This window comes from Bubalus kerabau, chromosome 20 (assembly GCF_029407905.1).
Source record: "Bubalus kerabau isolate K-KA32 ecotype Philippines breed swamp buffalo chromosome 20, PCC_UOA_SB_1v2, whole genome shotgun sequence".
Classification (NCBI taxonomy): domain Eukaryota; kingdom Metazoa; phylum Chordata; class Mammalia; order Artiodactyla; family Bovidae; genus Bubalus; species Bubalus kerabau.
Window position 1 is genome coordinate 21,887,212 of NC_073643.1, and position 144,179 is coordinate 22,031,390.

Sequence of the window (144,179 nt, forward strand, 5' to 3'; positions counted from 1 at the left end):
CAGGAAGAGAACAGTGGAAACAAGGCTGAAAAGGGGATTTGGGGTAATATTATGCAGGCCTTCAAACACCAGGTTATAGTTTGCATTCTTGATGTCTGTCACTATACATCAAACCAACTTAGGGGAACCCTTTTATAGCATGCAGAATATCTATTTCTAGAAACCATAGGTAAGCCCAAAGACATCCAGCATTACAAGAAAGTAGAGAAAAAGGCAGGTGTTTTCCACCTATTCAAAAACTTTGAATGTTTTCCTTAGAGTCAAATATGTGCACTTTGCAATATAAGTTCTTTTCTGGCCAGATTCTGACTGTATACCAACTAATTTTTAGAAAGTTCATCTCCCTCCTCCACAAACATGCTGGGCTGAATTTCATGCCCTGTGTATGCCCAGTAGATGGGTTAAAAAGACAATAATACTTAATGCAGAGGCTATTGCTGATACTTGTTCTTCTCTATGTGATCATGCATAACTCTCTGAATAAAGTAGAGCAGTATTGTTCCAGGGCTCATTCAAGCACATAATAGACTTCCAGTGAATTACAGCAGGCTCCTGCTTAAAGAACTATTTGGATAGATGTTTCTTGAAAGAGTTGAACCAGCGTTTTGCACACTTTAGTAGACCAGTTTATGCAGCCTGGGATTTATGGAGTTGGATTAAAGCTTATCTTGAGGCATTAGTGGGGCAGTTACTATGCCCCACAGCAGGGTCTAAAGAGTGATTCAAGGGGAAGTTGAAGAACTACCCCCATTTGTTGACTGAAAAGAAAGACATCTCCTCTAGAGAATCAATGGAACCATGACCTAGTAAGAAAGAAATGTCCATCTGTTTTATCTGCATTTTCATTAAGGCTTTACCACCTTCAAACTCCTCTGTTAAATAGAAATCCCTGGAGTAGTATCATTTAATCAACCAAATCCCTTCTTTATGGGGCTTAGTTTATGTAATGGCTTACAACTTTTTTTCTTCCTCAACTCATTTGAGGGATGATATATCTAATTAATACCAGTAGTTCAAAAACTACATTGTGGTGAAAATGAAATAGGTGGGGGGAAGGGGGGGAAAGAAAGAGGGAGAAGATTTCAAGTAATTATATCTAACATACTGATTGCTTATCATATGTTAGATCTTGTTCCTGATTAATTTCAAATATTGTCATTGAGCCTCTCAACTTTATATGTTAAGAAATATTACTGTTACCTTTATAAGAAGCATTGAGGATTAAAGACTTAAGGTATTTTCTTAAAATACTCATCAGGAAGTGACAAAATCTGTATATACACTTCTATCTGTCTGATTCCACGGTCCTCATTTTCATCCACTGTATTATTCTGCCTCCTACTGGAAAAAGAAGCATGCCATGATAAAGCTTCTGAGGTGCTTGATACATCAAAATGAGATTACTGAGACTTATTAGCAGCCATTTTTTCCTTATGTGTATTAGGCACACATCTTTTATTTTAGCTTAAAAAACAATGAAGTATTAAAGAATGATTCTATAGACAAAAAAGAGTGAAGAGTAAACAATGATACACCAAACAGACTATTTCATCCTACCTTATTTAACCAGGTTTCCTCCCTGTGATGTAATTTTTACTAAGATATAATACATGATTTCTGAGAAATGAAGCTTTTTGTGGATCAAGTAGTTTGGAGAAGACAGTAAAATTAAGGGAACACTTCAAATATATTACATTTAAAACATGTAGTCAGCAAGACTATAAATTCTGCAAATCCAGGGTGATTCAGTTCAGTTCAGTCACTCAGGCATGTCCGACTCTTTGTGACCCCATGAACAGCAGCACACCAGGCCTCCCTGTCCATCACCAATTCCCAGAGTTTACCCAAACTCATGTCCATTGAGTCGGAAATGTCATCCACTCTCATCCCCTTCTCCTCCTGCCCCCAATCTTTCCCAGCATCAGGGTATTTTCTAATGAGTCAGTTCTTCACATCAGGTGGCCAAAGTATTGGAGTTTCAGCTTCAACATCAGTCCTTCCAGTGAATATTAAGGACTGATCTCCTTTAGGATAGATTGGTTGGATCTCCTTGCTGGCCAGATCAGATCAGATCAGTCACTCAGTCGTGTCCGACTCTTTGTGACCCCATGAATCGCAGCACGCCAGGCCTCCCTGTCCATCACCAACTCCCGGAGTTCACTGAGACTCACGTCCATCGAGTCAGTGATGCCATCCAGTCATCTCATCCTCTGTTGTCCCCTTCTCCTCCTGCCCCCAATCCCTCCCACCATCAGAGTCTTTTCCAATGAGTCAACTCTTTGCATGAGGTGGCCAAAGTACTGGAGTTTCAGCTTTAGCATCATTCCTTCCAAAGAAATCCCAGGGCTGATCTCCATCAGAATGGACTGGTTGGATCTCCTTGCAGTCCAAGGGACTCTCTAGAGTCTTCTCCAACACCACACTTCAAAAGCATCAATTCTTCAGTGCTCAGCCTTCTTCACAGTCCAACTCTCACATCCATACATGATCACAGGAAAAACCATAGCCTTGACTAGACGAACCTTTGTTGGCAAAGTAATGTCTCTGCTTTTGAATATGCTATCTAGGTTGGTCATAACTTTCCTTCCAAGGAGTAAGCGTCTTTTAATTTCATGGGTGCAGTCACCATCTGTAGTGATTTTGGAACCCAGAAAAATAAAGTCTGACACTGTTTCCACTGTTTCCCCATCTATTTCCCATGAAGTGGTGGGACCGGATGCCATGATCTTTGTTTTCTGAATGTTGAGCTTTAAGCCAACTTTTTCACTCTCCACTTTCACTTTCATCAAGAGGCTTTTGAGTTCCTCTCGCGAAGGGACTCTCAAAAGTCTTCTCCAACACCACAGTTCAAAAGCATCAATTCTTCGGGGCTCAGCTGTCTTTATAGTCCAATTCTCACATCCATACATGACTACTGGAAAAACCATAGCCTTGACTGGACAGACCTTTGTTGTAAAAGTAATGTCTCTGCTTTTTAATATGCTGTCTAGGTTGGTCATAACTTTCCTTTCAAGGAGTAAGTGTCTTTTAATTTCATGGCTGCAGTCACCATTTGCAGTGATTTTGGCACAATAAAATAGTCAGCCACTGTTTCTACTGTTTCCCCATCTATTTGCCATGAAGTGATGGGACTGGATGCCATGATCTTAGTTTTATGAATATTGAGTTTTAAGCCAACTTTTTCACTCTCCTCTTTCACCTTCATCAAGAGGCTCTTTAGTTCTTCTTCACTTTCTGCCCTAAGGGTGGTGTCATCTGCATATCTGAGGTTATTGATATTTCTCCCAGCAATCTTGATTCCAGCTTGTGCTTCCTCCAGCCCAGTGTTTCTCATGATGTACTCTGCATATAAGTTAAATAAGCAGGGTGACAATATACAGCCTGGGCATACTCCTTTTCCTATTTGGAACTAGTCTGTTGTTCCATGCCCAGTTCTAACTGTTGCTTCCAGACCTGCATAAAGATTTCTCAAGAGGCAGGTCAGGTGATCCGGTATTCCCATCTCTTTCAGAATTTTCCACAGTTTATTGTGATACACACAGTCAAAGGGTTTGGCATAGTTAATAAAGCCGAAATAGATGTTTTTCTGGAACTCTCTCACTTTTTTGATGATCCAGCAGATAGTGAAGTGAAAATCCCTTAGTCATGTCCAACTCTTTGCAACTCCATGGACTGTAGCCTGCCAGACTCCTCTGTCCATGGAATTCTCCAGGCAAGAATACTGGAGTGGGCAGCCGTTCCCTTCTACAGAATTTCTGAATAACCAGGTATTATAATAGATGTTAAGAATATACACATTTGGAATAATAGCCCTTGCCCTCAAGGGGCTCACACTCTCTATACATACATGAAATAATTATGTTCTACACCCTGGACTAATACAATACTAGATATCAATTATATTCCAATAAGACTGGAAAAAAATTAAAGAATAGATTCATATTCTCTAAGTGAAAATAGATACATGAAACTGCAAAAAGAAATTCCATAACAATTTGGAAATATAAAAAACACCACCATGTTAAATGAACAAAGCAATTATAAAACACTTATAATAATAATAAATAATAAACTTATAATAATAAGTTTAAACTTAATAATAAAACATTTATAAAACCAATACACTGAAATACTTTCAGTGTAAAAATTTTTCCCATATTTTAATACAGCAAATTGAATATTATATAATGCTGTAAGCAATGTGAAATAAATTTGTAAAAATAAAATACTATGAGAGTATATCTTAGCTAGAGATTATTCTTCAGTTTAATCCAGAAAACCTGCACATTGCAGAGATATTAGACTTCCAAGGGCAATTCTAGGAAACAAGTGGAAGCATATTATAGATTCCCAGAAACCTTTCTACAGATACACTTTGTGTAAATAATGCCAGTATCTATATACAGAAATTACGGACAAATAATAAAAGTTATGCATGTGATTCAGCCTTGATGTCTTTTAAAAACAATGACAATATTATCAGAAAGGTCTAATCATGAAGAATTAAAAGCAAAGCAAGAGTGAGTCTTCAATTACGGAAATGAACAGCCCAGGAAGCTAGATCCCACATTTCTAAATTTGCCTCAATACCCTCATTCATGGAGACAATTCCTTTTCAATTAAAAGGCTCTCCCTTCCCAAGTTAAATTTAGCAATGAGAAAGATTTATATTGGATTTTGTGAGGCAGGCATGGTTACCTTCTGCCTGAAAAGACAAATAGCTCTACTGATATAGATTCTATATTTTATTAATAACTGATAGGGACTTTGTGAGGGAAAAAAAACCCAACCTGCTTCTATGCATACACAATATTCGGGAACTCATTTCAAATAAGAGCCAGTGGAGAGGTGGAGTGAAGGGCATCTGACATCTTCTGCAAAGAGGTAGCAAAGTGAATCTTTAAGATAGCTGGATTTCAGAAGAAGTGAGGAGGAAAAATGATCCCTGATGAAAAACTTTTCACTTTTTTGCTAATATCAAGGATAAGTTCAACAATAAATAAATGAAGGAAGAAAGAAAATAAATATTAAATAAACAACTTGCTGAAAACAGACCAAGACATTTGGCAAGACTCTGAAAGCCACTGGATATCTGAAAAAGAAACAGAACTGACAACCCTTTACTCACCATAATGGAAATATGTTTACTAAACACATTGACAAAGTAACGACGCCATCCGCAAAATAAATGCAGTGCATTATGTTATCTGACAGCATTCTCTGTGTACATGATATTTTATGTATGAAAATTATACAGGGAACAATTGCACATCTGCTTCTGTGTTCTTATAAATAATGAAGGGGTGCTATTTCTTGATGATGCAGCCTCTCATGAATTTGCTCAGGTCAAACCAATTGTGACCCAATTTCTCAAAGTTTCAAAGGCCACCCTTCAGCTCAAGTTGTGATGTAAAATATTTATGGGATTGGCCAAGGGAAAGGGACTAAAAATCCTTCAATTAGAAATATTGTGTCCTACTAATATGAGCACTGGAGCAAATTCTATCATAGCATTACAGCTGCCTAGTAAGAAAAAAATGACTTTATTCATCAGAAAAACTAATCAAAGGTCAATACTCCCCTTTTATCAGACAACCAAAATAGACCTTGCTTGCGGATCAGGTCATGTGGAATCAAGTGCAAGGAGACCTCCTAACAAGTATTCAGTTTTATCCAATCAAGTCATAATTTAGAAATAAAGTAGAGCTCTACAGATCAATAGTGCCCTGTGGATTTCTTAAAGCATGAAAGTTCTGTAAACATGCTTCAGTAGTCTTTGGTAGCACCTAAAAAGGGTGTTGAGACTCCAGGCCATCCTCTCCTTTTTAACCAAAGCAACTCTGTCCTTATGTATATGATGTATCACAATTTTTCACTTGAAGAAGGATTCCAGGGATGTAAAAATTTTGAAAACAACTGGACAATATCTCATGAAGCATAAAGTATAGCACTTATTAAAAGTCACAAACCAATCACTGAGAGAGAGGAAATCAAATCCACATCTCTTGACTGTAATGCCAGTATGTGTGTGCATGTGTGTGAATGAGAGTTGGGGCGATGATTTGTTTGTTTGGTATTATTATTTATTGTAGGTCAATGGTGTTTAACTTTGCCTTGAGTTAGATTCACTTGGGGAGCCTATGCCCAGGACACAACTGAGTGTTATCATTCAAAACTTCTAAAGATAGGACCCAGGTGTCTGTGTTGTTGTTGTTGTTTTTTTAAAGCATCCCAAGTGTTCCAAACAGGTAACCAAGGTGGAGAATCAGGGGCTTTGGCAGAAAATTTGAAATTATCAATACATTTTTAAGCTCATTTTATCAATAAATGTGCTTGGAGTTTAATTTCCTGCTCTGACATGCATCAGCTGTCAAAACTCAGGAATGAAGTGATGTCTTGTGGTCTGTTTTTTCATGTGTAACAGGATGGGTACGGAGAAGGTTAATTGTTTTCCAATTGTGTTCTTGAGAAGCATATGATTTCTGAAAGGTACAAAAGGGTTGAGATGCAATAATAGATAAGATTCAGGGACTCTTCACCCATTTTTATATTTCTCCAGAAAATATTCTCAATCGAGCTTTTGTTTGAAGAAAAAAATGCTACACTACAGCTTTTCAAGGTTTTAAGATTGCAGAGCTAGAAAACTTCTAAGATGCTTTTAAAATTTAGCTTCCAGGTATTACAGAATTTTACAAAGAACTAATCAATTTAGTCATTCTAAGGTCAGAATTCTATAACTGGTGTCTTCAGCTCCCTAATTTTCACCAATGTTTTCATCATACGCTGGGAGCAAGGGCGGTAGACTTGGAAGGAACATTAGTGCTAATCACCCTGGTTTATCCAGTGCCTACATTAAGCATTCTTCCTTCTAGATCTATAATAACTAATAGGGAATAATCATCTCGGTTTTCTCCAAGAACTGTTCCAGTTTTGGTAATGAAAATCTGGTGTCCCAGCAAACCCCTCAGTCATGGGCAAACTGGGACAGTTGGTCATCTATGACTAGTAGACAGATTGGGGTGGCTTCATTCCATTTTTAACTTCATCCTACAGTCTCTAGGTATATTTGTTGGAACAGATGAACCCTGGGTAGATGAGTCAATATAACCCAGAAAGGATCTACATCATTTCATCTGAAGGTGTCTAAGAGGGTCTGCAAGTGTCAATAGTAGCCTATGTCTAGAGAAGAATGCTGTAATAATCCATTACATTTGGATAGCATTTAATATGTGAGAGCATTTCTAGAAGCTCTGTCCTACTTAAGTGCTCTTTGCATATTTTGCAAAACAAAAGATTTAAATTTTATCCATCCTCATAAAGTCAGCACATTTTCCATTAGTCTGTAAATGATATATCCATTTCCTCCAGTCAGTATACACTTAAAATGCTATTTTCTTCCCTTCTTGCTTTTTCTCTCATGTTTCTAGCCTACCTTTCTTACTTTCATTTCTTGTAATATGACTCAACCCTTGGATATTTCTGCTGTGGCAGGAAGTCTTTATGCCTCATGTGATGTTTTCTCCTTCCTTGGTCAGGGTAGCAATAGTAATAGCTGTCATTTACTAAGGACTCACTCTGAACCAGGCACTGTGTTAAGCAGCCTTAAGTACATCACCTCATTTGATCTTCACAATTCTAGGGGACTAATACTTTTATCCTTCTTTTGCTGGTGACCAAAAAGTGGCTTTGAGACATCAAGGATCTGGCAGAAATTCCCATGGAAAATGGCAAAATTAGGATTTCAGTTCCTAACTCTCTCTTTCCACAATATCAGTTATCACACTAATTTGTCTTCCCCAAAATATTTTTGCTGCTATATGCTATTCAGTTCAGTCGCTCAGTCGTGTTCTACTCTTTGTGACCCCATGAATTGCAGCACGCCAGGCCTCCCTGTCCATCACCAACTCCCGGATTTCACTCAAACTCACCCGGATTTCACTCAAACTCATGTCCATCGAGTCGGTGATGCCATCCAGCCATCTCATCCTCTGTCGTCCCCTTCTCCTCCTGCCCCCAATCCCTCCCAGCATCAGAGTCTCTTCCAATGAGTCAACTCTTCGCATGAGGTGGCCAAAGTACTGGAGTTTCAGCTTTAGCATCATTCCTTCCAAAGAACAACCAGGGCTGATCTCCTTTAGAATGGACTGGTTGGATCTCCTTGCAGTCCTATATGCTATTACTTGGTCCTAAAACATTTGCCAGTTGCTTCCAAAAATCCCTGCTCAAAACCACATTATGGTAAACTCAGCAGGCATTGCATTTCCCATAGAACAGGTAAGATAACAGAGACATAGACTTTCCTAAGAATCAAAAGTATATTACTAAGAACCAAGACTTAACTCATTTCACTCTTGAAGATATTTCTAAAATCAGAGTTAGTTTACCCCTGGGAGGTCTGGGAATCTATATTAGGAGCTTATGAGTTTTCCTAGACATATGTACTTATATTTTGTGTCATAAGTATAATAATCACTAGAGTTACTCATATAAGCATGTTTGAAATCCTGTATCAGTGTGATTAATAGAATGTTTTGTAAAGATAAAAATATTCTATATGCAATGGTCTAATATGGAAGCTGTGAGCCATATGTGGTTCTTAAGAGTTTAAAATGTAGTTAGTATATGGGGGAACAAAAAAATGATGCTTGCTGCTGCTGCTAAGTCGCTTCAGTCGTGTCCGACTCTGTGCGACCCCAGAGACGGCAGCCCACCAGGCTCCCCTGTCCCTGGGATTCTTCAGGCAAGAACACTGGAGTGGGTTGCCATTTCCTTCTCCAATGCATGAAAGTGAAAAGTGAAAGTGAAGTCGCTCAGTCGTGTCCGACTCTTAGCGACCCCATGGACTGCAGCCTACCAGGCTCCTCCGTCCATGGGAGCTTCCAGGCAAGAGTACTGGAGTGGGGTGCCATTGCCTTCTCCGAATAATGATGTTTAATGTTAATTAATTTAAAGTCAATGTCAATAGACCCATATGTCTAACTGGTATCATACTGGAGAAACCAACATCTAGATCAGAGGTCTGCCAACTTACAGCCACAGAAAAGCAAATTTAGGTAGAACATAGCTACTCTCATTTATTACAGATTGTCCTAGTAACTCAAAAGTAGCCACAGACAAAGTCAAGTAGTTGCAATGGAGCTGTGTGATCCTCAAAGCCTAAAATATTTATTACTTGGCTTTTAACAGGGAAAAAAAAGCTGCTGATCTGTGGTCTAGTTGGCTACCTGAGGCCTATCTTTGCATTTGTGTCCATAGTGGCCTTTATGCCACTTTCCTTATGCATCTTAATGTGAAAAAGGAAAGAAGATGGGGCAGTTTATTCGAAGCACTGTAGTATATAGACATGTCAAATGCCTACTAATCTGCATTGTAGCAGTTAGTACGATATTCACATAACAATGGAAATGCTGAGTCACTCTCATTTTTGTGCCAGTTTACCACAGATTCTTAATAGAAAATGTGGTAGTAAATACACCAAAAAGAATTTTTCTGTCCCTAATTCACTTGTTAATTATACTGGATATTAATTGAATTGAGCTTCTCTAGTGACTCAAACAGTAAAGAATCTGCCTGCAATGCGGGAGACCCAGGTTCAATTCCTGGGTTGGGAAGATACTCTGCAGAAGGAAATGGCCACCCACTCCAGTATTCCTGCCTGGAGAATTCCATGGACAAAGGAGCCTGGTGGGCTACAGTCTATGGGATTGCAAAGAGTCAGACACTACTGACCTGAGTGACTAACACTTTAACTTCTTTCTTTAATTTAATTTGAATTTTAATAGCACTGTTACATTAACTATATCTTGAATTGAACCTGACCATTGTATGGAATTATCATCTTAAAATCGGCACTTTTAATGACTGGTCAGTGATGAATCTGAATACCCTGAACACAGCTAAAAAAAATCTGAAAGTTAGAAATGTTTTATATCAGCAGCCCCCAACATTTTTGGCACCAGGGACAAGTTTCAGGGAAAACAATTTTTTCAAGGCCAGGTGAGGGAAAGGTATGGTTTTGGGACGAATCAAGCACATCACATATATTGTGCACTTTTTTTTCTATTATTATTACATCATCTCCACCTCAGATCATCAGGCATTAGATCTTGGAGCTTGGGGACCCTTGTTTGATACCAGACACTAGGCAGACAGACATTAGTAATATTCAAGAAAAAAAAAAGTACCAAAATAGACTTGAGTTTCTATATTTCCATTATTAACTTCAACATGAGCATTCTGTTTTAACCAAACATGATCATTTATCTCATTTAATTAGTGATGGTAATTTGAATTTCATAAAACTTGTACCTTTGTTTGCAATTACCATATATATATTCAAATTTGTAGGTAAAGAAAAAAATAAAGGCAGACAATAGAAAACAGGTAAAAGAATAGAAAACAGCACAACACTGACAAGGATTTCAAGAAGCCCTCAGAGCTTAAGAATTTTCTGATGAGGATGCCTCACAGAGATCCCTCCCCTGAGCTCTCTTCTCATTCTCTCTGGAAGTAGGCTGAATGGAGAATAAATATGAAATTGTTAGTGGTAAAGAATCCCCCTGCCAATGCAGGAGATGCAAGAGATGTGGGTTCTATCCCTGGGTTGGGAAGACCCTCTAGAGAAGGAAATGGCAACCCACTCTAGTATTCTTGCCTGAAAAATTCCATGGACAGAGAAGCCTGGTGGGCTCCGGTCCACAAAGAGGCAGACATGACTGAGCGCACGTGCACACATGCAAACACACATTTTATAATTAACTATTTTGTATAAAATATCAGAATTTTATGTTTGTAAAATCTTTTGAGATGTTTAGATGAAAGAAACAGTATCAAAACAAAGGTGTCATTATGGTTAATAAAATTGCATGAATGCAAAACTGACCAGGGGTGGGGAGAAAAAAAAGACAGCTTTAGTTTTCAGACTAAAGCAAACAGTGCTAGCCATTGAGCCTTTTTTACAACCTCCACTTTGCTGAATAGATTAAAAATATATTCAGACCTTTGTCATAGCCATAATCAGCCCATATGCTTACAAGCAAAGGTAGGAAAGAACCCCACCCTGTTGCCACTATCCTTTCACAGGCCCTCCAAGGGGCAATGCATTTTCAACAATCCCTACTTTGTTTCATTGGTATAAATAAGAAATCAGAAACATTGTTAATAGATATTCAGCTCCTAAAGTTATAAAATTGTTATATGAAAAAATTATCTAAATTTTTTTCTGCCTCCTTCTTTTGCCACTATAATTCAGGACCACACTTGATTGGCAGACATTAGAACATTAGTCTACATTTCCAATTATAACATTTGATAATAAGTGTGATCACTTAGTTATATATTAATAATTAGAGTTGAGTGCTGAAGAATTGATGCTTTTGAACTGTGGTGTTGGAAAGACTCTTGAGTCCCTTGGACTATAGGGAGATCCATCCAGTCAATCCTAAAGGAAATCAGTCCTGAATATTCATTGGAAGGACTGATGCTGAAGCTGAAACTCCAATACTTTGGCCACCTGATGAGAAGAAATGACTAATTGGAAAAGATCCTGATGCTGGGAAAGATTGAAGGCGGGAGTAGAAGGGGATGGCACAGGATGAGATGGTTGGATGACATCACCAACACGATGGACACAAATTTGAGCTCCAGGAGTTGGTGATGGTCAAGGAAGCCTGGTGTGCTGCAGTCCATGGGGTCACAAATCATCAGACACGACTGAGCTACTGAACTGAGCTGAATAATAAAGTAAGTTAAGAAATAAGATCTAAAAAGATGTTAGCTACAACTTCATATTAGTGAATTTCTAATGTGTTAGAAGCTAAGAGAAAGAGAACACAGAGAAAGGGAAATATAAACCTATTTCTTGAGTTCACAGTTGATACTCATCTTCTACTGCAGTCTCATCAAATGAATGTCTGCACCCTCCCACAGACAGTAAGAACCATGTCACAAGTTAGTTGACTCATTTGTGATATCAGACATCATTTAATCCTGCAGTCCTAACCTTTTAAGAGCCAAAGATAAAGCTGGCGTCTTGGAAGCAAATCCATGACTAACTTCTGCTGAAAAATCTCTCTCTCATAGTAAGGAGGAAGAACATCTCCTAAAGATTCTTACATACTAATCACTCCACTTTGGAGATGTTTCCTTTATGCATTTCTAATTAAAGGAAAAAGTCTGGGTTATTCAACTGCATATATTAAGCCTGATTGATGTTAATCCTTTTTATATTTAATAAATCTCCAAATCATTTCTATTTAAGACTTCATCATGTCAGGAGTAGGAAATGTTTATAGCTCTCAAAAAATGCCCAAGGGAAAAACAAATCCACACACATGTAGAAAAACACACACACTCATATTGAAATAGGAAGAGACTTCTAATGCACTAAATCTACAAATAAAATATACCCCGAATTATTGATGGTACAATAAGAAAGCAAAGCTTCATTAACCTTTATATGTATATGCAGAGGTCACACTGCATATATATTCAACTTAGAAAAAAATATTCCCGTTATTAACCACCCCAAAATACAGTGATAGATTTTTTTGTGAGCTCTGTGATTTCAAGGCTCTTAGGTTGAATTGGCATGGCAGTGTGGGTTAGCTATAAATATTAAGCTCTCGTCCACTGAAATAGAGAAACTATTAATAAGGATGCAGTTAGAACCAAACATGGAACAGACTGGTTCCAAATTGGGAAAGGAGTATGTCAAGGATGTATATTTTCACCCTGATTATTTAACTTATATGCATGCTAAATGCCGGACTCGATGAAACACAACCTGGGACCAAGATTGGAGGAAGAAATATCAATATATTGCAGATATATATATATATCTCAGATATGCAGATGATACCAGACAGAAAGCAAAGAGGAACTAAAGAGCCTCTTGATGAAGGTGAAAGAGGAGAGTGAAAAAGCTGGCTTAAAACTCAACATTAAAAAAATGAAGATCATGGCATCCAGTTCTACCATTTCATGGCAAATAGATGGGGAAACAATGGAAATAGTGATAGACTATATTTTCTTGGGATCCAAAATCATTGCAGATGGGAACTGCAGCCATGAAATTAAAAGACACCCGCTCCTTGGAAGAAAAACTATGACAAACCTAGACAGCACATTAAAAAGCAGACATTATTTTGCCAATAAAGATCTGTATAGTCAAAGCTATGGTTTTTCCAGTAGTCATGTATGGATGTGGGAGTTGGACTATTAAGAAGGCTGAGCACCAAAGAATTAATGCTTTTGAACTGTGGTGGTGGAAAAGACTTGAATGTCCCTTGGACTGTAAGGAGATCAAACCAGTCAACCCTAAAAGAAATCAGTCCTGAATATTCATTGGAAGGACTGATGTTGAAGCTGAAGCACAAATACTTTGGCCACCTGATGTGAAGAACCGACTTACTGGAAAAGACCCTGATCCTGGGAAAGGCTGAAGGCAGGAGGAGAAGGGGATGACAGAGGATGAGATGGTTGGATGGCATCACCGACTCAGTGGACATGAATTTGAGCAAGCTCCAGGAAATGGTGAAAGACAGGGAAGCCTGGTGTGCTGCAGACCATGGGGTTGCAAAGATTCGGACATGACTGAGCAACTGAAAAACAACAATTTTGTCACTCTTTTCCTCAAGAAGCATGTCTATATCCTCTTTATTTGGATCTGGGTGGTATGGGACTGCTTTGGCTAATAAAATACAGTGAAAATGATGCATGACAGCTTCTAGACCCAGGTCTTGAGCCAATGGCAACATTCATTTTCTGTCTTCTGGAATATTTACTCTTGGAACCCTCTTGCCATGCAGTGAGGAAGTCCATATGCAGTCACCAGCCTTGAACCCTCATAAAATTGCAAACCATGTAAGTAACCTATGCTGGAGGTGGATTCTCCAGCTTGGGCTGACACTGCATGGAGAAGAGAGGAGTCATGCCCTTCTGGTCCTGTTCAAATTGAAGACTGTGAACAAAATAAATGGCTGCTGTTGTTCAAATCACTAAGATTTGAGTGGACAATGGGTTATAAGCAGAAGAGACACTTGTCACTTTCAGGCCACAAAAAGTAACAGCTGCTGTAATAGACCCTTTCAATCTATCTACTCTCCTGTCAAGAGGGTTTGTAGGAGACGAATGTGGAGATGGAGGAAAAAAAGCATGGGAAACTCTAGATTCCCAGGTAACTACACAAAAGGAAACTGTCCTGGAAGAGTAGCCAGGGCTGCAACAGACTTTTTGCTGGAAAGTGTTAATGCTATTTTGTGATGAAATATAATTTAGGGTCATGTGTTACCATAGTAAAGTCATGCCCCACTCCTGATTGTTACAATATCAATTTCATTCTTCATAGAGAATCTTGAGAGAATTGCAACATACAAAAATAGGCTTTCAAAACAAGTTATAAAGGAACAATATTATTTTGGTGACAGTGAGGATTTTACAGTCAATATACAAGCTAGGAGGGACGAAGGAGCTGACTTTGTGTCTCCATGAATATCCATAATTGTTTCTGGACTATCAAATTCAACTCAGAACTAACTTTCATGAGGAAGCAGATGCAATATTTCTGGTAAGTCATCCAAAACCAACTGAAACAACTGAAAAATCCTTAACCAGTACTTAGATTCTATCATTTTAATGACAGGAATTTTCTAAAAATAAATCCTTCCCTGAATGTTTTATTGAAACTTTTAAACGACGTTTCAGGATGGGGAACACGTGTACACCCATGGCAGATTAATGTCAATGTATGGTAAAACCAATACAATATTGTAAAGTAAATAAATAAAGATGTTTTGCTGTTATTAAAAAAAAAAACTACAATCGTGAGACATTGCAAAGGGTGTCAGGCAGTGGTAAGAATGAGCCACTTGACAATTTTTTAAAATGTGCAGAATTAAGAAAGCCCTGTATTTTTCAAAATGTCCCATGATTATAATAAAAATTATACTGTTGATATAGTTTTAGACCAAAAAAGGAAGTAAAAATCTCACTGGAGAATTTTTTTTCCTGGAGAATAAGATTCGTGGTACTAATAAGCAACGTGGATACTGGTATTCCTGATTCCTGAATTTTTGCTTCTCCTGCTCCTGTCTCCTTCTCAATAAGAGGAATCTGCATTTACCCAGATATCTGACTTCTGCTTTGGTGGGGCTTAAATTCCAACTCTTTTCCCTAGCTCTGTGCACCTGCTGCACTCTCAGCTCTGCTCTTTAATTTGCCGAGCTGTTGAGTTTTAACTGATGCTGTTGTTGGATTTCCCAGAGCTTTGCTCTGGGACATAAATAATCTACAATTAAGTATGGCCTAATGGTAATCTGTATGCAGGTTTGGGATATATTTTTCTCTTTTACCCTCTGCCAAGACTTCCCTTGTTCCCAGCCACTCAGTGACAGCTCCTGCTTAGGTTCTACTCTACTATGCTATGATGTGCAAAACAGTCACAGAAAAATATGTGGGCTCAATGTGCTTTCCTTCTGTGCTGGTTATTCTTCAATGTTTTTATATAGTTCTATCATGTATCTTGTCCAGATTTTATGGTTGTTGTTTATGAAACACTTTTCCATAGCTTGAACTGGAAATATCCAAACTAACTTTAAAATGTAGTCCTTATCTTTAGAGATACAAGTGAAACATTAATAGCTGATACGAGCTGTTATTTTGGATTTGCATCAAAATAATTTGGACGGAAAGTGTTTAGGGAAGACTGATCATGAGAAAGGGTGTTTCCTTCCTTCTGTGAAAAAGTTTGACCCACGTAAGATAAAAAAAGATGCAAGGAAAGGGCAGATAACTTTTTATCTCCACACCTCCTCCAATGGACTGCTCCTAGGCACAGTCTCTTTCCTAATTGCTTCTTTCAAGGCGTATCATGAGGCTGCGACTTTGTGATTAACAGTGACCTCCATTATTATTTGTTTATGGTCTGTTACAATGCAGTGGTCAGCAGATAGCATATCCCCCGGTATTGTTCCCATTCTCTGTTTCCTTTCTCTTTTATCTTACTCACACTGCCCTGGGTTAGGACCTTCCCAATAAAGCATGAGCAGTAGAAAACCTCTTCTACTTTTGATTCTATTTGACTGAATAGAGATACCACAAACACATTTGTTCTCTTTGTAATTCTTAAAGACAATAATATATGGAAATAGATCTATTTGAATTTGTGATAATACTGTCAGATGGGGGTCAAGTAAAGCTGAAATGATATCAGATATGTTGCAAGAAATTCCCATATACCATCAAATTTCTGTTTTATATTATTCATGAAGAGAAGAAGCTGAGTCCTAAGAATGTTCAAAATCTTTTCAGGATCACAATGCTACTTAACTAAGGTTAAGTTTGAGACTCAAACATCCAATTCTGAGCTCTTAATCACTATGCTGTTACTTAGTATGTATTCAGTTCAGTTCAGTCGCTCAGTCGTGTCCAACTCCCTGCGACCCCATGAATCATAGCACGCCAGGCCTCCCTGTCCATCACCAACTCCCGGAGTTCACTCAAACTCATGTGGATCGAGTCAGTGATGCCATCCAGCCATCTCATCCTCTGTCGTCCCCTTCTCCTCCTGCCCCCAATCCCTCCCAGCATCAGAGTCTTTTCCAATGAGTAACTCTTCACATGAAGTGGCCAAAGTACTGGAGTTTCAGCTTTAGCATCAGTCCTTACAAAGAACACCCAGGACTGATCTCCTTCAGAAAGGACTGGTTGGCTCTCCTTACAGTCCAAGGGACTCTCAAGAGTCTTCTCCAACACCACAGCTCAAAAGCATCAATTCTTCAGTGCTCAGCCTTCTTCACAGTCCAACTCTCACATCCATACATGAGCACTGGAAAAACCATAGCCTTGACTAGACAGACCTTGGTTGGCAAAGTAATGTCTCTGCTTTTGAATATGCTATCTAGGTTATCTAGGTTGTTATTATATTTCAATACTTTATTATTATAACTAAAGTTTTATTTCTCTCTCATTTTGTTGATAAAAATGAATACTTGGATACAATGGCCTAAAAATAAACTTCAGTTGATTGACATTTAAAAGAAAAATCCGTTACTAAATTTTGTGCCATTTTTAAGAATTAGGTGTTCAGAGCTAAATTAGATTTGACTAAAAACAGCAAATAATTGGAGTGTTTTGCTCCTCAAGTGTTCCATAGTGAAATTATCTGTTATATTTGAACACACAGGGCCTATTCTGTTGACTAGCTTCTTTTTCTTTTCTAAGACTTGAATTTCAAGATCTGTGTCTAGATTGTCCCCATAATTCATACATTTGGCTCTTCTCCTCTTCAGCCAAACAGCAAACGTCGCACCACATGAAAGCAGTCAGATGCATATCCTCAGAGAGAACTAACCAAATTGGCTTCAGCAACAGAAAAAAGTTAAGTTGTTTATTCAGTGAGATTTAATTTAAAGCTCATGGGCTCATTCACCAGACCCTGGGTCACTAGAAAATTGCTTTGGATTTTTCAAAGGTTCTTTCGTGAGAGAAAATAAAAAGTAAGGATAGAGATATAAATCTATACCTATCGGTATATCTTATTATAATGCATATGTGCGTGTGTGTGTGTGTGATATTTTAAGAAATATGCAACAGCTGAACTAATAAATAAAAGGAGGATTGATCATAGACACATAAACTAGACAGTCCTCCTTAAATTGAAACAACTATTCTGCTTGCTGGATGTAAGCTTGAATGAAACTGAGTGTTTATTAATGACTGATTGCTTTCATTAAAAATAACATCTACAATAGTTTTACAATTTTAGTCCTCATTGATTTTTCTAATTTTTAAATTCCCTTTCCCTTTTTTTTTTTTTTTTTTGTAATTCCAGTTCTCATATGGGTTGACCTTTGGAGTAAATAGGACCAAAATGAAGTTCTTGCCTTCTGTCTTCTCCATCACAAAAAGAAATATTAGGGGATTTAATGTCATGTTTTCATACTATCTAAAGCCACCACCGTAGTCGCTTCAGCTGCCAAAGAAATCTAGATATATGTAACATCTCATCAATGCAATTTTTCTCTATTATTTGCACTGTCCACTCGATGTTTGTAACAACTTTGAAGCAGAAAAGAATATTTCACACACATTTTAGATTTCTTTTTCTATGCCATTTTCCAAATCTATCTTTTATCCCCATTGGTGAGTCAAAAACTCTGTTTTCCTTTTTCTTTAAATAGATCAAATAAGTTCCTTGTTCTTGTTTAGCAGGCTTTTGACTACCTGACTGGTTTGCTTTACCAAAATTATGAACTCATAGAGCATGCAAGATTCAAGTTCTTAAAATCCTTTCAGGCAGTGTAGGCATTTCTACATTTCCTATATGTTTCATTTCTCAAATTTTTTAAGTAAAATATTTACTGATCACTTTTTAAATTTTGCTTTAATTCCAAAGTAGACCATCCTTTTGTTCTGAGTTTATTTATTCTAACAAATACTTGTACTACCATCTTTTCTACTACGGCAACACATATTTCTTTCCACACTCATGAAATGCAAAACAGCTCTGATCTTTGAACAAAGTCTCCAGGAAGGTGCTAGAATGCAGCTTTAACTGTGTATTTCAACTGTACATGGTTTCAGTTCTCCCTATTAAATTCATTTCTTTCTATCCCAGATTATATGGTTCTATACTGGTATTATTTTAAACAACTGTTCAGTGATGTCAGATATGCCTCATTTTGTTGGCTCATTTGTCTGCCTGGTGTATATTTACTGAGAATCCCCAGTGTCTGCAATGCCCTGGAAATACAGTGGTGAATAAACCAAGGTCTCTGCTCTAAAAAAACTTTAATGTTCATTCTGATTTATGAACTAAATCCAAACTGAAGCATGTACTGAACCTAAAATACTTAACCCCTCCCTAAAGGATTATTTCAACAAATGGAAGATTGGAAAATATATATTAACAATTGTGTGGGGACCTAATTAAAATTAAAAGCTTCTGCACAACAAAAGAAACTATAAACAAGGTGAAAAGACAGCCTTCAGAATGGGAGAAAATAATAGCAAATGAAGCAACTGACAAATGACTAATCTCAAAAATATACAAGCAAGTCCTGCAGCTCAACTCCAGAAAAATAAATGACCCAATCAAAAAATGGGCCAAAGAACTAGACAGACATTTCTTCAAAGAAGACATACAGATGGCTAACAAACACATGAAAAGATGCTCAACCTCACTCATTATCAGAGAAATGCAAATCAAAACCACAATGAGGTACCTTTTCACACCAGTCAGAATGGCTGCGATCCAAAAATCTACAAGCAATAAATGCTGGAGAGGGTGTGGAGAAAAGGGAACCCTCTTACACTGTTGGTGGGAATGCAAAGTAGTACAGCCACTATGGAGAACAGTGTGGCTGCTGCTGCTGCTAAGTCACTTCAGTCGTGTCTGACTCTGTGCAGCCCCATAGACGGCAGCCCACCAGGCTCCCCTGTCCCTGGGACTCTCCAGGCAAGAACACTGGAGAGGGTTGCCATTTCCTTCTCCAATGCATGAAAGTGAAAAGTGAAAGTGAAGTTGCTCAGTCATGTCCGACTCTTTGCGACCCCATGGACTGCAGCCCACCAGGCTCCTCTGTCCATGGGATTTTCCAGGCAAGAGTACTGGAGTGGGGTGCCATCGCCTTCTCCAAACAGTGTGGAGAGTCTTTAAAAAACTGGAAATAGAACTGCCATATGACCCAGCAATCCCACTGCTGGGAATATACACTGAGGAAACCAGAATTGAAAGAGACACGTGTACTCCAATGTTCATTGCAGCACTGTTTATAATAGCCAGGACATGGAAGCAACCTAGATGTCCATCTGCAGATGAATGGATAATAAAGCTGTGGTACATATACACAATGGAGTATTACTCAGACATAAAAAAGAAAACATTTGAATCAGTTCTAATGAGGTGGATCAAACTAGAGCTTATTATACAGAGTGAAGTAAGCCAGAAAGAAAAACACCAATATAGTATACTAACGCATATATATGGAATTTAGAAAGATGGTAATGATAACCCTGTATGCGAGACAGCAAAAGAGACACAGATATATAGAACAGTCTTTTGGACTCTGGGAGAAGGCAAGGGTGGGATGATTTGGGAGAATGGCATTGAAACATGTATATTACCATATGTGAAACGAATCGCCAGTTCAGGTTCATGCATGACACAGGATGCTCGGGCCTGGAGCACTGGGATGACCCAGAGGGAAGGGATAGGGAGGGAGGTGGGAGGGGGGTTCAGGATGGGGAACACATGTACACCCATGGCAGATTCATGTCAATGTATGGCAAATCCAATACTATATTGTAAAGTAATTAGCCTCCAATTAAAATAAATAAATTTATATTAAAAAAATTGTGTCAATAACAGTATATAATATTCATTGGATACTTTTTTGGCTTTAAGCACTCCTCTATAACTTTATTTGGAATATTTCATTCATTTCTCACCATGGCCCAATAAGATACATTGTTATAATCACTATTTTACAAATAAAACCAGGGCACAGGGAAGTTAAATAATCTACTATATGATCCATGGAGGGCTCATAGTATTTGTGAAACATGCCACACTCTTGACCAAATAAGTTGATCCTTGGTAAGTAGGCCAGGGGTATGGTATTTTATTTTAACCTTCAAAATGATTTTAATATGTGACCCAAATTAAGATCTGCTGCTGTTTCCAAATCCTTTCCCACCTATCTTAAAAAGTTAAGTTTGTGTCCTTTAAACATCACCTTGTCAGTCTCTCTGATGGGAAGAACAGCTGCTCTGTTCATTAAGACTTCTGTGTTTCACTGTCAAATATGGGTGTGGACGATGAGTTTCAAATTAGGAAAATAAAATTTTCCTTCACTCTCTGCCACAACAGGGTAGAAATTTGTACGTAAGCTGTTTCTGCTTCTGAGGAACTCAACTGTCTGCTCTGTAAACTGGCTGTGAGTTTTTAAAAGTACAAATATAAGAATCTCAGCCCTTAGTATTACTAGCTCAGTTCTGTCTGACTCTTTGAGACCCCATGGACTGTAGTCTGCCAGGATCTTCTGTCCATGGGATTCTCTGGGCAAGAATACTGGAGTGGGTAACCATTCCCTTCTCCAGGGGAATCTATCTGACCCAGGGATCTGATCCAGGTCTCTAGTATTGCAGGCAGATTCTTTACCATCTGAGCCACCAGAGAAGCCCCATCTCACCCCTTGGGCTTCTGCCTTAAATTAGTCCATGCTAGATTACCTAGATTACATTGTAATGATACCAAATCTCAATGGCTTAAGACAAAGATAATAATAAAACCTCCCTTAGCTGTAAAAACTTCATAGGATTTTTGGTGCAACTGACGGTGGCAGAGAGTTAAAATAATACTGAGACTGCAGGGTCTGACTTCATGAGCAGTCAAAAATAACAGGAAAAGGCAATTACTCTAGTCTACCCCTTCTGTCTCTTTTGTTAAAGATCAGCTAGCTACCTCTCCTGCGAGGCAGGTTGTCATGGTAATGAAAGGATAAAGGGCATGACATAAGAATAATGGGCAAGAGGTTATTTATAGCCACTTTATTAATGTCTTCTTTGGACCAGGCATGGGGTATTGTATTACCTATCCTCTCATGCTTTGTAACATCAATACAGTCTCCCAAGAGACCAGCCTCTATGTTTTCTAATTTAATCCAGAATGCTGATAGTCTACAACCACAAGTTGAGGATCATAGCACCAAAAGAACTGGTGATATTCAAGTTCCCTATAAATGCAAAGAGGAGCTAATGAGGCAGATGGGCAAAAGTGTTTCAGGTTAAAACAACAACAAAGCAGCAACTAGGCCCCACATCCCACATGTCATGTTCAAAACCCATGGCAGCACATGAGAGAACGTCGCACCATGTGTGATTCTGTATGGCTGGATGGGCCAGACTATACAGACTTAATGCACCACGTTAAAGAATTTGGACTTTATCAAGAAAAGCCAATACTGAATTGATTTGCTCAAGATCATTTATTAACTTGAGAGTAGAATATTGACAGGATTATTTGGTACATCTTATTCTCAGGTTGCTGCTAAGTCGCTTCAGTCGTGTCCGACTCTGAGCGACCCCAGAGATGGCAGCCCACCACACTCCCCCGTCCCTGGGATTCTCCAGGCAAGAACACTGGAGTGAGCCGCCATTTCCTTCTCCAATGCATGAAAGTGAAAAGTGAAAGTGAAGTCGCTCAGTCGTGTCTGACTCTAGCGACCCCGTGGACTGACTGCATGCAGCCTACCAGGCTCCTCCGTCCATGGGATTTTCTAGGCAAAAGTACTGGAGTGGGGTGCCATTGCCTTCTCCGATTAGAGGACACATGTTTCTCTCTTTGTGTATGTGTGTGTGTGTGTTTATATACCCTGAATATTCACTGGGAGGACTGTTTCTAAAAAGCTGAAGCTACAGTCTTTTGGCCACCTCGTGTGAAGAGCTGACTGACTGGAAAAAACCCTGATTCTGGGAAAGACTAAAGGCAAAAGGAGAAAGGGGAGGCAGAGAATGAGATGGTTAGACAGTATCACTGACTCAACGGACATGAATTTGAACAAACTGCAGGAGATAGTGGAGGACAGAGAAGCCTGGCATGCTACAGCCCATGGAATAACAAACAGTCATATACAACTTAGCAACTGAAAAACAACAAGTGTGTGTGTGTGTGTGTGTGTGAGATAAGAGAATAGGCAATGGGAAAAGTAGTGACTTATGACTCCAGCTACATGAATCAGTTATCATTTGAGCTGTTCTTTAGAATAGTAATGAATTTATAAGAGCCTAGACAAAAGAGCTTTGTAAAATTCTAGAGAATATCAGGGGTCAGGGACAAAATAATGAAAAAGACATAATGACTGGTATGCTCCCTTGCCATCTTCATCATATCCAAAGGCCCTTCACCAAGGCAAGAAACCAGAAAAGAAGCAAGTGGCCAGCAGCAAATAGCATCACTTGACATACAGGTCATGGTTCCTCTCAACTAATGCACTTTCCTCCCTGACTCTGACATTCAAATACCCTGTGCTCACCTTGAGTTTTTTTCAGCCTATACTTTTTGTGATCTAAGGAATGAATACTTAAATCTACTCTTCTAGATCAAAAGCAATAGCAGCAACAACAAACACATTTACATTCAGTCATGGAAAGAACACGATAAATGAATTCCCACCCAATATTTTCTCGCTATTACATGCATACACCTTTATTTTTAGTATATTTTGTCTGCCACAAGGTGGGAACTAAATTTCACACAACAAAAGCTTTCAAGAATGGGCTATTAATAGACACCCCAAACTCCTAACCTTAATTTTACCTTTGTCTCTAGTCTGGTTTAAGGACACCAAAAATGAAAAAAGGAGATAATAATCTATTGTCTATGTCTCCTGCTTTATCTTTCTGAGACTATCCTCATTTTCTCTGATAAGAGGTGAAGCCTGTGGTTACCTTTCAATCAACTCCTGATAATGTTATTAAGAAATGAAATATTTCCTGCAATATCAGTAAATAAGGATGTCGCAGTCATCAGTGATTGCAGCCCTCCACCGTTAGTTCCTGAGCCCTAAGGGCACCCAGGAAGGAAAATATCTGCAATCCAGCAGCCATCAGATCACAGCAGCTCACCAATGGTAAGCCCCAAGGGAGCTCTAAATGTGAAAAACACAGGATACTAACCCCAGTTAACTGAGGCACATATGAAAGGAATCATTTCTGTAAACTCTGACTTTTGCATCTTCCCATACATAGAAAAGCACTAAATTCTTTAATTTGAGATATCTGGTTTTAAATCACAAAGATACTTTTGATGTTCATACTACCTGCCCTTTGCTGCAAACTTCTATATAAACTGACTCCTCCCCCTGCCTCCTCAGAGCAGTTCTCTCATGGTTACTTGAAACGCTGTCTCTTGGACTTGAAGCCCTAAAACTTCCCACCGAATAAAACATAACTCTCAACTTTCAGATTGTGAATATTTTGTAGGTCGACACATCTTACAGAAAAAAAAAAAAAGGCAAAAGAACTGACGCCTTCCCGCTTCTGTATTAACTTCTCCCTCATTCAATAATGTGTTTTTCTATTCAGATTTAAAGGAATGGCAAATATGACTCTTCTGATCTTCCCAGGGAGGTTATACACCTAGTCCCCTGTGTATTTGTGTGTATTTTTAAGAGGTACAGACACAGCCCTCATCACTCTCTCATTGACTTTGGGTTCTTAAGAGTAGCTGTTGAACTTATGAATCATTATACTCCATCACAATTGTGATTTACAGATTATATAGAAGATGCCCTTCAAATAGTTGCTGAATAAATAAGATGTTTGAGTAGCTTTGTGAAATTACACAGCTTCTTCTTAAATTAAACCTAGACCAAAGTTTCTCAGAGTCTCTACAACAGCCCAGAAAACACAGACTATTTAAGATATCATCACCATGGCCATGTATGTTTCTTCTCAATTCTGACTCTTTAAAGGATTTAACACTCCACCTTTTACCTCCTTTGTTAATGTGAGACATTTTAACACATTAGAAGAACACTTAAAATACTGAATGTGACTGTGGAGAAGGAAAAATAATTCTCTCTCTACCTTTCTAGATTCTTGATTGAGATGCCTCTGTAATAAAGAAACAAATTAACCAGAGAAAAACAAGAAGAAGTTTAATATATGCATCCTGTAGACACGGAGATACCCAAAAAACCTGAGTAGTTCCCCTCAAACACCCAAGTCATCACCTTAAATTGCACCTCTAGCTAAAGACAAAAGAAGCTGTAGGGCTGATGGTGACATCAGCTATAAAAGGTTGACAGGATAAACAAAATAAACAAAGTTTAGGTTATTACACAGATTTAAATCTTCATATTCTCCATTGACAAGAGTTTTTAGAAATTTAGTCATCCTTCTCTTCCTGGTACAGAGGGAGACACCCTTACAAATGGAGATTTCTCTCATAAATTTAAATGTCTCTTACGAAAGGGTAACTTTCACTCAAGTGTTTAGAGCTTTGCCTATGTCAGCCATTTCTTAAAAATAATCAGCCTAAAATAATTCTTATGTCAAAGAGGCTTATTTGGGGGTGACAAATTCTGCCCCTCTGTTCACATTCAAATCTGCAGAAAATGACATGATAGCAGAAACATCTCATTTCTTCTTCAGGTAGGAGGGCAGGCTGCTGGATGGTTCATGAGCTCAGGGTTTAGATATAAACTGCCTTGATTTGCTCCCCAGCTCTACCACATACTTAACAAATGAGCCCCTGGGTGAACTAATCACTTTCTCTGTGCATTAACTTCCTCATCTGCAAATTGGCACTCAGCTCATAAGATGAACATAACATCTAGTACATAGGATTACCATGGGGATAAATAAACTAAGCCATGGAAAATACTTATCACAGAGACAAGTACATATCTTTAGATATTAATATTCCAAGTATAAGAGAACATGAGAGCAACATTTACATTTTATAAATCATTTCCCACATTAGGGATATGAGACAATCCCAACCCTCCTTTTATAGTATGTGCTTATTTTGTAGATACATTTTCAACAACCAATGATGGTCGCTAGAACAGCTACTGTCAGTAACAAGAGCTTGTAGCTCCTCTGCTTCCTACCCAGCTCCTGCTGGACACACTACCTGATAGGTTCTCCACGTCACTGTCAGATGATACATATCTCAACAAAAATTTCTTTATTGTCTAATATCTTGCATTCGTTCTCTGATAAAAGAAACAAACAGAAATTATCTGAAACTAATTTCTTAAGGAGATTATGATAGGAACTGTACCTGTGAGAGAATTTCAGAGTGCTATAAACAGAGCTAAATTTCCTAGGGAGGAAGGCAGTGATTTTTGTTAACATGTAATAGTCTCCATTTTTCTTCTTTATGGTATTGTGACTGGGAACAGGAACAGAGGTCTGAGTATTAGGATACACACACTTTAACCTTAGGTTTTCCATGGTTTTGACTTAGTAGTAAAGAAACCACCTGTCAGTGCAGGAATGGGGGTTCAATCCCTTGATTGGAGAGACCCCTTGGAGAAGGAAATGGCCACCCCTCCAGTATTCTTGCCTGGATAAGCCCATGGACAGAGGAGTCTGGTGGTCTACAGTCCATGGGGTCCCAAAGAGCTGGATATGACTGAACACACAGCACTCACTCACTTTCCATGGTTTAGCAAGGATGAATGTATGGAGCAAGTCCCAGTAGCAGCCCTAGTTTATTGCCTGCCACTCAGGATAAGCTCAATCTTGGTGGTTGAATGAATAAACCAAGGTAAGTCATTTAATACTGAGATTGCCTCATCTGAAAAGAGGAGAAATAATACCACATTGGTGTTGCATTGGCGGTGACATAAGAACATTTCAGAAACACAGGTGCTACTTAAGCATTTAAATTTTCTCTTCTTTCTCTACTGCCCTGGCATACATAATACACTTTTCATGAAAATTGCAGAGGAAGGTAAACTTCCAGACTCATTCTATGAGGCCACCATCACCCTAATACCAAAACCTGACAAAGATGCCACAAAAAAAGAAAACTACAGGCCAATATCACTGATGAACATAGATGCAAAAATCCTTAACAAAATTCTAGCAATCAGAATCCAACAATATATTAAAAAGATCATACACCATGACCAAGCGGGCTTTATCCCAGGGATGCAAGGATTCTTCAATATCCGCAAATCAATCAATGTAATACAAGGTTTATCTGATCGAAAATATATTTAGAAACCACTTCATGGGTTTGAAGGTGGTGGAGAACACAGAAATCACAAAGTAAATTCAAGTCAACCTTCAGCCCTGTCTAAAAAGACAGACTAAGTTTTAAAAAGCAAACTTGAATTCACATCTAGTAACACCTGTCTAGCTGGTGGTCTCATTAAAAAGTTAACAGTTATAGTAGCACTAGTTACTGTGTTAGTATAATATTGATGATAATATTTAAAAAGGCAAAGATGATAGCTAATATTGATCAATCACCAAGTCCATGCTAGAGGCTGCTGTGCCCAGCCAGAGTCATCGTCCTCAGCCACCCCTTCACTTCTTTTCTCAGTCCCTGCTCTCTGGCCAAGAGGTGGACATTGATCTAAACCTGCTTAATCTGCATATTTCCACCATCCTGGCAAAGTAAGCCTGGGGATTTTCCTACAGATAATGAGAATGAGAAATTTCTCTTTTCCTTTAATTCAACCAGTGGGAGGATATCAGTCTAACTTGCTGTCTTGCCTTTTTTTCATGTCACAGGAAGAGCCTATCTAGAGATAAAGCAAAGGAAACTAGCACCAAGAGATAAACAGTTTTCTGATTCTATTTTGTGAGCTCCTGGAATCTGCCATATCTGAAGCCAATTAATCTGGGACATTTAAGTGATGTGAATCAATAAATCTTCCCTTTTACTTCAGTCTCTTTGACTGGAGTTTCTATCACTTACAACCTAAAGATCAAAATGCCTATTTTCATTTTTTTCAATCAAGAATGAGGACAGGACACAGGACTTCCCTGGTGATCCAGTGGTTAAGAATCCGCCTGTCAAAGCAGGAGGCAGGTTCCATCCCTAATCAGGGAAGATTCCACATGCCACGGAGCAAACGGGCGTGTACACCACAACTACTGAAGCCCAAGTGCTCTAGAGCCTGTGCTCTGCAACAAGAAGCCACTGCAGTAAGAAACCGATTCATCACCACCAGAGAGTAGCGCAACAAAGACGTAGTGCTGCTGCTGCTGCTGCTTAGTCACTTCAGTCATGTCCGACTCTGTGCGACCCCACAGACGGCAGCCCACCAGGCTCCCCCGTCCCTGGGATTCTCCAGGCAAGAACACTGGAGTGGGTTGCCATTTCCTTCTCCAATGCATGAAAGTGAAAAGTGAAAGGGAAGTTGCTCAGTCGTGTTCAACTCTTAGCGACCCCATGGACTGCAGCCTACCAGGCTCCTCCGCCCATGGGATTTTCCAGGCAAGAGTACTGGAGTGGGGTGCCATTTGAGCACAAAGTCATGAGACTTTATCCCTCTGTGGATTTATCATTTCTGCCAAATTCTCATAAAGACAACTTCCAGAGAATCATACTGCCTTTGTGCCTAAGCATGTAATTTCTAACTTCCTTCTGAATACCCTTTTATATCATGTTATTCTATTTGGACTTGGGCTGCTGCACCAGGTTCTCAGGATCAACCTTCTTTCTCAATATATATCCACCAACAATAATCTGAAAACTTAAATCTCCAGTTGTGTGTGCGTGCGCGCGCGTGTGTGTGTGTGTGTGCGTGTGTGCACACACAGACACACAGGTGGAGGGGAGTGTTAAAAAAAAAAACTAATTTAAAATTCTGCAATACAATTTGAATATGTGATGCCCCACAAGCATAAGCCTTATATTGAATCCCAAAGTGTGGCTGAATTCTGCAAAATGAGATTCAGAGTCATGGAACAATGGTTTGGTTTATATTCTGATACTAAAGCTGCAGATTTTAGTAAGTCACTTTTCTCATTCACTGACCTCTCACCAATTAAGTGAGAGGTAAGAGTAACAGCCATTTCACATGGGAGTAGCAACAATTTAGGTGATGAGCAGCTAGAATATGCTGGAAAAATACCCGAGAGCCACTCATGTAGCATTTAATATGCAAAAAACACTGTATCTCTAGACCTCCCTGCTCATCTTAGAGAGAATAGTGAGATTTACTAAGGCTCATGCAAGTTGCCACAAAACCAGCCAGAGGTTCCCTGGTTTTTCTTTTGCTTTAATTGTGCTTTTGCACTCACTCACTCAATCCACTCACAATCTTTATTTCTTACCCCTGCTCTCAGCAATACCACTGTTCTGTTAGCTACCTGGGAGTTGCTTAAAATGCCATTTTCATTCTAGTATTGAATGAAATGCTAGTCTTCACTCTCAGATATTCTGACTTTGAATCTTGTAAAAAGTCTAGAAATCTGAATTTTTAATAACCTTGCCCAGTATTTCTAATGCTGGGGATGCACAGATCACACTTGTAGAACACTGAATCTAGCCCATGAAAATAGTCAATGAAACTGAAGCCTTTTTCTCTTGGGTTGATGTTTTGATTTAAAACTGAAATGTTCTGGCCACATGTGATGCAAAGGCCTCTAGGTAAATGTTTATATGAAAATCTCGCCATTTGGTACACATTACTAGTGAAAATCCCATAAATAAAAATTGCCTATACTTTAGGAAATATATGAGGTAGACATTATCATTCCCTTTATGTGGCTAATGTTAGAGCCCAGAGAAGGTGAAGTGAAAAATGTATATCATTTGCCTGACTAATGTTGTAATTTAAAACTACCAGTTCTTGCAGAGCATTTTGTATCCACATGGAACTGGGCACAAGAGCAATAAATTAATGTGCCTCAAAGCAATAAGCTTCCTCAATGAATGACTGCCTGTGTATTTTAAGGAAAAAACAGCTTCAAACATTGATTATAAATATTTATATTCTCCTCCAAATATTTCATGAATGCTGCTTCTTTATTGAATTTCTAGGAAACAAAGCAACTTGTTAACCTAAAAGTTAAATGAAGCTATCATTGTGTCTAATGCAGAATTGAAGGGGACCTCTGTCAAAATATTCTAACAGATTGTCCTGGCATTTTATTCAAATGTTTGTGGAAGACTGGAGTGATAAGATGTGCTAAATATTTGGTGTTGCCCTGCAAGCTTTTTACCTTAAAGTGTTTTGGTTTAGAGTCAACCTATGAAGCAGAAAGGAGCCATGGAGGTAACCTACCCTGACATCTTAATTTTATGAGTAGAGTCAGCTGCTGCTGCTGCTAAGTCGCTTCAGTCGTGTCTGACTCTGTGCGACTCCAGAGACGGCAGCCCACCTGGCTCCCCTGTCCCTGGGATTCTCCAGGCAAGAACACTGGAGTGGGTTGCCATTTCCTTCTTCAATGCATGAAAGTGAAAAGTGAAAGTGAAGTCGCTCAGTCATGTCCAACTCTTAGTGACCCCATGGACTGCAGCCTACCAGGCTGCTCTGCCCATGGGATTTTCCAGGCAAGAGTACTGGAGGAGTAGAGTCAGAGGGTCCTGCAAATTCAGAGATGGACTCACAGATACCAAATAAGTTAAAGTCAGAGTTATTAAACCCAGGACTTCCTTCCTCCTAAGGCAGTTTTAACTACTATATAAGCAGTACTTATCAAAGAACCCAGAAGAAAGTTGAACACCTATTTATAAGAGGCCAAGAACTTGCATTGAATATTTGGTCTTTTGCATTCACAGACTGAAGCCTTGGATGACCTGACTAAGTTAATATTCTCCTGTGACAGGACTGATATAATTTTTCATAGACAAATGATTAAAGCTTGAGTTTCATCAGTTATCAGTGAAAAAATACAGCTTTATATTTGTATATGGTTGTATGAGGAGCCCCTCAACTCAGATGACTAGAGTTTGAAGATGTTAAATGTCTTGGCTGGGCTCCCCCAGCTAATGAAACCTGTAGACCTACTGAAGCATGTTCTTCATACTCTCACACAACTGCTTCTGAAAATAACCAAACTTAACTTTGACAGTCTGATTCACATGCCCAACCACCATCTAGGACTTGAGTCCCTCTTTGACGGTTAGATAACAACACATCTTGAATCCATTTTTCTCTATATATTATTTAAGGATTTTGCAAAGTCACAAATCCGTAGATCTGTTCAAAAGATCCCCTGATATGTAAACTGAGATAATGTTTGCTTTTCTGGCACTCTTGACAGTTAAAGGACAGCTGATCAGGAATAACAACATGCCATTGGCTTGCTGAGTCTCTCCATTCTTATCTCTAAGGACCAGGCCAACCAGACCACTCTCATAATCACGTACATCTATCCAGTTCATCATCCGTAGCCTGTCTGATCTATAGTTAGATGGTCATAACCTGTATCTTACGCAACCACAAGACTCTGAAATCCAGGGCTTTAGCCTCATAATAGGGGATTTTCTTTCAAGATTTATCATACCTACTCTTAGACTCCTGCCAGAATAACTGACCCTGCTGCTCTGGTATTACACAAAGATCACACACAGAAAGGAGAATACCCCCTTATTTTCTTCTCTCTGGAATCACTGGCCATTAAATAGATAAACTCACTTTTGTCCCAACCTTGTAATAGTGGTTGAAGGTGATGATACAGTTTTCAGAATAAAGGATAACCTTAAGTCCAAGTTTATATACACTGCTGGCTAATAAGGAAAAAAGTGCGTCCCAAACATATAACATTCTCTTTTGGACTAAAGCTAAGATATAGAGAGGTAAAAGAATTTAAGACGCTATTGAAGTAAAAGTAGAACTTTCAAAGAAAATCAATAGGTATAGGGGAAGCGGAGAGAACAGACAGCAAAAGAACAAGGCATTAAAAATGGACAGTAACATGGACCAAACTGAATCTGTTCTTATTTCTCCAGGACATGCCCTATCAAATGGAATGACATTATTTTTTAGATCATCAGGTAAGATTTAATGCATATGTGCTTAGCTGTTACATTAAGACAAAGACATATTGGTTGCATTGTCTTTTTGTAATATTGATTAGTCCTCCCTTTCCAAAATCTAAGTACTTAGAAAACTAGTGACAAAGTCTCTTAGGAGGCATTATGGAAGGCATTGATTAATATTTGCTGCCATGTAGTCAATGCTGATTATTTATCACGGTCACATTCTAAATCAGTACTCAAGGAGACACACATGCTCCAGTGAGCCTTCTGGGTGTTAGTTGATGGGTAATAGGACTTGCTCAAGCACAAGATTTCTTAAGAAACAAATTAGCTTCTTTTCAGAAAGTTGAGTGTTCTATTTTACTTATCAGCATTCCCCACTATGAAGCACTGTCTCATAATGTCTTATTTTGTGCATGATTTCAGACCAGATAATATTTCTGATCTGAATTGAAGAGCCAGAATGAATATACCTTGGTTTAAAGCCCAGGACAACCATTTATTAGTTGGGTGACCTTTTGTAGGTCATTTAATCTCTGTGAGTCTCATATTTTAAAAGTCAGTAACATGTAGATAATCATTACCTCATGGAGCTCCTGAGAGGATGAAACAAGATAGAGTAAGTAAAGGCTGTAGCACTGTGTTACTAACACACTGGAAATATCAATACATTTTATTCATTATGTTATGTTTTTTGATCATTATTATAAGGTCAAGGGGCTTCCCAGGTGACTCAGTGGTAAAGAATCTGACTGTCAATGCAGAAGACACAGATTCGATCTCTGGCTTGGGAAGATGCCCTGGAGAAGGAAATGGCAACCCACTCCAGTATTCTTGCCTGGGAAATCCCATGGATAGAGGAGCCAGACAGGATATAGTCCATAGGGTCGCAAAGAGTCAGACTTGACTGAGCAACTGAGCATGTGCACATAAGCTCAACAATCTGCTTCAATAAATATTTTAGTACAAATGTAAACTGTGGCATGTGGGGTGGCCTCACTGAAACTGATAATTACTGCCAACTAAAGAATGCTGCTGACCATCTGGTTCTGCAAAGAATAGGTCTCTTGCTACTGCAGCTGTTGACCTTCAACACACCCTAAAAGGCATTCAGGGTGGAGATCAGGAATGGGGCACTCTGTCCTCTGGGAAAACTGGCAGTACAGGCCCTCAGATAGTTAGATACTTACAGGAGAAAATTTTATGAGTTCAATTTCTTACATTTTTCCATACATATTATAGAACAGTACCAAAATCATTAACTAAGATACCCATGGCTCAAGACTAGCAGTAACCTTCTACCAAGATATATGCTCATTTGCTAGTACTCCCTTCTTCAAAATCACATATATACTGACCTTCCCCCTATATCTCCCAAGAAGTTCCTCAAAGCTACCTGAGCAGCTGTTTCCTAGGCTAGAGTTCTCAGTTTTATCCCCCAATAAAACTGAAACAGCTTTCATTGTGCTTTTTTATCTCAGTCGACATTATAAGCCCTTTAAATATTAGTTATTGGCCTTGCCTGCACATTAGAATCAACCAGAGACCTTGAAAAAGCCCTGCCATTTAGTCTGTCCACCAAGTCACATAAATGAGATTTTCTGGGGTAGACACCTAGATAGCAGTATTTTTTAAAGCTTCCCAGGGAATAATTTCGACTGGCTATTGAGGTGGAGAATGACTATTTAAAAATACTACTGACCATACAGCCTCAGTCAGAGGCAGGCTTTACAGAACATTATTCCTCTACAGCTTCTAGCCTATCCCTTTTTATGAATCAGTTTTCATATAGGGTAGTTAGGATCAATGGGAACCTCCTTACTCCATCCATGGGGCACAATGGTCCTTAAACATTTTGTGTCACTATTTTTTTTCTCTTTGAAATCTTAATATAAAAAGCAATATTCTATGAGGATACAATAATGAATTATATGAATTATATCACTTTGTTAACAAACTGGGAATCTCTTGATAAACACAAAATTTTAATTTTGGTGTTCAGAAGAAAACTGTAGACGTCTCTTTTGGGTTCAGTATCCCATACTTGGCTGTTTTTTGTTTTAACTGTTTAAACAGTTTTACTGCTGTTTGCAGTATCCCATACTCTTTAGTTTTTCTAGTGTACCACCAAGCAAATTCTTATTAATAAAATACTCCTTGGCAATGGTAATGAGTAATTTTTTTCGGATATTTTTAAACAACTCATTTGCAATCATACAATATTCTTCAATTAAACTAAATTAGATGCCTGAAAGGGTAACAATATTTTCAGACTATTGTTACAAATATGTCTACTAACAACATCTAACACACTTAGTTTCATAATTATGTTATATTAATACAAGAAGCATTAAAACTTAGAATAAGTGCTTAAACTCTACAGGATACATTTATCTGACATGTATTGACAAGAGCATTTCTGATACATTGATAGTGTGCCAGAAGTTTGTATAACATTTTAAGGAAATATAATGCCCATGAACTGTATAATTCTGTGTGAGTGGATATGCAATTTTGAAGTGATTATATATGAAAAATCCTGAGATTAAAACCATTAAAAAAAGTCTCTACAACTTTTCCAACCAATGTGTATCAATGATAATCTCAGAAATATTTCGGTAGAACTTCAGAGACATTCATCATGCAAATTACTGCTAATAATTGCCAGCTTATTTCAAACAATATTTGTGGGCTAGGGAGCTAGGTTATGGTTCTCATTTTCATTTTATACATTACTTTCATGCAGGTAAAATTTTTATTCCTGAGCAGCTAGAGTTAATTTGTGCAGGACTGATACCTTACAAGCTGGTCAGCACCAGAAAGAACCTATCTTACTTACAGCCAAACAGGAAAATACTTGGAGGCCAATAGATACATTAACTGGCACTGTTTACATCCTACTGCACTCCTTCCTTAGCTTTTAATCAGAGCCGAGCTGACCTCATGTAAGTCCATCTGTATTAGACTCCCATCTGCTCTTCCCCTCCTACCAATCTGTCTTTCCCAAGGGTGCCAATCCAGTTTTATTCCTTTGCTGCCTTATTTTTCTGAGATAGCAAGTTCTGTTTCCCAGGATCACACCACTCTCAGATTTACTTAAGATTAAGTCCTGTTTGGCTTAAGGCTCAAATCATCTTTAATACCAATAACCTACTGGTGGTTCTTCTGCAAACTCATTTCTTAGAAGGAGATTTTTTAAAGCAATCACAAAAAAATGGAAGTCACACTCTTATAAAGTGTAAAGATCATTGTTATTAGGTTTGAGATATAAAACTATCATATATTTTGCTATCCCTGTGTAAAACAAAACTGAGGACAAGCAAAAATACCTTAGCTCTTTGCTCCAGAAAATGCACTTCTGGAAGAAAAGACCTGCAACTAAATGAAACAATATGCTTTTCAAAACTGACAATGTGTGCTCAGTCATTTCAGTCATGTCTGCCTCTTTGCGACCCCATGGACTGTAGCCTGCCAGCCTCCTCTGTCCACGGGATTTCCCAGGCTAGAATACTGGAGTGGATTGCCATGTCCTCCTCCAAGAGATCTTCCTGACTCAGGGATCAAACCTGCGTCTCCTGCATCTCCTGCATTGCAGGTGCCTTCTTTACTGCTGAGCCACTGGGTTCATTTCAAAAGCCTTAACAGCCATTATATTGTAAATTCAGCCCAGTTCTGACATATTCCCCACCTTGCAAGATCTACCTTTAAATTGCCCAGGGCAGGTCCTAAAACCCTATAAGCCCCAAAGCCCCTCTCCTGAGATTCAACTAATAACCATCAATGTGTGTTCTCTCTTATGGAGCAGGACTAACACACAGCTTTGTTTGATCAACAGGTTTTTCTGAAGGTCTTTCAGAGATGGGAACTCATAGCCAGACTCTACACACCAAAAATAAGGAGACTTGTATAAAGGACATGAGGAAGCAATTCACAGAAGAGGAAATCCTCAGGACATTTAAAATATGGAATATGTTCAAAGGAAAGAGAGTATTTCTAAATAATGCACATGGTAGATGAAATTCCTGACAAAGGAGACATTCAAACTTAGACTTACTTGAAGATTCACAGTCTGAATCAGAGGCAAATGATGCAAAGTAAGGAAAGACTTTCAGGCCCAAAAAAAAAAAATCAGGATAACCACAGAAAATAAAACTATGTGATGTGATTGGTGGATCAGACTTGTGAGACAAGTATATGTCAAGAAAAGGCTGGACAAGGAGCTGAAGACCAATTATGAAGGGTCTTAAGCATTTTAAGGTGTAAAGGACACGGTAGTTCTTTATCAGTACTGCATTCTCACATTGCAATTTAATTCCAAGGGACCACTGCTCAAGTAGGTTATGACTTCCTTCAGGGTAAGGGTGTTGCTGTGAACTATCCTCCAAGGTTCCAAACTGGAGACCTAGCCTAGACATAAAGATATGAAAACATCAATTTAAAAAAAAATACAACAAACATCTCTACTAGTGTCTTATGTCTGTGATAGAAATTCACTGAAGCTCTGTGAGTGAAGGAGGCAAGGCATATATATTCCTTGACAAATGAACAAATGCCGTTCAGAAAAGAAACAGAAGGCAGTTACTGACCACAGGCAAGGTGGTAGTATGTTTGTGTGTGTGCATGTGTAAACTAACATGAGCTTGTATGTATATGGATGTATATTTATGCACTCATGCATACACAATTCTACGTGTTCACAACTACTCTGTAAAGAAGGTACTGTTATTATCTTTTCAAAAACATGGAATTGGACAATTTGATTGGATCAGTGAGTGGAGCTGGCACATCAACTAAGCTTGTCTGACTCCTACTCCAGTGTTCATTATATGATATTTCTTCCCCTTGCTTGTCATTTTCCAAAGTTCTTATCTGAGAGTGTTTCCTCTACCCTTCCTACAAACAGAAACAACCCTAACTGTTGAACTGATTTCCTTCCTCATCATGCCTCAAACAGACATTGCCAGTTTTGCTGACTTGTTAAGTCTCATTAAGTTAAGACCCACAAATACTGGCGCTCTGACTGTGGTCCCCAAAGATAGATGTATGTAATATTCAAGTCACAAGACTGAAACTCAGGATGTGGTTGTGCTTTTCCTAGTGAGTTCAGACAAGGCTCTGTGACTTTCATTTAAGTCTTCTGCCAACAGCTTCTTACAAAACATCTAATATTGGCTTCTTTTTTTTTTTTTCTTTTTTTTTTTTTTTAATTTTATTTTATTTTTAAACTTTACATAACTGTATTAGATTTGCCAAATATCAAAATGAATCCGCCACAGGTATACATGTGTTCCCCATCCTGAACCGTCCTCCCTCCTCCCTCCCCATTCCATCCCTCTGGGTCGTCACAGTGCACCAGCCCCAAGCATCCAGTATCGTGCATCGAACCTGGACTGGCATCTCATTTCATACATGATATTTTACATGTTTCAATGCCATTCTCCCAAATCTTCCCACCCTCTCCCTCTCCCACAGAGTCCATAAGACTGTTCTATACATCAGTGTCTCTTTTGCTGTCTCATACACAGGGTTATTGTTACCATCTTTCTAAATTCCATATATATGCGTTAGTATACTGTATTGGTGTTTTTCTTTCTGGCTTACTTCACTCTGTATAATAGGCTCCAGTTTCATCCACCTCATTAGAACTGATTCAAATGTATTCTTTTTAATGGCTGAATAATACTCCATTGTGTATATGTACCACAGCTTGCTTATCCATTCATCTGCTGATGGACATCTAGGTTGCTTCCATGTCCTGGCTATTATAAACAGTGCTGCGATGAACATTGGGGTACTCGTGTCTCTTTCCCTTCTGGTTTTCTCAGTGTGTATGCCCAGCAGTGGGATTGCTGGATCATAAGGCATGTCTATTTCCAGTTTTTTAAGGAATCTCCACACTGTTCTCCATAGTGGCTGTACTAGTTTGCATTCCCACCAACAGTGTAAGAGGGTTCCCTTTTCTCCACACCCTCTCCAGCATTTATTACTTGTAGACTTTTGGATCGCAGCCATTCTGACTGGTGTGAAATGGTACCTCATAGTGGTTTTGATTTGCATTTCTCTGATAATGAGTGATGTTGAGCATCTTTTCATGTGTTTGTTAGCCATCTGTATGTCTTCTTTGGAGAAATGTCTATTTAGTTCTTTGGCCCATTTTTTGATTGGGTCATTTATTTTTCTGGAGTTGAGCTGTAGGAGTTCTTGAAGGCAACCAATTATTAAATGTATTCTATTTCTCATAAAGCTAGAAATAATTTACCTTCAGTTGAACTGCAACATATTTGAGAATTAGCTTTCTTTCAAAAGAGAAATGGGGGCCATTCTCTTGCATTCCTATACACTAACAATGAAAAAATCAGAAAGCGAAATTAAGAAAAAAATCCCATTCACCATTGCAACAAAAAGAATAAAATAACTAGGAATAAGCTTACCTAGAGAGACAGAAGACCTGTATGCAGGAAACTATAAGACACTGATGAAAGAAAGTAAAGATGACACAAACAGATGGAGAAATGTACTGTGTTCTTGGATTGGAAAGACTTAATATTGTGAACATGATTATACTACCCAAAACAATCTATAGATTCAATACAATCCATATTAAACTACCAATGGTATTTTCACAGAACTAGAACAAAAATTTTCACAATTTGTATGGAAACACAAAAGACCCTGAATAGCCAAAGCAGTCTTGAGAAAGAAAAATGAAGCTGGAGGAAATCAACCATACTGACTTTAGACTACACTACAAAGCTACAGTCATCAAGACATTATGGTATTGGCACAAAAACAGAAATATAGACCTATGGAACAAGATAGAAAGCCCAGAGATAAACCCACGCACCTATGGACACCTTATCTTTGACAAAGGGGGCAAGAATATACAATTGAGAAAAGACAGCTGCCTCAATAAGTGGTGCTTGGAAAACTGGACAACTACATGTAAAAGAATAAAACTAGAACTTTCTAACACCATACATACAAACTCAAAATGGATTAAAGACTTAAATTCAAGGCCAGAAATTATAAAGCTCTTAAAGAAAAACAGAGCCAGTATGCTTTTCAACATAAATGATAGCAAGATCCTCCTTGCCACTTCCTCTCTGCTACTCTGTTAAGTCGCTTCAGTTGTGTCCAACTCTGTGTGACCCCAGAGACAGCAGCCCACCAGGCTCCCCCATCCCTGGGATTCTCCAGGCAAGAACACTGGAGTGGGTTGCCATTTCCTTCTCCAATGCATGAAAGTGAAAAGTGAAAGTGAAGTCGCTCAGTCGTGTCTGACTCTGTGTGACCCCATGGACTGCAGCCTACCAGGCTCCTCAGTCCATGGGATTTTCCAGGCAAGAGTACTGGAGTGGGGTGCCAATGCCTTCTCTGTGCCACTTCCTAGGGTAATGAAAATGAAAACAAAAATAAACAAATGGGACCTAATTAAACTTAAAAGATTTTGCACAGCAAAAGAAACAGTGTGTGTGTTAGTCACTCAGTCGTGTCCGACTCTATGCAACCCCATGTGGTATTGCCTGCCAGGCTCCTCCATCCATGTGATTTTCTAGGCAAGAATACTGGAGTGGGTTGCCATTTCCTTCTCCAAAAAGAAACAGTAAACAAAACTAATGGACGGCCCTCAGAACAGGAGAAAACAATTGCAAATGAAATAAATGACAAAAAATTAATCTCCAAAAGTATATATGCAGTTCATATAGCTCACTATGAGAAAAACAAACAGCACAATCAAAAAATGGGCAGAAGTCCTAAACAGACGTTTCTCTAAAGAAGGCATTCAGGTGGCCAATAAACACATGAAAAGATGCTCAACATCAATAATTATTGGAGAAATGCAAATCAAAATGACAATGAGGTATCATCTCACACCAGTCAGAATGACCATCATCAAAAAATCTACAAACAATAAATGCTGGCGGGGATGGGGAGAAAAGGAAGCCCTCTTGCACTGTTGATGGGAATGTAAATTGATACAGCCACTATTGAGAACAGTAGGGAGATTCCTTAAAAACCTAGGAATAAAACTACCATATGACCCAGCAATCCCACTGGGCATATGCTCTGAGATAACCATAATCGAAAAAGACACATGTACCCCAGTGTTCACTGCAGCACTATTTACAATAGCTAGGACATGGAATCAACCTAGATATACATCTACAGATAATGGATTAAGATATAGTACGTATATCCAATGGAATATTACTCAGCCATATAAAAGAACAAATGTGCATCAGTTCTAGTGAGATGGATAAACTTAGAGTCTGTTATACAGATTGAAGTAAGTCAGAAAGAGAAAAACAAATACAGTATATTAACACATACACATGGACTCTAGAAAATGCTATTGATGATTTGCAGGGAAGGAATGATTCAGATATAGAGAACGAACTTCTGTACACAGTGGGGGAGGAAAGAGTGGGACAAATGGAGAAAGTAGCATGAACATATATACACTACCATGTAATAGATAACTGGTAAGAAGTTACTATATAACACAGGGAGTCCCCTGCTGCTCTTTAATGACCTAGAGGGGTGGGATGGGGGGAAGGGGAGGGAGGCTCAAGAGGAAGGTGATATACGTATAATTATGGCTGATTTGCATTGTTGCATAGCAAAACCAACACAACATTGTAATTTTCTTCCAATAAAGTTTTTAATAAATATTATTATGCAAAAGAAATAAGCCAAATCATCACCTCAAGATCAAGAATTATTTTGAGATATCTACTGAATATAGTCATAAGCAAAACCTCAGTGTAATTTTATGCAAAAGCTATAAATTAGAAAGAGAGGAAGAACAGCAAATCTGACTTTTATCTATTTTTAAGTGTAAGCTTTATATCCTCACAATGGTAAAATGCTTCCATATTCAAGGCTATGTCTAGTCTTTCAAAGAAAATTAGACAACTGAGGAAAGTTTCTGGATAATTCTGGTTCTTCCTAACCCTCACATCTAAAATGTATAAATAATTGATAAGGAAGAGATAGAGGCAGAAGCTTCTGGAAGGTCAGTTTCCTGTGAACTTCAGTGGGAGGCAGCAATATTTGACTCTCCACTGAACAACTGTTAAGGAGGAAAATAATTTCTTTTGCTACAACATTCCTGCTGGGAACAGAGTTAAGACCCACAAATTCTTTGGCTCTGTAGTTGTGCCCACATTCTGTCAGGCAATGAGAACTAAAGAGGCAGAGGTACTTGTCTTAGTCAATTCAGGCTGCTATCTATAACAAAGGACCTTATCCTGAGTGATTTAAACAACAGAAACCTATTTCTTGCAGTTCTGGAAGCCAGCCGTCCAAGATCAAGGAGCCAGCATGGTGGGGTTCTGGTGAGGACCACCTCTTCCAGGATGCACACTACTGGCTTCTTGCTGTGTCCTGACACAGAAGAGGAGCAGTAGCTAATTCTCCATCTCTTCTTATAAGGGCACCAATCTCATTTGTGACTGCTCCACCCTAATGACTTAATCACCTCCAGAAGTCCCCACCTCAAAATACCATACCAAAAAGATAAGGGTTTCAGGGCTTCCCTGGTGGCTGAGTGGTAAAGAATCGGCCTACCAGTGCAGGGGACATGGGTTTGATCCCTTGTCCGGGAAGATCCCATATGTTGTGGAGCAACTAACCCTGTGCACCACAACTACTGAGCCAGCACTCGAGAGCCCATGAGCCTCGACCACTGAAGCCCACATGCCTGGAACCTCTGCTCCACAGTACGAGAGACCACTGCAGTGAGAAGCCTGTGCACCACAGCTAGAGAGTAGCCCCACTCTTGGAAACTGAAGAAGGCCCTCTTACAGCAATGGAAATCCATCACAGGCAAAAATAAAATAAAGCAAATATTAAAAAAAAAAAAAAAGATTAGACTTTCAACATAAGAATTCTACCTTGCCAATCTTTGTTTGCAGACTACTTCAGCATTCTCTTTTATTTCTTATAAATATTGAAGTGATTAGGAGATCAATTCTACTCCTAAAATTACTTGTTTGGCTCAATGCATTCATGCCAGAAGTATTCACTGTGCACCTATGTGTCAGTCACAGTTTTAGGCACCACTGCCACGGTGACAAATGAGACAGATTTGGTTCTTGCCTTCCTAGAGGAAACCAAGAGTCTTACCATATTCAGTACTGGGATATGGTTAAAAAGAACTAAAGGTCATGAACTATTTCCATGTTACTTTTTCAAGCTTTGAGCTATTTTAGAAAGGTAAAATTTAATCCTAAGAGATCCTAGTGCTTTGCTTAGTTGCTCAGTTGTGTCTGACCTTTTGTGACACCATGAACTGTAGCCCACCAGGCTCCTCTATCCATGGGGATTCTCCAGACAAGAATACTACAGTGGGTTGCCATGCCCTTCTCTAGGGGATCTTCCCAACCCAGGGATCAAACCCAGGCCTCCCTCATTGCAGGCTGATTCTTACCATCTGAGCCACCAGGGATGCCCATGAATACTGAGTGGGTAGCCTATCCCTTCTCCAGAGGACCTTCCCAACCCAGGACTCAAACTGGGGTCTCCTGCATTGCAGGCAGATTCTTTACCAGCTGAGCTACCAGGGAAGACCAAGAGATTCAAACTGCCTTTAAAGGATAACTTAGGCTGATAACCAAGGCTAATTAAGAGCACTGGAACCAGAAGAAGGAGAAGAAGTCAAGCCATCCATCACACTTTCTTAACTGGTTGAACTGAAAACTGTAAAATATCAAGAACTTATTAATTTGTTGATTTCATGTCATTTTAAGCAAATGGTACACACACACACACACATCAAGGACACTGAATTGCAGGGAATTTTCCTGCTCTCATGTGACGATGTTCCCTGGCAGTTAAATACGACTCTAGTTAACATATCAATATATCACTGTGACATTTTAGAAGACATCTATATTTCTCAGCACTGTTTAAGATCATGCCTGAATTATAGCTCATACAGAAAAACAGGTGATTACACACTATCTGAAATTGCAAAGCAGAGTGTGTGTGTGTGTGTGTGTGTGTGTGTGTGTGTGTGTGTGTCTGGGTGAATGTGTTAAAGGAAAATTGAGTGGAGGTGTGAAAGGAGTGGCAGGATCTGTTTTGTCTAAGTCTGCCATCTTCATGCCAATTACAGTGAAAAGTGAATGCCCAATAATGACATGAGTTGAGAATCACCAACTCTATAATTTTTCATTTAAAAGGGAAACCGTAGTAAGCTTCCTGTGAATTTCTTCTAAGGAGCACAGCAGTGAGCTGAACTCAGAAGACAGGATATTCATGGCCCTTTTTAGCTTCAGGATTTATTTCTGTTTCCATGGCAATTCTGTCACATAAAGCTGCATTAGTCCTCTTGGTAAGAGGTCTTTCATTTGTCATATATACCAGTAACCCAAAAAGTACCTTTGGTGATTAGGCCCAGTCCAAATGCACAGCAAACTGGCTAATATATTTATTTTAAATCAATAGTGTTGCTCCATTTTAATGACAATGGCATTCTTATTTGGCATTTTATTTACTACATCAATTCTAAAGTCCTATTTTATTAGCTAGTATGGGTCTTTTGAGTACAACTGCACTGAAGCTGCAGAAGTCAATAAAAGTAATAAATTAAACATACCAGTCAATCATTTTTCCTTTGCTCAGTTTAACAAATCCTTCTGTAACACAGCCAGCACTGAACAGCCAATGCTAATGTCCTCCAATTATGTAACTGTTAAAAATAATAATAGATTGAGACTTGAATGTGGCTTCAAGAGCCATTTGAATCTCTAATGCCAAAGCAATATTACTATTGGGTTATTAACACTCTCTTGGGCACTTTACACTTACCCATTCCATTTTGAACTCTTGTCAGAGCACCATTTGATCACCATTTTGAGTGATGTAAGTCAGAATCATAGCTTTAGAAACTTAGGGATCCAAGGATCTCTATACTCCAATTTCTTCCTTTTAAAAATGAGGGAAGAATCCCGGTGAGACTAAATAGTTATAAAGTCAAACAGTTTAGAGGCAAAGCTTGAAGAACAAGCTAGGATTTTGCTCACATCAGGACAATTCTAGATAATCTATATGTTCACCGCTTCACTCCTGAGAAGAAAAATTTATACCCACTTCCCCAGGGATGTTTTCTAAGAATCATGAGTAAGCTTTGAAGTTGTATGCACATTATTTGGATGAGTAGAATTGAACTGTGTATTAGCAAGCGTTGTATGAATATTATTCAAATGCAGTGAGTTTAACTGTACAGTGTAACTGTATGTCTTAAATCCTAAATATATTGAGTTTCCTATGTAAAAGTTGGCCCTTCTGACAATGATTTATATGACTATATATTTGAGTGATACTGGTGGTGAGTGTGTAAGATGTGCATTAATGTATTGGGTTATATCTGAGGAGGCATGAAACTAGAGGCAACACATCTACCCATATGGCTAATCTTGACACCCAAAACTACACAATAAAAAGGGAATCCAGCCCCAATCAAAGTGTGGTAGCCTTCTTGACCAGACATATAAGCCTGGTTGGAGAGTGACTTCATCTGATGAGAAATGCCTTCATTTATCCCTACTTAAGCAAACTGGTTTGCCTTGGAAACGAACAGAGATCATTCTGTCATTTTTGAGATTCCATCCAAGTACTGCATTTCAGACTCTTTTGTTGACCATGATGGCTACTCCATTTCTTCTAAGGGATTCCTGCCCACGGTAGTAGATATAATGGTCATCTGAGTTAAATTCAGGTCCATCTAGTCAAGGACGGACCTGAATTAGGAGTTACTAATTTCCATTAGTAATGTATGGATGTGAGAGTTGGACTGTGAAGAAAGCTGAGCGCTGAAGAATTGATGCTTTTGAACTGTGATATTGGAGAAGACTCTTGAGAGTCCTTGGACTGCAAGGAGATCCAACCAGTCCATTCTAAAGGAGATCAGTCCTGGGTGGATGGCATCACCGACTCGACGCACATGAGTTTGAGTGAACTCTGGGAGTTGGTGATGGATAGGGAGGCCTGGCGTGCTGCAACTCATGGGGTTGCAAAGAGTTAGACATGACTGAGTGACTGAACTGAACTGAAGCAAACTCTGGTGGCCAACTCAGAGTCCTCTGGAGGCTAGCAGGTGTCTGAACTCTTTTTTTCAAGGAACAGACCATTCAAGAAGCAGTTATATTACCCTGGCTTCCTGGTTTGCCTCCTCACTCACTAGTTTGGGTATCCAGGATCCTGGAGGCCTCTCTATATTTCTCTGCTACAACCAAATCTATTTTTTTTTATTAAATTAATTTTATTGGAGTATAGTTGCTTTGGGGCTTCCTTGGTGGCTCAGTGGTAAAGAATCTGCCTTTGAATGCTGAAGATGCAGGTTTGATTCCTGGGTCAGGAATACTCCTTAGAGAAGAAAATGGCAAGCCACTCCAATGTTCATGCCTGAGAAATCCCAAGAACAGAGGATCTTGGTGGGCTACAGTTCATGTGGGTCCCAAAACAAAGGTTGTTCAACTATTAGGTTTGCCTAGACTTACAAATAGGGAAAATGGAGCGTTTCAATCTTGATTTTATTTTTCTGATTAAAAAAAAATTAGTTTTAACTATAGTGAGTTATTTCTAACAAGGAATACATTCGGAGACCAACTGGTGCTATTCTCTGCCAACCTCAACATACCACTAAAGACTACCAAATAGTCATGCAGGATCTACTTGAGTACCCTGAGTGACAGTTAAATCACTAACTTCAAGATGACAAGTTCATAATCCTTCCAAGAATTGTACTAATATGAAACAATTTTTAACCTTATAGTTTCCATATATAAAGCCAAATGGAAGAAACCTGGCCTCTTCATCATGACACTGAGTTGCATTTTTAAAGATAGTTATTATGACCTTCCTGAATATAGTGTAAGTGAATGAAAGTCACTCAGTCATGTCCAACTCTTTGCAGCCTCATGGACTACACAGTCTGTGGAATTCTCCAGGTCGGAATACTGGAGTGAGTAACCCTTTTCTTCTGCAGGGGATCTTCCCAACCCAGGGATTTAACCCAGGTCTCCAGCATTGCAGGCAGATTCTTTACCAGCTGAGCCATAAAGGAAGCCCAAGAATACTGGAGTGGGTAGCCAATGCCTTTTCCAGCAGATCTTCCTGACCCAGTAATTGAACTGGGGTCTCCTGGATTGCAGGAGGATTCTTTACCAACTGAGCTCTCAGGGAGCCCAAATATACTGTTCTCCAGCCTAAATATTCCCAGTGGTTCCTGGTCCTATTTGGAAAAAGAGACTATCTATAGAACAAAATCTACCAAGTGCCACAAGACATGCTTTCTATTTTCTTTTGGGTTACAATATTATTTTACCTAATTAGAAATGAAGTTAAATTCCTGCCCTGTAAATAGTTTCATCTGTACCATTTTTCTGGACTCCATGTAGAGAAAGGGAGTGTGGACTGAGGGAGGGGGGAGGGGTGAGATGAATTGGGAGATTGGGGTTGACATATGTACACTACCATGTGTAAAACAAATAGCTAGTAGGAACCTGCTGTATGGTGCAGGGAGCTCAGCTCTGTGCTCTGTGGTGACCCAGAGAGGTGAGAAGGGGGCATGGCGGGAGGAAGGCCCAAGAAGGAGATTTGTGTCTACACAGAGATGATCAGTTCATTGTACAGCAGAAACTAACAGCATTGTAAAGCAATTATTCTCCAATTGTTAAAAAAAATGAAGGAAGTGAGGTTATATCATCAGGGATAATTCCTATCTTGGCATTTGCTTATATCAACAAGCATCACTCACTTATAAGTGAACTGAATATCAGTTCAGTTCAGTAGCTCAGTCATGTCCAACTCTTTGCGACCCCATAGACTGCAGCACGCCAGGCCTCCCTGATCCATCACCAACTCCCAGAGCAGGCTCAAACTCATGTCCATCAAGTCGGTGATGCCATCCAACATCCTCAGACCAACTTTTAAAGATGAGTGTCTTCTCTCCGACATACATCACAGCAGGATCCTCTATGACCCACCTCCCAGAATATTGGAAATAAAAGCAAAAATAAACAAATGCGACCTAATTAAACTTAAAAGCTTCTGCAAAACAAAGGAAACTATAAGCAAGGTGAAAAGACAGCCTTCAGAATGGGAGAAAATAATAGCAAATGAAGCAACTGACAAACAACTAATCTCAAAAATATACAAGCAACTCCTACAGCTCAATTCCAGAAAAATAAATGACCCAATCAAAAAATGGGCCAAAGAACTAAATAGACATTTCTCCAAAGAAGACATACAGGTGGCTAACAAACACATGAAAAGATGCTCAACATCACTCATTATCAGAGAAATGCAAATCAAAACCACTATGAGGTACCATTTCACGCCAGTCAAAATGGCTGCGATCCAAAAGTCTACAAGCAATAAATGCTGGAGAGGGTGTGGAGAAAAGGGAACACTCTTACACTGTTGGTGGGAATGCAAACTAGTACAGCCACTATGGAGAACAGTGTGGAGATTCCTTAAAAAACTGGAAATAGAACTGCCTTATGATCCAGCAATCCCACTGCTGGGCATACACACTGAGGAAACCAGAAGGGAAAGAGACACGTGTACCTCAATGTTCATCGCAGCACTGTTTATAATAGCCAGGACATGGAAGCAACCTAGATGTCCATCAGCAGATGAATGGATAAGAAAGCAGTGGTACATATACATAATGGAGTATTACTCAGCCATTAAAAAGAATACATTTGAATCAGTTCTAATGAGGTGGATGAAACTGGAGCCTATTATACAGAGTGAAGTAAGCCAGAAAGAAAAACACCAATACAGTATACTAATGCATATATATGGAATTTAGAAAGATGGTAACAATAACCCTGTGTACGAGACAGCAAAAGAGACAGTGATGTATAGAACAGTCTTTTGGACTCTGTGGGAGAGAGAGAGGGTGGGATGATTTGGGAGAATGGCATTGAAATATGTATAATATCATATATGAAACAAGTCGCCAGACCAGGTTCGATGCATGATACTGGATGCTTGGGGCTGATGCACTGGGACGACCCAGAGGGATGGTATGGGGAGAGAGGAGGGAGGAGGGTTCAGGATGGGGAACACATGTATACCTGTGACATATTCATTTTGATATTTGGCAAAACCAATACAATATTATAAAGTTAAATAAAATAAAATAAAGAAAGGAAAAAAAAGGCACAAGGAGATAAATAGGAGAAAATTTGTCTGAGATGATTGGGCTTCTCTGGTGGCTTAGTGGTAAAGAATCTGCCTGCAATGTAGGAGCTGCAAGAGGTGCAGGCTCAGTCCCTGGGTTTGGAAGATCCCCCTGGAGGAGGGCATGGCAACACACTCCAATACTGTTGCCTGGAGAATCCTATGGATAGATGAGCCTAGCAGTCTACAGTCCATAAGACACGACTGAAGCAACTTTGGACATGATTTATACAGCACAGATATTTAAATGAAAGCTGAGAGGTAATCTAAGGAAAAATAAATCATTACTTATGACATTTTTAAAACAATCTTTCTCAGGAGGTCTGCAGCAGTGCACCAAAGTAACAGACTTAGAAGTCAGAACCCACCTTTTTACTCTGACACAGCCATTTAAACCACAAAAGAATGTGGTCACAGTACACCTGCTCTAGCAGACTCTGCTTTTTTATTGGAAAATTCAAACAGTAATTCCTGACCACTCCAAAGTAGTGGCAAATTTCTTTGAATGTACTTTATTTATTTATTTGGCTGCACTGGGTCTTAGTGGCAACATGCTGGGTCATTTTATAGTTGCAGCATGAGGGCTTCTTTTTTTTTTTTGGTCTGTTTGGTTTTTTTCTTTTTTTTAGTTGCAGCATGTGAATGCTTAGTTGCAGCACATGGGATCTAGTTTCCTGCCCAGGGACTGAACCCAGGCCTCCTGCGTTGGGAAAGCCGAGTCTTAGCCACTGGACCACCAAGGAAGTCCCACAAAAATAATTTAATGGTGTACTATGCACCCAGGAAGCATTGGATTAGTGGTGGATATTATTTATGAGAGTTTCTCTGATTTTCGAAGTGATTATACCCATTTTGTTCCTCATTGTGTTTGAATGTATGATGCTTTTCTCTACTCTCTATCTGTGAGAACATTTTGACATATTAGAAACTCATGCCATAATCCAATCTTTTCCAGTATCTATCCTAGATATTTCATGTAAGTGAAATCATACATGATTTGTGCTTTGGTACGTTTTCAGGCTTCCCAGGTGGCACTAGTGGTAAAGAATCCACCTGCCAGTGCAGGAGATTAAGAGACTTGGGTTCAGTACCAGGCTCAGGAAGATCTGCTGGAAGAGGGCATGGTGACCCACTCCAGTATTCTTGTCTGGAGAATCCCATGGACAGAGGAGCCAGGCAGGCTATGGTCCATAGGGTTGCAAAGGGTTGGATATGACTGAAGTGAATTAGCACAGCAACAATCAATATTTTCAACACTAAATTATTTCCATGCCATGGACATCCAATAATAGTATTCCAGACCAGCTGACTGATGACAGAAATGATGGTACTTAAGGACTCCTTGGAAAACTTTTAAGTAATTGATGCTTCTGCAGAAGGGAATGAAAACAGAAAGTAACTAAATATTTTTAAGTATAGAAAGTAGAGATCAGATTGAACTCTGCCAATCATGTAATGAATAAGGTATGGAAATGACTTAGTGATGAAGGAAAATGCTAGAATGTTCTTCTAGTCATTTATGTTGATGGTCTCCTTTGTATTAAAACTGGCAAGCTTAGATATACATGATGCAAAAAAGGATCTAGTTTTGGGGGGATATCATATATATGTATATACATACATACATAATATAATGCCAGATGAATTTATTTCTATAATGGATTTAAAAAACATTTAAGAATAAACACCCCACAAAGTGACAGGGATACTCTCTCAAGTATCACCTAAATTAATAATTCAGCAACAAATTTTAAATTTTCATTCTTGGCAATAACAGTCAAGTGACCTCACCTTATGATTAACTTTCCTGATTCTACCCTCTTTATTTTTTTTTTAATTTTATTTTATTTTTAAACTTTACATAATTGTGTTAGTTTTGCCAAATATCAAAATGAATCTGCCACAGGTATACATGTGTCCCTCTTTAAAGATCGTACTCTTAACCTATATGCAGCTTACATAAGCCAGTTTACTTTGCACTCAGCTTGGATAAACAATGAACATTGAAGATTTCATTGTAATTCAAATAAGTTATTGCATCTTAAAATAGGGACATTTTCTGGGTGAATGTTTAAATTCTTCATTTACTAAACTTGGTTATAGTAAGATGTTTTATCAATTGACAATTGAAGAATATTCACTTTGGGAGAAGCACAAACAGCTTTTGTCTCCTCTTAGTATGAAATAATTGTTCTGTTTTCTAAATTTCTATAATATCCTACCTTGGTTCTTCTAGTGACACTTACATTATTTTTCTTTGAATTATAAAGATTAATGCTCAGATACTATCTCTCTTTATCTCTCTGGACCTTGTGCTCCTTAAAGTTCTTTAATGTGTGGTTTTATATTCCTCTTAGAGCCAAACTCAAACCATTATCAATAGTGAGGTAGTCATTAGAAACTGAATCAAAAGGAAGTAGCTTTTTGGTGTTTTTTCCTCACTGTGTTGTAATTATAACTTATCAAAGAAAGAATGCTTAGGAGATTTCAACCAAAGCTTTCACTCGAACAATGAAAAAATTCTCCAGCTAATGAAAAAATAACAATAAAATTTTTTGATGTATATAGAACTTATAAAACTCAACAACAAAAACAACAACAAAATTTCACAAACAATCTGATTAAAAATTGGGCAGAGGAACTCAATGGGGCCACAAAGAGTCAGACACAACTGAGTGAGCGTGCACACACACACACACACACACTGAAAAGACATTTTTCAAACAAGAACATCCAAATGACCAACAGGTACATGAAAAAAATGTTTAACTTCACTAATCAGGGAAATTTAAATCAAAGCCACAAAATGGTAACACTTCATATCTGACATGGCTATCATCAAGGAAGCAAGAGATAACAAGTGTTGGCCAAGATGTGAAGAAAAGGGAACCTTTGGACACTGCTGGAGGGAAGGAAAACTGGTACAACTGCTCTGGGAAACATTATGGAGGTTATTCAAAAACAATAAAAGTGCAGCTACCATAAAATCCAGCAATCCTACTTCTGAATATATATAAATGTATCTCCAAAACTGAGAACAGGATATCAAAGAGATATATGCCATGTTTATTGCAACATTACTCACAATTGCCACAAGGTGGAAACAATCTAAGTGTCTTCAAGGGATGAATGGATAAAGAAGATGTATATATATGGATATGGAATACTGTTCAACAAAGAGACATAAAGAAATCCTGCCATGCGATAACATGGATGGACATTGAGGGTATGACTCTTAGTGACATAAACCAGACAGAGGAAGACAAGTACTGTATTATATCATTTATATGTGGAATCTGAAGAAGTTGAACTCATAGGAAATGAGTAAAATGGTAGTTACTAGGGGCAGGGAGTGGGGAAATCGGGGAGACATTGTTAAAGGGTACATACAGACTTGCAACTAAAAGATGAATAAATCCTAAAGGTCTAACTCGCAGCACAGAGGTTATAGTAAAGAATACTGTATTATATACCTCAAAATTACCGAGAGATTTGATCTTAAATGTTCTCACTGCAAAAAGAATGTATAAATGTAGCATGTCAACACATTGTACAGCATAACTTATACAATATTATATGTCAATTAAGTCTCAGTGAAATAGCTATGTAAGTAAGCAAATAAGTTAAAAAATAAAGAAAACAAGTAAGCTGGAAGGTATAGTAGGAGAATATTGTGGAAAGGATGAGAATAACAGATCATAATTTTGCTTATTTTTTAATGTAAAAAATTAAATGTATTTTAAGAATATTGTGTTTTGCTATTCAGTAGTAATGTCTTGGTTTATTAATAAAATATAATTTCTAATATGAGATATATCTATCCCACATATCCACACATACCAAATTAATAACTATACCAATTGGAATTGAATATTTACTTCAACATCCTGTTAAGTGACAAAATCTTGTTTATACCTTTTTATAGATAATGTTTTCAGAATGAAATTGGTCTGTATGCCTGAGGCTGATTTGAATTTGTAAGCATACAGTGGTGTGAGTCTAACAAAAAAAATTATGCTTTTCATACTTCCACTCATTTAACACTGATGATATAAACTAGCATATATTGTTGTCTAAGTTCATAATTAATTAGTCCTTAGAGCTACAAAAAGTAAAAATATCCTGTGGGATTTTATGTTCATAATGTAACTTTTAAAATATATTTTTGGGCCAAGAACTTTAATTTATCAGGAGTCCAAGTCTGTCTTAAACTAATTTCAGGCACTGCACAAATCACTCCTCAGCCAGTTAAGTCTCTAAATAAAAGTTAAACTGGGTTCAGCTTCCAAAATAAGTAAACAAATACATCTAACATTTGTCTCCAAAGACAAAGACCTTGGATTGAAAATATGTTTTAAAAAATCCCCAAAGTCACATTATTATAGCTCAAAAACAATTAAGAATGACAGTCTTAGAGATACAACAGGTTTCATTCTCAGTTGAACATTTCCAATGTCTTTTATCACCAGTCACGAGATACAAAGTTCATGGCCCCATTATGTCATGCTATAGCCTACATTTTGAAGCTGCCTAAGACTGATAACAGTGGAAACAGTGTAAGACTTTATTTTTCTGGGCTCCAAAATCACTACAGATGGTGACTTCAGCCATGAAATTAAAAGACGCTTACTCCTTGGAAGGAAAGTTATGACCAACCTAGATAGCATATTCAAAAGCAGAGACATTACTTTGCCAACAAAGGTTCGTCTAGTCAAGGCCATGGGTTTTCCAGTGGTCATGTATGGATGTGAGAGTTGGACTGTGAAGAAGGGTGAGTGCCAAAGAATTGATGCTTTTGGACGGTGGTGTTGGAGAAGACTCTTGCGAGTCCCTTGGACTGCAAGGAGATCCAACCAGTCCATTCTGAAGGAGATCAACCCTGGGATTTCTTTGGAAGGAATGATGCTAAAGCTGAAACTCCAGTACTTTGGCCACCTCATGCGAAGAGTTGACTCATTGGAAAAGACTCTGATGCTGGGAGGGATTGGGGGCAGGAGGAGAAGGGGACAACAGAGGATGAGATGGCTGGATGGCATCGCTGACTTGATGGACGTGAGTCTCAGTGAACTCCGGGAGTTGGTGATGGACAGGGAGGCCTGGCGTGCTGCGATTCATGGGGTCGCAAAGAGTTGGACACGATTGAGCGACTGATCTGATCTGATCTGAAGACTGATGTATACAGTGGCACATTTTTAGAATTGATAAAGTATAACATATTTGTTAGAAAAAGTGTTAGGAGTAAATTGGTTTGGGACAATTTAAGCTTTGGAAAATTTACCAAGGAGAGACCCTGTGGAAATATAAATGGATTGGTCCCCACTGGTGAAGATGTTACTTTAGACTTCTCAAGTGGTGCAAATGGTAAAGAACCCACCTAACAATGCAGGAGACATAAGAGACACAGGTTGGATCCCTGACAATGTTGGGATCACAATTTGTCATTATCAGAATGTGGTCATTAACTGTCCCTGAAAGTGAAAGTTTTAGTCACTCAGTCATGTCTGACTCTGTGACCCCATGCACTTTAGCCTGCCAGGCTCCTCTGTCCATGGAATCCTCCAGGAAAGAATACTGCAGTGGATTTCCATTCCCTTCTTCAGGGGATCTTCCTGATCCAGGGATCAAACCCGGGTCTCCCGCATTGCAGGCAGATTCTTCACTCTCTCAGTCATCATTTGTCCCTCGAAGCCATATATTGCCAGGGAGACTTCCTTACCTGAATGACTGGATCTGGGATTCTGTTATGAAATATGGGAGACTGTCCTTTCTCAAACACACTAAAGACTAAGTGAGAAGGAATTTAGTTAGACTGGGAGACCTAAATGTTGGAAAACACTCTCTTGAGACAGGAGCCACTTGATATACAGTGATTTGCTCTGCAGACTTTCAGTGACACAGTCTCCCTCTTTCAAACAGTTCTGACAAAAATGACCCAAACTCTTCAAATTCCATCTGACAGAGTGTTTCCCAGCATATTCTCTTCAGAGCACTCCTTCCAAGAAAGGTTCCCCAAATTCATTCTGTGATTAATACAGACTGATCATGAAGAAAGATGGTAGCTAAGAGGATTAAATTCTGCAGTTGATCTCCTGACTTGGAGACCCGTGTTTTCACAGGTATATATCTTAACCTTCTTTGCCTAAATTTTACTATTGTAAAATATGGGTAACAATAATATCTAACTCATAGGATTATTGCAAAAATTAAATATTATACATACAAGGCTTAGAACAGTGCTAGGTATCAATTAAACATTCAATAAGTGCTTAGCTACCTGTAGCCATAAAAATAAACCTTAGAAATCCTTCAACAATAATCCTCTTCTGAAGATTATTATGAATGTGAGCATATGAATGCTCTGAAAAGTACTTAGTTAAAGAAATTGGTTTAACCCAGTATTTCCCAAACCTAAATAGCAGATCATTTAATGACTCATTGAACTAGTTTTCAGCAGAATATCCTATGAAAAGCTATCTTGACAATTTTTACTGATGCCAAAACCAAGTTGAGTGGATGGGTAATCAGATCAGATCAGATCAGATCAGTCGCTCAGTCGTGTCCGACTCTTTGTGACCCCATGAATTGCAGGACGCCAGGCCTCCCTGTCCATCACCAACTCCCGGAGTTCACCCAGACTCACGTCCATCGAGTCAGTGATGCCATCCAGCCATCTCATCCTCTGTCGTCCCCTTCTCCTCTTGCCCCCAATCCCTCCCAGCATCAGAGTCTTTTCCAATGAGTCAACTCTTCGCATGAGGTGGCCAAAGTACTGGAGTTTCAGCTTTAGCATCATTCCTTGCAAAGAAATCCCAGGGCTGATCTCCTTCAGAATGGACTGGTTGGATCTCCTTGCAGTCCAAGGTACTTGCAAGAGTCTTCTCCAACACCACAGTTCAAAAGCATCAATTTAGACCAATACAATCAGTAGTTATAAGAAAAAAGGATCCACCATCTTTTCAAAAAGAACTCCATTCTCACTGTAAGAAAGTAATTACTTGATCACATTGGAAGAGAACTATGTGACAAGATGTTTGAATTCAAGGGCAAGCTGCATGAACTGAGACAGGCAAACCCAAAAAATGAACTTTGAAGCACTCTTCAGAAACCAATTATATCCCAATTCAACAGTTATCGTTGCTGAACACTTGAATGACCCTTCATTTACACTATTGCTGTACCCTAATCAATTACTTATCTACACCTTACAGAGAAGGGAAGGCTGATGACCCCGCCTTCAGCAATATAGCAAGGCTTTGTGAGATCACTTAAGACAGATAGCTGGCATCTATGATCAAACTCAAATATAACTCCTTGAATTGAACACTCAATAGTTCTAGGCATTTCATATTACTAATTCTCACAAAAATCTCCCAGTGGGCATTATAATTTTACACATAAAGTAACTAAAGCTGCAAAGCAATTGTATTATATAATTAAGAATTTAGTAACAGATTCACCCAGATCTATGAGATTTCAAAATGAGTGCTCTTTTTTTTTAATACTATGTTGGCTACTTATACAATGATTATCAACTGTTCCTTCTTGATTTTTATTTTTCTCCTATATTGTGATCTCTTTTCCTATGACACTGACTCATAAGATCCATACAGAAATGGAATTAAAGTCTTTGCGGGGAAGATTCTGAGAAAGCAAATTCTTATGGATTGGTACTCTCTTAAGCTAGTCCTTGGTGGGAGTGCCTTCTTTTCTATTCTAGAAACCCAGAAAAGACTGGTGTGGCAGCTTTGAAACACTAACTTAGAGAAGCTAATTTCTTAGGAACTTGCAGAGGAGAGTGAGTGCCAAGTCGCTTCAGTCATGTCCCACTCTTTTGTAACCACATGGACTGTAGCCCATCAGGCTTCTCTGTTCATGGGATTCTCCAGGCAAGAATAATGGAGTGGGGTTGCCATGCCCTACTCCAGAGGATCTTCCCAACTCAGAGATGGAACCCACTTCTCATGTCTCCTGCATTGGCAGGTGGGTTCTTTACCACTAGTGCCACCTGGGAAGCCTTGCAGTGGGGTCTTAAAAAAAAAGGTTGAAGTTCGGAAGCTGGAAATTGGTCTAAGGCCTTAAATTGTTGGAGGTGTTAGTTTTCTAATAAACTCAAGTTTCCCTGGTAAGTTTCTTCCTCAAATTTGGTGGCTAGGGCCTAATATTTCTGCAGCTATAGGAACTCAGCTTACATAAGTTAATGACAAAATTGGATTCAGTTCAGTTCAGTTCAGTCGCTCAGTCATGTCCAACTCTTTGCAACCCCATGGACTGCAGCACACCAGGCATCCCTGTCCATCACCAACTCCCAGAGTTTACCCAAACTCATGTCCATTGAGTCGGTGATGCCATCCAACCATCTCATCCTCTGTCGTCCCCTTCTCCTCCTGCCTTCAATCTTTCCCAGCATCAAGGTCTTTTCAAATGAGTCAGCTCTTCGCATCAGGTGGCCAAAGTATTGGAGTTTCAGTTTCAACATCAGTCCTTCCAATGAACACCCAGGACTGATCTTCTTTAGGATGGACTGGTTGGATCTCCTTTAAGTTCAAGCAACCCTCAAGAGTCTTCTCCAACACCACAGTTCAAAAGCATCAACTCTTCAGTGCTCAGCTTTCTTTACAGTCCAATCTCACATCCATACATGACTACTGGAAAAACCATAGCCTTGACTAGATGGACCTTTGTTGGCAAACTAATGTCTCTGCTTTTTAACATGCTGTCTAGGTTGGTCATAACTTTCCTTCTTAGTTATATGGAATTCTGCTTCACAACCAATATTTTAAGAAATGCATCTGTTTCTAAAGATAGCTGAGGGACAGCTACTCAGTGGAGAAAAATAACCCACTGATTCTGTCATCATCAGGGTCTATTACTTAGAGAAATAAAGTTGACAGCAGTCAACATTAAGGCCAAGTCAGTATTGTGCTAAGACAAATAGGAAATAAGAAACTGCCTTGTATTCCTTCTGTTTCCAAATAACCTTATTAGAATTAAATCCCAAATGTGCCCAAGATGGGCTGGAAGGATTTACAGTCTACAAGTATCTAATGATTAGAGATAAATTTGGGTATCATTAATACAGTACCTATGGGGAAATGTTCAATATTCCTGGCTTTCATATTTGTTGTAAATTTGTATTAATGACTGTCAATGGACTTGCTCAGTAATTGGACTATAACATTAATGAACTGGTGTTGATTTACCATACCTGAGGCTGTAAAATTATAATTATAAATGGCTGTTGAGAGAGGTATGAAGTCAGAAATCATACACTGATAGTAGTTCAAGGTGCATAAATAACTTGAAGATGTATCATGAATTTGGGATATAAGCCGAATAAAGAAACAATCAAGATGCAGTCCCTTGGAGGCATTAAAACTTACCAGCTTTAGAAAGAGGTTTGTCTAGATAGAGCTGACACTCTTGGGAAAGTAAATCAATATTTTGGGGTTGGCTCAAATTGGAAGTCCAGAACTAGAATAGATCGGGGGCAATGGAGGCAGTTAAACCATGTCATTGAGGGCCTGGCTTGCTGTACTGCCCCTCATAATGTAGGCTTCATCCTTAGTAGACCCATTCATGAGTAAGGCAATTTCTAGCAGCAAGTGTGTTTGTATTCTTTGGTGTTTCATATGCAGTTGGAGAGAACAGGTAAATTCCCACAACCTTTAAACAGAAGCACTGAACTTCCTGCCAATTAGGTCATAGCACCAGGGGGAATGCCATGGTGTGAATAAAACTCAGGCTTGGGATTTCCCTGGTGGGTCAATGGTTAAGAATTCACCTTCCAATGAAAGGACATGGGTTTGATCCCCAGTCGGGCAACTAAAGCCTGCACACTGCTACTACTGAGTCCACATGCTTTAGAACCTGCTCACTACAACTACAGAAGCCTGTGTGCTGCAAAGAAGATTCCACATGCCACAACTAAGACTCGACATAGCCAAAACCAAAAAACACTCAGGCTTTAGTTTTCTGATCTACTGACCAAGACAAGAGAATGTCATTATCCTAATAAGTTTTGATCAATCAAGTTTACTCCAAAAATAGGAAATTCGAAATCTATATCTACAGGTTGTTATTTTCAGTGACTATATTTCATAACATTGAAGATATCATTTCCTCAAAAAAGATATCATATCTTTTTATTCTTCAAGACTCAAGTAAATGTATTTGCTATAAATACAAAGAAGGGAGTGGTGAGGGGTGAGTTTTTTTATCTATACAGACATAATTAACATCTAAAGGATGGCTTTTACTATGTGACCTATAAATGAGAATGTTTATTCTGTCTCACAATAAGGCTGAAAGTGAAGGTGTTACTCATTCAGTTATGTCTGACTCTCTGCAATCCCAAGGATTATATATAGCCTGACAGACTTTTCTGTCCACGGAATTCTCCAGGCAAGAATGCTGGAGTGGTAGCCATTCATTTCTCCAGGAGATCTTCCCAACCCAGTGATCAATCCCAGGTCTCTTATATTGCAGGCAGATTCTTTACCATCTGAACCACCAGGGAAGCCCATTCATTTACACATACATACATATACATATACATAGAATTAGAGGTTTAAACATATGCAGATATCTCAAATGTCTTAAGTGATGTTCTTTTAAGCTTTTTAAGTACCCACCAGTTGATTTTATAATTTAATAACAAATAACCACACCTCTAAAAAACCTCAAAGTAAATTGACATGGATATCCTACATTTCTGAGGATAATTACTTGAATCAGAGATGTCTGCTTAAACTAATTAAACAAACAGTAGGTAAGTAACTGGACACAGAAGACACTTAAGGAGGATTTCACGTATAATTCACATCAATGAACTTTTACACACCAGTGTGACTATATCATGATTAGTGTTCTCTGTATTTCAGTATATAAGATGAGAATTCAGAACAGATTGAAGATAATGACTTTCTTCTTAAGTTTTCTCAGATTCTCAATATTACCTATATGTCAATTGCCACATGGTTAAGTTGGTAAAATTGGGAGTTTAAAGAGGCTATGGTGAAGCCAGGTCTTGGCCAATGCTAGAAACAATCACTTAAGGGCAACATTTTCAGAAAAGTTTAACACAAATACACCTTGGGAATAACTATCCATGTCTCAACTGAATGCAATGAGAGAGAAATCAACACTGATCACCAAGTCCAACAAGTAGGGGTTGGGACACCTTGCTATTTGATTGAATGAAAATTGTGGAGAAGATAAAAAAGAAAGCAAATCGTGGCCAACAAAGAAACAAAAAGGTGAGGCAACACGCCTAGTAGAATTTACAGGGAGCTACAAAGAATCTTAAAATAGTTTTCTTTATTATGTAATTAAACCTGAACTGTGTTAGATATTATTAAAGGACCTTAGGCTTAGTCATTAGGATGAATAATGAATTTCATCTTCCTTTATTCATTTTGCCAGGTACTGAGGATAAAGTAATAAACAAACATATTACTTGATTATATGCACTTAAAATTTAATGTAGGAGACAATTCTTGAACACTATCACAAATATATTAATACCAACTGCAATAGGAGGTGTTAAAGAAAAGCTGAAGGTGTCATAAGACTGTATGACATAAGAATACGATTTAGATTTGGGGGATAATCCTTAGAAACAGTGGAATTTAAGCTGAATAAATAATAGCTATTCAGATTTAGAATTGAAATAAAAGGCAATCTATGAAAATAAAGTTGCCTGTCTAAGGGCTCTTAAATGAAAAAGAGATTTAAGAACAATTTAACCAAGGGCATGGCATCATTCAGACAAGGCGAGTTTTTTTTCTCTGATTTGTTATCCCATGACATGCACTCTCTACTTTACTTTAGAATTCTGTATTTAGGTGTCTCATCTATTATAAACAACTGATAAGGTATTTGAAGTTTAAAAAAAGATTGCCCTTGCAAAGTCTGTGACATTATGATTAGACTTGATGGGGAAAATTAGTAGGTGCTCTGATGAACTTGTAATACAAAGGGTACACTTAAGATGAATTTCAAATTTGCTTGACATGTATCTTTAAAAAATTTTCTAACTCTTTCCACTATCAAGGCTTAGAATCAATGGTCAACTGAGAAAACTCTTGACACCTGGAATATGGTCTCTATATTTCCATAAATGGAGTTGGGGAACTTTAGAGAAATAGCTAGGGTAGAAAATGTACAAGATAGACCTGGAGCACATCTAAACCAGAAACAAAGAAAATTTTCAAAAGTAATGCTGCTTATGGCAAAGAACTCAGAATCTTCCTATGGCTAAAGATGAGGAAATCGAACATAATAACTGCAATGATGGAAACACATGGAGTATTTTACAATCCTTGAATTCAAAATAATAAAAAAGGAAGAAAACTCTGTCTTTTTTCCCTTTAGAGAAGAATGATAGTGAATCTACTTGTTAGTTCAAAAACTAGTAAAAAAATAAATGTGGGGATGGGTGGGAGGATGAATCCAATACTTAACCTATCCCGTGTATATGAACTATACCCTGGGGTAGCCAAATAATTAAGAGATGCTTCTCTTTCTAGATTGGGATAAGGAAGACTGCCAGAGCTTTAGGTATAAACAGAATATTACACATATGGTAATAACAATTACATCCAAGAATTAGCAAATGCTTTACTCTGTATAGGGCTCTGTACTTAACATTTTGCATATATCATGTAATTCAAGCTTCACAGAATTTTGTCCCAATGTTAGGTATTATTCCCATTATAAAACAAGAAAACTGCCATTTAAAGAATGTGTCATATATCTACAAAGCACTCGAATTATGAATTAAATCTGTAAACCCACGTTATCTAACTCAATGGCCTGCTTTCTTAACTATCTTGACCAGGAATGATAGAAACAAGTTAAAGAGGTTATAAGAGAAAAAGAAGGAGTATCTAATATGCTTTTGGCAGATTGAGAAGCTTCCAGGAAGAAGTGATGTCTCAGGTAAGATATGATGGATAGTGGTATTTACACATAAATGAGTACAGTGAGGGAGACCACAGAAAGAACTTACCAGGCAAAAGGAACATCTTGAATTAAAGCCAGCATGCTTGAGAGAGGACGATGTATCAGTTAGTTATCATTATGCAACAAACCATCCTAAAACTTAGTGGTATAAAGTAGTAAACAATTATTTCTTAGGCATATGTGGGGTTCATCCAATCAATGCCACACAGTTCTTACATTGGCAAGGATTGTTTGTGTATCTGTGGATTAACTAGGGTCTCTGTTCTACATACCTCTCACCCTCCACTGGGGACAACGTGCTTCTATTGGAAATGTCAGAAGAGTTAAGAAGGTAAACAGAAGCAAGATACTATTCTTTAAATATACATATTCATTTATTTATTTGGCTGTGCCAGGTCTTAGTTGTGGCACATGGATCTTTGATCTCCAATGTGGTAGGTGGGATCTTTAATGGTGGCATGTGGGATCTAGTTCCCTGACCAGGGATTGAACCCAGGCCCCCTGAATTGGGAGTGTGGAGTCTTAGCCACTGGACCACCAGGGAAGTCCCAAGCAAGCTTTTTGAAAACTAAAATTAGGAATACTAGGTAACTGTCTCTTTTGCTCACTCTATTACCCAAAGTTAGTCAGAAGACCAAACAGTGCTGGAGATTTCAGAACTCAACTCAGTAACCAGGTATACAAAAAAGCAGATGAGTACTTGGGGCCACCATTGATGCAGATATACCAAACAAAGCTAGGAGCTGCAGATGGTACATAACGTCTGACAGCAGAGAGCCTTAAGGGCTTAGATGCAAAACAAATCTAGAATTTAGCCCAGAGTCTATTTTAGCATCATTTGTAAGGAAAGCTAAAAGTGAAATATGGATGCCATTGTACCAGGGCTATTTCCTCTTTGTAACCTCCAGAATCCTTCTTTTCTCTCTCATCTTTAAAGTGTTGTTTTGAAAGGCAATACTTCAAGTTTGTTAAGTTCTCCAGAGACCAGAGAATTTCTGTGGTACAGGACTACTAACAGACTTGACTATGCCGTGCTAATCAGCCCTTCGGTCAACACGCTTTCACAGACACTCAGTGTGTACTGCATGGATGGAAAGAGGAAACAGCATTACCTATTCCAACGGCATGCATAGTATCTCCAAAATTAGAAACTGTCAGACTCTTTCAATACAACCAACTCCCTTACCTCACACCTCGCTTTGAAAATGGGAACATACTCTCTTTTATGACTTTGCTGTATCTCTTTGATGCGTCTCAATTACAGTACCTATGAGCTGCTGCTGCTGCTGCTGCTAAGTCACTTCAGTTATGTCTGACTCTGTGCGACCCCATAGACGGCAGCCCACCAGGCTCCCCCGTCCCTGGGATTCTCCAGGCAAGAACACTGGAGTGGGTTGCCATTTCTTTCTCCAATACATGAAAGTGAAAAGTGAAAGTGAAGTCGCTCAGTCATGTCCGACTCTTAGCGACCCCATGGACTGCAGCCCACCAGGCTCCTCCATCCATGGGCTTTTCCAGGCAAGAGTACTGGAGTGGGGTTGCTATACCCAAAATGTGAATTTGCTCTCTCTCCAGCTGTCACAGAGGAAACCAGCTTAGAGATCAGCAGTGATTTAAAGCCTAGAATGAGAAAGAAAGACACGGTCAAGTGTCATTCTCTGGAAGAAAATTTCTTTTTTTTTTTCTAAGTCAGAGCCAGGCTTTAAAATCCGGAAATTCTAAAGTTGTCTTTTCACATGGTTGAGGTTTTTTTTTTTTTATATTTACTTCTCCTAATGATGTTAAAGTCTCCAGATATAAATAGAATCCCTTTTAAAAAATCACTCACTTAAAATCTTTCCCTGTTTCTTCTACAGGGATTATTACACTCATGTTGATTCTGTGACATCTCATCATCATTATTTGTGGTTTGGAGATGTAGAGAATGTCTCCAATGCATGGAATTTCCTTAGCCAATCACATCAGAAATGATTTCATGTCATTGTTTTTGAGAGTAATGTGAACACAGACATATAGAATTGGGTTCAAAAAACTGGTTACTTCGAAGTTACAAGAAAATATAAATACATATAAATAAAAAATATAACAGTGGCTAGAAGACATCTTCAACTGAATAATTCAAATAACAAAGATGCATAAGTAAAATATATATATATATTCAAAACATATCAAAAACTCTTATAAACTTATTTAGACCAATGAACTGCACAGACAATCGCAACTCATTAAAAATGTTCTTTTCATTTATCATCTTTAGGCATGCAATATATTCTGCAGTCTTGCCTTTTTTTTTCAAGCTTCATATGTCTTCTAAGTCTCTTGATTTATAGGTATCTACTCCATCCCTTTCCTTTTCTTAGAATTTATCTGTTAATGAACCCAAGTCATTTAACTAGTATTTTCTCACAGTCTGGACTTTGCCATCTGTACCATTATGGTACAGATCAACAAGTTTTTCTGTCTTTTGCACTTCTTGAAAATTGGCAGGTGAATCAAGGGACTTGATCAGAGTTATTTCAGAAAGATTATAGGTAGTCACTCTGGGAAATAGTTCTGCTGTTCCTCAGCAAAGTTAAACAGAGTATCCATATGGCCCAGTATTCCCATTCCTATGTATATACTCAAAAGAATGAAAAACACATGTCTACACAAATACACACACACAAAATGCTTATAACATTTATAGCAAATTATTCATAACAGCCAAAAAAGTAGAAACAAACCAATATCCATCAACTTATGAATGGATAAACCAAATTCAGTATATAGTGGAATACTATTCAACAACAAAAAGGAATAGAGTACAGATAAATACTGCAAAATGGATAAATTTAGAAAACACTTATGATAAATGAAAAAAGCCAGTAGCTAAAACCACATGTTCTATTATTTCATTTAAATGAAATGTCCAAAACAATTAAATATCTTGGAACAGAATACAGATTACTGACTGCAAGCAGTTGGGGATGGAATGAGAAATGACTGCTTATGGATAGTAACTTTCTTCTTAGGGTGATAAAATGTTCTGGAATGAGAAAATTACAATGATTCACAACTTCACAAATATAATAAACACCACTAAATTATACATTTTAAAAGGATGTATTTTTTTGGTATGCAGATTTTATCTCTATTTTTAAAGATTTCAGATCATATGCAAGCAGGTACATAATTGGGGTACCTCTTATGTAATGTTAGTGTCAGCTGATGCTCAAAATCTAAATCTAATAATTCACTGAGGAATGCAAAGTGGTGATATTCTAATTCTATTTTTTTTTCATAATAGGGATATTTTATTTAAAAATTCTTCTCATTTTGTATTTGGTTAGCCAATGATAAACTTTTTATACAAAAGTAGAATAAATCCTTAATTATTTCTATTTTCCAACTTTAAAGATAAATAACTGATTCTTTATCATCCTTTGAAAGAAGTTAATTTACAGATGTATGTGCACACACACACACACACAAACTATGAATTCACGAGTTTAAACAGACAATATGTTTTGATCGGCTGCAATATTACCCTTTTTAAAGCCCAAACAATCCCATCTTTGTCAGGGGAAGCCTTTACCAACACGCTCCGAAGTATATTTGACATAACTCTGGTAGTTTTTAATACCTTCCTCATTCATCTTGTGTATTTCCTGCCTGAGACCTGGAATTAGCCATTTCCCCAACAAGTCTTGGTTTCTTAGAACAAGAAGTGGTACTCTAAAAATCAGTCTGGACCCTTAATATGCTTACTGTTACTGGGTTAATCAAGGTTTCAGACCTCTTTCAGAATCAAATAAGATAAAGGTACATAAAGACATGTCTTTCTATATATACATATATGCATGCATGCTAAGTCACTTCACTCTTTGTGACCCTATGAACTGTAGCCCACTAGGCTCCTCTGTCCATGGGATTCTCCAGGCAAGAATACTGGAGTGGATTGCCATGCACTTTTCCAGGGGATCTTCCCAACCCAGGTATCTGACTCATGTCTCCTGCATTGGCAGACAGATTCTTTACCACTGAGCTACCGGGGAACCCCATTTATGTGTGTATGTATATGTGTGCATATATATAATATAAAAGATATATTCTGTTATTAAATTAAAAATATATATTGAGTTGATGTAATTGTTTCCATTGTTCAGTGCTAAATTGTGTCTGATTGTTTGCCACCCCATGGACTACAAGACACCAGGCCCCTCTGTCCTCCATTATCTCCTGGAGTTTGCTCAAATTCATGTCCACTGAGCTGGTAATGTTATCTAACTATCTAATTCTCTGTCATCCCTTTCTCCTTTTGCCTTCAATATTTCCCATCAAGAAGGTCTTATCCAAACACCTCTATTTAAAACACAAAGCTATAATATCTTACTATATCTCTTATATTATACATCTATTGCTCCTTTCTTCATACATCTATTTTTCCTTTCTTTTACATTGGTAATGAAGAGAAGTTTTTTCACATTACACACATAATCATTTTAAAATATGATGTTAATATCACTGCTGCCAATCAAGTTCCTAGGAAAAATTAAAGCCATTTTCTATATGCAGTTCCCAATCTGCTCCTCATTCATTTGTGATTTGTCATATATACATTGCCTGATAACTTTAGAAAAATAGAAACATTTAGGAAAATCCTGATACAAATCCTTGTATCATTTCTTTAATGCCTTCTACCTTATTATTAAATAGCATGTTGCACTAAAAACTGTTTGTGGACATATATTTCCAGCATATTTGATCATTTGTAAGGAAGTTATTTTGCTCCTTATTATCTTTTTTTATTACAATAACTTTGAATGATATTTGGGCTTCCCTGGTGGCTCAGCTGGTAAAGAATCTGCTTGCAGTGCAGAGACCTGGGTTCAATCCCTGGGTTGGGAAGATCCCCTGGAGAAGAGAGCAACTACCCACTCAAGTATTTGGCCTGGAGAATTCAATGGACTATATAGCCCATAGGGTTGCATAGAGTCAGACATGACTAAGCAACTTTCACTGAATGGTATTTGGCTTCAAAATAGTTTTTGTTATATATTTTTGTGTGAAACTTGTTGACGTGAAACTTTCTAAGGAGGCACAGCTCAGGGCATCATTTCTAAAGTCACAGAGCTTGCTCATCCATTGTATGTACACTGTGTTCAAAAATATGACAGCTCACTTTTTGGGATTCCCCGGCTCTGATCTAGACTTTCTCTATTTTTTTCTCTATTGTGCCTATCCTGTTCAATTTAGATCCCATCATAGTAGCTTCTCTGTAGTTTGAGGTCCTATCCTGGAAAGGAACCCTGGTAGGTAAGTTTGGAAGATCCATGAGTGCTCTAAGCTTTTCTGTCCTTTATATTTATCCTTTACACAAGAGGACAAAACCCTCTTGGTGTCAGCTGCTGTTCACATGTTGACCCTCCTGCATACAGCTGGCTCTTTGGGGGTTCTCTGTTCTTAGGGTTCTCATGATTGTTAGACACCACATGGCTTCTCTCTGCCCCATCACCACCATGTACATCCCATAAGTATTTATGGCTATCCTCACTCATGTGTATTTTGAAATGTGTGAGATACCTTTCATCTGGTCTTCTTGTTATAAACGCTGTTATGGGTTTTTGGTTTTGCTATATATTGCAGCAATCTGTCTTTATGTGGGGAGTTAGAGAGTTTCAGAAAAAGATGTCTCCTTTGACACCATTTTTTCAGAATCCTGCTCACTGGTTTCTGAAATAATCAGACTTGTTTGGAAATGAGTTTTTACACATGCAAAAATAATTACTTAGAAATAATAGGAAAGCTAAATTTCTTCAGAGATGCATGTTACAAATTTCCTTGACCATAACTTTTCAAAAACACTTGAAATTTTAAACACTCTCTATAGAAAGACAACAGTTACTTGAATTTCTACTTATAACATAAATATCACAATCTCCTGCACAATAACCCACATAGTGATATCAGAAAAATTACTTGAGGGCTTCCATGGTGATTCAGTGGTTAAGAATGCAAGGCAATGGACACCAGTTTGATCCCTGGTCCAGGAAGATCCCACATATCATAGAGCAACAAAGCCTATACACCACAGCTATTGAAACTATGCTCCAGATCCCGGGAGACTCAACTACTGAGCCCATGTGCCACCAGGAGCCCACACGTCCTAGAGCCCGTGCTCTGCAAGAAGAGAAGCCACAGCCATGAGAAGCCAGTGCACTAAAACCAGAGAGTAGACTCCACTCCCACAACTAGAGAAAGCCTGTGTGCAGCCATAAAGACCCACCAGCAGCCATGAAAATAAAATAAAATAAATATTTATTATGATGAAATAAAAATAAATAAATATTTTTTAAAAAGAGTTACTTGATGTAGTGGCGTACCTGGAACCTACCCATCACAAGCGTGATCATATTTCTTTAACTATGAAAAGAAATTAACAAAAAGTTTCAGAATACTCTTTTCACATTTCACAAATCATACAATTCTGCTCCAAAACGAATGGCTTTTTCTAAATTGGTGGTTCTATTTTGCTTCCTAGTTGCCTTCAGAGTTTTTAAAATTTATTCGTGTACTTTGTTTTAAGGCTTTTTTATGTAGACCATTTTTAAAGTCATGATTGAATATGTTACAGCATTGGTTGTGTTTTATGTTTTGGTTTTTTGACTGCGATGCATGTGGGATCCTAGCTCCCTAATCAGGAATCAAACCCTTGCCTTCTGCACTGGAACGCAAAGTCTTAGCAACTGGACTGCCAGAGAAGTCCCTGTACTTAGTTGTTTATTAGTCTTTGGTAAAGAATTATTTTATTAAGTGAAATTTGAATCCAGTTTCACATTCTACAGTCATTTGTACACTATCAGCAAAGCTGACAGAAGGCAAAATATTGGTGTAGACATGGAGCTGATTCACTTCCCCAAATCTCCGTTTACACTCCTGTAAAATGGACACGATGAAAATACATGAAATAATGAGCATTAGACTAAAAAAAAATTAAATCATGAACCTGATACTTTTGTAAAACATTAAGTCATGATGTAAAGCCAGTAATTTCTGTGAGTAGTACTCCTCCTCCTAAGTAATGGAATTTCATATATTTCATATCTACGCTAAACTCTTTTGAAGAAGGACTGATTTTCATAAATATGTTGTCATTTCTTCTGCAGCACCTGCTGATTCAAAATGAAATATTATTAATTCACCTGTTCTAAAAATGTGTCTTTCAGTTTCTATGGAAATTTCCATAAGGCATACAGGAAGCATTAGAAATATCAGAGTTGCTACAGCATAGGAATATGAGGACATTTTACATTCTACCAATGTCATCATAAGAAGTTAACAGCCACGGTTGTAGCTGCAATTTAAGTAGAATTCTTTTACCATACTTTACTGTGAAATCTCCATCTTCCAACTATTTTCTATTTTCTACTGGAGTGTAAAGATAGGTCAAATGACTTTCTTCGATTTATGTTGAGTTCTCTTCCATCATGCTCCTGTTCACCTTATCTAATCCAAGATCCATACACCCTATGCCTCTTTGTACACCCTCAGAAAAGATCTTTCTTCCAGATGCTGTACATATATTGTCAAGTTGTTCCAATGTAAAGACAGATTCCATAAGAAGAATTTCTGGACAAGTTATCGCACAGTTTCAGGACTGAAAAGTGGAATAAAAAGCCATTAAAGGGTATGGATTTGAGCAGTCTTGGCCACAGGACTGGAAAAGGTGAGTTTTCATTCCAATCCCAAAGAAAGGCAATGCCAAAGACTGCTCAAACTGCTGCACAATTGCACTCATTTCACACACTAGTAAAGTAATGCTCAAAATTCTCCAAGCCAGGCTTCAGCAATATGTGAATCATGAACTTCCTGATGTTCAAGCTGGTTTTAGAAAAGGCAGAGGAACCAAAGATCAAATTGCCAACATCTGCTGGATCATGGAAAAAGCAAGAGAGTTCCAGAAAAACATCTATTTCTGCTTTATTGACTATGCCAAAACCTTTGACTGTGTGGATCACAATAAACTGTGGACAATTCTGAAAGAGATGGGACTACCAGACGACCTGATCTGCCTCTTGAGAAATCTGTATGCAGGTCAGGAAGCAACAGTTAGAAGTGGACATGGAACAACAGACTGGTTCCAAATAGGAAAAGGAGGACGTCAAGGCTGTATATTGTCACCCTGCTTATTTAACTTATATGCAGAGTACATTATGAGAAATGCTGGGCTGGAAGAAACACAAGCTAGAATCCAGATTGCCGGGAGAAATATCAATAACCTCAGATATGCAGATGACACCACCCTTATGGCAGAAGGTGAAGAGGAACTCAAAAGCCTCTTGATGAAGGTTAAAGTGGAGAGTGAAAAAGTTGGCTTAAAGCTCAACATTCAGAAAACGAAGATCATGGTATCTGGTCCCATCACTTCATGGGAAATAGATGGGGAAACAGTGGAAACAGTGTCAGACTTTATTTTTCTGGGCTCCAAAATCACTGCAGATGGTGACTGCAGCCATGAAATTAAAAGACGCTTACTCCTTGGAAGGAAAGTTATGACCAACCTAGATAGCATATTCAAAAGCAGAGACATTACTTTGCCAACAAAGGTTCATCTAGTCAAGGCTATGGTTTTTCTTGTGGTCCTGTATGGATGTGAGAGTTGGACTGTGAAGAAGGCTGAGTGCCGAAGAATTGATGCTTTTGAACTGTGGTGTTGGAGAAGACCCTTGAGAGTCCCTTGGACTGCAAGGAGATCCAACCAGTCCATCTTAAAGGAGATCAGCCCTGGGATTTCTTTGGAAGGAATGATGCTAAAGCTGAAACTCCAGTACTTGGGCCACTTCATGTGAAGAGTTGACTCATTGGAAAAGACTCTGATGGTGGGAGGGATTGGGGGCAGGAGGAGAAGGGGACGACAGAGGATGAGATGGCTGGATGGCATCACTGACTCGATGGATATGAGTCTGAGTGAACTCCGGGAGTTGGTGATGGACAGGGAGGCCTGGCATGCTGCAATTTATGGGGTCACAAAGAGTCAGACACGACTGAGCGACTGATCTGATCTGATCACACTCCCTCAAGGCCTGTACACTCTTTCATGAGACAAATTGGACAGTGCTTTTCCTCTGTGGTAGCTCTGGAGGCTTGAATTGTTTGGAGGAAACACCTTTCTGGTTTGGTTTTGCGTGGCAGCTCAAAATGGCACAAAGCAGCCCTTCTTTTAAACTCAGGTTCATGAACTCATGAAAAGGAACCTAGTGGATGGGTTTTACCCTCACTCAGAATCCAATAAAATTAAACTCCCTAAATAGACCTATGTGGGGTTTGTTAGCAGTAAAATTTGAGAAAACAATGAAGCTAAACCCCTCACTGTGCCAAATTCTTTCACTTTTCTCAGATTTAGGAGGGTCAGTTGGATTACCTAAGAGTAATCTTATCTTTAATCTTTATATACAACAGACAAGCATTGCATTGAATTCCTTCCATCTATTAAACAAAATATATGAGAGAGAAAAGAAAAGTTGAAATGAATTATATATAAATATATATATATATTTGGTCAGCATTCAGTAAATTATTACTAGTATTAAACAAGTTATCACTGACAGGACTGTGTGGAGCAAATGCTATCATGCTATTTCAATAAAAAGCGCAAAGTGATCACAGCAAAGGTATGTTTTAACAAATTTGATACCACCATTTTCCTACCAGAATTGTTTCAAATTCCCTTACAAACCATTTAGGCTTTGTCAACATAGAAGTTCTTTATTCTTTTCTTTTAACAAAATGAAATTCTGTAGGAGATAGCTTCTATATTTTCTTTTTAAATTCAGAAACACAACACGTGCATCAAGTAGGAATTAGAAAGGTTTTCAACTGAGGTTAAAACAAGTTACTTTGGCAGTTCATCTACTGTTCAGCAGGATCTGCCCATGGACCAGACAGGATTGTGTACCAGAACAAATTTCTTATACAAGCTCCAGGCAATGACCTTGTAAATTTTCCTTTGGTACAACCTCTGTGGCTTACATTACACATCAGTCTCTAATCATTCCTTCATTCCTTAAGAGAAAAACATTATTATTCAGCTTTTCCTTGTATTGTTACTTTCACGTCTGGATCAGATAAGCTTGGATAAGACCTCCCTTCAGGAATTTTTGTAATGTTCAGTTTCCGACAAAAAGTGCATTCTCAGTAGAAAAAGCTGATAACTGCCAAATGTAGATTTAAACTGTCTAACTGGCTTTATTACTTGAAAGTGTTTCTTAAATCCATAAGGCAGTCTGAACCAGTGCTGATGAAAAGCACTTGTGTCTGAAATTTAACCCTTTTGTATCACGATTCTGAATAATAATTCATCTATTTGGCTTGGGAGAGACTTAAAATTATCTAGTGCAAAAGTCTAGCTTTAATAAAACTGGAAAGTGAGTTTCTGAGATATAAAGGTCACAGAGGAAGACAGATTCAGAACCCGAATCTATGTGCCTCTGTAACACTGCCAATATTCAGAGACCATCAACTGGGGTTGAAAGATGAGAATAGTCAGGGGTCAGACTATCTTGACTTGAATCCTAGCTTTGCCATTCTCAAGCACCATGACGTAAGTCGTCTTGACTGTCTCAATCACTTTACGTGTTACAGCACCAAGACATACAGATTAGAAATTTTAGATTATACTGTCCTAACTTCACATGATCAAGAAGCTCCTGCAGAGCCATTGGTCCAAAAATCATATTGCTCTCTTGGCATAAATATTTTTTGACAGTCCATAGAAAAACTGAATTGCATTCATTTTTTTCTGCCCAATTTCTGTCCTTTTAGATATACTTGTGTGCGTGCATGCTAAGTCACTTGTGTCCAACTCTTTGTGACCCCACAGACTGTAGCCCTCCAGGCTCCTCTCTTCATAGAATTCTCCAGGCAAGAATATTGGAGTGGGTTGCCATGCCCTCCTCCAGAGGATCTATCCCTGACCCAGGGATAGAACCCGCATCTCTTACATCTCATGCATTGGCAGGCGGGTTCTTTATGACAGTGAGAGAGCCACATCTTCACATTTCCAAGTTGTCTGAGGGTGCCTTATTGAAACCCCTAAATAACCAAAACCAGTGTCTGTTTTCTAAGGAAATCAGTAAAGCCATAGGTGAAACTATCGCTAGTTGGCCCCTGGGCCTATCTTAAGTGGAAAGCTTTCAATTTTGATCTATGAAGATTGAATCTCACATTTTGCCATCACAAATTTTTTTTTAATTTTTTAAAGTTTCAATACTCGTAGTTTTAATTAATAATTTAAAAAATTTTTATTTTCTACCTTCTAATATTGTATAATTCAGTTGCTTTTAGTAAAGTCATAGATTCATACAATCTTCACTTCAATCAAATTTAGAACATTTTAATTACCCCAAAAAGAAACCTCACACTCTATAGCCATCTATCTATCCCCTAGCTCTGGGCTACAGATAATACACCTTCTGTTTCTATCAATTTGCTATTCTGGATATTTCATATGAATGGCATCATACAATATGTGGTCCTCTTTGACTGATTTCTTTCATTAGCATAATGTTTTCAAGGGTCACCTATGCTTAGCATGTATCTATAGGTATTATTTTTTACTTAAATTTACAGTTTTCTTTTGTATAGTTCACTTCCCTTCAACACAATTACATGCACATATACACACATATACATATACACATATATGTACATATACAACTTTTGAGGACACGGGAAGGCAATCGAGGCTTCAGGGGACAGTGCGAGGGCAAGCAAGGTGTCAGGGGACAGTGGGAAAGAAGTAGAAGCTTCAGAGGACAGCGATCAGGAGGTGGCAACAAAAGTAACAGATTCTAAAACAAAGGCCAGAAGCGGAGTTCTAATAAAGCATTTGGACAGTAATTTAAAGTAGAGGATTTATTTGGCAAAAACAGAACTATGCTCAGCAACGTGGAACTGAACATTATTTTTCATATAAAGTTAAAAGCACATTGTATTTCCTTCCTGACCTCTTGCCCAGTCCCCATCTCTTTGAGAGAGAAAAGCTTCATCTAAATTATTTCCTCTGATTGATAACTGTCATTTATAACTTTATTGCTACTTCTGTCTTGGATATTCCTTTGGAAAAGGTGTATGGATTCATTACCTATTCTAATGTATTGTCTATAGATTATAAGATAAAATCAAGCATATATCTGCTGATACTTTTTAAGTTGACCTGTCTTTATACTTGTAATGTCTCTTAATAATAGGCATCCCTGGTGGCTCAGATGATAAAGACTCTCCTGCAATGCAGGAAACCTAGGTCGGGAAGATCCCCTGGAGAAGGAAATGGCAACCCACTCCAGTAATCTTCCCTGGAGAATTCCATGGACAGAGGAGGCTGGCAGGCTACAGTCCATGGGGTTGCAAAGAGGCATGACTGAGCAACTATCACTCACACCAATATACACACACATACACATAGATATCAGTTTTTCAATTATAGAAGACAATTTAGCTGATTTATGCAGTTATAAAATCAATCTTTAATATTCTTATATGTGTTGTTAAGTGATAAACAGAGGGCAGGGGAATAAAAATATTTCACTACCAAAGGCAGGTGGTGCTGGTGACAGAATGGGGCAATTCTATGTAAAAAGAAAAATACATCTGCAGAGAGGAATGGGAAACAGCAGGTGCCAATGACTTCAGTGCCACATGTATCCTTATAATTCTAATTAGCTGTGCACAAGGTGCATTTGAGGAACAGGAGGAGATTGTGCTCTTCAACACCTGCATGAACATTCCCTTCCATCAAATTATAGTATGCTTTCTTCCTGGAGTTTCATCTTTAACTGTGTATTTTCAATGTGCCACAAAAAAAAGCAAACCAATTACATAAAATTGCTTTGATGTGGTGGTAGGTTAGAGAGATTTCTAAATTGCTACCAATTTTAAATTGCTGCCAATTTTAAAATTGGCTGTGGCTTAAATCAGTTTTTAGTAATTACTAATACCTAGTTTTATTTGACTTAATTCAAAAGTCTGTTTCCAAAATAAATAAAGAACTGATGAACCACTGTGTAAAGCTAATCTTCTCTTTTTTAATCTCCAGAGTCTGGAAACTGATTTGAGGGTATGGATTTTTTTAAAATAATAATACTTCATTAATAGTACCATGGATATTTCAAACTAACTGATTTATTAAAGTAAATTTAAAAAGAGTTAAGCAAAACCAAAATAATTTGCAAGATATAAATATTTTATTCTATGATACCTCCAACAAAGAGTATTTTTCTTCATTGCTATTTGAATTTGAATGAATAAGGAAAGAAAAAGTAATAGTTCATATCCCTGCATTCATGTTGCAAAGCATCTTATTTAAAGTGCATGCTCTGTAATTGAAAACCTGGCCTCTTTTCTTCTCACTGATACCTGAGATGTAAAGCTTTCAGGTATGTGACTATGATGTCCACCTCTCAAATGGACCTTGGCTTCCACTGCACTCCCCCATGACATTTTTACAGCAAAGGCTAAAGAGTTTGGAAGCAGTTCATGCTTTACTGTTGATGTAATATGAAGAACCCATTCCCCTGGTGGATTTTTGCTAGGGCAGAGTGGAAAGATTTCTTAACATTCCAGTGGAAAGCATTCCTCTCATAAGGGAACTATGCAAATTTATTAGGAAATTTTTCTACATAAAGCCCAGGGAGGCTCAGTTCAGTTCAGTCACTCAGTCATGTCCAACTCTTTGCAATCCCATGAATTGTAGCACGCCAGGCCTCCCTGTCCATCACCAACTCCCTGAGTTCATTCAAACTCATGTCCATCGAGTCGGTGATGCCATCCAGCCATCTCATCCTCTGTAGTCCCCTTCTCCTCCTGCCCCCAATCCCTCCCAGCATCAGAGTCTTTTCCAATGAGTCAATTCTTCGCATGAGGTGGCCAAAGTATTGGAATTTCAGCTTTAGCATCAGTCCTTCCAATCAGCTACCATCAACTACACTTACCAGAGGATTCATAGACTAAGGACTGATGTTTTGTTCAGTTTTCCAATGTGGAAACTGCGAAAACTTTTATGTGCCAGCAATTTGACACTTATCAAATATCAGCTTGATGAGTGAGGCATAATTCCCCCCTTTTTACAGATATGAAAACTGAGGTTTACATACTTGTCCCATAGTTATGCAGATGGTAAGTGATATAAGCATACCTGAACTCCTTGATTTCAAAGCACACCAAATTATCATGCTGTCATGCCTCTCAAGCAAGCTATAAAAGGAAATGTCCCTGTGGGTTCAGTCTGATCTCTCCTGGACTCCAAATTTAGTATTAAGTTTAAATTTAGCTAAGCTTAAGCTCAATTGTTTCTTTTTTTACACATCTATATGGAGATCTTATAAACCAACTAGTTGAAATTTTAAATCCTTTGCTCTATTTTCAGATGAGGAATCAAAATGTATATGACAATGATTTTTGATCACCTATTCAGATTTCTTCTCCTTTAGGTGTAAATTCTGTAACTCAGGGTAAGATTCCCTCAGGTTCAAGGATAAAACCAGAGTAGTCTAAATTATTAGCATGTGAATTCCCCTGGCAATTGGCAGGGATGCAGGCTGGAGAGTTTAATATGTGTCCTAAATTGGCTCAGACCACAGATAATGAAATGCTGCTGGCAGCCTTCTTACTACCATTGGAGAAACCAGTCTTAGAATGAGGACACAGCCTAGGGCAGCAGAACAACGTAGAGCCTTGATGACATCATTAAACCATTATTGGTGCCTTGCCTAGAGCCTGCTACTGCTGCTAAGTCACTTTAGTCGTGTCTGACTCTGTGTGACCCCATAGATGGCAGCCCACCAGGCTTCCCCGTCCCTGGGATTCTCCAGGCAAGAACACTGGAGTGGGTTGCCATTTCCTTCTCCAATGCATGAAAGTGAAAAGCGAAAGTGAAGTCGCTCAGTCGTGTCCGACTTCTAGCAACCCCATGGACTGCAGCCCACCAGGCCCCTCCATCCATGGGCTTTTCCAGACAAGAGTACTGGAGTGGGGTGCCATTGCCTTCTCCTGCCTAGAGCCTGCTTTAGCTTTAAAACTCCTGTTTTTGTTTTTGTCTCTAATATAATAACTTGTTTTATTGTTGATTCAATTTGAGTCAGTATGTTTTCTTATTTGCAGCCTAAAACATTCTGAATGATAGACTCACTGTACATCAGTTTTTCTTTTAGGAAACGTGGTTGTTGATTATATTGGCTAAATCATTTGTTTCCCTTTGGGGATGCTGAAACCTATAAAGGAAATTTTCCATTTTCTGACTTTTCAAAAAGTATTTGGAACACAATGCACAAAATTTAGCTGATCAAGGAAACAGCCAAATTATAACACAAGCAAATTTGAAGTTTATGATACCAAGGGAAAAAGAAAGAACTCAAAATGAAAGGGAACTGGTGATTCAGAGTCAGTGCACAAATAATGGCTCAGAGTGGCTTTCAAGGGAATCATCCACCATATTATATCTCGAGCAAAATATAAAGTTGAAACTACTTAAGATGTCATAATATTTACAGAATTAGGTATTGGCTATGGGTCCTTGACGAATTTTGGCTTGGATATTCATAAGATAATGAAAATTTAGCTACCAATAACTTGATGGACATGAATTTGAGTGAACTCCGGGAGTTGGTGATGGACAGGGAGGCCTGGTGTGCTGCAATTCATGGGGTCGCAAAGAGTCAGACACGACTGAATGACTGAACTGAACTGAACTGAATCCTCTTGCATATTTTCTTTTGAAAGTGTTGATATGTTTGTTGTTCATAGAAAACTACTTTCTGTGAATGGACATTTTTTTTTTCCTATTTGAATAAATTATTTTGAATTGTGCAAAGCTACAAGCCAAAATGTTTCTACATATGAATTACAAATCCAACAGAAATAAAGGAGACCTCGGGGAAATACACCACGTCATCACATTTGCAAGAGTTTTTTTTTTTTTTTTTTTTTTTTGCTTCATATTTTATTTTATTATTATTTTTTTAATTTTATTTTATTTTTAAACTTTACATAATTGTATTAGTTTTTATCAGAAGACACCACGGAGGAAAGGAAAGGCAAATTTCTCTATTCTTTGCTCCAGCCACCAAGCCTCTTCCCTCCTTTCTTTGAAATTCTTTCTTAAGTGGAAAATCAGATCTCTCAGAATTGTGAAGATGTACTCAACTTTGTAGCCTCACAGTGCAGCATATTGCCTGGCATCTAATAGAGGATGGATGGGCTTTTCTGGTGGCTTAGTATCTGCCTGCAATGCAGGAGACTTGCAGGAGATGTGGGTTCAACCCCTGAGATGGGAAGATTCCCTGGACAAGGGAATGGGGCCCCATGTTCAAATGAGACTGGTGGGCTACAGTCCATGGGGTTGCAAAGAGTAGGACATGACTTAGTGAGTAAACAACCAATAGAGGTTGGGTAATATAAAACACTAGATTGTGAAGAACAGATGTGTGTTCTCACAGATGTGTGGTTTTCCAAAGACCAAAGCATTGGACACTTGTTGATCCTAACAAATATATGTTAAATGTATAGGGGCACTTGTACTTGAGCAGATTCTCAATGCATCTTTATTAAATATATATACAATTCATGGCCAAGTTTCAACATTTGCAAATTTCCTTGGTTCCTTTCACTGAATTTATCAAGTATTAGCTAAATATTTATCAACTTTAAGGATACGTCATTTCATTTGACACGCTAAAAGAATCGAATGGAGCAGAATTCTGGAAATGTTTCTGTGGTTTCCTACAATGATTAATGTGACTTTAACCATGACACTTCACCTTCCTGGGTGTCACACTCAGCATACATTACATAACCTGTGCAAGGGGAAGCAAAGAGATAAAGCTATACTGGTATCTGGCACAGGAAAGAGAATAAATATGTATTAGCTTCTTTTTTGCTTATTAGTCCTCTTTTAAAAATACTGAGACAAGATTCCTATGCTATAAAACCTACCCTTTTAAGGAGTATAATTCAGTAAGTTTTACTATATTCACAAGATTATGCTCCCCAAACTCCATTTGGTATTCCCTACATCCCATATGGATTCCTGGTCTCTGGCAAACACTGGTCTACTCACTTTCTCTATGGACTTGCATATTTTGAACATTTCATATAAATGGAACTACACAATATATGGCCTTTTGTGTCTGGTTTCTTTACTTATCACAACATTTCCAAGGTTCATTCAGTTGTAACATGAATAGCTACTTCATTCACTTTTAGGACTGAATAATACATCTGACCTGCCTCTTGAGAAATTTGTATGCAGGTGAGGAAGCAACAGTTAGAAGTGGACATGGAACAACAGACTGGTTCCAAATAGGAAAAGGAGTACTTCAAGGCTGTATATTGTCACCCTGCTTATTTAACTTATATGCAGAATACATCATGAGAAATGCTGGGTTGGAAGAAGCACAAGCTGGAATCCAGATTGCCAGGAGAAATATCAATAACCTCAGATATGCAGATGACACCACCCTTATGGCAGAAAGTGAAGAGGAACTCAAAAGCCTCTTGATGAAGGTGAAAGAGGAGAGTGAAAAAGTTGGCTTAAAGCTCAACATTCAGAAAACGAGGATCATGGCATCTGGTCCCATCACTTCCTGGGAAATAGATGGGGAAACAGTGGAAACAGTCAGACTTTATTTTTCTGGGCTCCAAAATCACTACAGACGGTGACTGCACCCATGAAATTAAAAGACGCTTACTCCTTGGAAGGAAAGTTATGACCAACCTAGATAGCATATTCAAAAGCAGAGACATTACTTTGCCAACAAAGGTTCATCTAGTCAAGGCTATGGTTTTTCCTGTGGTCATGTATGGATGTGAGAGTTGGACTGTGAAGAAAGCTGAGTGCCAAAGACTTGATGCTTTTGAACTGTGATGTTGGAGAAGACTCTTGAGAGTCCCTTGGACTGCAAGGAGATCCAACCAGTCCATTCTGAAGGAGATCAGCCCTGGGATTTCTTTGGAAAGAATGATGCTAAAGCTGAAACTCCAATACTTTGGCCACCTCATGCAAAGAGTTGACTCATTGGAAAAGTCTCTGATACTGGGAGGGATTGGGGGCAGGAGGAGAAGGGGACGACAGAGGATGAGATAGCTGGATGGCATCACTGACTCAATGGACTTGAGTCTGAGTGAACTCTGGGAGTTGATGATGGACAGGGAGGCCTGGCATGCTGCGATTCATGGGGTCGCAAAGAGTTGGACACGACTGAGCGACTGAACTGAACTGAATACTCCACTGTTGGCATATACCACATTTCTTTCTTCATTCATTAACTGATGAACATTTGAGTTGCTTCTGCTTTTGGCTGCTGTAAATAATGCCAATAAATATTTGTGTACAGTTATTTTTGAAGATACACTTTAGTTTCTCTTGTGTATATAAATAGGGTCATAAAGAAACTTTACCTTTATTGAGGAACTGTCAAACTCTTGTAAATCAGTTGCTTCATTTTACATTCCCATTAGTAATGTATGAGGGTCTGATTTCCCCACCACTTCATCAATAGTTATTCCTCTCTTCCTTATTATAGCCAACCTAAATAGGTTAAATATGGTATTTCAGTGTAGTAGTTTTGATTTGCATTATTTATGTTTTCCTGAAGTCTAATAATTGTGAAAATGCCTTCCTATGATTACTGGCCATCTCTACATCTTTGAAGAAATATCTATTCAAATGCTTCATCCATTTTTGACTGGGTTATTTTACTTTTAATAGTTAAGTTGTAAAATTTCTTTATATGTTCTGAATATTAGATCCTTATCAGATAATTGAACACTACAATAAATATTATTACATTGCACTTTTGTTAAGTGATTTAATATACTTAATATCAATTACAGAATTCTATTTACCATAACAATTAATTGGGATTCTCTGGTAGCTCAGATGATAAAGAATCTGTCTGCAATGCAGGAGACCCAAGTTCGATCTGTGGGTCAGGAATTAGTAATCATTGCTTAATAATATATTAATATAGATTAATATCAGAAAAAATAAACTAAAAGGCAAAAAACTGTTGTTAGAGAAGGGAATTTTAATGAAAAAACAGTTGTTGCTAAACCTCCAGTTATCCTTTGGTTACTATTTGCTTGTAATATATTTTTCCAATCTCTTACGTTAGACCTATCTTTGTCTTTGAATCTAAAGTATGGCTCTTGCAAATACTGTGTATTTGGATCACATAAAAAATATTCTGTCAAATTAGCCTTTTATTACAGTGTCTAACCTACTTCCATTTAACATAATTAATGGTAAATAAAATTTGTACCTGCCATTTTGCTATTTATTTTATATATGTCTTGAGCCTTTTTTGTTCTTCTCTTTCTCCATTACTGCCTTATTTTTTGTTAAAAACCTATTTCCCTATATATCTTTTTCATTTCCATATAATTCTTTTACTATTTTTTGTGTTATTTTCTTAGCAGTTGCCCTGGGGATTATAATTAAAGCTTATAATGATCTAGTTTGGATTAATTTCAACTTAATTTCAGTAGCAAACAAAATCTTTGCTCTTATATATTTCTATTACCTCCCCCTCACTTACTGTCATGCAAGCTACATTTCTACACACTGATGCTCATAAACACAATTTTATAACCATTATTGCTCTATGCAATTATCTTAAAAATCAGATATGATTTTTAGAAAGAAGTTACAAAGAAAAATACATTTACACCGTATGTTTATATTTAAACACATTATTACCTTCATTGGTTTTCTTCCTTTCTTCTCATGGATTCAAGTTATTGCTAGTGTGCTTCCATGTCAGCATTAGGGTCTTCCTATAATTCTTTCAGGACTGGTTTGCTAGTGGCAAATCCTGTCAGTTTTTGTTTACCTGGAAATGTTTTTCTCTTATATTTATGATGGGTATAGAATTCTGGGCTCACTATTTTTTTTTCCTTTTGGCACAGTGAATATTCATTCAATTGTATTCTTGTCTCAACGACTTCTAAGGAGAATATGAGTTCCCCCCCATATTGAGGTATTTTGTCCAAAATGAATCACTTCTCTCTTGCTGATTTCAAGTTTTTCCTTGGCTTTCAAAAGTGCAATTGTGATATATCCTGCTGTGGATCTATTTGATTTAATCCTATTAAGGTTTATTTGGCCTCTTAGATGATATATTAACATTATTCATCATATTTGGGGAGTTTTCAGTCATTATTTTTTCAAATAGTACTTCTATTCCCATCTTTTTTTTTCCTCTGAGCCTCATATAATGCATATATTGATACACCTAGTAGTAAACCACAAGTGTCTCAGACTCTTAGCCTTCTTTTATTCTTTTTTCCTTTGTTTCTCAAACTGTAATCTCATCTGATCTACATTCAAATTTACTGCTTTGTCTGCAAATTGAAGATTAAGACTGTATAGTGAATTTTTCACTTCACTTATTCTACTTTCCCATTCTAGAATTTCTATTATTTAATAATTTGATTCTCTTTATATGCTGTAGTGAAACATCCTTCTCACACTTTCATTTAGTACTTTACAAGTGGTTTTTTATAATTCTCTGAATATCTTTAAATTTGATTTAACATTTTTGTACTATAAGCAAAATATCTAGACTTACGGGACAGTTTCTGTATGCTTCCTTTTTTCCTGTGTGTGAATCATACTTTCTCATGTGTTTACATGTCTTATAATTTTTTTAACTGATCATTTTAAATAAGGTAATGTTGCAGCTCTGTACATCAGATTTTTCTCCTTCCTCAATGTATACTGTTGCTGCAGTTTGTTATTGGCATGGTTGTTTGTGAATTCTTTCAAGTCTGTATTCTTTGTTGCATATAGCCACTGAAATGTGTGTGTGTGTGTGTATGTGTGTTTTGCTTAGTGGTCAGATAATGATTTTGCACATATTTTCTCAAATGCATACAAGCAATAATAAGTCTCCTCATCTTTGCCAAGGACTCTGTGCATTTTGGGGTATGCTCTCAATTCTCAGTCAAAATTTTTACTCTGTCTTAGCCTTTATTTCCTATATACATAGAGCCTTAACACTGGCCAGAGGTGAAACCTTAGGACTATATCAGGTCTTCAGGATCCACACAGCCACAAGAATGTGCATAGGTCTATATATGCACAGGTCTATATATGCACATAGCCTTCTGTATTCACATAAATACAGCAGAATTTTTTAGTTTCTTGTGGACATCGCATTTCTCAACTTACCCTTTTGTTAACCTATTGTTTGATTCAACTATGTTCAACCATCTCAGTCAGGCATCCTGAGATATTAAGCAACTGCATCTGATTTTTATCTGTTTACTTATTTTTTAGATAAATGCTTCTGAAGAAAGGGATGGTCACACCGTCAAACTCTGAGTCAGGTCAAAGATGGCTTTGTGAATAGAGTCTTCTGGGGAATCACTGTAGGTCACATAATGGCAACTTCCTGATAATGGGATTTTGAAGTAGCTCCAATCAGTTCTGCTACCTCCAGTGACTACCAGGATGCTATTTTTCACCATGATTCTGGATTATTGAAGACTGTTTCAGAGATGATGAGGGAAATGAGGATAGGAAAAATTAAAATCCCACAGAGTCTAATATGTTCTTACTGAGGTTATTCAAGAAAGCTGTTTCTCTTGGATTAACATTCTTCAGATTGTTGAAAGCCTTTGGTTAATAGCCAAAGCCTAAAAAAAGGTAATTCTGACAATTTTCCCAATGTTTTCATTACTTCCAAGGAGGAAAGAATTTTTAGAAGTCACTTCTCTGTCATTTTTGTTGCCATCACCACAACCATTAAAAAAAAAAAAAAATCCCTGATTCATCAATTCAGTGACAATTATAAAAATTAACCTCCTATTTGGCCAGCTCTTAGAATGTCTCATTGCCTTATCTGTACTCTATGAGTTAACATAGGGTCTACATAAGTCCTGATGTCCAAGGTTTTCTTCAAAGAAAACAGAATTGCTTAAGTTGGAAATACAGAAAAGAATCATAGCCCTGGAGAATTTATGCTTATTTATCATATATTTCATGGTAAGATGAAGGCAAAAGGAACATAAGCCCAAAGGTGTAATTTATATCTTAAAACAAATTTTAGGAAATTATAAGCATAATATAAAAAATCTGATGAACAATCTAGGATCATAATCTGGATGATGTCACTTGGAAAGTAAAGAAAAGTATATACCATATCCTGGGGAATATTACACACTGTGTTGTTGAGTTTTTGTACGTGTGTGTTCACACATGTGCCTGTTTTCTTAACACACAGAGTTTAAGAACCACTGTGTCTAAAATTTGACAGTACAGTGCATGGGACCATGCTAGACACTGCCCTGCCTTAATCACTCAATCTTTACAAGAATCAATAAAACATAATATTCTGAATGAGTAAAATGAGGCTTCAGGTATTTAAATACTGATCAAAGATATACATCAAGTAATCAATTAACTAATATTTGAATCCAAGTCTAACTTAGTGTTCCCCACAGAGCTCTCAGTGCTCAAGAAGAAGCACCAATAACAATTCTCCCTTTGAATACATTAAACTTCATTGATTGGAAATTGTAAAAAAAAAAACTTACTATTTGCAAGGTGATGATCTTAGAACAAAGACCAAGATTGCTTCACGTGCACTGAGAGAGACAGATAAGGAACTAAGTTCTCTGTTTTGAATTAAACATCTGTTTCTAGCAGACTTCACAATCTTTGTCAAGTCACTTAACCTCTCTGTGCTTTAGTTTCCTCATTATGTTAAACAGGAATATAAGTATCTATATCTTCATTTACCTGAGGATATAAGGAGATGTACATTATGTACTTTGACATTAAATTCTGGCATATGGTATTAAGTACACAATAAATAGCAACTAAAAAGAATATACCTGAAAATTAAAAGCTTTCACCTTCTTATTGAGGGACTGATTGTATACGTAAATACATAGCAAAAGAACTTATCTTCTATTTCCTATTTTGAAACAATTATCTCATACAAAACCTTTCCTGTTTCCTGCCTAATTCCAAGTCAAATGTTCTGCCTTTCATGTTTCTTATTTTAAAATATTTGTGGATCCCACTATTTTGAGAAACTTCATATAAATTCATCCCACCTGTTAAGTTTAACTCCAAACACTACATAACTCAAAGAATGTAACTTGCTCTGAGACATAAAGCAGGTAGCTTGTATTAAAGTTATGCTAGACTCACTCCCTGACTCATACAACAAAATGCTGAGGTGCCCAAATGGAAAATGAAAAATGCAATCTAGCTATACGTTTGGTATTTCAACTTCTCTGTTTCCATTCAATCAATTGCCCAAACCTGTACCTACTTGATTACCTGATGCCCCGTGCATTCATTCAAACTAAGTGGTGGGGGATGGGGAGTGCGGGTGGAGGTGGGGGGTGGGGGAGAACATTTAAGCTGAGTGGTGGTGGTTTAGTTGTTCAGTCATGACTCTTGTAACGCCATGGACTGTAGACCACCAGGCTCCTCTGTCCATGGGCTGAGTACTAGCAGTCTTTTAAACAAAACAAGTCAAATGTTTCAAGTTTCAACCAATGTATTTGACATGATTTAAATATATCCTTTGTAAATCTGTTTAGTTGAGGTCCTATAAATGTTAACAGAGCATTTTTGGTAGGCACAGCTAGAGACTCCTGCAGCAAACCATCTCCATCATCTCCCTTTGTACTCCTCAGGAGACTTTAATATCTATTCATAAGCACAAGTAAGTTTTAGTCAGGCTTAGGGCAGGGAGGAGAAGTAGAGGAGTAAGCTTGACATTCATGAGGGTAGGGTCTTTTCTGTCTGTCTCTTTCTCTTTTAATTGAATCAGATCAGATCAGATCAGTCGCTCATCGTGTCTGACTCTTTGCGACCCCATGAATCGCAGCACGCCAGGCCTCCCTGTCCATCACCAACTCCCGGAGTTCACTGAGAGTCACGTCCATCAAGTCATTGATGCCATCCAGCCATCTCATCCTCTGTCGTCCCCTTCTCCTCCTGCCCCCAATCCCTCCCAGCATCAGGGATTTTTTAATGAGTCAACTCTTCGCATGAGGTGGCCAAAGTACTGGAGTTTCAGCTTTAACATCATTCCTTCCAAAGAAATCCCAAGGCTGATCTCCTTCAGAATGGACTGGTTGGATCTCCTTGCAGTCCAAGCATCAATTCTTCAGAGCTCAGCCTTCTTCACAGTCCAACTCTCACAACCATACATGACCACAGGAAAAACCATAGCCTTGACTAGACAAACCTTTGTTGGCAAAGTAATGTCTCTGCTTTTGAATATGCTATCTAGGTTGGTCATAACTTTCCTTCCAAGGAGTAAGCGTCTTTTAATTTCATGGCTGCAGTCACCATCTGCAGTGATTTTGGAGCCCAGAAAAATAAAGTCTGACACTGTTTCCACTATTTCCCCATCTATTTCCCAGGAAGTGATGGGACCGGATGCCATGATCTTCGTTTTCTGAATGTTGAGTTTTAAGCCAACTTTTTCACTCTCCACTTTCACTTTCATCAAGAGGCTTTTGAGTTCCTCTTCACTTTCTGCCATAAGGGTGGTGTCATCTGCATATCTGAGGTTATTGATATTTCTCCCGGCAATCTTGATTCCAGCTTGTGTTTCTTCCAGTCCAGCATTTCTCATGATGTACTCTGCATATAAGTTAAATAAACAGGGTGACAATATACAGCCTTGACGTACTCCTTTTCCTATTTGGAACCAGTCTGTTGTTCCATGTCCACTTCTAACTGTTGCTTCCTGACCTGCATACAAATTTCTCAAGAGGCAGATCAGGTCGTCTGGTATTCCCATCTCTTTCAGAATTGTCCACAGTTTATTGTGATCCACACAGTCAAAGGCTTTGGCATAGTCAATAAAGCAGAAATAGATGTTTTTCTGGAAATCTCTTGCTTTTTGCATGATCCAGCAGATGTTGGCAATTTGATCTCTGGTTCCTCTGCCTTCTCTAAAACCAGCTTGAACATCAGGAAGTTCATGGTTCACATATTGCTGAAGCCTGGCTTGGAGAATTTTGAGCCTTACTTTACTAGTGTGTGAAATGAGTGCAATTGTGCAGTAGTTTGAGCATTCTTTGGCATTGCCTTTCTTTGGGATTGGAATGAAAACTGACCTTTTCCAGTCCTGTGGCCACTGCTGAGTTTTCAAAATTTGCTGGCATATTGAGTGCAGTACTTTCACAGCATCATCTTTCAGGATTTGGAATAGCTCAATGGAATTCTATCACCTCCACTAGCTTTGTTCATAGTGATGCTTTCTAAGGCCCACTTGACTTCACATTCCAGGATGTCTGGCTCTAGGTCAGTGATCACACCATCGTGATTATCTTGGTCGTGAAGATCTTTTTTGTACAGTTCTTCTGTGTATTCTTGACATCCCTTCTTAATATCTTCCGCTTCTGTTAGGTCCATACCATTTCTGTCCTTTATCAAGCCCATCTTTGCATGAAATGTTCCTTTGGTATCTCTGATTTTCTTGAAGAGATCTCTAATCTTCCCCATTCTGTTGTTTTCCTCTGTTTCTTTGCATTGATCACTGAAGAAGGCTTTCTTATCTCTTCTTGCTATTCTTTGGAACTCTGCATTCAGATGTTTATATTTTAATTGAATAGATTTGAAATATTGTGTTCACTTCCATCTCAGAACCCTGGACAGTGCCTGCTTCCACAGTAAGTGTTCAAATTATTTGTTGAGTCAAAGATCCTTGGACAGTTAAACAATACAATACAGAGGTTAGCAGAATGGAGTTAAAGTAACTGCTTAAAAGGAACTCTAGGTTCCATAAGCAGAGCTACTATGAAGCCCAGACAGCAAAATATGTCACATAGTTGTCAAATATGTCCATCTCTAACTAGAACCCACCACTTTCCTGATATCCATGAACTTGAGAATTTGGAAACACTCTGGAAATGGTATTCTTAGTAGAAATGTTGGCATTCTCATAGCGGCCAGTGCAAGTGATGATGAGGTCTCTCTAAAAGACCTGGCAACATGGAACATGGAATGGAACATGATTCAAAACACAGGGCTGACTAGTGCTTGGGAACACACATTAAGATTACTTGATCAAGTAATCATGGGCTCATGCCATAAAAAATTGGAAAATAAGAAGTAATGACCAAGTCTGTAATCACATCTAGTAGTTTCTGGGATATCTAATAATTTTCTATCTTGGATTTCCAAAGATCTGGGGAAATAGACATGTGTTTATTTTTTTTTATTATCATTTTGAAGTTCTATGAATTTCTCAGAATTTTCAGGAGATAATGTTCACAGAACCATTAAACTTTCCCCTTTGAAAAATTCATGTAAATTTAGTGTAGGAACTATGCCTGAATTCTATAATTCAAAGACCATAGCTACAGAAACAGCAACATTTCCTCAATGTCTAATGCTTGAAAACAACTTAGTTAAAATGTGAATCCATGTTTGAAGTTCAACTGTAATGTGGCTAATTCTAGAAATTTAATGTAACAAACATCTTCCCTTTTGTACAAACCTTTTCCTGGCTCTGCACAGGAAACACTGTTCTCAGAGTCTCTTTAGTGTTAAGGTTATTGGAACTGACAACTGATACAGATTAGCTGGGCATTCAAGAAGACATTTGCCATTGGCAATCACTAATAATAGACCAGGAATATTTACTTCTCCATCCAAAAGTGTTGTATATTGCCAATAGCCACAGATTCTTTGCAGTTCTTCCCATCAAGAATCAGGTATTATTTCCCCACCACATATTCAATATAGGCTAGCCTTGTGACTATATTTGACAAACAGACTGAAGCAGGAGGGACTTCAGGTAAGTTTTGAGCCTACGCCTAAGGATATCTTGAAGTTTCTGCTTTTGCTCTCTTGGAACATACTCAACATGTGAATATGCCTGGGTCTTCATGATAAAAAACCATACAGAGTGATACAGCTTTCCCCCCTGAGGCTCCAAACCTGTAATTCTGCACATCCCAAATGTTAGGATAAAGATAAAGATGATTCAAACAAATGGAAAGATATCCCATGTTCTTGGATCAGAAGAATACTGGTAAGGCAGCCATACTACTCAAAGCAATCTACAGATTTAATGTGATCACTATCAAAATATTCATGACTTTTTCACAGAACTAGAACAAACAACCCTAAATTTATATGGAACCATGAGAGACATAGAGCTGTCAAAACATCCTGAGGAAAAAGAGCATAACCCTGTCAGACTTCAGACAATACTACTAAGATATAGTAATCAAAATAGCTTGATATTGGCACAAAAACAGACATATATTTCAATGGAACAGAATAGAGAGCCCCCAAATAAACCCACAAACCTATAGTCAACTAATTTACTAATATGACAAAGGAGGCAAGAATATACAACGAGGAAAAGGCAGTACTTTCAGCAAATGATATTGGGAAAGCTAGACAGCCTCACAACTAAAAATGGTTTAAATATCTAAATATAAGATATGACACCATACAACTCCTAGAAGAGAACATAGGCAAAATATTCTAGGACATCAATCATAGCAATATTTCCTTAGATCAGTCTTCCAAAGCAAAATTAAAAAAAAAAAAAAAGGAAAAGTAAACAAATGGGACCTAATTAAAACCTTTGGCATGCCAAATGAAACAATCAATAAAATTAAAAAACAACCTGCAGAATGGGAGAAAACATTTGCAAATGATGCAACCCACAAGAGATTAATATTCAAAATATACAAACAGCTCATACAACTCAATACAAAAAATAATAAAAATGGCAGAAGACTTAAGTAGACATTTCTCCAAAGAAAACATTCAGATGACCAATAGGCACATGAAATGATGATCAATGCTGCTAATTAATAGAGAAATGCAAATCAAAATCACAATGAAATATTACCTCACATCTGTCATAATGGCAATTATAAAAAATCCTACAAATAATAAATGGTGGAGAGCATTTGGAGATAAGGGAACTCTCCTACATTGTTAGTGGGAATATAAATTGTTGCCTCCACTATGGAAAACAGCATGGAGATCTCTTCTACCAATCCCACACCTGGGAATATATCTGGAAAAGATTACAATTCTAATTTGAAACCTGTATGCAGGTGAAGAAGCAACAGTTAGAATGTGACATAGAACAAAAGACTGGTTCCAGATTGGGAAAGGAGTACATCAAGGCTGTATATTGTCACCCTGCTTATTTAACTTGTATGCAGAGTACATCATGGAAAATGCCAGGCTGGATGAAACACAAGCTAGAATCAAGACTGCCGGGAGAAATATCAATAACATCAGATAGGCAGATGACACAACCCTTATGGCAGAAAGTGAGGAGAGACTGAAAAGCCTCTTGATGAAAGTGAAAGAGGAGAGTGAAAAAGTTGACTTAAAACTCAACATTCAAAAAACTAAGATCATGGCATCTGGTCCTGTTACTTCATGGTAAATAGATGGGAAACAAAGGAAACATCGACAAGCTGTAAATTTTGTTGGGCTCCAAAATCACTGCGATGGTGACTGCAGCCATGAAATTAAAAGACGCTTACTCCTTGAAAGAAAAGCTATGACCAGCCTAGTTCAGTTCAGTCAGTTCAGTCACTCAGTCATGTCTGACTCTTTGTGACCCCATGAATCGAAGCACGCCAGGCCTCCCTGTCCATCACCAACTCCCGGAGTTCACTCAAACTCATGTGCATCGAGTCGGTGATGCCATCCAGCCATCTCATCCTCTGTCGTCCCCTTCTCCTCCTGCCCCCAATCCCTCCCAGCATCAGAGGGATTTTCCAATGAGTCAACTCTTCGCATGAGGTGGCCAAAGTACTGGAGTTTCAGCCTCAGTAGCAGTCCTTCCAATGAACACCCAGGACTGGTCTCCTTTAGGATGGACTGTTTGGATCCCCTTGCATCAAGGGACTCTCAAGAGTCTTCTCCAACACCACAGTTCAAAAGCATCAATTCTTCAGTGCTCAGCTTTCTTCACAGTCCAACTCTCACATCCATACATGACCACTGGAAAAACCATAGCCTTGTCTAGATGGACCTTTGTTGGCAAAGTAACGTCTCTGCTTTTCAATATGCTATCTAGGTTGGTCATAACTTTCCTTCCAAGGAGTAAGCGTCTTTTAATTTCATGGCTGCAATCACCATCTGCAGTGATTTCGGAGCCCCAAAAAATAAAGTCTGACACTGTTTCCAATGTTTACCCATTTATATCCCATGAAGTGATGGGACCAGATGCCATGATCTTAGTTTACTGAATGTTGAGCTTTAAGCCAACTTTTTCACTCTCCTCTTTCACTTTCATCAAGAGGCTTTTTAGTTCCTCTTCACTTTCTGCCATAAGGTTGGTGTCATTTGCATATCTGAGGAGGTCCATGAATCAAGGCAAATTGGAAGTGGTCAAACAGGAGATGGCAAGAGTGAATGTTGACATTCTAGGAATCGGCAAACTAAAATAGACTGGAATGGGTCAATTTAAGTCAGATGACCATTATATCTACTACTGTGGGGCAGGAATCCCTTAGAAGAAATGGAGTAGCCGTCATGGTCAACAAGAGAGTCTGAAATGCAGTACTTGGATGCAATCTTAAAAACGAAAGAATGATCTCTGTTCGTTTCCAAGGCAAACCATTCAATATCACAGTAATCCAAACCTATGCCCCAACCAGTAACACTGAAGAAGCTGAAGTTGAACAGTTCTATGAAGACCTATAAGACCTTTTAGAATTAACACCCAAAAAAGATGTCCTTTTCATTATAGGGGACTGGAATGCAAAAGTAGGAAGTCAAGAAACACCTGGAGTAACAGGCAAATTTGGCCTTGGAATACGGAATGAAGCAGGGCAAAGGCTAATAGAGTTTTCCAAGAGAACACACTGGTCATAGCAAACACCCTCTTCCAACAACACAAGATAAGACTCTACACATGGACATCACCAGATGGTCAACACCAAAATCAGATTGATTATATTCTTTGCAGCCAAAGATGGAGAAGCTCTATACAGTCAGAAAAAACAAGACCAGGAGCTGACTATGGCTCAGATCATGAACTCCTTATTGCCAAATTCAGACTTAAATTGAACAAAGTCGGGAAACCACTAGACCATTCAGGTATGACCTAAATGAAATCCCTTATGATTATACAGTGGAAGTGAGAAATAGATTTAAGGGACTAGATCTGATAGACAGAGTAACTGATGAACTATGGATAGAGGTTTGTGACATTGTACAGGAAACAGGGATCAAGACCATCCCCATGGAAAAGACCAGCCTAGAAGCACACTAAAAAGCAGAGACATTATTCTGCCAACAAAGGTCTGTCTAATCAAAGCTATGGTTTCTCCAGTAGTCATGTATGGATGTGAGTGCTGGACCATAAAGAAAGCTGAATGCTGATGAATTGATACTTTTGAACTGTGATGTTGGAGAAGACTCTTGTGAGTCCCATGGACTGCAAGAAGATCAAGCCAGTCGATCCTAAAGGAAATCAGTCTGAGTATTCATTGGAAGGACTAATGTTAAAGCTCAGACTCCAATACTTTGGCCACCTGATGTGAAGAACCAACTTATTGGAAAAAACCCTGATGCTGGGAAAGATTGAAGGCAGTATAAAAAGGGGATGACAGAAGATAAGATGGTTGGATGGTATCACCTACTTGATGGACATGAGTTTGAGAAACTCCAGGAATTGGCGATTGACAGGGAAGCCTGGCATGCTGCAGTCCATGGGGTCACAAAGAGTTGGACAAGACTGAGTGATTGAACTGACTGATTGAATAATTTGAAAAGTTACATGCACCCCAATGTTCACAGAAGCATCATTTACCATAATCCCTTGTGGCTCAGCTGGTAAAGAATTCGCTTGCAATACAGGAGACCTGGGTTCAATCCCTTTGTTGGGAAGATCCCCTGGAGAAGGGAAAGGCTACCCACTCAGTATGCTGGCCTAGAGAATTTCATAGACTGTATAGTCCATGGGGTTGCAAAGAGTTGGACATGACTGACTGACTTTCACTTTCACTTTTCAAGACATGAAAACAAGCCACATAACTCGCATGTCCATCAACTGATGATTGGTTTAAGAAGATGTGTGTGTATATAAAATGAAATATTAATCGGTCATAAAGAAGGAATGAAATATTGCCATTTGCAGCAATATAGACAGACCTAGAAATTATCACACCAATTGAAGAAAGTCAGATAAAGACAAATACATATATTACATAGCATATATTCATTTATATGTGGAACTTACAAAATAACAGAAATGAATCTACATACAAAACAGAAAGAGACTCACAGACAGAACAAACGTATGGTTACCAAAGGGGAAGGGGGGGATGGATAAAATTAGGAGTACGGGGTCAGCTGAAACAACTATACATAAAGGGCTGCCCTGGTGGTTCAGCAGTAAAGAACTCACCTGCAGTGCAGGAGATGCAGGAGAAACGGACTCATTCCCTGGGTTGGGAAGATCCCCTGTAGGGGGAAATGGCAACCCACTTCAGTATTCTTGCCTGGGAAATTTCACGAACAGAGGAACCTGGCAGGCTACAGTCCATAGAGTCCTAAAGAGTCAGACATGACTAAAGCAACGGAGCACGCATGCACTCACTATACATAAAATAGATAAGCAACACGGATTTACTGTGTAGCATGGGAAATTACATTCTATTTTGTAATAATGTAGAGTGGAAAATAATCAGAAAGTCCCTAGCCAGAGAGAGGAAGAGGAAGGTAAAGGAGAAGGAAAACAGGAAGAAATAATTCTGCTAATAAACAGAGGATGAGATGCTTGGATGGCATCACCGACTCAATGGACATGAGTTTGAGCAAGCTCCAGGAGTTGGTGATGGACAGGGAAGCCAGGCGAACTACAGTCCATGGGGTCACAAAGAGTCAGACACGACGGAGCGACTGAACTGAATTGAATAGGCTCTCTGGAGTCTATTTGGCTCTCCCTGCTAAACGATCTTACATCAATGTTGAGATGTCCAGTGCCCACACCTACCCACCCTAGCTGGCCTTCTCAGGAAGCTTTTCATCCCAGGCCTCTTAAATTTTATTTCTCCTTGTTTGTCTAATTCTTGATGGAAATATGATAAACTCTTCTGGGACAGATTTTAAATGTTGATAAATCTTGCATCTTTATCTTATGAGATAGACAAAAGTTAATTAGGTTAATAAAAATGCATGGATTTTATCATCAAATAAACTTTCATGCAAACTTTATTCCCCACTACTATCACTACTGTACCTCACAGCTGAATGGCTTTGGGCAAGAAGGTTACACACCATTAATCTTAAAGTTCTTACTCCTAAAAATGGGTTATTATCCCTAATTTCAGTGTTTTGTTTTGTTTTTTAAATTAAACATGTTGAAGTATGCCCTGGGGACCTAGAAACTAATAGATGATCATGAAATATTATCAAATCCCTTTCCAAAATAGTTGTAAAAATTTACAAAACTGTCTATATCATTCCCATTTACTTTAGGCTGTGGAATCCTCCAGACACTGACTCTTTTCTCTCTCTTTGGTGCTAAATACTGTGCTAAATGTCTAGTTGATAAATGATGGAATTCATGAGATAAATAATCATTAAAGGAATAAATACAAACATTAAAATTTACTCATCTCAACAAATGTCATTTAATCAAGCTGAAAGCGCTGAATGAGTAGAGAATTACTAGAAAAAGAATATACTGTCTTGCTCTCAGCTGAGGAAAATATTATCCAGTGCCTGACTTTCTTTTTTTTTTTTTAATTTAATTTAATTTTATTTTTAAACTTTACATAATTGTATTAGTTTTGCCAAATATCAAAATGAATCCACCACAAAAGTTTAGAGATACATTCAGAAGTGCTAGCAAAAGCACAATTTGAGGTTCTGATCATTTTGGAAGGTTCTTTGACTCCTTCTACCTGGCTGATTAATAATGACATACACTATTTATAATTACATTTCTGGATAATGGATTAATTTTAAGCAAGTTACATAAAAATAAAATTAATTAGTGACTATTTGCAAATATATTCACAGTGGGATTCATTTAAATAGTGAAGTGTTTGTGCAATTAAAGTATGATTTAACAAAACTGATGTAACACAACTTTTTCAGAAATACATTGCAAAAGTGTGTGTGTATTTATGAAAGAAACATCAGGCAAAGCAGTCCTGGATAGTGTAAGATCTATTAGGGATTAATATGGCACCCCACTCCAGTACCCTTGCCTGGAAAATCCCATGGATGGAGGAGCCTGGTGGGCTGCAGTCCATGGGGTTGCTGAGTCGGACACGACTGAAGCGACTTCACTTTCACTTTTCACTTTCATGCATTGGAGAAGGAAATGGAAAGCCACTTCAGTGTTCTTGCCTGGAGAATCCCAGGGATGGGGGAGCCTGGTGGGCTGCCGTCTATGGGGTCGCACAGAGTCGGACACGACTGAAGCGACTTAGCAGCAGCAGCAGCAGCAGGAGTGTCTTTCTTTCATACCTGTAGAAGCAGGAAGTGGTGACATGCATACTGGTTTTTTGCCAATCTCTCAAAGGTCCTTGAAAGATTACTGCATGGTAAACCTATAACTCTTAGGCTGACTTTTGATCGCTAGGTTCAATAAAGTACTTTTAGAGGAGCATCCACAGAAAATAACAAAGGACAAAAGCATCATGAGACTAAGTGCTAAAAATGACTTTCCATCTTCCATCTTTGATGTGGGTGGCACTCAAGGGCAGGGAAAGTCTTTGTTTCTCTGTTACAATGTGTCTAAGCACAGCAATCATACATCCCAGTGTACTCAGGATTTATTGCTCTGGCATTTGTCCAGGATTAGTTATTCTAAAACAAAGCACTGTTGATTTGAGCTGCATTAAAATAACCCTAGGCTTTGAAATACCATCACCTAGTACTTCCAGCTTCTACCAGGAATTTCCCAGCCATGCTGAAAAGAGTAGTAAACAGAGCCCACCTTAACAAAACTAAATGTGAATGATCAACAGCATGTCCCACCTTATCTTTCCTGAGCCTTTTCTGATGTAACAGAATTAAGGTCAATTATTAAGTGCATATCCTGATACACTTGATAGTGAGATATCAGACCAAATGTCCAACTTTTTCTGGTTTGAGTAGTGCTGGAGTTATATTTGGCATTGTTGTTCTGCTGACCACTTAACCACCAGTCAGATATGCTGTGGTCCATGCCATGACCTAAGAGATATAAAAAGTCACCAGCTGGCAGGGACAGTGAGAAACATGGGAAAATGGGGTACAGGAAATATGTACAGTTAAGTTCAGATCAGTCACTCAGTCAAGTCTGACTCTTTGCAATCCCATGAACTGCAGCACACCAGGCTTCCCTGTTGATCACCAACTTGAGAGCTTGCCCAAACTCATGTCCATTGAGTCAGTGATGCCATCCAAACATCTCATCCTCTGTCATCCCCTTCTCCTCCTGCCTTCAATCTTTCCCAGAATCAGGGTCTTTTCAAATGAATCAGTTTTTCATATCCGGTGATCAAAGCATTGGAGCTTCAGCTTCAGCTTCAGCATCAGTTCTTGCAATGAATATTCAGGACTGATTTCCTTTAGGATTAACAGGTTTAATCTCCTTGCAGTCCAAGGGACTCTCAAGAGTCTTCTCCAACACCACAGTTCAAAAGCATCAATTCATCAGTATTCAGCTTTCTTTATTGTCCAACTTTCACAACCATACATGACTACTGGAAAAACCATAGCTTTGACTAGATGGACCTTTGTTGGCAAAGTAATGTCTCTGCTTTTTAATATGCTGGCTGCTGCTGCTGCTAAGTCACTTCAGTTGTGTCCGACTCTTAGCAACCCCATGGACTGCAGCCCACCAGGCTCCTCCATCCATGGGATTTTCCAGGCAAGAGTGCTGGAGTGGGGTGCCATTGCCTTCTCCAAATATGCCAGCTAGGTTGGTCATAACTTTTCTTCCAAGGAGCAAGCGTCTTTTAATTTCATGGCTGCGGTCACCATCTGCAGTGAATCTGAAGTCCCCCCCCAAAAAATAAAGTATCTCACTGTTTTCATTCTTTCCCCATCTATTTGCCATGAAGGGATGAGACCAGATGCCATGATCTTAGTTTTTGGAATGTTGGGTTTTAAGCCAGCATTTTCACTCCCCTCTTTCACTTTCATCAAGAGGCTCTTTAGTTCTTCTTCACTTTCTGCTATAATGGTGGTGTCATATGAGTATCTGAGGTTATTGATATTTCTCCCAGCAATCTTGATTCTAGCTTGTGCTTTATCCAGCCTGGCATTTCACATGATGTACTTTGCATATAAGTTAAATAAGCCAAGTGACAATATACAGCCTTGATGTACTCCTTTTCCTATTTGGAAACAGTCTGTTGTTCTATGTCCAATTCTAACTGTTGCTTCTTGACCTGTATACATATTTCTCATGAGGCAGGTAAGGTGGTCTGGTATTCCCATCTCTTTAAGAATTTTCCACAGTCTATTGTGATCTACACAGCCAAAGACTCTGGCGTAGTCAATGAAGCAGAAGTAGATTTTTTTTCTGTAATTCTCTTGCTTTTTCTATGATTCAGTGGATGTTGGCAATTTGATCTCTGGTTACTCTGCCTTTTCTAAATCCAGCTTGAACATCTGGAAATGCTCGGTTGACGTACTGTTGAAGCCTAGCTGACTTTTTCAGCATCACTTTGCTAGTGTGTGAGATGAGTGCAATTATGTGGTAGTATGAGCATTCTTTGGCATTGCCTTTCTTTGGGATTAGAATGAAAATTGACCTTTTCCAGTCCTGTGGCCACTGCTGAGCTTTCCAAATTTGCTGGCATATTGAGTGCAGCAGTTTCACAGCATCATATTTTATGATTTGAAATAGCTCAGCTGGAATTCCACTACCTTTGTTAGTAGTGATGCTTCCTAAGGCCCACTCGATTTTGCAATCCAGGATGCCTGGCTCTAGCTAAATGATCAAAGCATCACAGGTATATAGGTCATTAAGATCATTTTCTTAATAGTTCTGTATATTCTTGCCACCTCTTCTTAATATTTTCTGCTTCTGTTAGGTCCATACCGTTTGTGTCTTTTAATGTACCCATCTTTGTATGAAATGTTCCCTTGATATCTCCAATTTTCTTAAAGAGATCTCTAGTCTTTCCCATTCTGTTGTTTTCCTCTATTTCTTTGCATTGATCACTGAGGAAGGTTTTCTTATCTCTCCTTGCTATTCTTTCCAATTCTGCATGCAGATGGGTATGTCTTTCCTTTTCTCCTTTGCCTTTCACTTCTCTTCTTTTCTCAGCTATTTGTAAGGCCTCCTCAGACAACCATTTTGCCTTTTTACATTTTTTTTCTAGGGGTTGCTCTTGATCACTCCCTCCTGTACAATGTCCCAAACCTCTGTCCATAGTTCTTAAGGAACTCTATCAGATCTAATGCCTTGAATCTATTTGTCACTTCCACTGCATAATCGTAAGGGATTTGATTTAGGTCATACCTGAATGGTCTAGTGGTTTCCCCTACTTTCTTCAATAGTTTGAATTTGGCAATAAGAAGTTCATGATGTGAGCCACAGTCAGATCCTGGTCTTGTTTTTGCTGACTGTATGGAGCTTCTCCATCTTTGGCTGCAAAGAATATAATCAGTCTGATTTCAGTATTGACCATCTGGTGACGTCCTTGTGTAGAGTCTTCTCTTGCGTTGTCGGAAGAAGGTGTTTGTAATGACCAGTGCATTCTCTTGGCAAAACTCTGTTAGCCTTTGCCCTGCTTCATTTTGTACCTCATGGCCAAACTTTCCTGTTACTCCAGGTATCTCTTGATTCTTAATTTTGCATTCCAGTCTCCTATGACGAAAAAGACATCTTTTCTTGTTGTTAGTTATAGAAGGTCTTATAGGTCTTCATAGAACTGTTCGACTTCAACTTCTTTAGCATTAGTGGTTGGGACATAGACTTGGATTACTGTGATACTGAATAATTTGCCTTGGAAATGAACAGAGATCATTCTGTCATTTTTGAGATTGCACCCAAGTATTGCATTTCAGACTCTTTTGTTGACTATGAGGGCTATTTCATTTCTTCTAAGGTATTCTTGCTAACAGTAGTATATATAATGGTCGTCTGAATTAAATTTGCCTATCCCGGTCCATTTTAGTTCATTGATTTCTAAAATGTCGAGGTTCATTCTTGCCATCTCTTGTTTAACCACTTTAAATTTTCCTTGATTCTTGGACCCAACATTCCAGGTTTCTATGCAATATTGTTCTTTACAGCATCAGACTTGACTTTCACCACAAGACACTCCATAACTGGGCATTTCCACTTTGGCTCAGTCTGTTCATTCCTCCTGGAGCTATTTTGCTCTTCTCCAGTAGCACACTGGTCACCTACCGACCTGCGGGGCTCATCTTTCAGTGTCGTATCTTTTTCCCTTTTCTCCTGTGGAGTGCCTCCTGCAGAGGCACAGGTCAGCAGTAGCCTACTGCAGGGACAGGGGCTCTGGCTACAGCAGACCAGGGATGCACAGCGTGTGGCATAAGTCCTCTTGGAGGAAGTCACCATTAGCCCCACCATATAGTCTCCCAGCAGACTACCCACAAACTGGAGAACAATTACACCAAAGAAGTTCTAGGGCCAACAACAGATTTCCCAAGCTGAGGATCCAGCAAAGGGACTGAGAATCCCCAGGGAATTTGACTTTGAAGGCCAGTGAGATCTGACTACAGAATTTCCACTGGACAGGGGAAACAGACTCCTGGAGGACACAAACGAAATGTTGTGTACACCAGGACCCAGGAGAGAGGAGCAGTGACCCCAAAAGAGACTGAGACAGACTTTCCTGTGAGTGTCCAAGAGTCTCTGGTGAAGGTGTGGGTCAATACTGGCCTGCTGTGGGGTCAAGGGCACTGAATACAACAGTCCTGGAAGCTGCGACATGCTGGTACAAGTCCTTTTGAAGAAGGTTGCCATTACTGCTATTACCCTTACCATACTTAGGCCTCAGGCCAAACTACAGGGAGGGAATAAAGCCACACCCATCAACCAAAAACTGCATTAAAGATTTACTGAGCATGGCCCTGATTCCCCTATCAGAGTGAGACCCAGATACCCCCACAGCCAGTCCCTCCCATCAGGAAGCTTCCAGAAGCCTCTTATCCTTCATCATCAGAGGGCATACAGAATGAAAACCACAGTTAGAAAAAACTAATCAAACTGATCACATGGATCACAGCCTTGTCTAACTCAATGAAACTACGAGCTATGCCATGTAGGGCTACCCAAGATGGACCAGTCATGGTGGAAAGTTCTGATAAAACATGGTCCACTGGAGAAGGAAATGGCAAACCACTTCAGTATTCTTGCCTTAAGAACCCCATGAACAGTGTGAAAAGACATATGCACGGGTAATAGCAAATCAGAAATCCTGCTGCAGAACATATAAACAGTAGTCAGACAACTGTCACTGTCACCTGAACCCCAAAAACAGAAAAGTTAATACCAGTGGTAAACTTTTAAGATTTCTGTCTGTTACTGTTCTCTCCAAATAAATCAAAAAATAACACCCTTATTGGCACAACACTTATAAAGACAAAAAGCATGAGACTGTTATGTTTAATAAAATAAGTCTATACCAAAGGTACATAGTATCCCCTATATATCAATTTTATCCCAATGATATCACTATAATTGATATTATTTCAATAAACTCTCAGCTAATAATTTCAATGCACTAGGGGATACAGCCCAGAAATCCAAACACATTAAAATAATCAAAACTTAATCCATATAAAAGGCATAACATAGCAGAGATTTAACGAGTTGTTTCCAGAGTTTAAGCATTCCTAGGGATAAAAATAGAAAATTCCTCACCTTCACTGTGTCATGTGCCAGAAACTGTTAACAGCCCTGAATATATAGCAGTGAACAAGGCAAACTGGCTCCAAATTTCCATATAACTTAAATTTGAGTAAGAAAAAAAGTAATGAACAAAAGAGATCATTAAACAAACTTCAGTCATACCTAATCAAGTGCCATAAAGGATGGAAATTGCTAATCTAATACAGAAGAACCAGGTTTGAGGGAAGCTGCTTTATATCAGTGTTGTCAAGGAAGCCCTTATTGAATGACACAGTCTGACATACAAGTGTTATGGGTGTGAGTGTAAAACATTTCAGGTAGGCAAGTCCCCCTAGTCGAACAGTGCTGCTCAAGGTATGAGTTTGATAATTCAGAAGAAAAAAAAAATTATCTTTATGGTTTGAGCTCTTGGATATCAGGAAAAATGAACAAACAGAGAGGAAAATGTTTCTTTGCCTTCTCTAGTGGAGTTTATGAGCTCCCCAAAACACCCAAGAAATTATGTGTCGAGATTATGCCTTCTGGCTTTCATGGAAACCACAGAGAACTGATATATACAGGCTAGAGCCTCACAGAGTTCAACATCTCTAATAGATATGTTTTTCCCCGTGTTCCCCTTTCTGTTACTGAACTGTCTCCTCTGAAAACTTACTTATTAGGGCTTGAGGAGGTGGCGTTAATCATGGCAACCCTAAGGGAGAAGTTGCTGAAGCACTTAATGCTGGAGCTGAAGAACGTCATCTCCTTGCCTTTGGCTGGTAGCCTCAACTCAGATTCATAATGTGGAGACTCTACTCCCCACCAACCCCATAACACATGCCTTCATGTATTGCCTTCACTGCAGAACTGGTTACTTTACAACACTAGGTGAGCATTCTTCTCAAACATGAAAGTCTGTTATGTCAGGGAGTAAAAACACGTGGCTTGATGGTTAACGAGACCTAAACTTAGACTAGAGGGCAAAATTTTAAGGAAACTTTAGCTCAATCTTTCTAAAAAAGAGCTTTCAACAATATAAACAAATCATCTTATATGATACTATGTTTTCTATCCCTAGAAGCATTAAAGCAACAGCTTTTGGTCTTGTAAGTGATGTTGCATAAAGAGAATCTCCTCCCTGTGAGAAAGATTGTTTTATAAATGTCCTATGGTCCTTTCTATCTTGAAGAAACTGAGAAAGAGTCTATCATTAAGTGATTTATTGCAAAAACAGTTCCTGGTTGCCTGAGAGAAAAAAGGATAGTTTCTCAGAAATGCTTGGGCTACTACTACATCATAGATACAGTATGTACTTACCATGGATAGAGAAAATGCTATTGGTTGGTTGGGAGGTTTTTAAGATATCTAAGTCACTGGATTTGAGTCTTGGTCACATCACTTGGATCCCATTAGTTTTCCCTGAAAACATGAGCATTATAGCCATGAATATGAATTCTAGTTGCTGTTAATCTTTTGAATTCAGTGTCCCACTTTGATGAGAAATTTCTTGCAACACTCTTTCACTTTCCTCAAGTTAGGTTCAAGATATTAAATCCTACCTATATATATATATACTCTCAAAACTAACAAATAATGTCACAACTATACTCAAAGGAGAAAAATAACAGTGGTTTATAATCAAATAATATTCATGTCAATATGTAAATATATTGACACAACTATACTGAAAAACATGCAGATGTATATCCTACAGGGAGAATCACTGTGAATGTGACAATAACAAAGGTAGACTAACTCCAGAGTATTTTTATTAATGATCCAAAATCTGTAAACAGCATAACTGTTAGCAACATGATTTTTTATAACAATGAACAACTCTTGATAAAGTTTCTAAATGAAACAGAATACAATCTTAGCTCAGTTGATGGAGCAGTTCACCCCCCAAAAAAAATTTTGAGACTAGGCAAAATGTGTTTTCTTTTTATATGCACAATGAACCTAGCTTCTAAGTTCTGGTAATGATAAACAGAGTACTCCAGGTGATATTAAAATGTCAGATAGAGGACAATTTTTAAAAACTATTTATTTATTTTTGGCGGTGCTGGGTCTTCATTGCTTCGTGGGCTTTTCTCTAGTTGTGGCCAATGGGGACTACTCTATTTGTGGTGTGTGGGCTTCTCATTGAGGTGGCTTCTCTTGTTGCAGAGCACAGGCACTAGGATACTCAGGCTTCAGTAGCTGCAGCTTGTGGGCTCAGGAGTTGTGGTTCCTGGGCTCTAGAGCATAGACTCAACGGTTCCTGGGCTCTAGAGCATAGGCTCAATAACCATGGAGCACAGGCTTAGTTGCTTCATGGCATGTGGGATCTTCCCAGATCAGAGATCGAACTCATATCTCCTGCTTTGGCAAAGAAATTATCACTGAGCCATCAGGGAAGCCCTAGATGACAATTCTTTTTGTTCTTAGGTACTCCATCCATTGTGACTGTGTGGATCACTACAAACTGTAGAAAATTCTTAAAGAGATGGGAATACCAGACCACCTGCCTCCTGAGAAATCTGTATGCAGGCCAAGAAAGCAACAGTTAGAACTGGACATGGAGCAACACACTGGTGCAAAACTGGGAAAGGAGTATGTCAAAGCTGTATATTGTCACTCTGCTTATTTAACTTATATGCAGAGTACATCATGGAAAATGCTGGGCTGGATGAAGCACAAGCTGGAATCAAGATTGCCAGGAGAAATATCAATAATCTCAGATACACAGATGACATCACCCTTATGGCAGAAAGTGAAGAATTAAAGAGCCTCTTGATGAAAGTGAAAGAGGAGAGTGAAAAAGTTGGCTTAAAACTCAACATTCAGAAAACTAAGATCATGGCATCCAGTCCCATCACTTCATGGCAAATATTGGGAAACAGTGACAGACTTTATTTTGAGGGGCTCCAAAATCACTGCAGATGGTGACTGCAGCCATGAAATTAAAAGACGCTTTCTACTTGAAAGAACCACTGTGATCAACCTAGCCAGCATATTAAAAAGCAGAGACATTACTTTACCAACAAAGGTCTGTCTAGTCAAAGGTATGGTTTTTCTAGTAGTCATGTATTGATGTGAGAGTTGGACTATGAAGAAAGCTGAACACCAAAAAATTGATGCTTTTGAACTATGGCCAAAGTTGGAGAAGACTTTTGACAGTCCCTTGGACTGCAAGGAAATCCAACCAGTCCATCCTAAAGGAAATCAGTCCTGAATATTCATTGAAAGGACTGATGCTAAAGCTAAAACTCCAATACTTGGGCCACCTGATTCGAAGAACTGACTCATTTGAAAAGACCCTGATGCTGGGAAAGATTGAAGTCAGGAGGAGAAGGGGACAACAGAGGATGAGATGGTTGGATGGCATCACCTCTTTGATGGACATGAGTTTGAGCAATCTCTGGGTGTTGGTTAAGGACAGGGAAGCCTGGCACGCTGCAGTCCATGGGGTTGTAAAGAGTCGGACATGACTGAACGACTGAACTGAACTGAACTGAACTCCATCCACTGCAAAACATCTGACATTCCTGGCCCCTATCTATTAATGCTTCTCCATCCTCATTAATGTAAAAAAAAAAAAAAAAGGAGAAAAAGTCTACCCACAAATGTCCAAAACAGCACCTGTGGAAATACTTTTTTGAGAGTTCTGGCATCAGAGTAGGACAGATACAGTATCTTCACTTTCCTTAGCTGTGGGAGGCTTTTAGAGCCAAGTGAAAACTTAAGCAGAATTGACTTTCTGAACCAGTAAGGATTCATTCCCTGTAGCTGAGGCACCTTAAGAGCACCAGTTTCAAAGTGACCCGAGGAGGCACATCCTTCAGTGCACTAACCCAGATGTCAGTGCTGTGATTTCAGATCACTGGAGATAGGCCTCTCAGATGAAGGACTTCCTTTTGAACTTAGGAAATGAGAGCTCATGTCTCTTCATGCAATCCTAGTGTTGGGGCTACCTTGAAAACCATTTCTCTGCCTGAACCATTTGGGTTTCTGAGTGGTTATTTAGAGCTAAAAGCAGCTTTCATTGAGTTTAATCTGGTGACCTTTCTTCACATTAAACTAACCTATGTGACATCCTTTATTCCTAGTGAAAAAGTTAATACAATTTATTAATTTCAAAATTACCAAATACCAGTTCATCAGTGAAAGTGTGAATAAGGAGATACATTAAAGTCAGCACTTAGAAGAACTGAGGGAAAGATGAGGATGTAGAGAAAGGATGGGGAAGGAGACATCTTGTCAACATCTAATTCTCAGAAGAGGTCCAGAATTGATGGGCCATCCACCTCTTATTGCATCTCTCAATACATATATCATTTCAAACTAATAACTTCCAAAACTGTTGAATAAACTATTTTATTTTGCTCTAAATTTTTCCTGTTAGCAAATCAAATTCTCCAGATTTGCACAGAAGGGATAAAATTTCAATGAATGGATGCCAACGTTCAGTCAGCTGTTCTCATTTTCTAACATCCCTATCCAGATTTCCCCTCACTCCACCCACATAGAAAGAGGAAATATGGTCAGAAGTGGACAAAATGGGCAAAATGTTTCTCCCAGAACAGCATCATCACAGTATGTGTGTGTGTGTGTGATAGATATAGGGATAGAGCTAGAATGGGGGGTGGGGAGAGATTGAGAAAGGGAGGGTGGGTGGGAGAGAAAAAGAGAGAGGGAGAGAATTAGTTCCTGAAAAACAAAATATTCATTGCTACAGGAAGGAAATAAGGAAAACCTTATGAACAAACAGGTTCTTTTCAGTCTTTAATGCAAAACAGCTGTTCACATCATTCTGATGACTCGCCATTTACAAAGCACTTTCACAAGCATGATTCCATTTCATCCTCGCTACAAACCTCTGGTGTAGCTATGACTGTCCCCAATTTATAAGTAAGGAAATAGAAGCACAAAGATGTTCATAACTTTCCTTAAATCACACCCTGAGTAACAAGGGGACCAAAAGATCAAGTCACCTGACTCTAGGTTTAGAGCTCTTTTTTTTCATGTTACTTATTCATATAAATTGAGTTTGTTAAATTACAGGCAAGCTGAGCAGAAAGGCCCAAATAGATGTAATATGTAAAGGTACCCAACTCATGTTCTGATTGTTGTTTTTTAAATATATTGTGAAGATAACTAATTTCTATAGTTCAATAAGTAAAATAATAAGCTCTAAGAATAAGACTGGAATTTTCTGATGGACTTAGTATGATTGGTTTGGAAAGAGACTGAAGACTTTAAATTCTGCCTCTCAGGAAAAGTAGCATAAGATATTTAATACCCTGTGATTTTAAATAACATTTGATGGTAATGGTGGGACTATGACATCTGTAAGAATATGTATGATGCAAGTGATTAGAAAATGTTCCAGATATTTTTCACATATAAATCCTACTTAAATATAATTTTATAATGTGATGTCTTACATTGAAAAATACAAATGATTTAATTGAGTTTTCTGCTTCACACAAAGAACAGTTGTTTTCCATGGTGTAAAGTTCTTATTAATCACGTTTTGAATACAAACCTAGCTACAAAGATGGTTCAGTATGTATGTATTGAATGTTATAGTGAGAGCTTGACCTGCTGGCAGCATTGTGTCAAAGAATTATAGCACTGGTCCTCAACCTTTTTGACATCAGGGATTGGTTTCATGGAAGACAATTTTTCCTTGGACTGAGGGGAGATGCAGGCAATGGAGAGTGCCTGTAAATACAGATGAAGCTCTGCTCCCTTGCCTGCCACTCACCTCCTGCTGCACCAGTCCATGGCCTGAGGTTGGGGACCCCTGAATTATAGAATCATAAGGTCACCATCGGCGAGCTTTTATTTTAACCTTATTTTAAGATTTAAAACAATCTGGTCTTAGTCTCTAAGATATTTCTAAGACTGGGGAGACTCTAGCAGGTATCTGCCACTATCCTCACATGTGAACTTCTCAACCCTGGAACCGTGTCTCAAAGTTGGCGAGTTCAGCAACTTCACATGGACTCAGCCTGCATTATATATCCAAGAACACAGCAGTAAATAATCCCCACTATGTGCTAGCACTGTGCTGAGTGTTTTCATCCAGGTTTTTCTATTTTATCCTCACATATTCCTTGGAGGTGTTATGTTAAATAAGGTTATGCTAGAAGCTCTCGCAAAAGAAATCCATACTTTCAGAGCTTCTTATACTAGCTATTTCTCACAGAAAAATGTTCTTAGTTTGTAGGCAGTTTTCCTCCACGTGGTGACTCAGAGGTCAAAGTTCCTTTCACCAGGAGAGACTAAAATCTCCTAGAGGGTATGGGGAGGGAGGAGAGAGGAGGGTTCAGGATGGGGAGCACGGGTATACCTGTGGTGGATTCATTTCGATGTTTGGCAAAACTAATACAATATTGTAAAGTTTAAAAATAAAATAAAATTTTTAAAAAAATAGCAAAAAAAAAAAAAATCTCCTAGAGTAGGAATAAGCAAACTCTGGCCTGGGGGCTAAATCTGGCTGCTAACTGGTTTTGTTTGTTGTTTTGTTCTTAATGATCCATGACTGAAGAATATTTTTTACATTTTTAAATAGTAGAGACAAAACAAATCTAATATTTCCTGACACATAAAAATTATACGGAATTCATTTTTAGTGTCTCTGCACAAATTATTTTTGAGACGCAGCTATGCTCATCTGGTGTACATATTGCCTGTGACTGCTTTTGCTCTAAAAGGCAGAATTGAAGAGTTGCCACAGAGATTGTGTCATTCACAAAGCCAAAATATATTTACTATCTGGCTGCAGTGAACTGAATGTGTACCTCCAAAATTCGTATGTTGAAGTCCTAATTCCCAGTGTGATGGTATTAGTAGGAGGGTCTTTGGGGAGCAATTACTTTTAGATGAACTTGTGAGGTACAGTGACTGTGATGGGAGCAGTGCCTTTACAAGCAGAGAATGAGGACTGGAGCTCGATCTCCCTCTCTCATTCTCCCTGTCTCTCTGAGATATATGTGAGAACACAGCAAGAAGGGTGACCATCTGCAAGGCAAGAGGAGGACCTTCACCAAGAGCCCAACCATGCTGACATTCCTGACCTCATATTTTGAGCTTGTGGGAAATAACTGTTTAAGGCATCTGCTATAGTTATGGCAGCTCAAGCTGACTAAGGCATTGTTCCTTAACAGAAAAAGTCTGTTGACTGTGACTCTAGAACTTTCTGACAGACTGAAGTTCTATCCACAGAAAGAGAGTGGGAAACAAATTCTAACTCAAAGTTGAGAGACGTCAGTGGCTTTCCCAAGGTCTTAGGATTCCATGTTGCATATCCAGGATTCAAACATAGATCTCTCTGACCTCAACTCTCAAAATCTAACTGTTTTTTCCTTTACTCTTAGGCTCTTAAATCTCCTCACTAATGTATTCATTTATAACTTTCTAAAAGGATGTATCTTTGGGAAACTGATGTCAGGCAAACATGCCTCATCACATTGTTTTACTTTAACATGCACTGAACTCTAGCTATGCTCTAATAATAACTTTGAAAAAAAAGCATTTAGTATGAAATTTAAAAACCCGGTGTGACTCTGCATGTAATGACTATGTGCCAACCAGTTAATAAATCTTCAGAACAATAGCACTGTTCCCAATAATGTTTTGTATTTCAAAATGATTAATTTTAAACAGTACTTTATATCCCGTGTGTATGATGTCTCAGATCCCATGAGATAAGCAAAACAATCTCTATGCTACTGTGAAATGGAAATAAAATATGATAGGATTTTCTGATGACTCTGAGGAGTTGAATGACTCCTATGGGACTGCCAAGTTAATTAAAATGAACATAGGATTACTATACTCTAGTATGGCACAATTATGCTCTCCCCTCCTTTTTTCTTCCCTCCTTAAAGACTTTACAATAAAGGTCAAAGTGAGAAAAATAAATGACAATTTTTCTAGTTATGGTTTTGAATGGGATGTGTTCTACTAAATTTAACAGGACCTAAGTTTGCTAGGTTGGAATTCCTTGATGATCACTACCTCATGTATAAGGGGATAGAAGAACTAGAAAGAAATGGTCATGAACTACTTGTAATCACAACTGCTCTAGGTGTACTTACCTTATACTTAGACCTGCAGAACAAGCAGAGACAAAATGGTCAATTGATGAAGTGGTAGAGAAAGTAGGAGAGACAACATTCTGAGGTTGATATACAAAGACTGGGCACAGAATGGGTTTCTTTCTTTAAAAATACTTCATTTAAACTATACTCCAGCTGTCTATCTAGCATTTGTAATTGTCCACACACAGACATGCAACACTCCTAATAAATGAGAGAATGTCTTTCATTTAGGTGGGATGCTTGATGTATAGCAAACATAAAGTTTGAACATACAACTTTCTTTACCTTTTGACATCATGTTGCCACTGGTACTTCCCTGGTAGCTCAGTGGTAAAGAATCTGCCCGCAATACAGGACGTGAGAAGATGTGGGTTCCATCCCCGGATTGGGAAGAACCCCTGAAGAAGGGCATGGAAACCCACTCCAGTATTCTAGTATTCTTGCTTGGAAAATCCCATGTACAGAGGAGCCTGATGTTCTACAATCCATAGCATCACGAAGAGTCAGACACAACTGAAGTGACTGAGCACACACACATGTGCATGGGGCCTCTAGTGTGATGGCCACTCGTTCTCCATCCATGTTTAATTCCACCCTACCCATCAGTTCTCTCTTGAAGCCATAACTGAGCATAACCTGGTGTTTGTGGGTCAGTGTTAAAGGTTATACATCCTTCAAAGCCATCATATCAGAGAATTTACAGCCAAACACCATATCAGTTGAAGTCTTTTTAGTTCCAGGTATCAGAAAAATGGGCTCAAGTAGGGCAAATAATGAAATTAATTTAGGATTACTACTTAGGCACACATAATTATTATAATGAATAACTTCCAATAAGCCTTGACTCACTAGCTCAATGACATCTCCAAGGACTTGGCTTTCTCCATCTTTTGTTTTTATCTTCTACAGTATCCATTTCATTCCAAAACCTATCCCTTCAATATTTCAAGGGAAGAAGCCATAAAATCCAGAAATAATATGGTTCTTCTTTCACAATGAACAGTAAAAGGAATCAGCTTCAACCGAACTATCTTGACACATCTCCTCATCTGCATTTTAATTATACAGTCTTATATCACATGCCCAACTCTGAATCAACTCTTGTCATCAGGGTACTGAATATACACTTGTTCTAGCCCCAGTCATATTCTCTAGTCTTAAAGTATGAGAAAAGTCAATTTCTTGGAAACCATGTGAAATCACAAATAAAAATCAGCTGCTAGTCCATGGGGTCACTAAGAGTCGGACACGACTGAGCGACTTCACTTTCACTTTTCACTTTCATGCATTGGAGAAGGAAATGGCAACCCACTCCAGTGTTCTTGCCTGGAGAATCCCAGGGACAGCGGAGCCTGGTGGGCTGCCATCTATGGGGTTGCACAGAGTCGGACACGACTGAAGCAACTTAGCAGCAGCACCAGCAGCAGCTACCAAACAAAAAAAAGGGGATGGATGCTGCAGAAATATATCAATCAAAACAGGGTAGATTATTTTGTGATAACAAATGATCCCCAGATCTCAGTAGCCTAAAACAACAAATGTTCATTTGTGCTGTTCTTTCATCATTGCCAGCTGGGCATTCTGCTCTATGTCATCACTGCTTTCTAGGACCCAGTTTATAGAACAGCCACTTTCTGGACATTTGACATATAGATTAGAAGAGGGAGAAGAGAATATGAGGACATATGCATTCACTTCTAAAGAGTCTTCACATCAATTTTGATTGAATGTCAAAAACAGGTGATAAGGCCACAAAGGAGGAGAGGAACTGCATGTTCATGGAAGGGAAGGGTTAAAATATTTGTGAGGAGTCATAATAAATATTCTAAGAAACAACCAACAAGGAGCCATCATATCTATCCTGAGTTAGAGAAAGAGTTTGAATACCACAAAAGTATTTAAAGAGGATGATGTTATAAACTTGAAGAATAAGGGCCTCTTGAACTTCAGTGGTAAAGAATCCACCTGTAATGCAGGAGATGTGGCAGGAGCCAGGTGTTCAGTCCTGGGGTCAGGAAAATCCCCTAAAAGAAGAAACGGCAACCCACTCCAGTATTCTTGCCTGGAGAATTCTATGGACAGAGGAGCCTGGTGGGCTATAGTCCAGGGGGTTACAAAGAGGCAGACACGACAGAGCGACAACAGCAGCTGGGAAAGACGCTGAATTGCTGTCAGGCGCTCCCCTAATTCTTATCCCTTCACTGATATTTCCATTGCATAATAATAGTTATATCACAAAGTTTATAACAGGAGAATCAACTAGAATAAAGAAAATACATGGAGTTAGCAGCAATACAGTTATACTTATTACTTTATATAATTTTATGTATTTTAAGGAAGATGAGAGAAGAAACCACAAGCACATAGAGAGAGAGCTTATTATAGTAAGCTTTCTAATTAGAAAAAAAGAAAATATATGGAGTTAAGATTAGATCATAAAGGCATGCTATCTTCTGTTGTATGCCCAGGCAGTACATTCAAGGACCTGAATGACATTCCTTTAGAACTCATAAGCATTGCATTTACTCAAAAGCTAATGGGAGAGATATGATCAGAAGAAAGCTGAGACTAATTTTAACTTTAACTTGAAACCACCAGTGATTTAAGAAGCTTATTTGGATGTTATCAGAGTGCATTGTCATATCCCCCACTTTTTTTTTTGTCTTTTCTAACAAGAACAAACAAACAAAAAACCAAACAGAAAAAACCTTTTGCGATGCCCCAACCAGAAAAAGCTATGCTCTGTAATTGTGACTTAAAAATAAATCTCAATAAGTCATTGAGAGAATAAATAACAATAAAAGAGAAACAGAATGGCCTACTAGAAAAAGAGGAGTTCTGAAGATACTACCCAAAAAAGAAGTTTGATGGGTGGTCTCTATGAGATTAATGGACAAAAAGAAATCAAAACTTAATCCATTCTTCCTTTAGAAATAAGCAAAAATGCCTTCACAAGAAAACTTTGTTTTCAACGTTAGTTTTTCTTTTAGTAAAGGGAAATAAGAATCTTAAGAACTAATGGAAAAACCATCCCTAGAGCGATCTCACACAATTTTATGAAGTGAGAAAAGCAATGATCAAAGGGTCTTCCCATGTGTACATGCCGCATTTGGCATTTAAAAGAGTTTGATCATCTAACTCTGACATTTTTATTTAATGATATCTATCCAATTAACTATGATAGCTTCTTCGAGGTTAGGAAAAATACTGTATCAAACTTAAGCATTTAAAAGTTTATTTCTTACTTTATTAAGTAAATATGTGGTACATTTCAACCACACACAGTCTAGGAGCTGGGAACAGAATGGGAACAGTATGGACAGGAGTAAACTTTCCTAAACTCCTTTCTTATGTAAGTAAAGGTCCACTTTAGCTAAGGTTGGTGCATGGCTGTGGGGATGAAACGCATGGAAATCACAAAGTCAGTATTCATCTTAGAACCACAGAAAATCATAAAACAGAGCATAGAAAGAAGAAATATCTAAGGCCCTAGGAGGCAGGAAGTGCAGACACGAGCAAGGAAGCAAAAGAATAATGACAGTTAATGATTACATCAGGCTGATTGAGAGCCTTGAACAGTCCTACCTTTCATATAACAGCTCAGTTAAATCTAAAAAGAAGGGTATGAAGCATGCTTTTATTACCCCCACTTCACAAATGAGAAAACAAGCACTGAGACACATAAACGAAGTGACTTACCCAAAATCACATCCATCAGCCCAGCTCCAGAATTGGTTCTCTTAACCACATGCCCTTGCTACCCTGCTAAGTCACTTCAGTCGTGTCCGACTCTGTGCAACCTCAGAGATGGCAGCCCACCAGGCTCCTCCATCCCTGGGATTCTCCAGGCAAGAACACTGGAGTGGGTTGCCATTTCCTTCTCCAATGCATAAAAGTGAAAAGTGAAAGTGAAGTCACTCAGTCCTGTCCGACTCTTAGCGACCCCATGGACTGCAGCCTACCAGGCTCCTCCGTCCATGGGGTTTTCCAGGCAAGAGTACTGGAATGCCATTGCCTTCTCCGTGCGGTCACTGACAAAACTAAAACAGAGCAAACAGTTCATTTTCCATTCCTAAGAGTTGGACAGTGTTAAACTTGGAGAGATTACTAGGACATTAGAACATAAACCAGTTTTTTTGTTTGTTGGTTTTTTAAATTTATGAATGCTGGTATCAACTCACCTGCATAGGAATAAATAAATCATTTATTTCTGGAAAGACATTTTTGCCAACAAGGGTCCAACTAGTCAAAGCTATGGTTTTTCCAGTAGTCAAGTATGGATGTGAGAGTTGGACTATAAAGAAAACTAAGTGCCAAAGAATTGATGCTTTTGAACTGTGGTGTTGGAGAAGACTCTTGAGAGTCCCTTGGACTGCAAGGAGATCCAACCAGTCCATCCTAAAGGAAATCAGTCCTGAATATTCATTGGAAGGACTGACGTTGTAGCTGAAACTCCAATACTTTGGCTACCTGATGCGAAGAGCTGACTCAATGGAAAAGACCCTGATGCTGGGAAAGACTGAGGGCAGGAGGAGAAGGGGATGACAGAGGATGAGATGGTTGGATGGCATCAAGCCTCAATGCACACGAGTTTGAGCAAGCTCCAGGAGTTGGTGAAGGACAGGGAAGCCTGGTGAGTTGCAGTCCATGGGGTTGCAAAGAGTCAGACATGACTGAGCGATTGAACTGAACTGAACTGAACTGATAAGCACCAGAGGTTAAAAAGAGTCACATTCACATTAGACTAATTCCAGAAACTAAGAACACAAGTTATCCTGTAGTAGAGATCAAATATCTTCATGTTATTACAGCATGTGTCAACATGGAATAATGATTATACAATAAATTAATACATAAATGGATGAATTATAAATGGGTTCAGTTTTTATTTTCAAACGTCTATTTTCTTAAGTTCTTACTGATATTCTTTGAAGAAGAATCAGGAATTTTTTAATGAAGCACAAAACCAAAATAATTATACAATTCCTAAAAGAATTCAGAATGCCTTAAGAATGCACATCAGGATATACCATACTGTTTGCTTCCCCCTACCTTACATGGGACTGGGGAATGGGGCATTCATTGCAATGGAAACTCATTGGTAGGATTCATCAGATGAACTCAGTGCTTCTAACTGAAAATGTTTCCCTGTGCATACTCAATTATTATTATAACCTTTGCTCTATCTTCAGTGCTCAAGCCCTGGGACCAAAACAAAATAAAACAAACAAAAAACCCAAACAGATAATTAGAGAAAATTTTGACTTTATTTATTCAGGTCTTATTTACCATATGTGGGGTCTAGTTCCCTGACCAGGGATTGAACCCAGGCCCCCTGCACTGGGAGCCTGGAGTCTTAGCTACTGGACTACCAGGGAAGTCCTAAAATTTTTGGTTTTAGGCATAGTCAATGGTGTGTATTTATTCAACTGTTTCAATTAACTAAGAGCAGAAGTTTCCCAAAAATCTCAGTCTGTTTTGCTAGATAAAATACAGGATGCTCGACTAAATCTGAATTCCAGATAAATAATAAATAAATTTTAGTATAAGTATGTCCCAAGCATTGTATGTGTTTGATCTTTTCCCTCTTATCTGGCAAGTCTGTCACCAAGGTCTAAGAAGCAGGGGTTGCCCTGGGAGAATGCTGTAGCACCAGACAAGTGTATCTGCCTATAAATTGGTTCTGCTACCCTGAGTAAGTTTCCTTGCCCCACTCAACCTCAGTTTCCTTATTGGAAAAGAGAGAGGAGTTAAACTCATTGAATTCTGAGGACCCTTTCTTCTGTACGTTTGATAGATTTGACTAGTCTCTAACAGTCTGGACTACATGCAAAGGAAAGAAGAATGATGTCATTGTTTGTAAAATGTCCTGTGAGGCAGAGAAATAAATTATGAACCGTTCACTTATTATCATTCTCTCCAAGAAGAGGAGAAAAAGAACAAAAACAGCAGCAAATTAGACAAATGATGAGGGCAGGACACGGCTGTCTTCTGGAGATTTTCAACTAGATAAAAGAGTGTGACCTGGGGTGTGCTCCTCTCAGAAAGATTCCTGCTGTTCTCCTTGGAGGTTACCATTTGTCCCACCCACAGGGTTCCAAAATTAAGAACCAGCCTCTTTTATGAGGAAAAATAATTCTAATGTATTTATAAGAAGCTAAGATACACAAAGCTGTGAGAAAAATGCTTTTAAAATTATATTTGCATTCATTTAGGGGATAGGATGCTGAATGTAACTATTTTAGCTCAAGAAGTTTTCTGGGCTCAGTTTTTGCTATAAAAGAATTACTTTTTGTGGAGTCGTAGACAGTAGCAGGATACAAAGGTACAGCTGTGCCATTGCATTTGTCTAACTTGCCAAGACTAATTCATACCCCTCACACCACTTTCCCTGAGAGCTCTATATGAAGGATTATCCCAGTGCCTTCATTGCTCCATTGTTCTTAATTGCTCAGCATTTCCTGTTCTGGCTTGAGGCAAATCAGAAATGTAAAGACTTACATGGAATATATGTGTGAACAGAATACCAGCTATTCTTCTTTTCCTGGGAATTAAAAATACAGTTCTTCAGTTTCTGTATTGTGAGCACCATTTCTTTCCAGAGAAGGATAAAAATACAAAGCTACTTCCCACTGTGGCAAGAGATTCTGGGAAATTTTTTCATAACAAGAACATGAACACAAGAATATAGGGCTAATTTGGGAAAACCACCACATAAGAGAAATCCCTGGAATTTTTTGGCTAGGGAATATGTCACAAGCAAACACAGATGTTCCCTGGGTTAAGTGGACTTTTCCTCCAGGAATTGCATTTTTTTTTTCCATTAAAGAAAGTCCAGGAGAACCATGAATGTTATTCTCTACCATGAAAAGCTCCACAACTGCTATGCCTAATCACAGTAGAATTTAAAAGTTAGAGAGAGGAGGCTGACAGGGTTTACTGGCCCCTGGGGACTAAACTGTTTTGCCATGATCTGTACTGTGCTAAGTCGCTTCAGTCCTGTGCAACTGTTTGTGACCCCATGGACTGTAGCCTGCCAGGCTCCTCCATACATGGGATTTCCCAGGCAAGAATACTGGAATGGGTTGCCACTTCCTTCTCCCGGGGATCTTCCCAACTCAGGCATCGAACCTGGATCTCCTGAATTGCAGGCAGATTCTTTACTATCTGAGCCACCAGCCACAACCCCTTAGTTGTGACAACCAAAAATGTCTTCAGACACTTCTAAATGTCTCCATGGAGAAGGCAACAGAAAATTGATCACGTTTAATCCATGAAAGGAGGGGCTTAGGCTCACAGGGTGGGACTTAGACTATGATAAAATAAAGCCCAGAAATATTAGAGGATTCCAATTAGAGGATTCCAATTCCACCTAATCTTGTAGGCTGCCCTGAAAATCTCCTGTAAACCTTCAACTCTGTTTATTATTTCCTGGGTCACATACACAGGAAAGTAAGCAGGATGGAATCAGAAAATATAATTCTCAGTCAAGATTTTCCAACCTTGATGCTACTGACATTTGGGGTAGTAACATTCTTTGTAGTAACTGTCCTGCATACTGCTGCGGCTGCTAAGTCGCTTCAGTCGTGTCCGACTCTGTGCAACCCTATAGATGGCAGCCCACTAGGCTCCTCTGTCCCTGGGATTCTCCAGGCAAGAACACTGGAGTGGGTTGCCATTTCCTTCTCCAATGCATGAAAGTGAAAAGTGAAAGTGAAGGCGCTCAGTCGTGCCCGACTCTTAGCGACCCCATGGACTGCAGCCCACCAGGCTCCTCCGTCCATGGGATTTTCCAGGCAAGAGTACTGGAGTGGGGTGCCACTGCCTTCTCCGGTCCTGCATACTACAGAAAGCTAAAATGACACATCTGGAATCTACACAGCAGTGACAGTAGCATATCACCCCTTAGTTGTGACAACCAAAAATGTCTTCAGACACTTCTAAATGTCTCCACAGAGAAGGCAACAGAAAATTGATCACGTTTAATCCATGAAAGGAGGGGCTTAGGCTCACAGGGTGGGACTTAGACTATGATAAAATAAAGCCCAGAAATATTAATATATGAAAGGTATCTATATTTCTTCTTTCTGTGTTGTACCATTCTCATCTTGATAAAGACAACCTCACATAAATTGTACAGCTTATTGGGGCACCATAATCATTTAAGGTAAATGAAACATGTTGCTTTTCTGTCTTCAGACAAACAATTTTTTTGAATGTTGCCTTCTTGACTATTCAGTCTCAATAAGATCTATACCTCTCAAAACCCCACAGTTTTCAACTTACAACAGATTTCCTTCATTGGCCTATATAGTTCTTTAAGATCTAGACCCTGGCTACCCTATAACCCTCCTCTCCTCTTTCTATCCCACGTGTATTCTCAAAATCATCTGTGTTACTACACTGGTCCACTTCTCAGCCTGGATTGCATGTCTCCCCCATGAAACTGTGAGCTCACTGAACATAGACCCTGTATGTTTCTCCTTTTCTTTTCAGCACTAAGCATAGCTCCAGCATAGTAATGTCCACTAATTCGTTTAGATTTTTTTTTTAATGTGGACCATTTTTAAAGTCTTTATTGAATTTGTTACAATATTGCTTCTATTTCATGTTTTGGTATTTTTTGCCATGAGGCATGTGGGATTGTAGCTCCCCAACCAGGAATCAAACCCGCATCCCCTGCATTGGAAGGCAGTATTAACCACTGGACTGCCAGGGAAGTTTCCACTATTTCTTTTAAAGGATGAAATAAAATAATAGTATTTCTTTAAAAACCGTTAAATGGCATCTCTATTTTCTTACAAATCATCTCTACTTTCTTACAAATCATGTCTACTCCTTCAGTCACCTCCTCCTCGTAGTCAAAATTATTGGATTGGCCAACCAAATAGATATAGAACTGATTCAAAGAGTAAGTTTTTGATTTTTTCCCCTGAAAACATAGAAATCCAGTTACATATCCGAAGATTTAAATGGGGTTCTTGTGCATTTATTATCCTGCTTGTTATTCAGTTCAGTTCAGTCGCTCAGTCATGTCTGACTCTTTGCAACCCCATGAATCACAGCACGCCAGGCCTCCCTGTCCATCACCAACTCCAGGAGTTCACTCAGACTCATGTCCATCGAGTCGGTGATGCCATCCAGCCATCTCATCCTCTGTCGTCCCCTTCTCCTCTTGCCCCCAATCCCTCCCAGTATCAGAGTCTTTTCCAATGAGTCAACTCTTTGCATGAGGTGGCCAAAGTACTGGAGTTTCAGCTTTAGCATCATTCTTTCCAAAGAACACCCAGGCCTGATCTCCTTCAGAATGGACTGGTTGTATCTTCTTGCAGTCCAAGGGACTCTCAAGAGTCTTCTCCAACATCACAGTTCAAAAGCATAAATTCTTCAGCACTCAGCTTTCTTCATAGTCCAACTCTCACATCCATACATGACCACTGGAAAAACCATAGCCTTGACTAGACAGACCTTTGTTGGCAAAGTAATGTCTCTGCTTTTCAATGTGCTATCTAGGTTGGTGATAACTTTTCTTCCAAGGAGTAAGCGTCTTTTAATTTCATGGCTGCAGTAACCATCTGCAGTGATTTTGGAGCCCCCCCCCCCAAAATGTGACACTGTTTCCACTGTTTCCCCATCTATTTCCCATGAAGTGCTGGGACCAGATGCCATGATCTTCGTTTTCTGAATGTTGAGCTTTAAGCCAACTTTTTCACTGTCCTCTTTCACTTTCATCAAGAGGCTTTTGAGTTCCTCTTCACTTTCTGCCATAAGGGTGGTGTCATCTGCGTATCTGAGGTTATTGATATTTCTCCTGGCAATCTGGATTCCAACTTGTGCTTCTTCCAGCCCAGCGTTTCTCATGATGTACTCTGCATAAAAGTTAAATAATCACGGTGACAATATACAGCCTTGATGTCCTCCTTTTCCTATTTGGAACCAGTCTGTTGTTCCATGTCCAGTTCTAACTGTTGCCCCCTGACCTGCATATAGGTTTCTCAAGAGGCAGGTCAGGTGGTCTGGTATTCCCATCTCTTTCAGAATTTTCCACAGTTTATTGTGCTTGTTATTAGTTTTTCAATAGAAGGGTCTGTTGTGTAATGATTAAGAGATAAAAAGTGAAAGGAGATGCTATGCCTAGGGTCCCAACTTCTTTAAAACTTTCCCAGAATTAAGTAGTTTGCATATGTTGATGGGGAAAAGAAAGTAGAGTAGGTCAATCAAGTAAAAGTAGCGAGAAAATCATATTTCCTTTGGATATAGCAGGAAAATGATTATGGAAAATTAAAACATTTCTCTAATTCATCAAGACATAATTCTCTTCTTTCTTTCTGGTTTTTTTTGGGGGTTGAGGGGAGAAGGGGCAGTTCCCTCTCAGCTACAGTCCTCTATTTAAAAACCTGAGAAGCAAGTAGTGACCTTAGGTGTCAGCATCGCCAGTCCTGTTCTTTACCCCAAAAAAGAGGATGGGACATACAAAGATTCTGGTTTTAGGAGTGAATTAAAATTTATTTCCTTTTCTTCATGCCACATTAACAAGATTTATGGTAAATGAGAGAATGTACCAGGTAGTTTTTCTGTTAATTCCCTGAAGCTCTTAGGAGCCAGGAAAATAATCTGAATAAAGTTCAGTGGCAATGAAAGCATGAATTGTGATGCACAGGAATGCCAAACTAAGTCATGTTTCATCAGTCACCAAAATTAATTCTGAATTTCATGGACTCACGCAGACTGTCCAAACACGTGCACTGGGAGTCATTTAAGACTAATAAGAAGGACTGAGAGAAAACACCAAAGCTGCATTTACTTGCTAACTGTGTACTTTCCACTGGTCATCAAGGAGAACTAGAAACAAGGTCTCTAGCTAAAATGACATTTGGCCTAAGAACTACTATAAAATATAGTAGGGGGTGAGGGAGTGGGTATCCTTTAATGAAGGGGTTTGCAAGCTTTTTCCCTGTAGGGCCATATAATAAATAGTTTAGGCTTTGTGGACATATCATGTCTGAGGCAACTACTGAGTTCTGCTTCAGTAACAGGAAAGTAGCTGCACACTAACATTAACAAATGGGCTATGTTCCAATAAAATTTATTTGCAAAAACAGGTGATGGGCTGGATCTGATGGGAGGGCCACAGTTTGCTATCCACTGCTGTTTTAATGTCAGGCAACCAAGAACTGAGTGAGAGCCTGGATAAGAAGCAAGGTGGAGTTTGTTATTCCTTCCTAATTTCTCAGTAGATGCATGTTTGCATTTAATACTGCACAGTCATTAATTTAAAATGGAACCTCCAGTGACTCTGAACGGGCAATTAGTTAAAACAAGGTAAACGTGTAAAGCGTCTGTCAGTTAGCTATCTGATCTGTCTCAATCCACACATGTTAAGTCAGTGAAGGAGAAGAAATGTAATTTTCCAGAACACACAACCAGACTGCTCTGCATGCCTCTAATGAGGAAAAGCTAATTATTTTATTATCTTAACATAAACCTCCCCAAATTAAATATTTCCAGGGTTATAAACTGTTTGCCTCCAAGCTTCATTAAAAGCTTAAAACCAGCCATTTCACTTTTGAAGGCAACATTCTTGGTCTCCTCAGAGCTCAAATAAAGCCTTGACATTTTTTCAGACCTTTATCCTTTTCACATTAAAAAAAAAAAAAAAAAGACTCTGTTTATGTTTTCCTCCTCACTGAGAAGAAGGTGCAATATCATTCCTTCCTGTTGCTAAGAGTCTGCTGCTGCTGCTAAGTCGCTTCAGTCATGTCTGACTCTGTGCGACCCCATAGATGGCAGCCCACCAGGCTCCACCATCCCTAGGATTCTGCAGGCAAGAACACTGGAGTGGGTTGCCATTTCCTTCTCCAATGCGTGAAAGTGAAAAGTGAAAGCAGAGTCACTCAGTCGTGCCAGACTCTTTGCAACCCCATGGACCACAGCCTACCAGCCTCCTCCATCCATGAGATTCTCCAGGCAAGAATACTGGAGTGAGGTGCCATTGCCTTCTCCTTAGAAGGGTCTAGAGGTTGTGAAATAAGTTAGAATACTTTTCATGGTTTTCCCTTTAAATCCAGCTCTAATCTGATTAGTGTTGACTGATTTTTATGTGTGCCTTAATAGGCACCTTGGCCTTCCCCAATGGCTCAGTGGGTAAAGAATCCACCTGCAATGCAGGAGACAGGAGAAGTGGATTTCATCCCTAGGTTGGGAAGATCCCCTAGAGGAGGAAATGGCAACCCACTTCAATATTCTTGCCTGAAAAATCCCATGGACAGAGGAGCCTGATGGGCTACAGTTCAAAGGGTTGCAAAGAGTCGGACATGACTGAGCAACTGTGTATGCATTATATATTAGCATTTTATCTCTTATATATATCTATACCTATATCTATATATATCTATATCTATATATATATCACTAGCTTTTTTATCCTCCAAGCTAAGTATTCCAACTGTTTGTATTCTCCTTTCCAAATTTTGGCATTACAACCTCATTGGGCTGAAACTTTTCCCTCAATTTATTTAATTCCATGGATTTAAATTTCAGAATATATAGGCAGAGAGATGAGCCAAATAACCAAGTTTGGCTCCTAAATTTTCTGATCTGTTATTGAACCTGTAAAGCCCAGGGTTTTCATATTTCTTTTTCTCTTTATTCAGAGTCAACAAAAAGCCACACTTCTTTTAAACCATCAAGTAAAATTAAGTCCCAAGTGGCAGTCTCAAAACCATTGGTGTTCAATCCTTTCCTCTGTTTCTACAGGGGTAGGTATCAAGCCAGTTTTTAATTTTAATTACCTGTATCTGATAATATGTGATCATATTCAAATGTTTTTATTTCCTCAAGCTTTAAAGTACCTCTCACTCATTCTCTCTTAGGCCAATTTTTTTAAATGTCCTTTATTCTTCATAATATCCAGAGCAAGCCATGTCCAATTACTGCACATGCTCCCTATTCTCACTTGAAGTTTGACACCTTCAATTACTGAAAATAAACATATTCTCTGGGAACTTTGGTGGCAGAGGACAGAACAGTGATTGCTACCTGCAACAGAATGCTGGCCTAACAACTGCATTATCAGTCAAAGACAGACTGTGTTCTCACCCACTTGATTACTTCCTCTGGGAAGAAACCTTGGCAACTGGAAATGCAGTACTAATTCCTTTACTATGTTTTAGAGAGAAGCTTGATAGGATTCAGGTTAGACATTTACAACTGGCTCTCTGTTTATATTTCATGGGGCACGAAGAAGTGGACTTTAGGCTGGATACTAACAACTGTTAGGATTTCTTGAGATGACAGATAGCTGGGCTCCAGTTAAGGCATTTACAGTCTGCCTCCTGTTTGCCTTCCAAAATGGAAGTAACAACAGAAACAGGGTAAATAGTCAGTGTTTGTCTCTTGTAAACACCTTAAGATAGTAGACATGGCAATAGTAAAGGTAATAGTCATGGCAAGGACAAAGAGGGGTGAAACTCTGAGTAAAGGATTAAGGGAGCTCCACTACCCCCGTTTTGGGGACAAGGGAGACACTGCACATGTGCAGAAAGGCTCCTTGTGGGTCAAAATTCAGGGGATAATACCAGGCCATAATGAATCTTGCTCTTCCAGAAGCCTTCACTTTGAGATCCATTTGGCTGAGGGGTTATGTGCACATCCAGTGGAGAATCCCAGGGTAGGTCAAATGTGGGAAAATAAACCAGATAACTGGTTTGACAAAAGACAAAGACCAGGAAGAACTGACCTATATAAATGACTTAACCACCTGTTTACGGCACTCCTCCTCACTGAGGAGATGCCCACGCACTTTCTCTCCAGGTGTGCATCTCTACCTTCCCTCTGTCTTAACTAAACAAACCATTTCTCTGTGTGCTCTCGTATTTGTTGTGCTATCTCTAGTAATAAACTTTGTATCTGCATTTATAGTTTCTGTCTCCATGATAAATACATTTTTTACTGGGGAAAAAGATTCAGGGCTAAACAGCTTCTAGCCTCTAACCCTTGCTGGTTTGATGGCTGGGATTCCTGGTTTTCATCCAGGCTGCTGCTGCTGCTGCTAAGTCGCTTCAGTCATGTCTGACTCTGTGCAACCCCATTGACAGCAGCCCACCAGGCTCCCCCATCCCTGGGATTCTCCAGGCAAGAACACTGGAGTGGGTTGCCATTTCCTTCTCCAGTGCATGAAAGTGAAAAGTGAAAGTGAAGTCCTTCAGCCGTGTCTGACTCTTAGTGACCCCATGGACTGCAGCCTACCAGGCTACCCAAGTTCAATTCCTGGGCATGGAATTAAGATCTAGCTTCACACAACTGCTTACTGTCAGATATTACTGAGATCAGAAATGTCATAGAGCCTTGGAATCGCCCATGTAAGCTTATATTAAAGTCTTGTTCAGATCCTCAGTTTTATCATGTGTCCCCATAGGAGGAAAGGAGGAAGAAAGAAATTTATATATTTACATGAAGACAGTGGCACAAATGACCAACTGAATGCTTTCATTTTTGGTTCTGTTTTTTTCCCCAGGGGTGAGGGATAGGGATGGGTGTGGTTTGGGGTGACTATAAGAAATAACTGGAGGGTTCCTTTGTGGTGATGCAAATGCTCTGTACCTTGACTAGGGTGGTGGTACACAAATCTACACTTGTAGACACAGAAATCTATGCGCACATTGTACCCATTGCAATGTCCTGGTGTTGATATTTTACTATCGTTACATGAGACATAGGCATTGGAGAAAACTGGATGACAGGTACAAGGGACTTCTCTGTACTCTTTTTGCAGATATCTGTGAAATTAGGGGGAAAATATCCTTCCAAGGGCACACCCAAGGCCTAAGAAACTCCTCCCTCAGGTTTTTCAAACTAGAAGAGCAATATCATTCAGTATGTTTTCTTAAGAGTTGCTTTAAGTTTAAAATGCATGAGCAACCACATGGATTTTTTTTTTTTTAATTATTTCAGAATGGAGGGCTGTGAGAGCCCCCTTATCACAATAATCTGATGAGTGTGAGTATCAGATTGAATGAAGGATACAAATGAATATCGTGGTCTCTTAAAATTTTCTCAAGATACTGTACTTTCTCAAGATATACTGCACTTTTATTTCTAAGTCTTTGAACTAAGTTTTCCAAGCAAATGCCATAGCTGAATTTTTTGTTTGGTTGTTCCTGTGGTTATTTGTTTACTCCTTTTCTTTTTTATTGTCAGAAAAATCTGAGAACCCATGAAGAGGTGGGCACCAAGGAAATGTGTGGGAACATCTGTAATTTGTGTATAAGTTTAAGTAGACTGTCCTGTCTTTTCTGCATGACAAAAACTAGATTTCTGAGAATCCAATCTTGGTTCGTTTCAAAAATCACAACAATCACGCATTTGTGCTTTCTAGGTAAAGCAGGCTACGGAGACAAACTTTAACCATTTGTGTAGTATAGAGTGTTAAAAACTAAAGAGAATTAAAAGTTTTAGTAAAGCTTAAAAAGAAGAAAAACTAAGAAGAAGTTGCTTTCCAGATTTCTCAAATTCTAAGGTCTTATCAGAATTCATAAGACAATGTGGGTTTCTAGTCCACAAACGCACATTCTTCCCTGAAGGCCCAGGGGGGGCTCAGCTTTTGAAGCTGCTGCCTACTTCTCTTGACAGGCACTTTAACTAGAAAAAAAAAATGCAGAAGAGGGAGAAAATTATTCTTTAACTGCTCAGGAAAGTAAAGAGACATTTGCTTTATCATTATAAATCCATTTTACCAGCTAGAGGTAGTAAAATTTAGCATTTAGTTAGCTAAGATTTAGCATACCCTTAAGAAGATGGATAGAGTGGTATGAAGGCACTCTGGGAAGAAGTGGGAAATTGTCAGATTTATGGAAGCATAGAATGATGGTTACCACAGCTGGAGAGAGGGGAAATTGAAAGGTGATGGTCAATGAGTACAATGTTTCAGTTATGCTAGATAAGTAACTTATGGGGATCTGCTATATAGCAGATATAACTGTACATAGCTAAAAATACTGTATACTCAACACTTAAATCTGCTAAGGGTATAGATTTCATGTTAAGTAATCTTAACATATACACATGCACTCCCATGCAACTAATAATAAAGGGTATGGTAGGAAATTTTGGAAGGAAATGGATATGCTTTTGGCCTTAATGGTGGTGATGGTTTCACAGAAGCATGGACTGCAGCACTCCAGACTTCCCTGTCCTTCACAATCTCCTGGAGTTTGCTCAAACTCATGTCCACTGAATCAGTGATGCCATCCAACCGTCTCATCCTCTGTCATCCCCTTCTCCTGCCCTCTATCTTTCCCAGCATCAGGGTCTTTTCCAATGAGTTGACTCTTCTCATCAGGTGACCAAAGGATTGGAGCTTCAGTATCAGTCCTTTCAATGAATATTCAGGACTAATTTCCTTTAGGATTGACTGGTTGGTCTCCTTGCTGTCCCAGGGACTCCCAAGAGTCTTCTCTAGCACCACAAAAAGCGAAAAGCGTCTATTCTGCAGTGCTCACCTTTCTTTATGGTGCACCTCTCACATACATACATGACATCTGGAAAAACCACAGCTTTGACTATATGGACCTTTGTCAGCAAAGTGATATCTCTGCTTTTTAATATGCTGTCTAGGTTTGTCATAGCTTTTAAGGAGTATGCGTCTTTTAATTTTCTGGCTGAAGTTGGATCCATAGTGGTTTTGGAGCCCAAGAAAATAAAATCAGTCACTGTTTCCACTTTTTCCCCATCTATTTGCCTGAAGTGATGGGACTGGATGCCATGATTCTAGTTTTTTGAATGCTGAGTTCTAAACCTCAGCTTTTTCACTCTCCTCTTTTACCCTCATCAAGAAGCTCTTTAGTTCCCCTTCACTTTCTGCTATTAGAGTGGTCATCATCTGAATATCTGAGGTTGTTAATATTTCTCCCCACAATCTTGATTCCAGCTTATGAGTCATCCAGCCCAACATTTTGCATGGTGTACTTGGCATAAAGTTAAATAAGCAGGGTGACAATATACAGCCTTGATGTACTCCTTTCCCAATTTTCAACCAGTCCATTATTCCATGTCCAGTTCTAACTTGGCCAACATACAGGTTTTTCAGGAGACAGGTAAGGTGGTCTTGTATTCCTATCCACTGAAGAATTTTCCACAGTTCGTTGTGATCCACACAAAGGTGTCAGCATAGTCAATGAAGTAGAAGTAGATAACTTACTGGAATTCTCTTGCTTTTTCTAAGATCCAATGAATGTTTTCAATTTGATCTCTAGTTCCTCTTCTTTTTTAAATCTAGCTTCTACATCTGGAAGTTCTCAGTTCACATACTGTTGAAGCCTAGCTTGAAGGATTTTGAGCATTACCTTGTTAGCATGTCAAATGAGCACAATAAATGTGTGTGTGTTTGTGTGTGTGTGTGTACATGTATATGGGCTTCCCAGGGGGCTCAGTGGTAAAGAATCTGCCTGCCAATGCAAGAGAAACAAGAGATGGTGGTTCGATCCCTGGGTCAGGAAGATCCCCTGGATTAGCAAACGGCAACCAACTCCAGAATTCTTTGGAAAATTCCATGGATAGAGAAGCCTGATGGGCTACAATCCAGGGGGTTGCAAAAGAATCAGACACAACTGACTATGCACAAACATATAAATATATACATTATGAATTTTGTGAAACATGCTTATATCTGTCTATTTAGTCAAGTAAGTCTTGTATGGCTTGGTGGAAGGCAGGAGACACAGGAGACAAGGATTCTATCCTTGGGTTGGGAAGGTCCCCTGGAGAAGGAAATGGCAACCCACTCCAGTATTCTTGCCTGAAAAATCCCATGTACAGGGGAGCCTGACAGACTACAGTCCATGGCATCACAAAGAGTGGATATATATATATATATATATATATATATATATGTGTGTGTGTGTGTGTGTGTGTGTATGTGTGCATGCTAAGTCACTTCAGTCATGTGTGACTATTTGTGACCCCATGGACTAGTAGTCTGCTAGGCTCCTCTGTACATGGGATTTTCCAGGCAAGAATACTGGAGTGGGCTGTATGTATACATATGAATACATATATACATGTATAAACATATGTATACACACATATACATATATTCCTATAAAAGCAAAGACTGACCTGTCACATATGCACACCAGCCAAGGGTAAAATGCATGGAAGGGTTAACATCCACCCAATTTGATCTCCTTTGTAAAAGGAGCCCTGGGTGAGAAAATGAGAATCAAACACATATGAAGAAAGGCCAACAGCCTCTCTGCTGAATGAATACAGCAGGCTTCTCTAGTGAATTGTTTTCTTTCAAAAAAGCCAGATTCCATTAACTTGAGGCCAGCTTCTCTCACTGAACCTTTTGTATGTTTCCCCTCCCAGACATTTATTTCCCAGCATCCCAGGGATGAGTAGAACACACGTAGAAGAGATAAGAGTTGTAACTGCCCCACTGAGCCAACAGGCCTCCAGTGTGAGATGAGACAGCTCAACATTATTACTTTACTCACTGAAAGGGAACCCCTGGGCCTGGATACAAGAAGAGAACAGCAAGAGAAAACTTGAGTGTATGGATATGAAACATACCCAGGCCCAGAGTCAGTAATCCTCATTGTTTATACAGAGATATTACCTGTCTTCATTTTTAATAGTTCAATAGTCACATGCCACTGCAAAGAATACTATTAAAATGGCAAAATCTTCTAGTAAGGCAAAGTTAACATTTACTGAGAAACTTCCAGCCAGTGTTTCTGCATACCCTTTTACATACATTGCCACATTTAACTCTCACAACAGTCTTCTGAAGTGTTATGCCTGAAGTTCTCAGATGAGGAGACTGAGGTTTAGAAACATGAAATAAACAGCCCAGTCATCCAGCTGACAAACTATGCTGTGATTATGCCAAGGTAGTCCGGCTCCAGAATGCACACATCTTAATCTTATAACTTGTGGCCATACAGGAATTTTTAAAAAATAAATCTGTTCAAAACTTTTCAAGTTATACATTTTATTTGTTTAGTTTATTTGGTTGCAAGACATGCAGGATCTTAATTCCTGACCAGGAATCAAACCTGCACCTCTTGCATTGGAAGTGCAGAGACTTAACCACTGAACCACCAGGGAAGTCCTGTCATACAGGAATTATGTGGTGTCAGTTACTTCTTGAAATGAGTAAGAGGATTCAATCATCTTTCTTGTTGTATTCATGGTAATATTTGTGGTAAACGGATGTTCATATGTAATCAAGCTGCATTCATCAACAAATGCTTTCTTGACTGCTTCATAGGCACCTGTTTAATCCTATGTAACTTTTAAAATGAATTAGTCATTAAATGGATAAATGAAAAGGTTAGCATAGAAATTCCATTCATTTAAAGTAGAAATTTACAGTTCATAAATCTGTTTTCACATGAATAAATTAATTTTGTTTTCAAAACAAATTCCTAGGATAAGTTGGCTTTCTCATACCGTTCTCCAGTTGAGGCTTAGTATTACACACAGCTTGTTACCAGCACAGCCAGCACCCAAATCTTGTGCTTTTCTCACTCCAAGCCCCTAAATCACAGGTCTCCCTAAATCACAGCTACCTACAACCAATGACACTGCACTTGGAATCCATCCAATACAAACTGCTTCCTTCATCAGACACTCCCTATCAGCAAATGAGTATAAGCACAGCTGCTGGGCTGGTGGTTTATTGTAACTAAATATTCATCAAAAGTGAGCGCATTAACAGCTACACACAATAATTAAACCCAAATTAATTTCCTCAGTTAATACATGCCACGGAATTAAATTAAACCTCAACAGACAACAGGGCAGACTGAAACTATTAATCCTCCCATAAGCAATAATAATTATTTTTGCCAATATTTATTTCATTTGCATCTATAATGTTACATTGCAATTTTTCACATACTGATGATGATTCTCTGCTTTTCCAGATCAAGAACTTCCTAGTATTAGTTCAAAGTAATCTGTCAGCAGAAATTTTCACGGACTCAGTTTAGGAGCAAATTGTTAACATTTGGGGCAGCAAGGCTCATTAACGATAGTGCTATAATTCGCAATGAGATCCACTGACTGCAAATAGGTGTGCACAATTAACAGATGTAAACCCTGTAAATGACTGAAGACTAATTTCATGTTATATGTAATACGCCTCAAGTCACATATGACATATGAAATACTTCGAAAATTCATATTTCTATTATTTATATACTTAATGAGAAGCAATCATGGTTTTCTCTGGTTGGAAAATTATGTTTGTAAAATGTATTGATATATTTTTCAATAAATTCTTACTGGAGCTGTCATATGTGACTAGAATTATGCTAAGTCCTGGGACAACAGTGCAAAAATAGTCACAATTCCTTTCCTCATAAATCTTGGTTTCAGTGGGAGATAGATGTACTTGCAACTAGAAACTGAATAGTTTGTGCCAAAAGTGTATAATGCCTACTTCAGGAAATGAGCATTGGGCAAACCAGTATGAGATGGCATCCATTAGATTATGAAACTTTGGGTAAATTGTTTAAACTCTTTAAACTTCAGGTTTTTCATCTGTAAAAATTGGTGTAAGGATCAGATAGTGACAATATTTGCTACATTCACTGTATGCTCTCCATATGTCAAGCATTGTACTCAATACATTGCACGTATCTTCTCATTTTTTACAGCAAACCTACAAAGTGAAATTAATATTATCAGTACTGTCATTTTACACGGTTATAGAGGTTAGCTGTGGTCACACAGCCAATGGAATAATAGCTGATTTTGAATTTGGTTAAGAGGACTTTGTGTGCTGTGCTTAGTTGCTCAGTCTTGTCCAACTCTGCGACCCCATGGACTGTAGCCTGCCAGGCTCCTCTGTTTATGGGGATTCTCCAGGCCAGAATACTGGAGTGGGTTGCCATACCTTCCTCAGGGGGGATCTTCTGAACCCAGGGATCAAACCCAGGTCTCCCGCATTGTAGGTGGACTCTTTACCGTCTGAGCCACCAGGGAAGCCAGAGAGACATATTAACTATCAAGTTATTTTGCCAACTAAGTAAAGAATTCAGAGACAAACATTAGCATAGTTCCCCCTCTATGTAATCAGCAATCAGGAATTTATTGAAAAGAGTAACCAGTCTTTTTTCTTCCCAACTACTAACTGACATTTTAACTGATAGTTCAGTCATGACAAAAAAAGCACGTAATGAAACTTAATAACAAATATGTTGTCTCCAGAGGACACAGTTCTTCAGTTTTCATTCAAGCATATGCTATTTCTGAGAAGAAACATATGTGAATTTCAGCACAGAGCTGTTTATTGGCAACTGATTAATATTTCTTGGCTATGCATTTAATGGGGAGTTGAGAGTTCTTATAAATAGAATCTAGAAGATTGTCACCCTCTCACTGTTGAAATTTTCTTAAAGCAATAGAAAAATCTGTGACTTTGGGCTAGGAATAATAACTGCTAAGTAATAAAGGGATTGGCCATCTATATGGAGTCCTGCCAAACATTTTCCAAGAAGTGCTTTAATACTATTAAATAGATCAAAAAAGGATATAGGAAGAGAATACTATAAACAAATTATAGAGTCCTTCATTGCATATGTTACTGGCTGCAGCAAGATCAAACTCCCATAAAATGTTTGTATCGGCCTCACATAGTTAAATTGTTCTGACAGAGACTATTCGTAAATGCAATGGATTTCAGTTTTTATCTTCCCAAATGTGAATGAATTAACCTCATATCTAATGTATCAACTCTACTTCCTTGGCAGAACTACTTCCTCCTTCTGATTGTGTGTTTGGCTGCCTCTGTCATGTAAGAACCAGTCCTCCTTTTGGTGGCTCCTGATTTCTATGTGAGAATCAATATTTGGTTTCAGTGAAGTTCATTTTTTTCCAGAGACAGCTACAATCTAGGCAAGATGGGTTTCTCATTTCATAGGACAGTAGCAGCATGTGATCTAAACTTTTCAATTACTGTGAATTTCATTTTATTTTTAACTGTTTCTTTCCTTTTCTTTTTTGCTGAGAGTCCTAGTATAAAGGCTTTCTCTTTTTCTTGCCTTTTTGTGCAAAGGGAATAAATATATAGCCACAGGAGGTTCAGACAGTCATCTAGGGACCCAGGGAGAGCTAGCTTTCTAAATGTAAACAAGACAAAGAAAGGCAGAGAAGGAAGGAAGGAAGTAAAGAAGGGAGGGAAGGCAGGAGGGGAGGAAGAAAGGAAGAAATTATGATCTCACTGTAATGATGGATCAAGTTTAAATTAAAAGCTGAAACAGCAGTGAACTTTTATTTTTACTATTATGTATGCCAAAAATGTCCCTTTATTGTTCAGCCAGTTTGAGTTGGCTTTTCTGCTATCTGCATTATGAACATTCTTACAAATACCACTTTATACAAAAGTGTATAAGAAAGGCTTGTAATTCATAAATCTTTTTGTGCATGTGATGACTTTCCTTTTTCAGTCCTCAGAACTTTGAAGCCTATCTAATTATCTTTCTCCCTTCCAATGGGTAAATTAAAACATCTAAATCATTTAATGACCCAACCTGGATTCTAGTCTCAGATCATTGGAGTTAACAATCAAGAGTATTAGTTTTGGAATGAAATAGATCTTGCATTTCCAGTGCAGCCAGTTCTAGTTATCACCTTGAGATCAATGCCTTATCTTGGCTCTGTCCAATTCTTCTTATGTAACTGTATTAGTTTGTTTTGGCTGCCAAAACAAATTACCACAAATTTAGCAGTTTAAACAACATAAATGTGTTCTGTTATATTCTTGTGGATCAGAAGTACAATCTGGGTCTCACTGCCTCAGAATCAAGGAAGGCATTTGCAGGCTAAATTCCTTCCTATTGGGCTTCCCAGGTGGCTCTGTGATAAAGAATCCACCTGCAATGCAGGAGACATGGGTCAGGAAAATCCTCTGGAGAAGGAAATGGCAACCCACACCAGTATTCTTGCCTGGGAAATCCCATGAACAGAGGAGCCTGTGGTGGTGCGAAAGAATCTGACATGACTCAGCAACTAAACAACAACAACCCCTCCTGTGGTCTCTGAGTGGGAGCTATTTGCTTTTCCAGCTCCTGGCTCCCGTCTTCAAAGACAGCAAGAGCAGGCCAAGTTCTCATACCACTTCACTCCGACCCCATCTGTCACATTTTTAGGGACTTCTGTGATTACATTGGGCCCACCTGGAAAAATCTTTCCTTTGCAGTGAAAAATAATAGATTCACGGGTCTTGGGGCTTTGGACATGGACATCTTTGGGGCATTATTCAACCTATTACAATAATATACACTTTTCTTTCAGGTTTGGAAGAATTAATGACATAAACTAAAAACTAATAGCATACACTAATAGCATAAACTGCACATAATAAGTAGATTTTAATTGCGAGTACAATTATTAAACCATAAGGGAATAAGATTCAAATCAGTCTTTGATCTTCCAAATCAGGGTCTCAAGAACCAGGAAGAAGTGTATATACATAGTCAGCATTGCTTCTTTAACCTATTCATCAATCTGGTTTCCATGTGGTTTCTGTCCTTGCATTGCCATGTCCCTCTTTCCATTGCCCAGACTGCTTGCTGAAGTTCTTTCCCAGATGTGTTTAAACTCTTGACATGCTGATTTACTGGATGGTAACCAGGCAAGCCTGTATTAATGCCACACACTTTGATACATTATTAAACCAACTGGCTGAGGATGTTAACTGATAAAATTACATGCTAGGCACATAAATTATTAACTTCTAACAACAACAAAAAAAACAAGCCTCTAAACTCATTTTTTATAAACATGTCTATTTGAATTCTACCTCCCTGATATTGATATAATCTGAATATTATTCTTTTTATTATGACTAAAAGATTTGAATAATCCTTTAGTTCATTTATTGCAATCAATTATTTTAAAAGAAACTTTATATCACCACTAAAACAATAACACAAACTGGTATAACTTGTTATAAGTAGGCAATAACCAAACAAGTAAAGATAAGAAAATGAAAATAATGTTACTCAAATCTAGGTGGCTATTGTTATTTGCCAATGATTTTAATTGAAAGGGACATTAGTGGTATTCAAAGTCCATGCACCCAAATATCCCTCAACAGAAAATAAGCTCTGGTACAGTCATACAAAGGAGCATACAATTAGATCTAATCGTGCTGCTGCTGCTGCTGCTGCTGCTGCTGCTGCTGCTAAGTCATTTCGGTCGTGTTCGACTCTGTGCGACCCCATAGACAGCAGCCCGCCAGGCTCCCCCGACCCTGGGATTCTCCAGCCAAGAACACTGGAGTGGGCTGCCATTTCCTTCTCCAAAGCATGAAAGTGAAAAGTGAAAGTGAAGTTGCTCAGTCGTGTCCGACTCTTAGCGACCCCATGGACTGCAGCCTACCAGGCTCCTCCATCTATGGAATTTTCCAGGCAAGAGTACTGGAGTGGGGTGCCATTGCCTTCTCCGAGATCAAATCCTACAAATCAAAAAGAATGTGTAAACTACGACCAAACCCTACAACATGCGTGAGTCTCACAAACATGAAGTTGGCTCGGAAAAGACAAACACAGAAGAATAACAGTTATATGACCACACTGCACTTATGTGAATTTCAAACCTTGGAAAAATTAATCTGTGGTGGCAGAAATCAAGATTGTGTCCATTCTAGTGGCAGTGCCACTTGGGCAGGAGCACAAAGGGAAATCTTAGGGACTGAAAACATGCTGTTTCTTAGTCTAGGTCCTGGTCACAGGCATGCTTATTATATGTAATGCTTCACACTCATGATCATACTTTTTCTGTATGTATGACAGATTTCAAAGACATATTTGCTTTAAAAATTCTCTCTGTAAAGACATACACTAACAGCAAACTAAATCTTGCTCTTGGATGGAACCTGAAAGGTTCACACACACACGCACACACACACAAAGAAAAAAAATGGAGAAAGACTGCCTCAAGCCAGATAAATCATGATGATAATATAGATCACAGACCAATGGAAGGTCCTTCTTTGTAGAATGACGATTTCCCCAGGGGTGAGTTGGTGACTCCTTCTATACTTTCAGAGGACTCTGGGTCTTGGATCATAGCATCTACCTCTCTGGACTCAACATGATCCTTTCCTGGCTTGTCTCTGTCTAGACTCAGTTCCTTGAGGGCAGGAACTGAGCCTTTAACTACAGGATTTTAGTACCTAATGGCATACCTGACAGGTGACAGGAGCTCCATAAATACCTGTGATATGAATGGATGTGTATATGAATTAATGCTAAGACATGGACTGTGTAAAGCTGACAGAAAAGAGAGATTAAGGGCATGCATCTGGCTGAGGGGAACAACTACATATAAATCTTGACAATAGTATATTTACAAGTTTGAAAAAAAAAGGACTGAGGTGCTAATAATCGTTTGAAATCCATTGGAGGACATCTGCTCTTGCTTTGCTTTATAAGTCCCTGTGCTCTGGTACTGTTTACCATTTAAAGGGCCCAAAGTGGTGCTGGATCTGTATTGTCAGTAATGAAAGCAAATGTGTAAGCTGCTTGGACTGATTAAAGGTAAGTTATTTCAGGGGCATTTGGAATAAGTACACATGGAGAGGCAGAGCCATTCTTTTGGCATCCTTTCTGGGAATGAGTCAGAGAAATGAGCATGTCTGAATTCTTTAGAGAAGTCCCTACATGCCTTTCAGCCACTAGTTTACAATTTTTTGTACTAGAGGCAGAACCGACATATTTTATGCATGTCATATTGAGTCTGATCTGAATTTGACAAAAGACCCAGTATCCTTAACAAAGTTTCTGATATTAAATGCTAGGGAAAAACTGTACTAAACCAAATTCCTATCTAACTGCCAGTAAAATACTTAAAAATAGAAAGAAGGAAGGTAGGAAAGAAGGAAGGAAGAAAGAGAGGGAGGTAGGGAGGAACAAAGAAAGAAAAGGAAAGAAAGAAGAAAGGAAGGAAAGAAAGAGGAAGAATGAGAGAAAAGTGAATGAGAGGAAGAGATGGATATAAGCAGAGTGGGTGCAAGAAAGAGACAGAAAACAGAAAGAAGAGAAAAGCAGAAAGGTAGAGACAGAGAGGAAGGGAAGAGAGGGAAAAAGGAGAAAGAGAGGGAAAGAGAAAGAGAATTAAAAAGAGGAAGCAAAGTGGTCATAAGAAAGTCCACAGATTTTAACAAACTATTTTAGAGGTTTTCCAAAGGGGAAATTCCTTTTAAAAAATTAGCCACCAAAGTGAATTCTAAATGTATTTAATAATAAGAGATGGTGTTATTAAATTAAAGCTAAAAATGCTAAACACAGATCGAAGAAGGCAAGACAAATGATAATGGGATCTAATTGCTTCATTGTCCTCTACTGTGGAAATTTTGCTCAAATGTTCAGATTTCTGAAATGGTCTGAGTCACAGCAAGAATCGAAGGAGGGAGTAGACTGTGAAGAAATGCACCAGACTGGAAAGTAATCACCAGGGAAGGTAGTTTGTTCAACATCCTATTCTTCAGAATTGGGAAAACATGAAATTAGAACAAGGTTATTTGTACCAAAGGACAAGAAACCTAGTTCCTCCAGTAAACACAGCATGAAGCTGAACCACAGGTGACCCACGAAGTGCGAAGGTCCTTGTGTCTGTATTTCATCAGAGGGCCATTATAAAAACTATTCCTTAGGCTAACAGAAATGATGTCATCAACTCAAACTTATGAGTCTGTAAGTTTCTGGTACCTATTCATTATAAACAGCATGCTGCTAACTTTCAAAAGGAACTTTCTTACTCTTGTACATGATTTTATACTAAGGTTAGGTATGTAACTCAAATGGAACAAAACAATTAAATAAATGTACTACATGATGTATATCTCCCAGTGATGGATTGTATTCAGTTCAGTTCAGTCGCTCAGTTGCGTCCAACTCTTTGCCACCCCATGAACCACAGCACACCAGGCCTCCCTGTTCATCACCAACTCCAGGAGTTCATTCAAACTCATGTGCATCAAGTCGGTAATGCCATCCAGCCATCTCATCCTTTGTCCGTCCCCTTCTCCCCCTGCCTCCAATCCCTCCCAGTATCAGAGTCTTTTCCAATGAGTCAACTCTTCACATGAGGTGGCCAAAGTACTGGAGTTTCAGCCTCAGCTTCAGTCCTTACAATGAACACGCAGGACTGATCTCCTTTAGGATGGACTGGTTGGATCTCCTTGCAGTCCAAGGGACTCTCAAGAGTCTTCTCCAACCACAGTTCAAAAGCATCAAGTCTTCAGCGCTCAGCTTTCTTCACAGTCCAACTGTCACATCCATACATGACCACAGGAAAAACCATAGCCTTGACTAGATGGACCTTTGTTGGCAAAGTAATGTCTCTGCTTTTCAATATGCTATCTAGGTTGGTCATAATTTTCCTTCCAAGGAGTAAGCGTTTTTTAATTTCATGGCTGCAGTCACCATCTGCAGTGATTTCGGAGCCCCAAAAAATAAAGTCTGACACTGTTTCCACTGTTTCCCCATCTATTTCGCAGGAAGTGATGGGACCAGATGCCATGATCTTCATTTTCTGAATGTTGAGCTTTAAGCCAACTTTTTCACTCTCCACTTTCACTTTCATCAAGAGGCTTTTGAGTTCCTCTTCACTTTCTGCCATAAGGGTGGTGTCATCTGCATATCTGAGGTTATTGAGATTTCTCCCGGCAATCTTGATTCCAGCTTGTGCTTACTCCAGCCCAGCGTTTCTCATGATGTGCTCTGCACATAAGTTAAATTAGCAGGGTGACAATATACAGCCTTGACGTACTCCTTTTCCTACTTGGAACCAGTCTGTTGTTCCATGTCCAGTTCTAACTGTTGCTTCCTGACCTGCATATAGGTTTCTCAAGAGGCAGGTCAGGTGGTCTGGTATTCCCATCTCTTTCAGAATTTTCCACAGTTTATTGTGATCCACACAGTCAAAGGCTTTGGCATAGTCAATAAAGCAGAAATAGATATTTTTCTGGAACTCTCTTGCTTTTTCCATCATCCAGAGGATGTTGGCAATTTGATCTCTGGTTCCTCTGCATTTTCTAAAACCAGCTTGAACATCAGGAAGTTCACGGTTCATGTATTGCTGAAGCCTGGCTTGGAGAATTTTGAGCATTATTTTACTAGCATGTGAGATGAGTGCAATTGTGTGGTAGTTTGAGCATTCTTTGCATTGCCTTTCTTTGGGATTGGAATGAAAACTGACCTTTTCCAGTCCTGTGGCCACTGCTGAGTTTTCCAAATTTGCTGGCATAGTGAGTGCAGCACTTTCACAGCATCATCTTTCAGGATTTGAAATGGCTCAACTGGAATTCCATCACCTCCACTAGCTTTGTTTGTAGTGATGCTTTCTAAGGCCCACTTGACTTCACATTCCAGGATGTCTGGCTCTAGGTCAGTGATCATACCATTGTGATTATCTGGGTCATGAAGATCTTTTTTGTACAGTTCTTCTGTGTATTCTTCTTAATATCTTCTGCTTCTGTTAGGTCCATACCATTTCTGTCCTTTAACAAGCCCATTTTTGCATGAAATGTTCCTTTGGTATCTCTGATTTTCTTGAAGAGATCTCTAGTCTTTCCCATTCTGTTGTTTTCCTCTATTTCTTTGCATTGATCGCTGAGGAAAGCTTTCTATCTCTCCTTGCTATTCTTTGGAACTCTGCATTCAAATGTAAATATCTTTCCTTTTCTCCTTTGCTTTTCACTTCTCTTCTTTTCACAGCTATTTGTAAGTCCTCCTCAGACAGCTATTTTGCTGTTTTGCATTTCTTTTCCATGAGGATGGTCTTGATCCCTGTCTCCTGTACAATGTCACGAACCTCATTCCATAGTTCATCAGGCACACCGTCTATCAGCTCTAGTCCCTTAAATCTATTTCTCACTTCCACAGTATAATCATAAGAGATTTGATTTAGTATTACTATTTGTCAATTTTCTTTAGCGTGTTCCTCCCTGAGGATGGATAATACATTCCAATAAAGTTGAACTCAAAATGAAAGGATGCTTCATTTTGTCTAGGAAAAGAAAGCAGAAGTGATACACAGCTTTTCCAAGCAGAAGTTCTACAGTCAGGATGTAAGTGCCATGTTTCTTCTCCCACTGATACAACAATCAAAATGCTCCTGATAGAGGCTGCTCCAGCAGTCTAGCCCCTGCAGTGAACACAGCATAAAGCAGAACCACAGCTGATCCACAAAGAATAGGCAGTACCTTTCATTTTATAAGTCATTGAGATTTTGGCGGATCACAAATTAATTTATCATGTCCTAAATGACACAGGACCCAAGTAACTGAAACAAAAATACGGGTCAAATATATAAATGCATTAATTTGTCCAATCACCAGGATTGGACATATTAAGAGCCAATGCTCTGGGATATCACAAGTAAGAAAGCAAAATGGGTTGAAAATTTTGAAAGATGACCACACAGAGAGTTGTAGCTTGAGCAAGACATTATCAGACAGGCATTTTCAGAGACTGCATTTCTAGTATAGTAGGTAGACTCACTCAAACAGAGTTATAACTAAAGGAGAGACTTTGTGTGATAAAACAGTGGGAGGGAGGTTAGAAACAATCAGAGTTTAAAGAAAATCTTCATCAACCACTGAGATATCTAGAGTAAGAACGTTTAGGTGCTTGTGAAAAGATAACAACAACAAGAAAAGCTGGACTGGTGATTGCCACCAAGTCTACTTTTTTGTCCTAATATGATTTTATCAGTATTTGGGGCCTTCCCTGGTGGATCAGTGGTAAACAATCCACTTGCCAATGCAGAAGAGGTGGGTTCAATTCCTGAATCAGGAAGATCCCCTGAAGAAGGAAATGGCAACCCCTCCGGTATTCTTGCCTGGGAAATCACATGGATAGAGGAACCTGGTGGGTTACAGTTCATGGGATCACAAAGAGTCAGACATGACTTAGTGACTAGACTACATCAGTATTTTTGGTGTCCTTAATTTAAAGTCAAATGCCTATCCTGTCAAAATTATGTATTGATGCCAATAATTTTCAATCTCACATTTCATAATCACCAAAAATCCGTGCTTTATGAAATGAATTTTGGAGCATTCAATGTATGTTCAGCTTAAAATGTATATTAAGTGACAGCAAAAAAATAATTTGTGTTCAGGGACATCAAAAAACTATATAGATGTAGAAATTTAAAAGATACCAACTAATGTCTACACAAGACCCAGAAAACTATAAGTTGTCTAAAACTTAACCTTTAAATCAGACAGTGACTGTGATTAAGATGAGAAAGACAACTACGATGTGACATTTTCTTTTTAACAATGGGAGCAAGAGAAAACTAACTAATTGTTCATTAAATTCCATTTCATTGCCTTCTTTTGGGGTGCAATGGAACAATTCTCAGCTTTCCCTGGAGTTATCTCAAGGTCATGTGATTGAGGCATGCTCACTGGGAGCATGTCAAGATGTATTTTTAGTTTACATGTTTGCTTTTGTTTAATTTCAAATCTACAGAGGAATCTATTTTCTTGACCAGTGATTCCCAAGACCTACTACACAAGAGCATCAACTTTCAAAAACTTCAGAGAAGAGCTAGATTAGCAAAGGATACAAGGATGTGGGAAGCAGGTGCACTTTCAGAGAACCAGATAAAGACAGACAAGCAAGGCAAACCAGAACAAAATAGTTTTAGAGGAGCAACAATCAGATGCCAATCAAAATAGGAAGAATATTCTATTGCTAAATATCTAAGAGTGTGAGCTGATTCAAATTTTACTTAACTTTAAGCTCATGAAATTAAAAAAAAACAGCTTAATTTTAAGTGGATATATTTCTAAACTATAGTGTAGTCTCTTGGTTAAAAAATAAATAAAATGTTTGAGGACTCTTGAATCCCAGACTTATAAAAAATATTTATTGACCTCTAAGGGCATTCCATAGTTTACCTCTTTATCTATAGGACAGCCCTAGTTGATGGGCATATATTCCTAAATGGAAATAGAATCTTAGAGATAAAGTAACATACATAAAGTGCACACAACTGGGAAGAGGTAGGGATGGGATTCCAATCCAGGTCATCTGACTCTATCAACTACACTCCATGGTCTATACTACCACCACATATTCCTCCCGTGGGGGCTAGCTAAACTTGAAAAGCCATTTCACTTAAACAGATGAGCCATTTGCTTTCACATTAGTACATTCAGGATAGGCTAAATAAGTGCACAGAAAAAGTTTAGCTAGCGATTATACCCTCTAACACCCCCAGGAACATTACCTGAATATTTACAGCTTTCTAAATCCTACTTTAGTGCAAAAAGTCAAGCATAGAGTCTCTTCAGTTCAGTTCAGTTCAGTTCAGTCACTCAGTCATGTCCGACTCTTTGTGACCCCATGAATCCCAGCACACCAGGCCTCCCTGTCCATCACCAACTCCAGGAGTTCACTCAGACTCACGTCCATCGAGTCTGTGATGCCATCCAGCCATCTCATCCTCTGTCGTCCCCTTCTCCTGCCCCCAATCCCTCCCAGTATCAGAGTCTTTTCCAATGAGTCAACTCTTTGCATGAGGTGGCCAAAGTACTGGAGTTTCAGCTTTAGCATCATTCCTTCCAAAAAAATCCCAGGGCCGATCTCCTTTAGGATGGACTGGTTGGATCTCCTTGCAGTCCAAGGGACTCTCAAGAGTCTTCTCCAGCACCACAGTTCAAAAGCATCAATTCTTCAGCGCTCAGCTTTCTTCACAGTCCAACTGTCACATCCATACATGACCACTGGAAAATCCATAGCCTTGACTAGATGGACCTTTGTTGGCAAAGTAATGTCTCTGCTTTTCAATATGCTATCTAGGTTGGTGATAACTTTCCTTCCAAGGAGTAAGAGTCTTTTAATTTCATGGCTGCAATCACCATCTGCAGTGATTTGTGAGCCCAAAAAAATAAAGTCTGACACTGTTTCCACTGTTTCCCCATCTATTTCCATGAAGTGGTGGGACCAGATGCCATGATCTTCATTTTCTGAATGTTGAGCTTTAAGCCAACTTTTTCACTCTCTACTTTCACTTTCATCAAGAGGCTTTTGAGTTCCTCTTCACTTTCTGCCATAAGGGTGGTGTCATCTGCATATCTGAGGTTATTGAGATTTCTCCCGGCAATCTTGATTCCAGCTTGTGCTTACTCCAGCCCAGCGTTTCTCATGATGTACTCTGCACATAAGTTAAATTAGCAGGGTGACAATATACAGCCTTGACGTACTCCTTTTCCTACTTGGAACCAGTCTGTTGTTCCATGTCCAGTTCTAACTGTTGCTTCCTGACCTGCATACAAATTTCTCAAGAGGCAGACCAGGTGGTCTGGTATTCCCATCTCTTTCAGAATTTTCCACAGTTTATTGTGATCCACACAGTCAAAGGCTTTGGCATAGTCAATAAAGCAGAAATAGATGTTTTTCTGGAACTCTCTTGCTTTTTCCATCATCCAGCGGATGTTGGCAATTTGATCTCTGGTTCCTCTGCCTTTTCTAAAACCAGCTTGAACATCAGGAAGTTCATGGTTCATGTATTGCTGAAGCCTGGCTTGGAGAATTTTGAGCATTATTTTACTAGCATGTGAGATGAGTGCAATTGTGTGGTAGTTTGAGCATTCTTTGCATTGCCTTTCTTTGGGATTGGAATGAAAACTGACCTTTTCCAGTCCTGTGGCCACTGCTGAGTTTTCCAAATTTGCTGGCATAGTGAGTGCAGCACTTTCACAGCATCATCTTTCAGGATTTGAAATGGCTCAACTGGAATTCCATCACCTCCTCTATCTTTGTTCATAGTGATGCTTTCTAAGGCCCACTTGACTTCACATTCTAGGATGTCTGGCTCTAGGTCAGTGATCACACCATCATGATTATCTGGGTCGTGAAGATCTTTTTTGTACAGTTCTTCTGTGTATGCTTGCCATCTCTTCTTAATATCTTCTGCTTCTGTTAGGTCCATACCATTTCTGTCCTTTATCAAGCCCATCTTTGCATGAAATGTTCCTTTGGTATCTCTAATTTTCTTGAAGAGATCCCTAGTCTTTCCCATTCTGTTGTTTTCCTCTATTTCTTTGCATTGATCGCTGAGGAAGGCTTTCTTATCTCTTCTTGCTATTTTTTGGAACTCTGCATTCAGATGCTTATATCTTTTCTTTTCTCCTTTGCTTTTCGCTTCTCTTCTTTTCACAGCTATTTAAGGCCTCCCCAGACAGCCATTTTGCTTTTTTGCATTTCTTTTCCATGGGGATGGTCTTGATCTCTGGCTCCTGTACAATGTCACGAACCTCATTCCATAGTTCATCAAGCACTCTATCTATCAGATCTAGGCCCTTAAATCTATTTCTCACTTCCACTGTATAATCATAAGGGATTTGATTTAGGTCATACCTGAATGGAGTCTCTTAGAGGCACTAAAATATGCTGGCAATATTTCTGATGTCTACAAGCTAGGTAAGAAATACAGAAGAAAAAAACAACTAAAATATTTTTGTCCAGATGAATCCACAAGGCGGGGCAGGTAGGGCAGACAACAAACAAGAAAGGGAACTCTGTAGTATCATGTGGACCTATTATTCACAAGATCCTTATTTAGGATCAAAGAGGAAAACATAGGGGCCACAAATAGATTTCATACCATGAATCTTCAAGGAGCTACAATCACAATGAATAAATCCATACAAAGACTGAGTGCAACTTTTTCCTGAGCCCATTTTCTCTAGCAAGATGCAGAATGCTACTACCATCAAATCCATGGTGGAGAGAGTGCCAGTCTATACTTCATGGAAAGATGAGAGAAAGAGAATCCTGTCCTTGGAATTATCTGTCTCTATTGAAATCTCACACACAACTAAGACACAGTCAGCTGACAAAGATGTAGCTCTTTAATAAGAGGCTGAATCCAGTTCAGGAGGGGATGTGTACTGCTTCAAAACACCACCATTAGGATGGCATGTACTGTGCCTTCTTTGCCCCACTTTGAGGAGAGAAGTTGTATGTTTAAACTTTCTGCAAAATTGTTTTTCAAGAGAATAGTCAGTGACAGCACCCCCATTAGAATTGGATATGAAACATAAAATGTGGAGCACTGATTATACCTGGTTTTCTATGAATTTAAGGTCATTTGTTTCTGGATAAAAGCATGTAAGTATTCACTGAATACTTTCACTGAATCCCATAGGTTTTCATGAGCATTTATAATGTAACAAACTTTCTTCTAATTTTATTATCTCTCTAAGAAAAACAAACCAAAAACCTGCTTTCTTTCACAGATTCAGACTTGAAAAGGTCATACTTAAAGGTTTGTATCTTTATCAATTGTACATTTTAAGATTAAAAAGAAAAGTATATTGGCACTTTTGTTAATGCCTGTCCAGGTGCAGGCAAGGATCTTTGAAAATTTGCAATGGACAATTTATTAAGGATACTGAATACTGAAAATGCTTTATTTTTATGATTAGAAGGGACAGCTTATTTGCTTGTAGGTTTAATAAAGGAGAATTTGCAGTCATTAAAAAAACATTTTGTATGGCAAATGTGAAAACACTGACAGACATGATTGTGAAAAACTGAATTTAAGAGAACATGAATGGACAAAAATAAAATCAATATACACTTTTACCTGGCACCAAAGAAGACCATAAGAGTTCTTCACATCACAATTCACTAGTGTGTCCAGAGGTCACAATCAGACAAGAAATGTGCTTCAAGCAATTATTCTTAATGAAAACTTTCTAAAGTTTCTGAGCACTTTACTATCATTTAATCAGAATAAATTTAGAGTTGTTTCTGCAGTAACATCGTCCTCACTCATGTGAGGACTTTGTTACTCAAATGAGCCTTTCCTGAGTGGATGACAGAAAGGTATATTGCAACTTTATGTATCAATAGGATTATATTCCTTTATATACATAGATATCAAAAACAACAGGTATCACATTAGGCGAAATGTGTAAGAATCATCAAAGGAAGGAGCCAAGCAATCAAAGAGAAGACACAGGGAGTTTCAAGTCTGAAAGGCATCAATCGTTGTCATTATTGCCTTTCTGGCCTGGGACAAGTCCATGCCTATTCCTGGTCTTAGGAACACCCTTTATATATCTAGTCATTTAGCCCAGGGTTGGGAAACTATGATCAGTGGGCCCAATCTGGACCACCATTTGTTTTTGCAAGTAAAGTTTTATTGGAATGTGATTATAACCATTCATTTACATACTGTCTATTGTTGCTTTCAAGCTATAAGAGCAGAGTCGAGGAGTTGTAACAGAGGCTGTATGGTCCACAAAATCTAAAATATTTACTATCTGGTCCCTTACAGAAAAAGATTGCCAAACCCTGAGCTGGGCTATGAGGTTGAAGTGATTCTCAAATATGTCTTCTCTATAACACGGTGTTCTAAAGTGATTTCTGACAGCCTTCTGATTAAACATGGGGTAGTACAAAAAGCAGCAGATGGAGCAGGAAACGGCAACCCACTCCAGTATCCTTGCATAGAAAATCCCATGGACAGAGGATCCTGGTGATCTATAGTCCATGGAGTCACAGAGAGTCAGACATGACTGAGTGACTGAGCACACACACATTCATAAAAGAGGACAGATCAACAACACTTAGACAGATGGAGAAATATTGATAGAACACTTTCAGCCCTCCCAAAGATCTCTGTGTGCTCCTTTCCACTCACTCCCCCATAAAGGGCATCACTATGCAGCTAAGTCGCTTCAGTCGTGTCCGACTCTGTGCGACCCCATAGATGGCAGCCCACCAGGCTCCCCCGTCCCTGGGATTCTCCAGGCAAGAACACTGGAGTGGGTTGCCATTTCCTTCTCCAATGCATGAAAGTGAAAAGTGAAAGTGAAGTCGCTCAGTCGTGTCCGACACTTCATGACCCCATGGACTGCAGTCTACCAGGCTCCTCCGTCCATGGGATTTTCCAGGCAAGAGTACTGGAGTGGGGTGTCAGTGGCTTCTCCAGGGAATCACTATCCTGACTTCTAAAACTATAGAGTGATTTTGCAAGTTCTAGAATATCATATAATTAGAATCATACAATATGTACTCTTTCATCTAGGACTTGATTCACTTAGTGTCTTCATCCATGTTGTTGCATGTATTTAGAAGTTCATTTATATTATTACTGAATAGCATTCCACTGTATTAAGGAACCACAATTTGTCCAATCACCTGTTGATTGAAATTTACATTTGGGTTATTTCCAGGTTTGGGTCATTATGAATAAAAGTTGCTGTGAGCATTTGGGTACACACACACACAGACACACACACACCACAGTAGATCATTAGGATTAGAATAGTATTTAACAGAAGTCTTTGAAGTCCAACAGGGCTCCTTTTAAATATGACCTTTGCCACTGACCTCTATATCTTATTTCTTTCCTTTGTGAAATGACAGAATTCCTATGCCATGAGACCTAGACCTTAAATGAAAGAATATACATAAGGTATGTAACATGGTGTATGAGACAGAGTAAGCATTCATTAAACAGTAGCTTGTATTGCCACTGCTACCACTGAGAAAGCCTCCATAGTTACCACAGGGAGCTAGATGTCTAGCTCAGTGCAATGACTTGTTAGGTATACCTTCTTCTATGTGGATATTCTTGAAGGAAAACAGGCAAGGGAAGAACCATCCATGCAGAAGAGCA